Source organism: Callospermophilus lateralis, chromosome 11, assembly GCF_048772815.1.
Source record: "Callospermophilus lateralis isolate mCalLat2 chromosome 11, mCalLat2.hap1, whole genome shotgun sequence".
In the NCBI taxonomy this organism is placed as follows: Eukaryota; Metazoa; Chordata; class Mammalia; order Rodentia; family Sciuridae; genus Callospermophilus; species Callospermophilus lateralis.
Window position 1 is genome coordinate 57,933,154 of NC_135315.1, and position 144,179 is coordinate 58,077,332.

Sequence of the window (144,179 nt, forward strand, 5' to 3'; positions counted from 1 at the left end):
CTGGCATTTTAATGATACTCATTCTTCCTTTCCCAAATTTAGAATGAATAAGATAAATTTTCTCCATGGGTCACAGGTCCTACTTGAAGTCTAAGGGTCTTGCTGGGAACATTTCATTTCACCATGGAGAAGTAAGGGAGATAAGGTCCAGCATGCCTAGTGTCTTTCTGCCATTTGTCAATTCAATTTGTCATTCCTGACCCCTTGGGAGTCAAGGGAAGGGAGAGGACAGGAATCTTCCTTGAAAGCTGAAGAATCAAAAACAAGGGTCCTAAAAAATATGGGGAATTGAGAGAATGCCCAATTTAGTACCAACGTACCATTTCCTTGCTAATAGGATCACAGTACTTCAAAGTTCTATTTGCTAATATTTTATCTTGATAGCTTTGGATCATAGTCAGAGGTTAGATTGTTCTCATGTATATAATTTGTCCTATCTTTTTAGGTTGTACTCAAGGCATGTGACGTCATGGTATGTGGTTTAACTCCTGTCTGTCCCACCAGAGCTACCCCATACCTTCTCCACCTGCTCTCTGTCCCTGGACAGTTACTTCATGAACCTCATCACTGTACTCCATTGACTAATAACTTCTACTTGGGTTTTGTCCAATGGGGGGACTCAGGAAAATCCCCACAGTCCTTTTCTCTGCAAAGTCAACAGAAGCTGTTTGAGTCCTGGGAAAGAATATCACAGCTCGTATCCAGGAAGTGACATGTCCCCACTTAACCTTTCAAGCCTAGTGTTGGCAACAGGACTGTACTGCCATTCTGCACCCTTCTCATACCTCTATACCTAATGTCAGTGTAACATCTGTTGCCTGATGGGAAGTTGACAACTGGCTAGCCTAACTTAGCAAAATGAACTGGAAAGTCTTCTATTTTTATCTATGCTCTGGGACGCATTAAATATTACAAGAATTTTCTGTTCTTTGAAGGTCAAAGTACTAATCTCTAATGCCCTCTTGGTCTAGTATTTTAAGGATGAGACAGTTCTTTAACAAATGTTTAAAATTTTTCTCATGATGGTTTCTTTATTTAGGTTTCTTCTTCTTTGGTCAAGTGTAGTAACTGATATTTCCTAGAGCAAGCACTCATGTCCTTTATTATTTTACATTATTAACATGAAATTGTTTATGGAAAACTCTCACCATTTTCATTCATTCAGAAGTTATCACCAGAATCATAAAAATTTGTATCATATCCCCCCACCAAAAAAAAGGATGTTAAAATAAAATGAAAACTAATTATGTTCTTACGCAATCATTCTAAGAGGCACAAGATTTTTTTGTTATACTTGGCTGCTCAGAAACTACTATGTACTACTTTCTTATGTTTGGGGACATCTGTCTCATCTTAGTTAGAAATACACTTTCCCAGGCTCTCCTGTAGCTAGGACGGAGATATGTGACCTGAGATTCACCAATTTGATTTCTTTATAAGAAACTTTGACACTTCGTGTGGCAGAGGTACAGACACCAGTGGTAAGCTACTTCTGGTGCATATGGTGATGATCACATCTAACTTTCAGAAGCTGCACTGGCTTTAAGGGTCAAAGTCAATGCCCAGCTTTAAGAAATAAGCAAAATTCCCTTTGCTCAGTTGTGGTAGTAATAGGATCTCTCTGGAAATTCTCATGGGGTTTAGAACTGGTCGTTGTTACTGACTTCCATAGTCTTATTTTCTGGCCCTCTTGAAGAATGGGTAGGGTATCTGATTGCTATGGTCTGAATTGTGGACCTCCCAAAATTCCTGTGCTAAAGTTCTGACCCCCCCTCTATATCTCAGAATGTGACTGTGTTGGAGATAGACCCTTTAGATAAGCAATTGAGGGGAAAAAATGAGATCTGAAAGGTGGAGAGCTACTACAATCTGACTGGTCTCATTTTAAGAGACAAAAAGGCAAGAAGAATACGAAAGGAGGAAAGATCCCTGTGTCTTGCCTTAGTTCTCCTGTGGTTGGGTGCAGGACAATTAATACAACAGAGATGAACAGGAAAAATGCATACAGGTTTTATCAATTTCCCATCCACTTGGGATCTCTACCAGAGAGTAAAGTCTGAAGAAATGGTCAAAGTAAAATGTTATATACTTTATAGATAAAGAACAATAAATTTGTGAAGAACGACAGGAAAAGGTAATCTCTGGAATAGGGCAATAAATTCTAGAAAAATCACTAAGAAATATTGAGCTATGCATAACTAATAAAAGATACTGAGTGTATTTACTCAGGTCCATTGCAGGCCTCAATTACCAGTCTCTAGTAGTATTTTCTCTCTGGTACAGGGAAGGTAGCCTGATTAAAAGAATTTATGGCTAACTGCATGTAGGAAAAGCCAGGTTAGATGGTCTTTTCTGCAGCTAATTTTTTCAATGCCTCCAACTAGAAAAAAATCAGTATGCCAATCTAGCATATTTAAGTGTGGAACATCCTTAACCCCTTTAGATGTGTGCATATGCAGAAAAACGTCAGGTGAGACCAAAGCAAGAAGGTGCCATCTGCATGCCAAGGACTTCCAACACGTTGATCTTGGACTTTTGGGCTCCAGAATTGTGAAGAAATAAATGTCTGTTCCTTAAGCCACCTACTCTGTGATATTGTGCAATGGTAGCTTTAGCAAGTTAATACATGGATAATGGGATAATGTCCCATATATTTATTTCCTGCTTCAATTTGCCAAAATGGGCTTTGTTTGTTTGAAAGTAAGAACACTGATTCTGAACATTATGTAATGTTAGGAATGCTCTGCACTGGTGATATGGTAAGAGAGTTCCTACTGGACCATCTCTCCTGCAGTTTCCAACTATACACTATGAGCAATTTAGACTAAATTACATATTTAAAAAAATTTTTAAATCAATATTTAAAAAATATTAAATTATTCCAATCACTTTAAGGCACTGGAGAGAGACCAAAAATAAGCCAATTCTGGAAGGGACTTGATTTTTGACAAGTAGAAATGAAGAACTAGAAGCATTTGAGGGGACAAGAACAGAAAAGTGAGAAGGGAAACTTGGAAAGGATGGAGCCCAAGAAGGGAATCCTGAATCCTGAGTACACAGTTGGATCGAGTTTCTGGCTAATTCCCTAAGCACACATGTGTAGGACAGACTCCAAACAGCTTAGCTAGAGATAACTAAAGTGAAATTTGAGTTGCTGCCAAAGAAACATAATTTGCAGCTTGGTCCAATCAAATGAAATGCCTCACAAACCCATATCAGTCCATTGAAAAAGACCGTTTAAAAAGTTTAGCATCTCTACAATGTAAGATCTCCCGATGTCCAGGATCCATTTCAAAATTATTTAACAGATGAAAAAAGAGAAAAAGAAAAAAGATAATGTGACCCATTCTCAAGAGGCAAAACAATCAACTGAGAGTTTAAGTTGGGACTTCAAACAATGGCCTTCCTATGCTTTAGGAACTAAATGAAAATATAATCACAATGAATGAGGAGATAGTAATTTTCGATAGAAAAGAAAAATAATGAAAAGATCCAAACAGGAATACCAGAACTAAAATATAGAATATAATGTGTAATATATTTGAAATGATTATATCAATGTGTTCATAAGAATATAGAGGTATATATAGGAGTCTAAAATAAGAAAAGAGAGGTAGTAGCTTCCGTAAGGAAAATTATATTCTCTTTCAGTAGGCTTTTGTTACCCAGAACCCAGGTGACAATATATTGGCTTATGATCCTCAAAAGGCGGTCATATACTTAATGAGATGCTATAAAAGTGGGGAAGGGCTGCTAAATACATTGGCAAGACCTGTTGCTGCAGTTGCCTTATTTTATCAAGGTAGAACACTTTTTAAAGTGATCTACTGTCACCACTATTTAATTTATAAAAAGAACTTTGTAAGTCACAAGGATATAGTTTCAGAGTATGTGACAGTCCTGAAAAAAAGGGTTATTCGACAATTTGCCTTGACATATCAAAAGGGAGGAGGGGTGAGAGATCTATTTGAAGATTGTCAGTATAATTCAAAATATGATTTGATGGTGCTATATCACATGTAATTGTTTTCCAGATAGAGTCTTCCAGTTTATGATTTATACTTTATATTATGATTTATTTCAGTACTTGGTTTTCATTCATTTTTTTTTTATGTAAAAATCCATTGAGTGTAGTATTTTTTTAAACAAAACAAATTCCTAGTGTCATTTTGTTTAATTTAGAAGAGGCTGATTTAATTGACAAATCTCATTTCACTGAATTTTAAACAGAATATGTTAATTGACAAGTCTCAGACAGAAAGAGCAAACTTTTACTAAACTTTCCTACCTAGGGGCTGGGAAGAAAGCAGGTGGCAGGAATGACTCTGAAAATCAAGGCTGCTGAAGTGGTCTAAAGATACTCCCAAATCAGTGGCTTTGTAACGTCACTCAGAGCCCTAGACACCCATCGGCGTGAAGCCAAGGAGTTTATTGCCTGCGTGAGAATTTTGATATAGACCAGCCACAGGGAGATATTTAGTATTCACTGATCTGGTACCCTGAGGAAAGGTGACACCCAAGTTCTAACTTGGTCAGTGGAACATCTGAAATCCAAGCTTGCATCCTGAAATTTGGCCTGGCTATCGGGGCTGGCTAATATAAATTAGAGTCTAAGGCCTTCTGGCCCAGGAGTGCTTCAAGGTTTTCCCACATCCGCTTCACAGAACAGAGCACAGAATGCTACCTCAGCCACGGTTCGGCTTCATGAAAACCCTTGACTTTTTAAATCACTTTTCCTTTTTTAAAAAATATACACATCTGGGGCTGGGGTTGTGGCTCAGAGGTAGAGTGCTCACCTAGTATGCACAAGGCACTGGGTTCGATCCTCAGCACCGCATAAATGTAAAATAAAGATATTGTGTTCGCCTAAAACTTAAGAATAAACGTTAAAAAAATAATACACATCTTTGCATGTCAACAATTTTTAAATTGGGATGTGTCCATGATGGATTACATACTTAATGAATAATATATTTATTTTTCTTGAGAAACCTTTATTAAGTGAATGGCACACCAAACATTAGAGCCAGGTAAGCATTAAGGAAATGAGGTAATTACACTAGTCAACTTTGTATCACTATGACCAAAATACCTGACAAGAATAACTAAGAGGAGGGACTGGGGTTGTATCCAGCACTCGTGAGACACTGGGTTCAATCCTCTGCACCACATAAAAATAAATAAATAAAACAAAGGTATTGTGTCCATCCACAACTAAAAATATTTTAAAAAAAGAATAAGAGGAGAAAAAGTTTATTTGGAGCTCATGGTTTTAGAGGTCCGAATCTATGATCTACTGACTCCATTTTTCTGGGCCTCAGGTGAGGGAGAACATCATGGTGGAAAAGTTTGGTGAAGAAAAGGTGCTCAGTTCGTGACAGCCAGGTAGCCGAGAGAGTCAGAGAGGAGCCAGGGACAAGATATCGTCCAGGTCATACACCTAGTGACATACTCCCTCTAGCCACACTCGCCTGCACATAATTACCAAACAATAGCCCATTCAAATGATTAATCTCTCCAGTGGATTCATCCAATGATGATGTTACAGCTCTCATAACCTAATCCTTTCACCTCTGGACTTTCTTACCTCGCCTAGCAAACATGTCAGCTTTTAGGGGAAAATTAAAGATCCAGACCATAAGAGTAATGAACTTCCTCTACTGAAGCCAGATCATGCTACTTATTTATTCCTCAGAGTGAATTAGCTTCTCAGCTCACAGTCAACCGAGTTTAGGGGCAGGAGCCTTTGCATAGAACAGAGAGGAGAGTCCTACAATTCCTAGCCCGGAGCCTTGTCAAAATAAGGCTTCGGTCACCACGATTGGCCCCAAAGGTTCTCTGTTAATGCCTAGATACTGAGAAAGCAGGTTGAGGGTTCCAGTAGATGGGTAAGGTGCTAAGAGGGTTGCTAGAAGGACAGAGAAAAACAGGAAGTAAGGCACCTACTTAATCAGCATGACCCAAGGCCAGCCCTGAACCCTGTTTCCTTTTGTGCTCTCTCTCTCCTTGATAGCCTCACTGAGCACATCTTAAGGACTTATAGCACCTCAAACATCTTCCATATAAAAGGCTGGCTGTCATTTATAGGTTTGCTTTTGGAAAGGGGGACAAAAACATTAAATTCAGCAAATTAACATCAAGTCCATCATTTTATGGCTGTCTGGTTTTATTCTATAATGTGTCGATGACATACTTTTCTGCTGTTGAACCATAGTTCGTAGGATAATGTCCTGTTTTTTTTTGTTGTTTGTTTTTTTTTATCACCCGTGACTCTTATATTTACATAAATTGGCACAAAGATTACTTTAAATAATGACCTTTTATTTATCTCTTGATTATCACGGTTCTGTTGTGACCTAAGAAGAACAAATTTTTATTGTCCCTCCTTTCTCCACTAATCTGCCTAAGGTCGATGCTCCATGACTATTTATTGAATAGATTAAAAATGAAGATTGTGAACTTCAGAGATTATGTGTGTGTGTGTGTGTGTGTGTGTTGTGTGACTCATGCAGAGTCTCTTTGGGCAGTGAAAGCAGAATCCAAGTTTTCTGATATCTGGCCAGAATATTTTGCCCGCTAATAATCAACTTTCAAGAGCCTCAACCTGCTGATCTTCCTGGCAAAAGATCAAAATAAGACCAAGGTGAATAATTCCAGAATCAAATTGAGGAGGAAGTTAGTTCTTTCACAGCTTTGGGCACTCAGGGCCAAGTCCTATGCTGGGGTCTAGCCTGTGACATAGATGATGAGGGTCAGATCACCAGGCTGATAAGAGGAGGGCAGAAGGAGTCTCCACTCTAGAGAGCCAAATCTCTTGATCTTCTGGGAGAGAATACTTTTAATTTTCATCAGCACAAGGCAATGTCCCAAACCAGAAGGGGTTTGCCTAATTCATCATGCTCCCAGGCCACACAATGGGACCCCTGACAAGCAGAACATTGGATGGTGAAAGAAATGGACATCATGAATGCTCATGAATTGCAAATGCTTCTTCATTAAAGGATGCTGTCTTGCTTGGGACCATCTGCTTGATACAACAGGGGCCTAGGTCCTCGGGCTAGAAACATCTGCCGCTTTAATAATTTTACCTCTTAATTAAAGCACAACCAAAAGCAAGCCAAACGTAGCCATGACCCCGGACATATCAGAGTTTAGCCATATAGTCTGGATAAGGCATCCGCCTTCCTTCGGCTTGAATGGGAACACACAGGTGTACTGTTCACCCAATATATGTGCTCCCTACCGAGATAAAACAAATTTGGGTACATGAATCCTCTTTCCTATTGACTTGATGTACCATTTCAAAGACACTTTGTCTCCCGGTTTAATTGATCTTCCACTGGTATGGCCTCTTGACCAGTTGTCTTGTAAGCTGCGCTACCCTGAGGCATCTTGATCAAGTAGTTAATGATCTATAAATAAACACTTTCATGCACTAAGGGAGAGGCTATTTAAAGGAACCCCACTGCTAATCCTTTTGTACTCAAAGAATTCTTTTGTAATGCAAACAGACACCCTTTAATTGATGCATTTTGTAGGTTCAGATTTTTATATCAGTTTTCACATACATTAGCCAGGAAACAATATGTGGAAATGCTCCAATGCGTACACAGTAAAGCATTACATAAATAGTAGGTGACACCATTATTCCTCAATTGGGGATGCACCCCCGTTATTTTGAACTTAGGTCAAATTGTAAGCATGCCACAGAGATTCTGAGTACACAGCTACCTCTCCTCCCACCACCCTCCCCAACCCCATCAGCTCTCATTTCTCAAGAGCCTAAATGTTTATATTTCCTTTATTTTGTTTCTCGTGTACTTTTTAACTTTCTCCTACTAGATTCTGCCCTTGAAGAAGTTTCCAAAGTGATTAAGAAACAAGCCTCATCGTTTGCTTATTGTTGATTCATGCAACAAACATCACATATCATTCCCTGCCACTTGGAATATGGCCACATCAGGACAAGCTAGGACCTTGGCAGAGCTTTGCTCAAGGGGAGTCGATACAAGTCGATTCAGAGATACATAGAATACTCAATCCAATGTCAGTATTAAGTATTATCTATAAGCAGATTAAAGCAGAGGTTAAGGATGGAGAAGCTAATTAAATAGGCTGATTCCAGAACACTCTTCTTAGGAAATGACACAAAGCAGAATAAAATATCGGAGCAAGGAATGGGAATATCCAAGATCCATGTAAAGGAACAGCAAGCAGAACGGCCCTGTGGTAGAAGCCTGCTTGGTGTCCAGGGGCCAATGGGACAGAACAGAATTCATGAATGCAGGTCGTAGCAACTGAGGTATATAGGAGCCAAATCACATGCTTGCTTCCTTGAAATCTGGTTGCCACCTTGGCAGAGTTAGGAGATGGTGATTTTATGTGATAATTAGGTCATTAAGGGATTAATGCCTTTCTTGAGGCAGTGAGAGTGAGAGTTCTCAATCCCGCAGGACTGGATGAGTTACCCGAAGTGTGGGTTATTAGAAAGTGAGGTAGCCCTGTGTTTTGTCTCTTCTGTACATGTCCACTTACCCTTCAGCTTTCTGCCACGAATTGAAACAGCATGAGACCTTTGCTGGTGCCAGGTTCTTGGATTGTCTGGTCCCTAGAACTCTGAGCCAAAATTAAATTCTTCTGGTCTCAGTTATTTTGTTATAGCAACAGAAAGTGAATTATGACAGCCTCTGAAGCATGGTAAGGACTTAGTCACAAGAGGTTTTTGTGTAAGGGGAAGGTTGGATGCCATGCTTCAATAGCCTAGGAAAGAGACAACTACTGTATTCTGTTCAACTCTCTCTGGAGGAAAAGAATGAATGATTATGAAACCCAAAACAGCATTAAGAGCCTCATCTTAGAGTGTCATAAGGACCCGAAAGGCCCTGAGAGATCACAGCCCAACATTTTCATAGGATAGTTGTAACTAGAATAAATTCTGAGTTTTTAATGTGGTTCCAGCTCAGGGAAAAGTGCAGTATCCAAGAGTCATTAAAAAATTTGAATATTTATGTGAAGAATCGTCTAGGGAGAATAAACGTACAATCCCATGTTTTAAACCCCTCTCTTCCCCTATTTTCTCACAATCCATCACTGTTTTAAAGTTTCTTTTCTTACTCTTCTCTCAACTTCGTCCCCAAAAATGTCACAATGGTTTGAACCAGTTAGCTCAACTCTTTTCTTTTATCCAATGTCCCCCATTGATTTCTATCTAGAAGTCACCAGCATTTCTGTGCCCACCTGCCCGTTGTGCCAGTCCAGGGGACCCACAGCTCACATCAGGCAGCCACCTTTGTGCAGCACTTCCTGGTGGGAGAGCTCTAATCTCATTCCAAATGCTTTTTTTTTTTTCATTAAAATATAGAGAATTTCTGGAATTCTTTCATTCCATCACACAAGTAAGATAAGATTTGTATGGGAGAAAAATATCTCTTTCTCGAGATTAAAGTGAAATGAATTTACTTCCTCTAAGTATGGGTAAGAAGAGAATTTCATGTCTTAGAGTGAGAGGGTGTTTATCTATTTTGAGATGGGGTCTCACTGTGCTACCCAGGTTGGCCTCAAACTCCTGGACTTAAACAATCTCCCCACCTCAGCATTCCGAGTAGCTGGTCCTATAGGTGCATGACACCACGCTTGGCTAGAGTAAGAAATTTGGGGTACAAGATGAAAATGTTAGAACCTGTTCATACTTCACTGATTGCAGTAAACTGGTATAGTCCTTATGAAGGTCAATTTAACGATATTAGTTCAAGTGCTGGATCAACAGTGCAGTAATTCTAAGGTAGTATTTCTTATATATGTTAGATGTAGCAGCACCTAAGATGTGAAATCAAATATGGCAACAAGATTTGCAACAGTAAAGAACTCAATGCAATAGGAGCCATTTTTATTGAAGTCTAATCAAGTTCTCTTGCACCTGGGCTACTAATTCCAAACAGAGTGCTCTCAACTGAGATGAAGGAATTGGGTCAGCTTTAACTGTCTTCAGATGACAAATAGAGGCTTTTTTTTTTTTTTTTTTCCTTTGAAGGCAGAATTTGAGAAAATATAGTTGATTTTCTGGTAACTGCTTTGTAAATCATGCATATCACATGCTTATCTGTTTGTTACAGGTTTATTTGTAGCTTTGAATAAGAAATTCAGGCATGGCACAAAATTCAAAGGGTATGAAATGGCTCACATGCAAAGTAAGCATCTCTCCAGTTATCAAGTCCCCTATTGACATTTTTTTTTCCAGAAATGTTCTCTGCATTTACAAATGACAGATGTACAATGATAGACTGTGAAACTGATTTCCCTTTTCTTCACCAAAGAACATAATGATCCAAATATTATATTTAACATAATAGCATATTTTAGTTCCCTTCCCATGTCGATACAGAAAGAGCTTTGTTTTCTTTTTTTTTTTTTTTAGAGCTAAATAGTGGTACCATTGTGTGGACAGAGCACAACTTATTTAGCTAGTCTTCTATTAATAGACATATATATTGCTTTAACTTATTTACTGTTGAAATTGCTGCTGCTAGATTTAATTCCACATCATTTCTCATACATGCTACCTTATCTTGCACAGATCAAATAACTCTTCTGAATTTGGAAATACTGTACCAAGGGGATAGCATTTTTAATTTTGGTACCTGTAGTGAAATGGGGCTTTTATAGGAATTATAGCAATTTACACTATTTCAGTGAAGTATGAGCAAGGAACAATATTTTTGTCCTGTTAAAAATTTCTTCACTGAAAGACAAGTTATCTTCTTAATCATACTTAAAGATGGTAAAGTTAATTTCACTTTGAATATAGAAAGAGCTAATCATTTTGAAAAATCTACTCAAATGCATATAAAACTGTGCCCCTTACTTAATAAAATATTTACAGTTATAGGGAAGGTGGTAAATTTACTATCTTCTGATGCGGGCTCAAGATACATGACTTTAAAATATATCTACAAGACAACAGAATATACTACCCCAACCCATTATTCTCTTTTGGCATATTGCTTATTTTGAGCTGATTTATTTGAGAAACCACAGACACAGGAATAATTCTGGAAAAACTCCTCCTGACAAAGGAAATTTACATTCAAAAGGAAGAAAAGGTGTCTATAATAGGAAGAATACAGTTGTGAGACAACTTTTATCATTAGAGAGACTTTTATCTAAAAAACAAGGTCATTTAAATTTATCGTTCACTTCCTCTTCCTAGTCTGTAGAAACCACACCCCAGGAGCCTCACAAATGTATTATTTTCTTTAGCTTGGGATTCTAGGTAAGCTTTAATTACCTGACCCTTCTTTTGAGTCTTATATTTTTGTGAAACTCTTGTGCATATACATGTAATTAAATTTTTTCTCCCATTGATCAGTTTTTATGATAATTCAATTCATGACCCAACCAGAGAACATAGAAGGGTGGAGGGAAAGCATTTTTCCTTGTTGTATACTACTTTCTATGGAACCCTCTCGTTCTGAGTTTTTAAGAGATGACAGACATTAACAGACGGTATTATCATTTTGTAACTGAAATGCGCAGGACTGAAAATATTTCAGAATATACCACCCCAACCCATTATTCTCTTCTGGCATATTGTTGAAAACTGTAAGACCACAATTCCAAAAAAACTCAACAAGCCTAAACGCAAGACATCAAAACAAAACTACAAGTCACATATATGGTCATCACATTGAGCAAAACCAGTGTTACAGAGAAAACAGAAAAATCAGCTGGGCTGGACTCAGGTGGAGAGATGTGTTACCTAGAGCTACACAGACAGAGTTGGACAGATGGATTTGTAGACAAAAAGATGGTACAATATCGTTAACGTATACCAAAATTGTTAACTTAGTCCTTTTGAAAAGGAAAATTCACCCTTCAAAATAAAAATAAAACGAAGACTCTTAAAGATGGAAAGAATTCATCTGTAGCCAACCTATGTGACGAGAAATGTCAAAGAAAAGACTTTGGTCAGGAAACAATGAGGCCATGTGAAAAATAGAGTTATAGAAAGATTTAAAAAAAAAAAAAAGCACCAGAAATTGTGACGAGATGAATAAGGATATTTCTCTATAAAAGATAATGGCTTTTGTTGTGACAAAATGGTGTGGATGTCTCTGGCCACATTCCTCCCCACTAAAACTATGAACCATGGGAGACAACACATCGGACAACCAAAGGAGAATCCTGACAGGTGGAAAGAGAAAGGTGAGCTTGGTTGGCAGCCTGGAACTGGAGGAACGTGGTGGAGCGTGGACCAGGAGACCTCCTGCCCTGGTCCTTTCACGGGAGAAAGGCCATTTGGGCCCAGCATTTCCCCCCAAATGAAAAGGAAGCCCCAATAACCACATCGGGCCATTCTAGCAGATATAAAAAGGGAATTGATTAGAAATCTCCACCCCCAGCCATCAGCAGCCAGGGGAAGCCATTCTTCCCTGCTGACCTGGAGAACTCTCTTTCCTACCCCAGAGACAGTGCACAACCAGAGAGGAAAACAAATGTGCATAACAAATTGCCCAGCTCAGGAAGCATGGACCTCCCACCCCAGACCTGAGACTCACCCTGCCCCCCCACCAACCAAGAGACCCTGAATGGCCAGGCACGGTCACAAAAGGGGATCCCCACACACACCAAGCACCTGGTCAGGAAGCCTTCTTTGTCTCACGGGTGCCAGGAGACCCAGTCTGGGGAAGCTCCAACCACCCCCTCAAGGGGCCTGAGCAGGGACCAGCAGTAGCCACAGCATCAGCTAAACAGAGCAGAGCAAAATAAGCATCACACAGTCTGTGGGAATTAAATTGTTACTGGACCCACAGAAATAGGCCAGGACCTAAGTGCTAAACCTTAGCAGTGTGACTTCCTGTTAAAAAAAAAAAAAAAAATTGAAAAATTAGAGTCTTCATGTCCAGGGTAATAATGAAAAAAACAAACAACAAACAAACAAAAAAAAAACTTCCTGTTATATCAACAACTAGGAAAATCACAAGTTAAATGAGAAAAGACAATTGGTACTAAGAAGGAGATAACTCAGAGGCTGGAATTATCTTAAGAAAAAATTTAAAGAACCCATAGAAGTATTTCAGTAAGCAATTACAAATGCTTTTGAATAAAAACAAGAAGCCTAAACACAAAAAATAGTGGAAAAGAAAAAAAAAAAAAAACATGGAATTATAAAGCTGAAAAATGTGCAATGACAGAAATAAAAATCCTGCTAATCGTTTCAGGAATGGAAATGACAGAGGAGTCATCCAACTTGAAGATGAAGTAATTGAATTCACCCAATCTGAACAACAGAGAGAAAACAGACTTCGAATATATTGAAAACACGAACACGAAGAACCTCAGATATCTGTGGAACAGTACAAAAGTTACAATATTTGTATCACTGGAATCCTGTAAGGAGAAGACAGATAAAAAAAAAAAAAAAAAAGAAAACTAAAAAAAAAAAAAAAAAAAAAACTCTTTGAAGAAAACAAAATGAATAAAAAATTCCCAGATGATGAAGGAGATAGAGCAAATTATATTTATGCATGGGTGAATATGGCATAATGAAATATGTGCAATTATTGCACTATTATGTGCAATCATATGGACCATAAATAAGTAAGTAAACAAATAAATTAATAAATAAGAAAATTTCCCAAATTTGGCAAAAGACATAGATTCAAAAAGCTAAGCAAACTGCCAATAATATAAAAACAAAATAATCCATGCCAAAATATATTTTAATGAAACTCTTTTAAAAAAAATCAAAGAAAAAATATCTTGAAGACATCCAGAGAGAAAGAACGCATCAACTATAGAAGAATACCAATTTGAGTTACAGTTGATTTTTCATCTGAAACCACAGGAGGCAGAAGGAAGTAGCAACATTACTCAAATGCTGAAAGAAGAGAGTTATCAGCCACGAATTCTGTATCTGGCAAAATTATCAGCAATGAAGGGGAAATGAAGACATTCTCAGACAAAAGGAAATTTCAAAAAATTGTCACTACAAGATCTTCACTTGTAAAATGGCTAAAGGGAATTTTGTAAACAGAAAGGAAATGATTAAAAAAAAAAAAAAACTTGGATGACCAAAAAGAAAGAAAAAACAATAAGAAAAAATATGGGCCTATATATTATCCTTCTCATCATGAGTTTTATAAATAATTTTTTATGATTGGAACAAAAATTACAATATCATTGACACTCAAAATTTTAAAATGTTGAAGATATAAGGGCCTAGATAGAAATAAAGTTTCCATATTTCAGTGGAAAAATGTTGACATCAGTAGGTCAGAATAAATCACATATGTGCATTCTAATACCCAGAGAGACCCCTCAAAAAAAAAAAAAAAACTATACAAAGAGATACACTTAAAAAAGTATAATAGACAATAATACTAATAATACTATTTATATTACAATTCAGAAAATCGCAGAAGAACATTCTCAACTCTTTCCTTGAGACCAGCTGATATCAAAACTAGACATAAATTATAAGAAGACTATAGTCCAATGTTCCTCATGTACATAAACACAAAATACATAAAATGTTAACTAATCAAGTCCAACAGTAGATAGCAAGGATGATACACTATAACCAAGTAGAGTTTATTCCAAGAGTGCAGGATGGGCTTAACGTTTGTAATCCATCAAGAAAAAAAAAAAAAAAAAAGCATTTGACAAAATCCACCACTGATTCCTGATTTTAAAACAATAACAACAAAACCTCTTAGCCAGGCACAGTAGTACACACCTACAATCCCAGTGACTTCCAAGGTAAGGCAGCAGAGTCACAAGTTGGAGGCTAGCCTCAGCAACTTAGTGAGACCCTATCTCAAAATAAAAAGTAAAGAAAGACTAGGGATGAAGCTCAGTGGTACAGTGTCCCTGGGTTGAATCCCCATTACAAAAAAGAAAAAAAAAAAAAAGAAGGAAGGAAGGGGGTGGTGGGGGGAGAGAGAGAGAGAGAGAGAGAGAGAGAGAGAGAGAGAAAGCCAGCCCTTTACCAAAAAAGGAATAGAGGAAATTTCCTCAACCTGATAAAGAACTCCTGGGAAAGACATATAGTGAACTAGTCAACACTACTGTACTTCATGGTGAGAGACTGAATGCTTTCCTACCATGATCAAAAACAAGCCGAGGATATATATATTCACCATTTCTATTCAACATTCTACTAGAGTGGGTCTAGCCATTACAATAAGATCAAAAAAGAAACAAAGGTATTAAGATTTGAAATGAAATAAGGCAGCGTTTATTCATAGATAACACCATGACCTAGACAGAAAACCTGATGGGATCTAAAACAGAGCTACCATAATTAGCAAAGTGGCAGAATACAAGGTCAATAGGCAAAATTAAGTTATAATTTCATATACTAACTCAAATGCGTACAAAATAAAAATTCAAAAATCAATGCTATTTATAATATCATCAAAAATATGAACTACTTAGGGATAAAAATATGTGTTAAAAACTCTAAAATAAAAATTCAACACAATCTCCAGAAAAAATAAAAGACCTAGAGAGAGATCTTCCTTCATGGATCAGAAGGTTCGGTTTTTATCAAGATATCAGTTATCCCCAAATTGATCTCTAAGTCCAACTCAATATTAATCAAAATTCCCACAAAGTTTGTAGAACTTGCCAAGCTGATTTTAAATGTCATATAATTCTAAATGTCACAAAAGACATGGAATAGCCAAAAGAATTTGAATCAAAAGTACAAAGTTGGGTGGAGATTACTAGTCTAAATTCAAGACTTACTATAAAGCTATATTATTCAACTATATGTTTTGACATCAGGATAGACAAGTAGATCAAAATAACAGAATAACAAGATCAAAAACAGATCTGAACATAAATGAACAACTGATTTTTAATAGACACAAAGAAAGTTTAGTGGAAATGAGACTCTTTTCAACAAATGGTTCTGGGACAGTGGATAGCATATGCAAAACACACATGGGTAATATACATCGATTCATTCCCCATACCAGAGACAAAACCCATCCCAAAATAGATTATAAATCTAAATGGAAAAATTAGAACTCCAGAAGAAAACACAGGAGAAATTTTTTGTGACTTTGTACTTGGCAAAGATTTCTTAGATGCAAACAACAAAAAGGTAATCCATACAATATTTTTTTTCAAATTTGGTAAACTTAATTTTACTAAAATTTAAAACTTTTGTTCTCTCAAATACACTACTAGAAAAGTAGGAAGAAAAACCACAGAGTGGGAAAATAGTTACGGAGTCAATATCCAACAAAGGTCTTCAATTGGGATATATAAATAAATCTCAAAATTTCATAATAAGAAAAAAACTTAATTAAGAAATGAGAAAAATTATTTGAACAGGCAATTCACTAAAGATATTCTGGTTGCAGATAAGCATATCACCAACAACAAAAGATCCCACGTTATTAGTTAGTTTGGGATGAGAATTAAAATCACAGTGACATAATACTATACAATTATTAGAATGGCTAAAATTAAGACTGACCAAATACTGGCAAGGATATATAGGAACTGAAGCCTTTAGGCATTGCTGACAGCAATACTAAGTGGTACAACTGTTTCTGCAATCAGTGTGACAGTTTCCTAAAATATCAAGTTTATACCTGCCATAGGATTCAACTATTTTATTCCAAAGTATTTATCTAAGATCAAAGGAAATGATGCTTCTGCAAAAACTTGTGTATTAATATTCAAAGCAGGTTTATTTGTGAAAGTGCCAAACTAGAAATGACCTTAAAATGCTTATTAACAGACGAGTAAAAAAACATGTGATACTCTGACAATAGAATACTACTTGGTAATTAACTGGGAAAATCGACTCATACACTCAAAAAAACTATTTTCAAAAAATACAGAATGTAACAAACAAAATTAATTTCAAAACATCTTTTAACCCCATATATCAGAACTGTTTTCATTTCAACATATTTTTTTAAAAAACAAAATTATGTACTTAAGTGAATGCAAATTAATCATAACTAAATAAATTTAAATAGTCAACTCCACAGACAGATGAGCCACTTTTCATAATGGCTACGTGTGGCTAGTGGCTATGAGGGAGGAGTGCAGATCTAGACCATTTGAAACTGCTCTGAAGTTTCTCTGCCATCTGTATTTATGCACAAAACAGGGGTCAACTAATTCCTTCAAATATTTGTAACCCACCTACGACAGATGACTGAAGCTTCCTTATATAGCAACAAAAAGGGGGGCAGTCATCTCTTTTCTCCTCTCGTGTCTTAACACTTCATTTTTAGAAAGATATTACAAGTGGCATTTGGGGAACAGCTGGGTGTGTTCAACTGGTCCTAGTTCTTTGGACCCAACCTCCCTTACCATTGGAAATCTCTAAAGCTCCCTGAGAACAGTCTTTAATTTTTATAATTTCAAGTTCCCCCAACTCAGTCTGAAGCATATGTTCCAATGTGTTCTGCAGGCACCTTACAACCTCAGAGTGACCCTCCTACCTCCCATTCCAAGAAAGTTGTCAGAAGAAAAAAAAAAAAAAGAAAAAAAGAAAGAAAAAAGAAAAACAAGACCTCAACAACATTTCTTCTTGCAAAACCTGTTTTCATTCTCTCCACTGCAACCCTCTGGTGAAAAGTGAGAGTAACTTTCCAAAGACGTCAAATATCTAGAGACCAATTTAAGACACGAGGACTAAAATCTGAAATTTGATATTTGTGGTTATGTTTATTTCTTTAGGTTGTATTGGACAAGTAGTTTTAAGATTGACATTGCTGTACACACATTTATTGGAGATCATTACCTCTCTTTTTTTCCACTAAATAAAAAAAAAAATCATATATAGTTTCTTGTGCCTTTAAGTGGAGAAAAAAAAAATCATTATCATGGAGACCATCTCCGTGAGCCTTGTTTTCTTAGACATTTCCTTCCACAGCAAAAATGAGATTCTTTGTCCACTCTCTACCATCCCCCTCCCTACAAATCTCTTCCCCTTCTACTCCCCTGGGGCTCAGAGAAGAACTGCACAGTATGGGCCCTCCTCAGTTCTTACTGATATTAGATGGCAGAAATAGGAATCCGGAATTAGCAAAGGAAAAGGGAGAAAGGAGGAATGATTGAAAAGTAAGATCTACATTATCTTTTCAATTCAAGCACATTTCTAAACAACTAAACCCACATGCTTCCCTAAGGTTCCCTGTTATTTTCCAGTTAGTGAATCTGGGCTTGTGAGTATACTTATAGGACCTCCATGATATGCATGCCTGAACTAAGTCCATGCTGAATCTCACTTGAATATCCTGAATTCTTCTCCACCCTGCCGATTCCAACTGTTTCCCCTCGGATTCCCACCACAGGTGATTGGGGACACTGTAATTCATTAACCTTCTGCTTCATAAGAAGCACTGGGACAACTTGATGTTCCCCTGCCATTCGAGGAGCAAAAGAACAAGCATCTAACTCACATCTGGACAGAAAAAAGGGTAAGATGTTATGGTCACAGAGGTAACTGTCTGGGGAAAGGTGAAACTGTCCCATGAGCTTTGCAGGAGCCAGACATCATAAAGGGGCTCTGCCTGAAATGTGATATGCAAGAATAATTTTTGGATTGTGTTCTAGCAGAAATTTCACTCATTAGGAAAATTGCTGATGTGAAAAATGTAAGCGGGCTATTTACATGCATGCAGCATACGCTTGGAGCAATCTTCTGGGCTCTCAGGTGCATGTATGAATCTGCTCCAAGGTGGAGCATGTGGTAATAATAGGGGACAGACATATGTGAGTGGTGGGAAAACAAGGATAAGGGAATAATTCTTTAAAATGAGTCCACGGTGCTGAACCCCACATGGTTTCTTTTCCAAATCAGCAATTCACCTGCAGCTTTGCCTGACCTAAGGGAACAGGCTATAGGACATTCCTTAGCAAACTACCTGTTATGTACAGGAGAAACGGAGGCCAGAAATAATGTTGATAAGAGGAACATGAGTTACCCTGAAGGGGGAGATTTTTTGTGACCCTTTTCACAGACCAGATCCTGAAATTCAGGGAGTTGAGAGTAATTCGTCTTCACCATGACATCTGTAAGAATTTATGGTTAAGAATCCAGTTAGAACCAGTCAGCATGGGCCAAGGTGACATAGAGTGGTCATGACAGTAGGGTCGTGAATGTCCGAGGTCATCCTGCTGTCAGTCAAAAGTCAAGAGGCTCTCTGGAAACTTCTGCGGGATCCCCAACAAAACTGGAGTGCAAGACAGGCACATTGTCCCTCTCCTCTCTGAGAGATCCCTCTCTCTCCCTTGAGAGTATCCCCTTTCTCTTTTCCTATCCCTCCAATAAGCTCTTATTATTCTGACCGATGTGTCTGAAATCTTTCTGACTTGATCACAAGAATCAGAGTTTGAAGGAGGAGTCTTCACTCTGCCTCAGTTTCTCTGAAGGCCCCAGGTCTGTAACACTAAGGTCTATCAATTGCTGAAGCGATGATGAGCCATTCTACATGATAAAATGAGCTGCATAGGAAGATGATATAATGCTGTGATAAATCTCGCACATTTTATTTGTGAATAGAGAGCATTATAGGCAAAACTCAAGTATTGCTGGTTCTCTGACTGATGTTATGTTATGCTCGAATTCGGGACCCCCAAAAGACCACCAGAGACCAAGATCAATGTAAACAGCAAAGAGGTGTTTATTGCAAGCTAGCTCAGTCCTCTGCGCGCACACACAGCAACTGGTGACGCTGAGAGGCCCCGAGCCCAGGGTTTGCAGCAGTTTTATACATTCTTTGGAGAAGGCAGGGACTTCACATACATCATAGCATCTCTTAGCAAATCATCACACACCGCAGGAAAATCAAATAAAAACTCTAAAACATGATTAGCACATTCACTGGCGGGAACAAGTTTGGTAGGGGTGATTGGTAAGTACAAAAGGGGTATTCATTTGAACTGATTGGTTTAAGCCAAGAGGGGTGTTCATGCTAAACTACATGGTTTCCCAACATGTTATCAACCACCATTAACTACTGGGAGGGTCATCTGGCATCCCAGGTATTTCCCTGTCTCATGCTGATTGGTGGCTGCTAGGGGGTTGCTATGGATCCCCACCTAGCCAGCAGATCTCTCCTGTTTTTTGTAGATAAACAACTTAGCAGGGTGGGAATGTGCCTAGGAGTGCTCTGCGGGCTTTTCCAAGGACAAAGGTGATGTCCCTTCCTTGGACAGGCTTTGCTCTGAGGTAGAGGCTGGTTTTTCAGTTATATGACCCCTTCATTACACCAATACATTCTCAACAGTCTAAAGCACTATCTATACCAAGTTTATAAACTTCTCTTGCTTCTCCTTCCTTTTTCTTTCAGTGCTGAGGATTGAACCCAGGATTTTACACATGCTAGGGAACTGTTCCACAAAAACTGCATCCCCAATGCTGTAAACTTCTTAAAGGAAGAACTATGCTGTCATTTTGGTCATCTTCCAGAGGGTCTTTATTGTGCATAATTAACAAATGAACAAATAAATTAACATTAGTTTATAAACAATATGGCTGTTTATTCTGCCCAACCTTAACTGTTATGGTTTAGATATGAGGTGTCCCCCAAAAGCTCATGTGTGAGACAGTGTAAGAATGTTCAGAGGTGAGATGATTAGATGCTGAGAGTAAGAACCTACTCCTCTACTGATGTGGATTAACTGGGTGGTAGCCGTAAGCAGGAATGGTGTGGCTGGAGGAAGTAGATCACTGGAGGCATGCTTTTGGGGATCAATATTTTGTCCCTGGTAAGCAGAGCTCTCTGTTTTCTGACTGCCATGTCCTGAGGTGCTTCCCTTCCTCCATGATGTTCTGCTCCGTTTTCATGCCTAGAGATACGGAGTCGGCCAACCATGGACTAAATCTCTGAAATGATGAGCCAAAATAACTTTTACTCCTCTAAATTGTTCTTGTCAGATCTTTGGGTCACAATGACTCAAAAACTGACTAAAACACTAGCCAATTATATTTTAGTAATATTACACTTTACAACATGAAATGAACAATGATTAAATGATTTAATGCATGGAATGATTTTATAATGTTTCTATCTTGTACAGAGTACAAAAATTGCCTAATTATGCATCTTACAGTTGTCAGCAAGCTGTAAGGGTGAGTCAGAGCCGGTAGAAACAAGGAAGAGAGTTAAGGGACTGAAATGAAAGAATTTAAATTCTCAAAGACAAACTGGGTCTAATAAAAACAACAACAACAATAATAATAACTAACATATATTAGGCACTTGCTATTTGCCAGTATTATGTCAAACAATACCCAACTCTGTGATACAGATACTTTCATCATCTTAGAAAGGTTAATTATGCTGAACTTGGACAGTTAGTCAGTGAAAGAGCTGTAATTTGAATGCAGGATGCCTGAACCCCAGGCTCTAACCTCCAGTTCACCTAGAGCTGCCTCCAGGGTCTTCATGGATTTTTTTTTTTTTTTTTTTAGAGAGAGAGAGAATTTTAATATTTATTTTTTAGTTTTCTGCGGACACAACATCTTTGTTTGTATATGGTGCTGAGGATTGAACCCAGGCCTCACGCATGCCAGACAAGCGCGCTACTGTTTGAGCCACATCCCCAGCCCAGTCTTCATGGATTTTAATGGCAAGACAAATATGTTCCTAAAAACAGTCTATTAAAAACTGGGAAATGCTGAGAGCCATTGCCAAGTAGGTATGACGCATGGCATGACCCAGGTCATTTGCAGTGACATTGCATGAAAGGTGACCTTGTTCAAGGACCAGGGCGGATCCAGGTTTAGGGTGTATCCTGCTAGGATTAGGGAGTATCCCGCTCCTTGGGTTTAGGGTGGTTCCAGGTTTAAGGTGTACCCTGCTGGGAATAGGGCGTATCCTGCTGCCTCAGGCGCGCCCACTCCTTGAGTTCCGGTTGAGTTCTCGCGGGATTCAGAGAGTATTTGGGATTCAGAGCCCGGTGGAGTGTGTGGATTTTGCCCAGAACGTGCGTGTAGAGTGCCGGTGACAGTTCGAGAATAAAGAGTTGCTGTTTGAATCTACAAGGTGTGAGTGGCTCGTGATTTTGTGCCCAGCCAGACTGCGGCAGGGAAATAAAAAAGGAAACACCATTGTTGTAATTGTGGATACAACAATGGGATTAATTTTATGAACACCAAGGACACTTTATCCCTAAGTCAGAGAAATCATTAAGAAGCTACTTTTGTTTCTTTGCTAGACAGGAGGTCTCTGAATGTTCCAACCTTAATGGAACTAGATGAGGCCCAGAATGAGACTTTTCTTTCAGTTCTTGTGGACGATCAATCCTGTTCTCTCGGCTCATCTGTGACTTCATCTGAAACAGCATGGTTAAAAAAACTTTGAGTGTAAGCAAAGTTGCATACCAGACTCCCGCCCCCTTAATGCTTCCCAGTCTGTGAATAAGTATGTCTCTTAATGCATATAAGTGCAGCAGGACCAACAGGCTCCAAAGATGAAAGGAAGAAATTCCGAACACTCTCAGGTGCTTCCTGGTCAATGACCAGCCACTAAAGCCAAGGATGGCACTCTGGGTCCTTTTGCCCTGAGGTCTAGAGATAGAAACAGTAATTTGGTTCATTTCGGCCCCCAAGAAAAGTATCTTGTACTTAATGCAAAAGAATAGTTGGGGAAGGAGAAATTAAGAGAATGAATTTTTCTTCAAATTCTTCAGTTTGTAAATTTCAAATCAAGTAAGAAGAACAAGAACAAATGATCCCTCCATGTTATTGGCCAAAGGGGATTTCCTGGCTCAAAATATCTTGAATCCCATAAATTGTAAATAATGCCTTCTTGAATTATCTCTCAGTTGTGAAAAATCTAAACACCTATAATTTCAACTGTTCAGACCCATATCACCTATCTACATAGGTAATGAAAGCTTTTCCAATGCTTCAGGAGCTAAAATAATGAAAGAACATTTATCTGCTTTTGGATGAAGAGGATGAATTTAGACGATGCTACATGTCTCACAAAAATGCTCCAGATTTTGCTTCTGCTGTTTTTCATAATTTAGCAGAGCAATAGAATTATCCTGGGAAATACCTAATGGAGCCCAGAAGAACAAAAAAGTAGATGGAATCACTCTTTATTCAACACCACAATGGCCAATTAGGAAATGTTTCTTGGCTGGAATTCGTCTGAAATGTGGACTCACCATATATTTCTCAGAGATTTAGGTTGTAACTAATTAGGAGGATGTCTCAAGGTGATTGCCAGACCTCTTCAACTCTTGAACCTACACACCTGGATAAGATGAATCCACATATTGAAAATTTTATATTCTACATCTGTGATGTGTTAATAAAACTTAGGCATTTAAATTCTTACATTGCTTTTGTCTTCATTTGGAATTTCAAAAATTAAAAAAAAAAAAAAAAGAGGACCAATAAAATCCCCCAAATAATATCTCTTGAAACTCTAAACTTGAAGATTTAAATTTTGGAATTCACAAACTACATCATGAGTGATATAATCTAAAAGGCATTATCAATCATGTGAAATCAATAGATCCCATCCATGGTGAATTGTCTTGCAATTCACAAAAGTCACTTGCAAAAAAGTGCATGTGTAATGTCACTTACAAAGAAGTGCATGATGTGAAACTGCCAAATGTATAGAAAATGACTACTTCCACATAGTCATCAATAAAATAAACTGACATTTTGCTTATACTAGAGAGACTGAGCTCATACCACATTTTCAAGTTCAACACACACACACACACACACATATAACACGGACACAGTCCAGCCACCTGAGCAGGTTGAACATCAAAGTTAAGAATCAAGATTCATCAGCAATACTCAGGAGTACCTTCTGTAGATTCCATGGGAGATTTGTAAGAAGGAGCCATATCTAAAAGTTCTTAGAAGGGAAGAGAATATGTTCACAAATAAACTTTTTTTAAAGTGACCTAAGGATTTTATTGTTTTTCACATGTGACTAGAGATCCATGACTCTACTAAAACTCTGATTTCTGTTACAATCCCATTTAGAGAAGTGCTGTGTCTCCCAGGGAGTGTAGCTTGGTCAAAGTTGGATACACTAAACTCATTGCAGTATTGTAGATGATCAACAAAAGCATGCTGAGTTTAGGCAAAATAAGAAGAATTATACTGACATACTGCATGACCTCACTCATATGTGGAATCTAAAAAAATTAATAATAATCTCATAGAAATTATCAGAGCCTGGGAAGAGTGGGGAGGGGGAGGAATGAAGAGAGCTTGGACTATAAGTGCACCTTAAATGTAAGAATAAGCTCTGGTGCTTTATTGCACAATAGGGTGACTATAGTTAGCAACAATGCATCATATATTTTCATAGCTAGAATAGAGGATTTCAAATGTTCTAATAAATAAATGGTGAATATTTAAGCTGACAGACGTACTAATTTGATCATTATACAATGTATGCATATACCAAAACATCATTGTACTCTCATAAATATGTCAAATTGTTATACTGATAAAGTTGAATTTTAAATATTAAATACTATTTTATAACTCATCATTATCATCTTATGATATATTGTATTGCCATTTTTTTAAAGATTTTTTTTTTTTTAGTTGTCAATGAATCTTTTATTTATTTATATGTGTTGGTGAGGATCAAACCCAGGGCCTCACCCATGCCAGGCAAGTGCTCTACCCCTGAGCCACAGCTCCAGCCCCATTTTAATAAATATTTTTAATGGCTTCATGGTATTCCATTTTATGGATGCATCTTCATTTCTTTAAACATTTTTTTAATTATTTCTGTGTTTCCCTCTTTTAAACAAGTCTGAAATAAATACTTTTTATTTAACTGAATCTTTCATGTGGTGTTGGTTTTTCCTTTAAAGTAAAATCTAAATGTAGAATTGCTAGTCAGAGGATATTTTCATATATCATAATTTGGGTATCTATGCACAAATTATATCAATTGATGATCTATACTAATGTTTCTTTTCCAATTTAATACCAGAAAAGTATCTTATTTTAATCTGTAATTTTTATATATATTTAGCAACAAATTATTAGAGATCAGAAGACAAGTTGGCAAAAAATAGTAACAAATTGAATGAAAACTGAAGGGAAAGGCAAAAAAATAAATAAAAATGCTAAAAGATTAGAAAAATATGTGAAAATGATAAATACAATATTTTTAGTAAAATAACAGAAACAAACCATTGCCAAGATGAATAAATAAAAAATGAGAAAATATAAACATGCAAAAATAGAAATAGGAAACATAGTATGGGGAATTTAGAAAAACTATTAGAAATGCTTGCCTAACTATCTGAAAATAAAATTGAAATTATGAATAAAAGATAAGACTTCTTGAAAATAAATTATCATAATAAATTAGGAATTTGAATACTTAAAGAGGACACAAATTAGGGAACATATATTTAAAAAAGGTGCCAGAGTACTATCCTTTGGTTGACAGGATAACTGTCCAAGAGTGAGGAGTTTTAATTACAGAGTTGTATCAAATCCTCAAGAAAAATCAGCAACACTTAATTATTCAATGTCTCCCAATTAATTTATAAATTGACTTTCTCTTTCAAAATGAAAAGTTAATTTTTGCTTTCAAAATAAAAAGGCCTTCCTGTATAATTCTTATAGCATAAAAACTTGTATAGCTGAGAATTATCAGAAAATCTGGATTAAAACAAAAACCAAACTAAAAACAAACAAACAAACAACACATAATTTGAGAGCATTGGAAGATACTTGAGAATTCAGCAGTTCCAAGAGAAGAAAACCCGCTGAAAGGACCCCAACACTTCTTCCTGAATGTTCTTTCAAAGAATTTACCAACTAATAAACAGCAGATCAAGAGGTTGGAAAAACCTGTCCCGGAAGAATATGCATAGGGAAGAATAGGGCAGAAAAACTAAACAGAGTCTTACGAACCCAAAAGAGTTGGGGAGGCAAAATAAGAGTCAAAGCTACTAGGAAGTTAAGAGTACAAGATCCCAGAGAAAAAAAACATGCAAAGAAGCAATTCCTACCAGGCAGAGCAGCTATTTCCCTCAGAGTATTCAGCATTTTGTAAACAATGCACTCCCAGAGTCTGAGAGCAGAGCAGAAAGTAGCTGCGGAAAGTACAGTTTCTAATCAAAACTCCATTTCTGTAAATTCCTAAGATTGAAATATTTCTCAGAAGCGCTCAAGGATGGAAAATAAATGTCATCCAAACAATCCCCTGAGAAAGCACAAGATTTTGCAAGTGAAGAAATGTGTTAACTGTTCACGTCCAAGGTCCAGTTTTGTTTGATAGCGCTCAGAAGGACGAAGTATCTCATTTCTTTTTAAAAAAACTGACCAGAACCACAAAAATAAAAGATGCCTTTTCTTTTTTTACACTGAAAAAAAAAAAAAAAAACAGACTTAATGAGACATTTGGGAACAGCTGGAGCAGGCAGCTGTCTCCTCTTTACCATCTTTACTGCCATACAATTAACCCACTTGAAGCATAAAATTTGTTGTTTCTGAGTACATTTACCTTTGCAAAAAATAAGTGTAACCACCACTAAAGTTAATTTTAATAAAACATTTTCACCACCTCAAGAGGAAATGTCATGCCCTTTAGCTACTACAATCCTGTCCCTACCCACCTCTCAGCCCTAACCAACCACTAATCTATTTTCTGTCTCTCTATGGATTTACCTGTTCTAGACTTTCCTATGAATGGAATCATATAATAAGTAGTTCTTTTTGACCAGCTTTTTTTCACGAAGTATCCCATTTTCAAGGTTAATTCTTGCATGTAGCAATACATTGTTGCTTTTCATAGATAACAACATGGCTATAACAATTGTGTTCATTCATCAGTTAATGGACATTTGGCTGTTTCCACCTTGGAGCCACAATGAATGGAGAGCTGCCATAAACATCTGTGTCCGAGTTTTTCTGTGGGCATTTGTGTTTGTTTCTTTTGGTTTACATCTAAGTATGAACTTCTGGGTTATATCTATGTTTAATCCTTTAAGGAATTGCCAGAATGTTTTCCAAAGTGGATGCCCCATTTATACACTCCCGTGAGTATTATATTAGAGCTCCCGTTCTTCCACAATCTCACTAACATGTGTTCTCATCGGCATTTTGATTTTAACTAGCCTAGTGGGTGTGAAAGGATATCTCATTGTGGATTTGATATGCACTCCCTCTGATGAGTAGTAATGCTGAGCATCTTTTTATATGCTTACGGGCCATTTGTATATCTTCCTTGGAAAAGTGTTTAATCAAGTGGTCTGCCCATTTTTAAATTGGTTTGCCTTTTGATTATTGAGTTGTAAGTCTTCATCACACAGACTATACGCAAGTCCCTTATTTGATCTGTAATTTGCAAATATCTTCTTCTATTTGGTAGATTGTCTTTTCACTTTATTCATGGTGTCCTCCCCCACCCCCCACCCCCGTCCCCTTTTATTAGTGCACTATAGGTATACATAGTAGTTGGGTTCATTTTGACAAAATCAAACATAAATGAACTTTAATTTACTCCATTTCACTCCCTGACCACCCCCAAACCCAGAATTTCATGATATCCTTTAAAGCACAATTCTTTTTATTTTGATGAAATCCAATTTATTGATATTATTCTCTTTTGATGCTCATGCTTTTAGTGTTATATCCAAGAATCCTTTGCCAAATCCAAAGTCAACACGACTTACCCTTGTTTTCTTCTAAAATTTTTATGTCTTTATTCTTACATTTAGGTCTTTGGTCCATTTTGAATTAATCTTTGCTTATGTGTTAGATAAGGGTCAACTTCATACTTTTGCATCTTGGATTTTGTCAAATACGTTTTCTGAGCCTATTTGAAACAATCATGTGATGTTTTGTTTTTTATTCTGTGGACATGATGTATTATACTTTTACTTTCAACCTATATCTTTGAGTCTTAAATGTGTCTCATAGACAAAATCTACTTGGATCATTTTTTTTTTTCTCTAAGTCCAGTCTGACAATCTTTGAATTTTGACTGCTTTATTATAATTATATTATGATTATTTAATATTATTGATATATTTGAATTTCAGTCTGTCATATTTTACTTTCTGCCCTACAATGCATTTTTCTCTCTCTTTTCTTTCTCTTTGCTTCTGTCTCTGGCTCTTGACCTGAACACCTCTGCATGATCAGTGCACCAAGAACGTATGATTTATGTCAATGGAGAGTCTCTGAAGAAAACAGGAAACCACCATTATCTTAAACGGGGAAGGCTGAAGCAGGATGCTGGGCTCAGCAAAACCAAACTGGTGTAAGCTGATTTGGATGTCCTCTTGACCAGTCTTTGCCCTCCAAATTTCATTTTAATGCTTTTCCTTAGTAGAGCTCCCTCCTACTAACGCCATGGCAGTTTACAATTTCTATGGCATCCCTAGAAGTAACAAATATGGTCAAAGGAGGGGGTGATTAAACTCTCAGAGATATGGTGTCATCTTCCTGGAATAGTTATAAATATTCTGCTCACATTTCCTCCTTATTTTGGACTTTCAGCATTTTTTTTTTTTTTGGATTAAACTCAGGGGCTCTCAACCACTAAGTCACATCCCCAGCCCTTTTGCATATTTTATTTAGAGACAGGGTCTCACTGATTTGCTCAGTGCCTTGTTTTTGTTGAGGCTGGCTTTGAACTTGTGATCCTCCTGCCTCAGCCTCCCAAGAGCTGGGATGACAGGGGTGCACCTCTGTGCCTGGCTACGTTCAGGAATTTTACTATGATGCATTTTTTTCCTTGCATTAACTACATTAGCCTGACCCTTCCTATTTTAAGAAGACATATGAACTACTTTTGCTTACTGGATGTGGGGAGGATTGATTTGAGAGCTACACTCCTGTTCCTTCCTTCACTGGCCTCTGAATCAAGTCATGCCTCTTTGGTCCAATGTCATCTGGTATGATCATTGGCTATGATCCCCAAGGTTAAAGAAACAGGGTTGACTAGGTCACAATTTTACTTCTCTCTCTCTCTCTCTCTCTCTCTCTCTCTCTCTGTTCCTTCTTTACTGCTTTCTTTTGCCATTCAAGGAGTATTTTCTGATTAGCATTTTAAACTTTTTAATGGTTCACGTGGAAAAAATACTACCTTAATTTCAGTGATATGTAGAAATTAGTGCTATACAGTTCTATTTTCTTTCCCTGCTTTTTTTTGTGGTGTTATTGTTATTATACATAGTGCATCTATTAATGTCATAACCCAGTAATATATTGTTTAATTACTTTTCCATTGGTATTCATTGCTTTAGCCCAAAACAACTTTGCCCCCACAGGCTCCCTTTGTGTTATTATTGATCAATGTAGCATAGACCTATTATCTTATATGCGATAGGCTCAATAATACATTACATACATGCTTTGTTATACACTTGATTTTAAAACCAGTTAAGAAATAAGAAAAATACCAGCGTTCTTTGTGGGTTTGTGGTGTGTGTGTGTGTGTGTGTGTGTGTGTGTGGTGGGGTATGATGGATTCAAGTTTCCCACTGTGGTCACTGGCTTTCAGCCCAACAAACTTCTCTAGTTTTTTTTTTTTTTTTTTTTTTGGTAAAAATGGGCTTGCCAGAACAAATTTCTCAGTTTTTGTTTATCTGGGAGTACATTTGACCTTAATTTTGAAAGATAGCATTACTGGAGAGAAGATTCTCGTACACTTGTTTTTTCTTTGTGTGCTTTAAATACATTGTCCAGCTACCTCTTGTCCTTCATCATTTCTTCTAGGAAATCAGCTGTCAATCTCATTGGGTTTCCCTTGTATTTGAGGAGTCATTTTTCTCTCACGGTTCATGAACTTAATGGTGTTTCTCTCTCCCTGTTCTTCAGGAAGAAGATACTATCCAGCTCTCTTTATATATATATAAGTTTCCACAGTTTTAAGCACCTGCTACAGGCCTTGGAATGTATCACTCAAGGAGAAAGGGAACTACTCTATCTGCTGCTTGCTTGCTTTTTTTCCTTTTCATTCCCAGTGCATGGGCCATATTTTTTCTGTTTCTCTGCATGGCTCATAAGTTTTTTCTTTCTGCGGGAAACTGGATAGTCATATATAATGCATTCATTCTTGGATAAATCTTTAAGACTCTCATTTTTTGCTCATTCTTTTTTTTTCTCCTTGTTCTTCAGTTTATGTGCCATTTCAGTTCATCTATTTTCAAGTTCACTTATTCTTTCTTCTACTAGTTCATGTTTAACATTAAATACATTTGATGGTTTTTTTAAAAAAAATTAATTATACTTGCCACAACACAATTTCCATTTATTTTAAAATAAATTCTCTTATTTAAATTCTTTGTTCAATGCCTGCTTGAAAGTCTTTTTCTGATAAATACAACATTTGGTTGTTCTCTCTCATAGATAGCACAGGTCACCCTTATTCACAGTTTCGTTTCCTGCAGTTTGCTACTTACAGTCAACTGAACACTGAAAATATTAAATGAAAAATTCAAAAAATAAATAATTAAGTTTTAAATTAGGTGTCATCATGAACAGTGAAATAAAATTTTGTACTGTCCTGCTCTGTCCCTCCTGGGAAACGAATAATATCTTTGTTTAGTGTATCCATCTGTATATGCTACCCACATTTTAGTCATTTGGTAACCATTTTGATTGTTAGTTCAATTGTCACAGTATCACAGTACCTGGGTTCAAGTAATCCCTATGTACTACTCCAACTACATCACAATACCTGTGTCATTCACCTTACTTCATCTCAACCTGTAAGCGTATCATCTCACATCATTAAAATAACCCTTCTGCAAGGGTTATTGAATGAGATTCTCTAGAACCTTCAGAATAACCATCTTCTGTGTGTAAACATCAGTGGCTTCTATGCTTCTGGCAGAAAAGACAGTGAAGTGAGATTATGTTTGGCTTCTTTTGATAGTAGTGGGAAAACTAATATGTAGTAGAGCAACCGATTTTCAAATACGTAACACTTGAAAAGGATCCTTGGACAGCAGGCTTCTGATGATCCCTTTATATATCCGCAGTAAGTTCTCTTATATATCGCCAGAAAAAAGAACTGAAACTAATCATTACCCAGGAAAATTAAAATAAATAAATAAATACCCCGAGGATCCTAATCAGTTAGAAACAGTAGCATTTAGAAAACTTTTTAGGCCAGCTTTAACTTAACGGCCCTACTGATATTCACTCCTAAGGTGGCAATATCAAAAGCCCTATGTCTTGTACAGAAAATACAGAGTATAGTTCCTAGCCTTGTTATATTTCTGTGCATATGTGAAAAAGCATTTTAAAGCCAAGAAAGTATCTGACAAAACATGAGTGTTATAAAGATGTCACCTCATGCTTTTAATTAAGCATTAGTAGAGAATTGCCGTGGGTAAATTTCATCTCTTTGCTGCCAAATATAGATTTAATTTTTAGCTTAAAATTGATGCTGCTTAATGTTGGTGAACTTCATTTATCCATCTATAAACTTATTTTTATTTTGCTAAAACAAAGCTAAAGAAATAATTTGAATGGTCAATTACAAATACTCTTTGACTTTAAAGCTAATTTTTTTCAACTGCTCATTTTGATTCCTCCATATAGTCTAATCCCTTTCCAATCTCTACATGTGTTTAATTATGAAATACAATTTTTGTGGTTTGAGGAGATAAAGCTTAGGAATGTTTTTTTTTAATATAAGTATTTTCATGATTCTTTTTTTAAAATATAATTTAGCTTTCCTAGAATTTTTAACAATAACAAAAAAAAAAAAAAAACAACAACACTTCAGACCTTCAAATTAACTCAAGAGGGGAAAATCAGTTTGACTCCGAGTATATTATTTTGCCTTATATTGTTTTGTCCTTGACATTCTGTATAACTTTATTGTTAGGTTATGAATCATTTATGTTCCAGATATTACAGTTTTAAAAGTTTTAATCATCTCTGATGTTTACAATTATTTATGTTCAAATTTTCGTTGGGAATCCTGTTTCATACTTAAGCTCATGACTTTAACCTCTGAATTAAATGTCTTTGAGTTATACGTAACAATAGAAATTTCATAGAGAATGTAAATAAGGTTGGAGGATCTAACATAGAAGCTGATAATAGCATTAAGGTAAAAATAGAACTTATTTTTGTCAAAAACGAGATGTACACTCGTCGTGATTTACATAGGTTGGCTTCTTGCGTTTATTGGTGTTTTGAAAATAGCTAATGTTCATTTTCTTTCAAGAGTAAGTACTTTAGTGGTTAATGTGTACTTTATGTTTTTAAACATGGGAATCATTTTTAGGTATCTGCACAAATAATAAATGCCGATTTGGTAAAAGGAAAATGATGCATAATGGCATTTAGCACTTTAGCTGTGGGTAATGGTATTTATTACAGAGTGAAAATGCCATTACCCACAGTTAGAGTACTAAATGCCAGTTCCTTGGTGATATTCGCCATAGTAGATTGTTTGCTGCCTATCAGAAACTAGACCACACTTAGACTAGGCTACAGTAGACAGGTTCCCAGGGTGATGAAACTGACTCAGGATGTGAGATCATATCAGAGCACTGGTCACAGATAAGTTATTTCTACTCAAGTGTTTTTATTTGAACACTCCTTTTTCTTGGTGGACCCCAAGAGTTACATGCAGAAAGTCAGGTCTAAATAGAAAGTGAAGTTGATGCAGTTTTTCTGGAGTCTAAGCTGTCAATATCTACTAAATTAAAAAAAAAATCCTTTTGTCTTGGCAACAACCTTAGCAGGAATGAAATACTTGGACATACTTCAAAAATTCACCAATATTCATTTATAAGGGTGTTCATTGAAACATTTTGGATAATAATATAAAACAGGACACAACCAAAGTGTCTATCACTGGAAGCTGGTAAGTAAAGATTTGTGTAGCTATATAGTAAAATATTCTATTGAATTTTAAAAGAATGAGTTGAGGGTTCATTAAAAAAGAATAAGGTACATGTTAATAGAGAATGATTTCCAATTTTTATCAGAAAAGATGTAGAACGGTGTGAGCAGTATGATCATTTTTGTATACATTTTTTAAAGTATTTATATGGATGCATATGTATTGGACATTGTTTTTTTTTTCCTTTAAGAAATTATGTTTTATGACCAGTTGGCCTTTGGCAAGTCAATATGAGGTAGAAAATAGGCTTCAGATTTTATTCTCTGTAGAGATGTTAGAATGCTATATTCCTATTTGCAAATTACTTCTTAAAAGTGCAACAGGGTTACCCGAGTGGAGAGATGTGGAGGACTTTTTTGCTTTAGTTTGAGACAGGATCTTGCTAAGTTGCTCAGAGCCCCACAAAATTGCTGAGGCTAGCATTAATCTTTTGATCCTCCTGCCTCAGCCCCAGGATTGGCTGGGATTACAGGCCTGTGCTCCCTGGGCTACCTGTTAGGACAATAAAAGTTGACAAATAAAAATTGTGAGATACAGCCCCCAAACCTGGAGCCAGATGACGTGGTTGCCTTTTCCCTGTCTCAGGATGGTGTTAGGAGCTCAGTTGGCACTGACTAATGTTTTAATCCAGAAGTCTGGCCCCAGGTGGCCATAATTCAGACCTTTCACTGTATCATACCTGAACATTAGGGATCTGAGCACAGATATATTGGGCCAGTTCATTTTACACCTCTGTGTATTTTTTTCCTGTTTTCTGGTTTCCTTCCTCCTTTCCCCCAGAAAGAGGGCTTAATAAAATGGAATTCCAGACCATTTACAGCCTTCGTCTCAGCTACGATTCCCAGCTCTTCAATTAGCAGACATTTGCACAGACATCTGAAGGCATCATGTGCTTCCCTTAGCCTGTAGGACAGCTGTGATCCTGGTCCTTAACACCACACTACAACCCCAGACACCATCTCAACCTTGAAGCTCTTTTCCCCACCCTTGTCCCCATACACAGGCCCCACAAAAACCAAGAGAGATCAGTGAGTTACTCTGATGTTTATTTTAATGCTTCTTAGTCCACACAGTTGGTATAAAATCAGAAAAAGCAAAGCAAAAAAAAATAATAATAATAATAATAAGGTCTGGAGTCTTAGCATCAGAAGGGCACCGTATATACATCTACAGTTGGTGGCCAATACGAATCATTGCCAGACAGTCCTTGGAGGCATAGAACACTCTAGACCCAGCCAAGCCCTGGGAATTCAAAGTCCCAAAGGTCTAGACATTTGTCCTGATGCTCCGACCGTAAGAAAAAAATGTGGGAGTGATGAAGACTTTTAAGATTTATTAATTATAGTAATACCAGCAACCTAGCTAGGTACAAAAGCGGTTATAAACCATTTATATTACACAGAATTTTTCAGGTCTCCATTTCTATTTTATGTCATAAAATTGTTAATTGAATTTCCAGTGAGTCGTTTAGATGATTAGTGATCATAAGGAATGGTAAATCCATAGCACCATTTCACAGGTCTGTTGTCACTGATTTCTCATTTATGCGGGCCACCAAGGTACTCCACCTGCAAGGGCAAGTATTCTAAAGCCACAGGCCGTATTTTGGCCGAGGGTTCCGGTCTGGGGCGTTTGGTCTGTGCATGCTTAGAGCTTCACACAGAGGTTTAGGCAGTGAATGTTTCTGTTAAATGCACTGGGACACCCACAATATAAGGGCTTGGGGGCATTTGGGGTTCAAGCCCCACCCTTTGGTTTTCTGTGAGGTGGAGTGGGAGGGAGGTATCTTCTTTCAGATGAAAGAGAAGGGGCCAGATGCGAGTTACTTGATTTCTGGACAAAACAAAAGATTGAAAACCAACAACAAAAATACTGCGCTCGATTATACGGTTAGGGTGTAAAGTTCCTTAGCTACTTTAAGGTTCAACACGAGGCTGATGGTCAACATAAAAAGCAAACAATACTATGTACATATATGTAAAAAGTGTTATAAATAGGTTTTATAAACCATAGATATTATATACATCTTTGATCAACAGCAATTCCCCCCACCCCCACCTCAACTGCTTTCTGTTTGGTTTGGCTTGAGTTTGGGTTCTTTTGGCTAGTTTTTTATTTGTTTTATTTTTATTTTTTTTTCCTGTTTTCTGGTTTCCTTCCTCCCTTCCCTGTGTACGCTCAGAGCCTCAGACGGACCGTCAGGGCACATCATTCGCGTTTCCGTAAGATCACATAGATGACTCCGCTGAGAAGAGCCAGCGGGAAGGCCACCCAGGCCAGGATGTAGGCAAAGCCGTAGGAGTAGTCAGAGTTCAGATGCCACTCGTAGTGCCTCACCGTGTAGATGGCCGCCGCACTCATCACGCACAGACCTGGGAAAGAGGGACAGGCAGGTGAAGGAGAGTTCATGTTGGGACAACCCCTCTCCACCACCACCCCTCAACCCTGTGCAGGGAGACCATTTCTAGCTCTGGAAGGAATCTGCTTCCAGGTTCAGAATCCAGAGGAGACAGCTGGACGAGATGGGAAAGAGCAAAACAGAGTTATTCTCTGGTTCCAATCCAGGCTACTGAGGTCATGAAGGTCCTCGGCATTTTTCTACTCCATTTCTTTTTTCTTTCACCGTTGTCAACTCCCAGGCCACAAGTGAACATGAAGGTTGCAAGAGAAACCTGTCTCTCCCTTTCCAAGGGTGAATGGCCTGGAGGTTCCCGGAAATCTGTGAACCACCCTACAGTGGCGTGATCTGAAGTCAATGGAAGGGAAATGACATGGTACCATTACTGGTGTCATGGCACGGCAAAGGCATTAATTTTCTTCAGACCTTTGGAGTCTACAGTCTCCTTAGGAGGGTTGCCCCATGAAAGTGAGCTGGCTATGGTTATGGGCACTGATGGGCATAGGAGAAGAAGAAAAGGAGGTGAGGAGGAAATGAGGAAGGAGAAGACAATACAGGTGGGATGCAATGTTACAAAGGGAGAAGATTATCAAGGACCAGCTCCATTTCACTTGGTGGCCCCAAGATTGGGCCTGTAGCCCAAACACAGATAAAAGGGCCAGTCTGGCCCTTTTTAAAAGGTAAGTCAGGCCAGCCCTCCTTGGCCTGCCAATGCAGTTCTTTGGTATGGGAAGAAAGCCTCCACCTCTGGCCCTGGGCAGCAATCAGGATCAAACCCAGTGGTCCATGCCCACATGACAGGCAGCATCCCTCTGCAGGGAGGGGTCTGGTGACATCAACGCCCCAGCCTGGAGCTGCACAAAGGCTCAACTGTTTCCTCCTGAAAACAGGGTCTTTGAGAAGTTCTGAGTGACTCTATTATAAATCCAGTATTCGTGTGGAATTCATGTGGTTCCAAAGCTCCCAAGGCCCCAGACCACCTACATCTAACCTCACTGCTATTTGGGCTACCATCTTACTGGACACTGCAACTTTGTTTAAACAAAGTGCAGAAGTGGGACTGTGTCACATTAACCATCCTGATAAGATTGCTGTTCTGCAGTTCAGAGGGGGAAAAAAAAAAGCCCACACAAATTGACCCCCAGAAGGAAAGCCACACAATAGTCTTAAAACTATCATGGGATTGGGTCCAGGGCTGCCTGCTATGTACAGAAAGACATATGTCAGACTGAAACTGTAGTTGGTAGATTGCTAGTCAAGGAAAAGAGCAGTTTTGATTTGTGTTAAGGTCCAAGATCCTCAATTATTTTGCTCTAATGATCCCTGGCCCACCTCTACAAAGTGTTCATCCTTGTGTTCAAGAAATGATGAGGGCTAGGGAGGTAGCTCAGTAGTAGAGCACTTGCCTCGTATGCACAAGGCCCTGGGTTTGATCCCCAGCACCAGGGGAAAAAAGAAAACATGGAAGTTGTCTTTTGAGCTATATGTGACTTACCTAATAAAAACAATGCTATAAGGAGGAAAGCTTGCCCACTGAAGAGAGAAAGGTGTTAACAGCAAAAGAGCAAGGAAATTGCTAATCTTGTGCGTGGGGCTTCTGTACGGGGAGTTTCACCAGCCACTGGCATGAAAAAATGCTTGGTAGCCACATGGATTAGCTATGGACCGAAATCACTGGCAGAGAAAAATATCAGGTTCTGTCCTTGAACAAGAGGGACAGAGAGAGGCAGGATGCCCAAGTGTAGCAACTAACTATATGATCCAGTTTTCACCCTTCACCCTAATAGGAAGGAGTGAATCTAAGCTCAATTTCAATAAGCTTAGACACTTTCAAAGCCAAAATGAAAATACACAATTAGCACTGTTAGGAGGAGATTGATGTTTTAGAGGATATATTCCTATTTCAAGGCTCTCTGCCCGTTAACAATAGATGAGTGTTCTGAAACAAAAACGGAATAAAACGTCGTCTCTGGCTGGGTACCCTCTGTCTGCAACCCTGGGTAATTAATGTCAGACAACAGTCATCCCCTGAGCCATACATTCCTCCTAATAAGTGATGTGACTCCCTGCTTTTCCAGCAACCAGTAGGTGGAGATGTGTCATCAAGGTCCCCAGGGACAAAAGAGGTGTCACAGATGAGCAACCTGTGCATTGGCAGTGACTGGGACTCCTTAGGAGGGTCCCCAAGTCTGGGGATACAGGGCAGCTTTATGTGGAAGGACAAAGATCCTATTCAAATAGCATAAAAGTCCTGGGCATTCAGCTCACAAGAGTCTCTACCTGTTTATGGATGGCTGGCTCTGCAACAGCCACTTGAACATTCTCTATTAAGTCCTTTGGAAGAGAAGGAAGGTCTCCAGTCCCTTCAGAGCACAGAGCCTTTGGAAAGAAGCCACCATGGAGATGGATATGGAGAAAACAACTAAAGTAATTCTCCATACTTCCTTAGCATTTCCATTCCCCTGGGTTCAGTAAATGTGTAACGAGTGCCTACTGTATGCAGGCAATATCCATACATACTTATAATATAGTTTTAGAAGGAGAGAAATGTGCCAGATGCCCTCTGAGTACAGGTGGGCATGGAGTCCCCACTGGGGCACTGGAGGAGCCTCAGGAGGAGATGGTAATTGTGTTAGCCCTAAAGGATGTATGAGAGGTGGCCAGGTGAAGAGAGGTGGGAAGGGAATTCTAGGCAGAATTCCACTATTTACCAAGAGTGAGTCTGAGAAGACAGAAACTCTCAGCAGATGAGGATAACAGTATCCCATGAGAGGGAGGCTGGAGAGCTCACTGAGTGTCTCAATGGCATGTTCAGGGAAACCCTGGAGGAACACCCAGCACAGGAGAAATATGATCAGATGCATGTCTTAGAAAGATGACTCTAGTGTCCATGCAAAAATGGGTGTGGGGCAGGGACAAGGCAGATGGCCAGAAGGTACATTGAGGAAGCTTTTCATATTTGCCATGCTGCTAATAAGAGAAAAGTACCTAGAGGGGTGCGGTACCTATGGGGGATGATGCAATGGCTTCACTCAGGAGTAGACTGAATCTGGGTTGAGGGAGAGAGAAGAGTTGAGCAGGACCACTCAGTGCATGAGCAAAGGCAAGTGGGAACAAAGGAATATTTTGGAAGTCCAAGGGATACAATTTCAAGGACAGAATATTCAATATGGAATATAATGGAGTGACCCTACATTAACGACTTTACAGTATAAATATTTTACAGTATATTTTGATGACTCCTGCAGAGGCAGCTACAGAAACTAGAGGGAAGTTGGCTAAGAAAGATAAGACCACCTGGTATTGGTGTGATGGTGCTCTACCACTGATTCACATCCCAGTCCAAATGCTCAATGTTCTATCAATCTGTCTACAACAAAAGACACAAAATAGATGGAAAAAGTGAGACTCGCTCCAGAGTCGAGTTCTGCCATCTTCTTTGTTTTTATTAATCATAGTGATTACACATTTAATCTGAGTCAGATTCTGCCATAGGAACACAATTTTCCAATCATGGAACAAATTGTTATTCAGGGCCTTCTATGTGCCCTGTGTGGTGCTAGTTTGTGGATCTAAGTAGTCAAATGACTCAAAAAAAAAAAAAATGCAGATCTTTTCTCTCTAGGTCCTGTATCTTATATGAATTTCTTGATTTGTTTTTTTTTTTTTCACCATCTCATGTAATCCAACCCAACAGAGCAAAGGCAAGGATAATTACTATCTAGGAATAGGTGACTATAGGTTCTGAAAAGAAGAAAAACTACAAAATCCACATATAGGATCAGGACACTCCCTCTCTAAAAAAAAAAAAAAGGGATTTAGAAGAATCTATAGCTTATGAATGAGATTAACTGTCTGTGGGAAGATGTCCTAGAAGACCACACAGTTCAATGGCTATACCAATAGTTCTCAAACCTGGGGCCACATCTGAGTCACTCAGGGAATGGCTACACCCCAGAGCTATTAAATGAAAGTCTCCAAGGATGTGCATTGGTGTTTGTTTGTTTCTTTGTCTTTTTTTTTTTTTTTAAAGTACTCCCAGCTGATTCCAATGTGCAGCTACAATGGAAAAGCACTGAATTGGAAGGAGCTGCCTTTTTGGTGTGCCTTCAGAAAGCAGACACCTAAGAAATATGGAATCCAGGAAGATAGTTCTTAACTATGAGGCTTGTGGCTCAGTGCGAACCAGAGAGGCGTTGATATGGAAAACCAGGGAGACCGCTAACCCCACAAGAGCTGTCATCTAGAAGAGGGTAGAGAGGACTCCTAAACAGAAACCAGCCCAGAAGCCCACCCACCTTTCACCTGCCTCTCCTGCAAGAGCCAGTGTAGAGTCCATAAAGATCATAGTGGGCCCTTCAAAGGGAAGCTATGCACATAAACCAGTCTTTTGGGAAACTCAGCAGAGATCCTGGGAGTTTCCACTTAAAATGCCTCAGTGCTCTGAAGAGTCATCTGCCCTACGTGGAATCTACAGATTGTGGTAGGCGTGCTCTTTAGATTTTGTCTCCCGTGATCATAGGACTACTTTCTTCTTTCCTCCTTCCCTCCCTCATTCCTTTTGTTCTCTTTCTCTCTCCTTCTCCTTCTTCTCTTCCCTCCCTTCTGATTATTTTAGCTTTTCTGACTTCTTCCTTGATTTCAAGCCATCATTTTCCAAGTTTGCACTAGTTCTTAACTCCAGCTATCCTACCCCTCATTTTCTCTCCTGTTTTTTCTTTTTCTTCCTTCACCAGTACTGGGGATTGGACTAAGGGGTGCTCTGCCACTAAGCAACATCCCCAGCCTTTTTTATTTTGTTATTTTGAGACACAGTCTAGCTAAGTTGACCTTGTGCTTCCCTCCTGCTTCACCCTCCCCCTACTGTACCTGGCTCCAGTTACTAACTTACTTCTTAATAAGCCACTTGAGTTGGGGAACAACCTGACAAGGCTGACTTAGAATTGTCACAGCCTCAAGGAGTCAGGAAGTCTGTAAGTAGATTCCCTAGCTCTTAGTTCTCAGCTTTGGTGGGAAGACCCTAGAGCCATTTCAAATGCACATTCTAAGCACCCTTGGTTCCTAGGAAGCCAATCTTCAGGTCATTTTGACTGGAGTTGACAAGCAGGCACAGAACCTTCTTCAGATTCCAAAATTATAACAGCTATTTTAGTTTGACATTGCTTGCTTCAGATAACTTCCCATTTAAATGTGGACCACTCAACCGACAAACATAACTGAAATTGAGGTCTTGTGAGAGATAAGCGGCTAGATTGGAAGGGGATAAAGAAGAGACAAATCATGTGCTTTTAAATTCAGAGATATTTATGGCAGAGTTCTCAAACGCTTGCACTGAGTTCAGAGGGGGGGAAGCAAAGCCGTGAAGCAAGGGTGGATTAGTAAAGTCCTTTGGAAGACTGTAAAAATCTCCAGACCTCAGAGTTGTTCAGCTGAACAGAAATACTTTAGCCCGCAGCGCAATGACATGTGAAGGGTTCTTATCTCTGGACTTTTTGTCCTGGCCTAGCATGATGTTGCTAAAAAGACATTGTTAGAGGGTTTAAAGTGGAAATATCTCAGTGCAAAGAATAAAGGTGGAAGTTCTGCCTATTCTGAGAAGCACTTCCACAGTAACTTAGTCCTCAGTTCAGTATTTTTTATTTGAAGAGTTCTGCTGGTGCCAGCTCTTATTCATCACAGATGCTTAGAAACTTTGGAATAATAAATGGTGCAGATGAACTGACTTTGCACCAGAAATCAGTTTTAATAAAAGATAATAAAAAGGCAGCGATTATGCCTTTGATTTTACGTTTCTGATAATTTGGGGCAGGAGAGGTACCTAACTGGAGGGGTATGGGAGGGGTTGTAACACTCGGCAGTCCCAGCAATGTGTGGGGTGACCTTCATGTACCCTGTCTTAGGTTCAGTTTATTCATCAGCAAAACAATAAGCTTCCATAAATTAAATTTAAAATAATAAAATGAAACTTCTGGTTCCCAAGTGTATTTTAATTGATAATGAGCTACAGATGCAATGATCATTTGATTTGATAACCAGCTATGTCAGCAGTGAGCAAAAAAATGAAACCCTAGAAGGCATTAAACAGCTTTCTATATTATGTCTGGAAACTGAATAATAACTCTTTGCTTTTCATATACCTAGAAATGATATCACATTGCATAATTAGCCATTTCACAAAGCTGGTGATACTCGAGGAGTCGGCTTGGTACAATAAAACCAGGGCCAACAACAAAACACTGTTTGGCTTTAAAATCCTGAGATCCTGAGTATTGAAATGTATTAAAGTGTTTGGTGAAAGAGGGGGCTCTTCAGTTTACTTTCTTGGGAACTCTCTGGCTTCTAGAAAAGGTTATCGCATTCAATCTCAGGCTGTCTTTCTGTATAACCCTTTATGAGGCCTCACGTCTGCTGGTTAAACCACCAAGCCCATGTGCGCAGTTTCCAACCCTCCAGTCACTACTGAGCACAGGGTGACGAGAGAGAGGACCACGGGCTTTCCGACAATCAATAAACACATGAGATGATTCGTCCTTTGCCTACGTAGAAAGTCATAAGTGAGAACATCTCACAGCACCCAGACCTACTCTGGTAAATATGAAGTTCATGATTTATGAACTGGGACTATAGAATCTACTCTGCCTCTTTTATTTCTCTCCAATGCCCTGCAGACTCACTCCACTGTTAGTCAGCAGATGGAAAATAAGTCAATGAAGCAAGACGCTGGCCAGATCTAGAGAAAATGTTGGAGGATGCCTCCATCTACAGTAGAAGCTTCTGTATACTGTGACTGTAAATAACCTATTGACGACCATACAGGGAGGAGAAGACGGGGAGACTGCTATTTGAAGGTCCCATATTTGAACAATGGCATATTACATAGGGTTGCCCAAATGAAGACATGATAAGATGACAAGAAAAAAATCAAAGTCTAGTGAAATCTAAGAACTGGAGAATAGAGGGTCAAAATGTGTCTGCATAATTTCATCCCTACTTACAGGTAGAAGACACATACCTGAGAGTTACCTTGCCAGCACTCAGCACATCAGGGCCATTTTCTGCACTGATGCAGAGATGATTTCTTGGAGTCTAATATAATTTACAGAAAGCAGCCCTCAAGACTGGGCTTGGCTCTACTATTACCCTTCATATTGACCTCGGATGATGTGTCCAGATTGTAGCTTCTAGCTTAATTGGGGAACTTCCTTCCAGAGCTACTAAGTCTTTTCATGAGCACCTCAAGAGAAGTGGGAAGTTCCCAAGTTCAAGGATACATATGCACATACACAAACACACACACACACTGAACTTTATGATAATGCATTCAACGTTCAGACTGATGAATATCCATCATTCCAGGGCTACATCCTTGGACAGGCCCCGCTCCTACATGGACTTCACAACTTACCAGCAAGAATTTGGAAGACTCCAGTGATGTAAAACCGACCTCCCTTGGTAAGGGTGAAGAGCTGGCAGAAGAACAGGAACAAGGACAGAACACTGAAGATGACGGACAGGATCATGGTGGCCTGGACGGATTGCAGCCATTCTGGGGGAAGAAATACTTGGTTAGAAAAGGTGGATGTGGCCAGAAAGAGGAGGACCTGCCATGAGGTATGTGACCCTGACTGCTGAGTGCCACTGTCCTCTTCCCTTAGCAGAACTCAGACAATTTACTTTTGCACTTTAAAAAGACTTTCTTCACTTCATAGTTTCTTTTGGGAGAAAAAAAATATATATATATACATATATTTATTTATTTATTTATATTTTTCTTCTCCTTGTTTAACTTTGGACATTGTAGGGAAGGGCCATAAGAAAACTACAGTCCTGTTACTCAGAGTTAAAATCAATTTAAAACATACTGAATTTCCTTCCAGTGTTTCTGCCAAGTGTGTTACTGAGATATACAGACTATCACTGACTCATAATGGCTCAACTTATACTTTTTTGACATTACAATAGTGCAAATTGATAACACTCAGTAAAACCCATACTTCCGATTATGAATTTGGATCTTTTTCCTGGACTGGCAGTACACAGTATCGTCCCTCCTTCACAATGCTGGCAGGGGCCACGAGCCACAGCTCCGAGTCAGCCATCCAATCATGAGCGGAAACAATCAACCAGTCTACAGTGTTGCTAAACTGTGATGTTCTGAAGGTTAGGTATATTAAAAGCATTTTTGATATATAACATTTTCAGCTTATGATGGGCTTATTGGGGCATAACCTCATCATAAGTCAAGAAACATCTGCATGTTCATGTGTTAGAGGGCCTGATCCCTTACACAATCTTGGAATTCTTGCTTTCAGGCATCTTAAAGGGCTTATAGGAACCCCTAAACAGTTTCCCAATAAGACGAGTTTAAACCACTGTTCACAATATCAGCATCTCCCAAAGAGATTATGGGGATGGTTGTTAGAGCCCAAACTAATTTTGTAGAAAGTTGAAAAAAATAATGCTGAAGATGATGGCTAGACTTTATATAGGGACAGAAACCTACTTGCTCAGCAGAGCTGTATCTTTTTCTTGGGCAATCTTGATCATGGTTTTTAGCCTCAGCCCAGAGCAGTTTGTGCCCAGTCAGATCACCAGATAAGTTCATGGGTTACATATCCTCATCTTTGTTGAACCCCCAACCTTTAATCAAACCTCTAAGCTTCCAGCTGAAATTCAAACAAGAAAACAGGTCCCCCCTGTGGTCTCTCCATTTCACAGTTTGTTGTAAATTACTTTCATTTCAGGAGGGAAGGGGAGACAAGGAAATAACCTTAATTCACAATAGGGGGAAGCTCATGGTGTCCACCTAGATGGGCTGCATTAGGCCTTGCCCACCCTGGGTGGGAACTGGGTCAAGCCTTGCTCCGAATGGAAAAGATGATCTGGAGGAGACAGGGTTTTATCCTCCCAGCTAATGTTCAATGGTTTAAAAATGCATCCAGCAGTGTTTAAAACAATATTCAAAGCTAAGTAATCTGGATGGTTTATACAGGTTGTGCATCCCTGACTCCAAAATCCATAATGCAAAAATGCTCCAAAACATAAGACTCTTTGAGCCAATATGATACCACAAGAGGAAAATTCTATACCATGAAACTTTGTTTCCTTCACAAAATTATTTGTTTCATAAACAAACTTATTAAAGATATTATATAAAAATCACCTCAGACTATGTGCATAAGATATATAATGAAATACATGAATTTGGTGTTTAGGGTTCCATTCACAAGATATCTCATTATATATATGTAAGTACTCCAAAAATCTAAAAAAAAAAAAAGTCCTAAATCTGAAATAGTCCTAAACCTGTAATTATAATTGAATACAATTAAACCTGTTTTGAGCTCCAAGTAGAATTTTAAAGAATTTTAAAGATGCTGATTAGGCTTCACATAAGATTTTTTTTCCCCCCTAGACTCAGACTAGAAGCATTTTAGAGTTGGAAGAAACCTGAGATCAACTAATCCAGCTCCTTTGCACTGAGAGAAATTTCCGGAGATGTTTTTGATGAGCCTAAGTACCACAGCCAAATCTTGGTTCCAATCTAGTACTCTCTCCACTGTAACAAACATATGCTTGCACTCGCTCTCTCTCTCTCTCTCTCTCTCTCTCTCTCTCTCTCTTCCCCTTCTCTCCCTCTCTCTCTTTAGGTCAATTAAGACAAGAAGATGATGTCTAATGGGTTGTGAGCCATCCTGATTTCATTTTAATGTAGCCTTAATTAAATGTTTATCTTTATCTAGCATCATGGTTCTTCTGGATGAGCACTATGCAGGAAAACTAATGTTGCCATAATATCATTTAAAAAATGTTATCTAGCACTCTGTTAGAAGCAGCTAAAAGCACGAAGTAATCTGAAACCCAAATCTGAAACGAAAACAGTGTGATTCACTCTGGCTGGGAAATGTCATGAGGGGCAAGCCTGGTGGAGAGGACAGTCTGGATCTGAGGATTTTTGTTTTCCCTTCACTTTCATCATCAGCGTAAGCTATTACTGGGTCTCACAGAGAAAGAAAACTCAAAATCTTTATATGTTAAATATACACTAATAAGAAAAGAACCACAGATTTAATAATATACCTAAGTCCTTGTTGAAACCTCTTTTGCCAATGCTTTGAACTCTAGTCGTCACCCAATTACAAACAAGCGCTCTTTCCCTAAGCTGTTGCCCAGATAAGACTGGAATTAAGGAACCAAGGATGTTTTTATTCAATGAGCTTTTGTTGAATGTCTACTGTCTTGGGTCAAGTCCGCTGGTTGGCTCTCGGGGTATAAAGACGAAGAAGGCAGTTTTCAACCATAAGCACGATAAATAAACATATAAATTAAGATAGTAAGTCCAACTATATCATCAGTTATAATATATGTGAAATAGATTCAACTTACTCATAAGACAAGCAATATCACTTTGGATTTAAATCATTCTAGTCATTTTCTGGTCTGAGAGATACACCTAAACAAATGGTAGTTGGCAGTAAAACTATTTTAAAAAGAATCCCAGGTAAATGTTAATAAAAAGAAAGCAGATAAAGTAATGATAGCATCTGGAAAAAAGCAGAATTTAAGTTGAAAAAAAATAACCAGAGAAATGTTTCACAGATTTAGTTTACTTGATCTAAGATTGAAGAAATAATAACATATACATACACATATAACAACCAGGACTAGAAAAAATAGAAAGCAAAAAATTAAATATGAGAAGGAATTGAGAAAACTGCAGAGAGGAAGATTTTGGCTCCTCCTTCAGGAAATAAATCAGAAGACTGAAAATAAGGAAGCTTCTGGATTATTCGTATAACAAGATCAGCAATTTCAATCCAATAGATATATAGAAAATTTGTGTCCAAATGACAAAGACTATAAATTATTTTCAAACACACATGGGACAATCTTACAAACTGACTATGGATAAGGCAACAAAAACAGCTCTCCCATCTCAAAAAAAGCAGAAATGATGTAGACACAATATATAACTAAAGGAATTTAGAAAATAAAAACACTCAAACTTGTAAAGATACCATTTTTATCCAATCTAGAAGCCATTTTAATCAATATCCCAACTGGAATTTGATGAAGTGATTCAAAAATTCATCTAAAAGACAATGAGCAATAAGAACCAAGAAAAATTTGAACCAAGTACAAAAACAACAACTAAAACACAAACAACAATAACAAATGAAAAAAAAAACCACAAAAACATACCCAAGGAGATAGCATGTGACCTACCAGATATCAGACATATATATGCTGTGTCTATTATTTTGAATGTTATATATTAAATACATAATAAATTAACAAAATTATATCTTCATTATGAATAATTATTCAATTAATTTATATATTTTTATTTGTATTATCTGAGCAATTCAAACAATGTAGTATTAGTTATGAAAGGAAACAGAATGGGACAGAATGACGATTTTGGAAGTATACATATAAATTTGTTATGCAATAAACATAGCCTACAAATCATTAAGGAAAAAAATACAACAGACTATAAGTGATATTGGTTAGCTATTTGTGAAAAATAAAATCAGGTCTCTGGCTCATACAAAGTTTTTAATGAAAAATTAAAAAGCCATAAGAAATGTGATTGGCAAAGAGAAAATATGAATAGACAAGAAATATTAAAAAGTGCTCAACCTCACCAGAAACCAAAAACAAACAAACAAAAAAAACAAATGAAATCTATGAAGAATGTGATACCATTTTTTTATTCATCAGATTGTCAAAAGTAAAAAAAAAAAAAAAACTGATTATATCAACAGAGTAAATGTGTTATTAAACATCTGCATAGGGATAATAAGAAGAAGAACATAATAATCCTTTTGTAATTAGAAATTTGGCAGGATATATTTAAAATTCCCAATGCTTGTAACATAATGAGTCAACAACTTAATCACTACATTAAATTCTTGAATTAGAAATGTGCGAATAAGTACATTCATGGTAGTATATCATTCTTATCAGGGAAAATATATTATAGCATATCTCCATGATATGGAATATTTTGCCACATTTAAAAAAATCATGGTCTGGAAAATGAAGAGCCTTTGAAAAATCACACTATAATCAAAACAGTAAGGTGTGTTTACACACAGTATATCGTTATGTCAGTGCACACCAGAATCTATATATGTGAATATGTACATCTGTATGCATGCTCATTTCCAAGAAAAAAGAAACAAAGGTATATCAAACTAATATCTCTGGTTCCCCCAGGAACTGGAATTAGAATAAAGAAGACTTTGGTCAAGAAAACCTTCTAATTGATCTATATCCTTTGATTTATTTTTAATAGGGGAGATATTTTCATACAATACAGTCATTCCTCCATGTACCCATAGCTCCACATGTTCAGATAAAAAAATGCAGAATGAAAATATTTGAAAACAAAATTGTGTTTGAACTGAACATAGATATCCATTTGCCATTACTCCCTAAACAATGGAGTGTAAGAACTATTTAATAGTATTTATATTAGGTATAATAAACAATCTAATGATTATTTAAAGTACACGGGAGGATGTTCATAGGTTATTTGCAAATACTACCCTGTTTTTTATAAAAGAGGCTTGAGCATCTGAGGATTTTGGTTTGGAAGAATCTGAGAACAGAAACAACTATAGGTGGTATTTGAAAAGTTAAAACCAGGGCTGGGGTTGTAGCTCAGCAGTAGAGCACTTGCCTAGCATGTGCGAGGCCCTGGGTTTGATCCTCAGCACCACATATAAAAAAATAAATAAATAAAATAAAGGTATTGTGTCCAACTACAACTAAAAAAAAAAAATTATAACCAATTTAAAAGATGAAAAGGTAAAAAAGACGTGCAATCAGTAATAATATTTAGGCTTCCAAACTAAAAATCCCTCGGATTCCTGGGCAGGGTTGAATTCCCATACACAAAAAGAAAAGGGACTTCTTTCATCAAATGCCATCCATCAGAAGCTTCCTATGAACATCCTAACCTATGAACATCTTCCCGTGTACTTCAAATCATTACTAGATTATTTATAATACCTCATACAATTTAAATACTATTAAATAGTTCTTGCACTCCATCGTGTAGGGAGTAAGGGCAAATGTATGTCCATGTTCAGTCAGTACAAACATGATTTTGTTTTCAAATATTTTCAATCTGCATTTTTTTGATCTGAACATATGAGGCTATGGGTTCATGGAAGACTGACTGTATTGTACTGGCAGCAAAGGAAAACCGAGCCAAGCCCATTCCATCCCTGAAGGCTAGCTCAAGACTCAAGAGCTCTGTTGTCATTGTTCAAAGGGAAGCCTGCAAGACCCTGAGGAGATTCCTAAGCTCAAATGACATTACTCCCCAGCCAGAATCATTCTTCAGAACTGGAATGGACAGATGACCAGGGAGGTGGTAATGGAGAGCAGATATCACACACTCCGGAAAGGACAGGTGTTTGATCCCATCTAAGAATGGGACCTCAGAAGAGGATGTGCAAAGCCAGACTCTACCCAGAAGACGTGTGCATGTACTGTGGTTAGAAAAGCGCAGGGAACAGCTCTGTTGCCTGGTTCTGCTGACCACCAGCTTAACTTGCCACTTACCTATTTTTGGTCTTGATTCCTTTTCACCAACTTGAGGTACTAACATATATTTCAGAGGATTGTTGTGATTATCAAATAAAAGAGTTGCTATAAAATTTCTTTTAAAGGATAGAGCAGGGCTGGGGGTGTAGCTCAGTAACACAGTGCTTGTTTAGCTTGCATAAGACCCTAGCTCCCACACTATTCTTCTATCTTCAGCCCCATCATTGCAAAAAAAGAAAAAAAATATATGTGCAAAATAGCTCCATTAAGGCCAATATTGAGGGGTAGTGTAAATAAGCACTTATGAATCATCAGGAAGTTCAGTTTCTGGCACATCTCCATCTGGGGAAGATGTGCCAAGCAATGTCATAATAGGGACACAGTATTTCACTGAAGATTATTAGTGCACCTACCAGAACTCTAATAAGTATTTTGATACAACTTTGATAGCAATTCATATATACTCTCCAGACATCAGTACAGATAAGCAAACTCTCTGTAAAGAGTCAGTTGGCAAACATTTCAGATTTTGGAGGTTACAGGATTTCTGTAGCAACTACTCAACTCTGCTGGCCTTTGTAGGACAAAATCAGCCATAGCCAGTATGTAAATCAAAGGGCATGGCCCATTCATCCAAAAAAAACCTTATTTACAAAATCAAGTAGTGGGCTACATTTGGCCTGCAGACTATAGTTTGCCAACCTGTGCTACAGCAAGAAAACTCAGATATACAGAAAATGGTTATTAGAGTTGAGAGAAATTGGATGTAAGGGAGAAAGTTGTTAATTTTGAATCCCTTTTACATAGTCAAACCTAATGTAAAGCCAGTCTCAAGGAGCAAACCCATGGATTTCTACACAAGCCCTTGTGCTGGGATACTCTGTCCCCCACAAAATGCAAGCCTGCAATTATTTAACATAGTTCATGTCAAGCACCTGCTGTCATTCTCTAGGCCTCACTCAGTGTAGGAATTTGTGGAACTGACAGTGCAGTATTCTAAGCCAATCTCCAAGTGTTGAGCACTAGAATTAAAAAGTCCTGCAGATCCCTGCAGACCTAGTTTTCCTCTGTCAGGTACAGGGGCTGCTGGCAGCATTCTGATGCAGGCTGTGGCTGGACACCCACCAGCTGATAAGGGGAAGCCTGAGTTGCACAATGACCAAAGTTCCCTTCAAGGTCAGATTCTTGCCACAGGAGCAGCTGAGCAATGAAGGAAATACATGTGCCCCCTCAGCTGTATTCTTAACTCGGGCCTACAATCTAGTGGGCCAAGGGCTCAGAAAACGTGAATTGTTCATCTGCACATTGTTCATCTGAATTGTCATCAGCATGGTCAGCAGCCCCTTCTTACCCCTGCCCCATCTCTACTCCCACTTCAGGAAACTCACAAAACTTTGTCTGACTCAAGAGAACAGGCTGTAGTGAAAGTGAAAGGAAGGATGATTGCAAGACACAGCATAAACTGGGAGGCCATGAGGAAGAGGAGTGAATCACAAAAGCAAACATGAATAACTCCCCTTTGTATAGTGCTACACTGTTTTTAAAAAATGCATGTGAACCTCCCAAGACCAAGACTACCACCCCCAAACCTCCCAAGCCACTACCATGACCAAAGTCACCATTTTCCCTATTTCTCAGTATGAATATCATTCCAGGAATAGATGAATTTCCAAGAGGCCCCCACCCTAAACAATGTGACCTTTGCCTTTACAGCTTACCCACCAGCTTTGCATGCCTGGAGCCCAGGGTGGGTCCTGCCCCAGTGTTCAACAGACCAGCTGGTAACTATGAAACGGGGCTCACCTCTCAGGCTATCTTTGCCTGTGAGCCATGCAGAAATCAAATCAAATGGAAAAGCTACCCCATGTTCCCAGAGCTCACAAAGATAAAGAAGATCGAATGAGAGGCTCTTTCAACAGGTAATTATGAGCAGCGCATTAGCTACAACAAACATATATGGCTGGTGACTAATTAACACAAACCACTCAGTAGCTGGAAAGAATCTTCATGCCAATGTATTCCGGTTCAACTTGATACAGATTGAACATCACCAATTTGAAAATCCAAAATGCTCCAAAATCTGAAACTTTCTGACTATCAATATGATACCACAAGTGGAAAATTCTACACCTGGATAAATTTGACAGATTGTAGTCACAATGCAGGTGCACTGAAAATATTATATAAAATTACTTTTAGGCTATGTATATAAGATGTATATGAAACATAAATGAATTTCATGTTTAGAATTGAATACCTACTATCCTAAAGATATCTCATTGTGTACATACAAATATTCAAAAATCTTAAGGAAAAAAAAATCAAAATCTGAAACACTTCTGGTCCTAAGCATTTTGGATAAGGAACATTCAATCTGTACAATCGTTCAATTAATTGCACTCCTAATTAAGAGGCTCGGTGGCACATAGACTAGTTTCTTAGTTGAGTTTAGTGATTTGATACCCACATTCTTTTTCTGTTAACTAGTTCTTAGACTTGAAAAGGGAGTAACATGTAGCCCTGTAGTAGCAGAGTTTATCAGAGAATAGAAAGCTAAACTATAGAATTGGGAAAATCTGGGTAGGTTGTGCTTCTCAAAGAATTGCTCTTAGAAAAATTATCCCAATAGTTGATATAAAAAGGGGGGTATCATGTGCATGATCAAATATATCAGCCTTTCTTTGGACATTCACAGTGTACAATGCTTATTAAAGGTTATGAGAAGTCTTGCTATTAAAAAAAAAAAAACAAACCTGCTGCTGTGCAAGCCTATAATCTCAGCAACTTGGGAGGCTGAGGAAGGAGGATCACAAGTTCTAACCCAAACTAGCAATTTAGCAAGACTCTGCCTCAAAATAAAAAGTAAAAAGGGCTGGGGATGTAGCTCAGTGATAGAGTGTCCCTGGGTTTAAGCCAGGGTACTATAGGGTGGGCAGGTGAGAGGATGGGGAGGACCCACTTAACTTTTAAAATTTCCTGTTTTCATGTTTATTTTACATGATTCACTGGGGAACCATTTCTCTTTAAAAACAGCCCAAGTACAAACACAGAATTTGGCCACAGTAGTGAACGACAGAGGGAAAGGGCACCTGTAAGTGCATAATTGTGAGCTGCACAAGTGGAGAATGGAAAGGAGATACTTGGGTTGCTGTGGAGATCTTTGGGGTTTGAAAGAAATTCTCTGTATGAAAAAAAATCAGAGACCCCCGCCCCACCCAAAGCATACAGAAAGGCCGAGCATCCTGGAAATCTAGAGTGAAAAACGAGACAATCCCTACTGCAGTCACAGGAAGCCACCAGCTCTTCCCTGAGCACAAAGCCCTTGTGCTCTCCAGGCCTCCTGAAATTCTACCCAATTTCCAAGGCCCTGGTAGTAGAGCAACCAGTGTTGTGGGAGGAACGCCTTGAGAAGATGACCTGCGATTGATTCTATCCAATTTCCAGTTTCCCTGTTGGATCTTCCTATGCCACAATTGTATCCCAAATATGTACAGGGGCCCTGAAACCGGTGCAAGAAAGGGCCCCTGACTCCAACTCCTACCTCAACTCCTACTCTACTAAGGAAACAAAGTATGTGCCTCAGGATATGCAGCTTGTTAGAGGTAGACCTACTTCGTAACACAGGGCTCCTGATGTCCACTCCACGAGTTTTCCACAACAGCACACCAGGAGTGCCAGGCAGCTCAATGATATGCTTGAAATATACGGAATTAAATGATCCAACTGGCATTTGTTAGATTTATAATCCACAAAACGTGGAGAGGAAGGAGGGAGAATGGTGTGGCACAGGGAGAGAGGGGGCCCCTCAGCTCTCCCTTCACAGGCTGTTGAACCAAACCAGTGACCAGACCTCAGAAGAGCAAGAAGAGGTCCGTACTTGCTATCTAGAGACCACATTTTATGCAGCTGGGGATTCCAGCAGCATCTGACCAGCACGAGAGAAGACACTGAAAGAGGAAAGGAGGCATCAATAGAAGAGAAGTTAAAACTGTAGTCTTTAAATATTTAAGGGCTATTACATGGAGGACGAACCACAGTCATCCTGGGCTGATCCAGTGGCCACTACAGAGGTTCAATCTCCTTGAGGATGAATAAATGAGACTTGGTAAACCCCAGTCTAGAACATCAGGCCTCAGGAAGACAACCAGTAGTGACTGGGCCAGTCGAGGAGGAGGCAGACTTGGTCTAATGAGGGAGTTTCTAACTGACAACATCTCAAAGCATCCCTTCCACATCACTGGTTGCTCCTTCTCAGTCTCCCCTTCTTCTCAGATTCCCCATTCCCCAGTCCCCCAGACTCATCTCCAGGCCTTGTGTCCTTCCTTCTGCTCCCTTCTGATCTGCTCCCCAAATAATGTCATCTAGCACAATGACATCGAATATCCTTCCACAGAGACTAACCACTCCCAAATATGAATCCCAGGCCAGACCTCCCCTCCCCACCAAGCTACAGATGTCTCAATCCAAGAGATTCTTTGCTGACATCTCCGATTGCCCAAACCTGAATACTGATTTCTATCTCCTCCCGAAACATTCTGTTCCTATGTCTTCTAGCTCAGTCCAAGACCCCCATTTCATACCTAGTTGCTCAGGCCCCAAACCTAAAAGTCATGACTAGTCACCTTTCCTTAACCCCCTACATCTAACCTAGCCGTAAAACCTGACACCAGCCTTGTCTCCTCCATTCCACCTAGCCGGCCAAGCCACCACCTGCTTCCTGGGGTTCTTAACAAAGATTAAATATCTTTCCCTTAGAAGAATGCCTAGCTCCTATGTGAGTATCATCATCTTCACCATCATCACCATCACCGTCATCAGTATCTCATTATCATCATCATTCCCAGCCTAGATCATTACCATGGGCCCATCAGTCCCCCGTTTCCATTTCTGCTTCTCCCCTCAAATTGTTTTTTAATAAAACAACTGAAGTGAACTCTCAAAACATAAATCTTGCTACTCTTTCGCTTCAAGTCTTTCAATGGTGTCCCAATGATCCTCCTCAATAACATCGCCCGGAAGGTTCTAGATGTTCAGCCTAGTCCCCTCTCCTGCCTCACCTCACCGCCTTCCTCCAGCTACTGCACTCAGCCACACCAAACTCTTTCCTGCTTCATGGCTCTTCTCTTTACATTCTGGAATTTTCTTCCCATGGTTATTTACGTGACTGGTCCTTCCCTGACAATCCACATCTAAATCTCTATGAAAGGAAGAGGCCTTCCGTGATCAGCTCCTTCCTCCCCAGAGATGACTCTCTATTTCACTCTACAGAGCACTTTCCACTCTCCATGAATGTTTATTGATTATGTATTGCCTCTGTCCTCCAACTAACAGTGAGCGCCACCGAGCAGGGTCCTGGTCTTTCTCGTTCACCTCTGTATACTCAATTTATGGAACACAGTCTAGTACAAAGGATTAGCTTGATATATTTGAAGAATAAATGAATGAATCTCATTGTTATCTCCTCAGAAATGAAAAGGGCTCTCCTGAAAGGCAGAAGGGTCCATATCCACCTTGTAGGGTGGACAAGTGGTAGGCATGGCAGACAGCTGTCCTGCTCGAGTGGGTAAAAACTCAAAAATGCTGGGACATTTGTTGTGTGACAGTACTTGCACACACAGAAGGCCTCATTCTAAAACCAAGGCCACATCACTGCCAGTTCTTCCCTGTTCCTGAAATATATAAAAAAAAGCTCTAGTAAAATCCCAGGGATGTGACATAAGTTTTTTGTTTTGATTTGGTTTTTGAGATGGGAATCTCACTATGTTGCCGAGGTTGGTCTCAAATTCTTCCTGACTCAAACTCATCACTGAAGTTTTGCAAAGCAAAGAATAACCATGAACTTGGGGTCATCAAGTTCAAACACAGGCTCCAACAAGCATTCCACATTACTCCTAGATATTAGCATTCAGGAGAAAAATGAAGGGTTAAGATAACAGTATCTGACAACATCCCATATCTTATACTGCCCTTTCCCCTATAAGGCACGCATCCCAGGACAGGGTCCTGTAAAATCAAGAGCCATTCCTTGGGTAGAAATTATGGGTTGGCCCAGGGAGCCACAAAGATTTTAAATTGCAAAACATGAAGCCATAAATGCAGAGGGCCTCCTGTGTTTTCTAAAATCTGACCCAAAGCTGAGCCACAGATGAGGAAATGGTCTGGCATCCTTGCCAAAAAGACAGTGTCACCAAATGGAAAAGCAAGATACAGTCTGGGATCACTCTGAAGATGGAGACCAAGGAGAACAATAATGCTTCATACTGGGGGCTGCTGAGGCTAGTAGTTTTTTTGATATTTTTTTCAATCCAAAGCATTGATCCAATGCTACCCACAACCTATTCAATGTCATGAATTTGTTGGTGATGGTTAGGATGGAAAGAATAAATAAGGAATGGTTGTCTTCTCAGCTTGAGGCCCCCGTCTCAGTACACACTTGGCAATGGAGCAGACCTGCCTATTGTCGTTGGAAAATGAGGACTGCCTTTATAAACTGGAAGGGTGAAGGATTCTTTGAGGACAGATTCAAGAAGGGCCCAGTTATTCCCTTCATGCTTTGGACCTTGTCTTTAAAACTGAAAATGATTCCAGGATGTACACATTTACTTCATTCATGTGCCGTGACTCTTCAGTATAAAAAAGTTTGCAAGACAAGACAGGCCTTCGTAAATGAGCATAGGGCACAGCAGCCTGGTTTGATGAAAGACTACTTCTGCCTGGCCCCTGTCTCGGTGTGGATCTCTGAAACTGATAAAGACCATGCCAAGGGACAGGGCAAGACCAGGCTATGCCCTTCTATCTCTCAGGTACCCAATTAGCCCATGATCTGATTCCAGTAATCTGCCCCTACTCTGCTACATACCAGGTTCATGCAGATGAAATAAAGAATGGAAGAAAGCTTATGTGGACTTGGAATTAATATTTAAATAAATAAATTGGAAAATCAAAAACAAAAAAAGTATCCTATTATTTAATAGCAAGCTGATGTTTTGTCTATATGCTCTGTGTCAGTAGATTTTAAACTTGCCCACAGAGACTTGGGGATGAGGATTGACACATCCTCTACCCAAACCAGAGCTTCCCAGATCTTATTAGCCTTGGAGTCTAGAAACTGGTGTCTTCCCCTCTGCCCCTCTTGGCTTGTGTGGATGCTACAGCCCCCACCCATTGGGCCCTGTCTGCCTTCATCCAAGGCTCCATATCTTAAAGCAAAGAGAATTTTTTTAAATTATTTATTATTTTTTATTATTTTCTAACATAAAATTCTGTTTGTAGCTATTTACCAACTGTCATCAATGAGGGAAATGTAAAAGGAGCAAAGTCACAGAACACAGTGGAAGAGATCCCATCATCTGGGATCATCGTATGATGATACATTGGTGCGTTTCTATTTTGTAGGATTTCCAAAATATCCTGCCTTATGAATGTTTCTGGACTATTGCTACAGGTGGGGATAAAACAGGTCGCTGAGAATTTAAAACAGTTCTAAATGTAATCAGAAAAATTGGAAATGCATCCACAGGCATCAAACTCCTTACTGGTGTCTGGAAGGACCTTCAAGACAACCTGAGATTCTACCCTGTTCCCAGGATTCTGGCCTGCCCTCTCCTCTTCACCTAAGCTCAGCTCCTCCTCTCTCTGGTCATCTTGCACTTGATGGTCGGTCCCCCTGCATGGAACCTCCCCCAGATGTTTCATATAGCTGACTCTCAGGCATTTATTTCAAGGAGTCATTCTTCAAAGAGCCCTTCCCTCCCCGCTGCGATCCTTCTTTAAAACATCACCCTATCTTGTTCTCTTCATAGCTCCTGGAACTACTCCCAAATTGTCCATGTTTATTGACTGATTTGCCCACTGCTCTGTAAGCTCTTGTTCACCCTTGTGTCCTTGGTGTCTACAATAGCATCTGTCACATAATAGAGGTGTAATGAATAGTTCTGAGGGAAAGAACAGAAAGAAAGAAGGGAGGGAAAGAGAAGATGATGATGAGATGCGAGAGGAGATTTTAGGAGAAGCCAGAAGAGATGCACCAGGTGGAATCCTATGGGCCATGTTAAAGATCACAGAGAAAGACCAATGAAAGACCTCTGAAAGATTTTTTTTTATTTCAGGAATAATATGATTAAATTTGTATTTTTAAACACATCACCCTGGCTTCAATATGAAAAATGAATCACAAAGAAACAAGAAAGGCTCAAGCTAGCTATTCCAAAGGCTGCCTCAGTGGCTCTCACAAATGAGACAAGAGGCATCATTAACCATGATAAGACTTTGCTCATGACTAGGAAGCGGGGAGACAAATAGAGAGAAGCTAAGATCCCATAGTTTTCAATATGGGTCAGTACAAGATTGGCGTTGGTGTTGACAGAGCCCAGGATACATTAGCAGTAGAATATCTGGAGAATGGTAAAATAGTTAGGTCCTGCCCTGAAACTCAGAGGACCTGGGTGTGCTATTGTAAAAGAATATAAATGGATGTGTTGGGTGTGGTCGAGCCTCAAGGAGATTCATTTTAAGACAAGATTACAGAGAGGTACTTGCTTTTAAGTTTCTACAAATTGAGAAGCTATGCTCCCCTCAAGGCTAAATTCTCAGGCTAAATAAGTGTAGGTATGGTCATGTGACTAAATTTCAGTAAAAGATAGAAACGAATGTGTGTGGTCTCTCTAGGGCATTCCATTAAAAGGGAAAAGAATATATTCTTTCTTTCCTCCTTTCTCCATACTACTACTAAAATCATGGGTAAGATGGCTGGTACTCTATCTGCCTATTGGTCCATGAGGATAAGAACCAAGCACTCCCCACCACCACCTAAATGGCAAAGAAAGTAGCTAAAGAATACCCGGGTGTCTAACAAGTTCATGAAATCATCCTCTCTCTCTCTTAGGCTGCCTACTTTCAGACTTCATTTAAAAGAGAGAGAAATAAGTCCATTGAAGCCACAGCCACTTGAAGATATATCATCCTAAGCAGTCAATTCTAATCCTAACCAGAACACTAGTCAACCAGTCTGCCTTATCCCATGCATTGCTTGCTTGTACTGCAAGGGAATATCCTCCCCCTTGCTTGTATTTACTTAAATCCTGCCCATCCTTTGGAGGGTGGATCAAATTCCACCTCCCACTGGAGATTTCCCTACCACTTCCTCCCCTGAACTCTGGTGCCTTCTTGTGCATCTGACCTTTGTGCCTTCACAGTGAGTGATTCAACTCTCCATACTTATCCCCTGACACCTCATTGAGGCTCCATATCATCAAAGGCATGATCCCCATGGTGTCCTAGTCCTGCATGTATTCCTGAGACTTGAGAGACTTTCAAATGAATATGCCTTCTGGGGTGTTTGGGGATTTTTTTGTTTGGTTGGTTTTTGTTTACCTCTGCTTATAGGCCTTGTAGGTATGAGAGACAGAAAGTAAATAAATAAATTAAAAGAAGAAGAAGACAACTACGGAATAGGAAGAGTGAAAAGCAGTTAGTAAGAAATTTAGAACCAATTAGTAAGAAATTTAGAACTACTCCCACTTAAAGAGGGTAAAAATGGGAGTTCATAATCCACTTGAGTCTAATGTATGAAATATGATATGTCAAGAGCTTTGTAATGTTTTGAACAACCAATTAAAAAAATAAATTAAAAAAAGAGAGAGCTTTGGGGAAAGATCTAAGATATCTGCATCAAATTCTATAGCACAAATGTTAGATTGCCTCAAAACACCAGGGGGCTCCATTCAAAGCAAAGGGTGACACCCTGGAGAGAGGTGCAGCACATAAGAAAGGGAATCCCTTCATAAAAAAAAAAAAAAAAAAAAAAGCCACAGGTACATTGGTACAGTGGCTGGGCACTATAGTTCCAGCTACTCAGATAGGAGGATCACTTGATCCCAGAAGTTCAAGGCCAGCCTGGTCAATATAGCAACATCCCTGTCTTTAAAAAATAATAAGAAGAAGAAAAAGAAAAGAAAGAAAGAAAAGGAAGAAGAAGAAGTCATGTAAACCAAAGTATTTTCCCATTGCACATTTGCAACACAAATCTTTGCAAATCAATATCAACAATTACTTTGAATCACTTAATAGAGTATGTTTCAAACATTCTAAAAGCAAACACAAACAAGGTAAATGATTTGTACTAGTAGCAGTTCATTGTCTGATGCTTTTAAAATTCTGCATTTTCCCACCTTATTCTTTGCAAAGCAATTGTTAAACCCAATCAAAATAGCAAAGGGGGCCTTCCAGGATTCACTATGTACTGCTAAAGTTGTAACACAGGCCAGCATGTTAGGAAGATGTCAGCAGAGATAATTACTATTGGAGAAGTTTAAATGGAAACTTCTAATTTAGAATTAGCCCAAGTGGAAACAAGCCCAGCTTGCTTAGGGGCATGTCCAGATTTCCTCAAAATGTCCTCATTGTGAGAAACAAGAAGGCAAATGTGGAGGATAATGGACATTCTGGGGTGTATGTGGAAAGGCACTGAGTGGATATGGAACTAACACTCAGGACTTCAAAGTCACTGTAAGTGAATCCAAGAAGTTGAGCTTGGCACACAAGGAACAAGTTAAGAGATAAGAAATTTCCTGTTTAACTAATGACAGTGCCTCTTTGAGATCTTCTAGCACCAAGTGACAGCTATTTACAACTTCAGCAGGCACTTAAAGCAGGTCAGCCACAGGCTACACTGCAGTATCGCTCTCCTTCCTGCAGACAGTTTGCAGCACAATTTAGCAGTTCCTGGGCCTCCTCTTTCTGCTGAAACTCGGCCGGGCTTTAACACGCCTGCCAAAACTTCCCCCTTCCGGGCCTAAGAGTCCAGGATTCCATGCCAACCCCACGTGGCTAGATGCCACTTGGGGACAGCGCCTGTGGACACAGAAACCAGAGCCTCAGAAAGCCTGTGGCTCAATTGCCACTTGTGGCCACCAGGTGTCAATAACGAGTAGGAAGACTCCTGTCCTGAGTTGTCAGGGAACTTGGGCCAGACCCTGAACTGGAAGAAACCGGATGCTGTGGCTTTAGGGACAAGCAGCACTATCATCACATTCTCAGGCATTCATGAATTCAGGCATTCATTTACTTATTTGCCAACCTACCATGCAAACTCACCATATAACCTCTAGGATGGCTTTAATTCCATGTTTCTCACACGCTCAGAGAAAAGACATACTGCTCACTTCAATGGGATGGGGTCTTTTACCCTGTCCCCTCCCCCAGGAAGGTGGAAACATAAAGTACAGTTTTCTACTCTTTGTCTACCCTCCCCATGTAAGGTTTTAAACGAGCAGCATCTATTTATACCAAGGATCAAGGCACTTGGTTTATAACATGTTTCCGGACTACTGGGTACAGAGTCCACGGGAGGGGAAAATCTAGCAAAAAAATCAGATGGTGCAAAGCTAGTACCAAGTGCCATTTCACTGCCTGCTTTATTGAGTTGGATCTAAACTGATTTCTCTTATCAGATGCGGCACCTTCAGCATAAATATTGGATCTATGAGTAGTTGCTACAGCATTTAAAGTTGTACTCTATTGGCCTTTCAAACCCAGGAAAGTTCTGTTCTATGTATAGCTACTTGCCTCTCCAGGATGAGGACACTTCCTTTGGAACTCAAGACTATGTCAAACCAGGCCCACCAGTATTTCAATACCAACTACTATAACCTTACCCAGCAACCAAACAACACATTTTATTCGCCTCTGCCTCCGTGTATCTCGAAACACAAGATTCCTACCAAGCATTCACCCCCTCTGAGTTCTTAGGGCATCTAGTGGGTGCTTCCCCAATAACTGTCTCTTTAACTTGACCCTAAGTAAGCCTGGCTTCAAATAACTAACAGGCAAAGATGCTGTGCTCAAGAGGAGAAATGCAGTCTTCTGGATAAAGGACCCTCAGGCTCAGCTTTGGGTTTTGCAGACAGCTTCAAGTCCCTAGCTTGCAACAAGGAAACACTCAAAGGTTTTGATACTAGGTGGCACCATGGAGGCCCAAGATCTCGGAAGTCACTTTGTAATGAGGGAACCCAAAACGGGTCCAGTCATCCTCAGGACAGCCTGCTGTCTCTCCCGCAGGAAGAGGCAAGGCATTTCTGAATACAGACAGTCACCAAACCAAAGACACCCTTTAGATCACATTCCCAGTGGAATCTGCTAAAGGTCTGGCTATGACACCACCTTTATTGCTTACCTGTATCCCAGTTTCTGGACTCACAAATAGCATTACACCAAATGATCAGGAGGAAACTCAAGGGCATTTCTCTCGGCAGAGAGAATCACAATGGTACCCAGGATCTTAGCTTCCCGAGTGAGGCGACTGCCCCCTTTCCTTCCACCTTGGATTCATGGCTGGGTCACATTCCACCCACCCTAGCAATCACTTTTTAGCTGATGTTTTTCAAGAACAGGTGTTTCCAGGTCTAAACTGAGAAACAGACGCCAAAGGACAAGCTTGTGGAGCAAAAAGCCAGTCTCACCATTAGCTGACGAGTAGGAACAGTGCTGGATATTTCCTGAAGAAGATGTGCTACAGTTCTGCCAGAGATCTGTCGCATGTCCATTGCCCACGATCCATTGCTAGAAAGAATCAAACATCCTGAATCAAAGGAAGTAATGAGGAGTAAAGGGAATGACAGGAAGCAGTCTGAGGGATGGCAAAGAGCAGCCCTATCCACCTGGCTGCCTGGCCTGCTGCTGCCCTCCCCAGTATAATACTGGTCAAGTTCACAGTTATGATCAGAAAATAAGAGGGGTGGCAGTCTAGTACAGACATCATGCACTTTGCAAATGGAAAAGTAACACACACACATACACACACACACACACACACACACAAATTATGTGCAGAGTTGAATAATACAGAAAGAGGAGCTATGGTGTCACCCCAACACAACTTCATTCAACCATCTTTACCCTCTTCATGTCCTAGGTATCATTCCCCAAATGATTCCACCCCCTCTCTAAGCCTGTTTCCTTACTTACAATTCCTATCAATTTGACAAGATTATCATCACACATAATTAAGGTCTTATAAAGATGCCTGTAAGTGATAAAGCAATTCACAAATCTCTAACATAATTATTTCTCAAACAGACTTAGAAAATCATGTGTACAGCTTGCCTTACATTAAGATGTTAAAGTCACAGGCATGTAACTACCTGAGTTGCTGCTCATCTTCACAGGCAAGTGAAAAAGTTTACAATCTAATATGTCTGATGGTTTTGTAACAAGTTATTCTGCTGACCTGTTCACATCAGTGGAAGCTTGACTAACACCTTTGATGTGGAACTTGCAAACATTTTCCGGAAAGGCCAATTTTAACCTTCTAAATTCAAGTGGTGTTTTATAAAGTAAGCCACCCATCTGACTTACGGTTTGGATAAAAAAAAAAAAAAAATTCTTAAATGCTCCACTTACTTCCTCTAGAAGATTGCATCAAGAAAAAAAAAATGCTAAACAGTCTTATCAAATGAAGACTGCGGGACAGTGGATGGGCCTTGAAATTATTTTGTTATAAATAGAAGCCTAAGCGGCTAATCTAGTCCAGCGATTGCTTGCTTTCTACCCCAGAATCTGCTCGGGTTTTCTCAAAACAACTGAAAGGAGGCAGATTGCCAGAAACAAAAAGAAAGGGAGAAAAAAAAAAAAAAAACCGCTCTGGGACATCTGAGACTTCTAGTTGTCTGCAAATAACAACCCACGCTCTGAACCAGGAGGGGTACTGGCTGAGAATCAAGGTGAGGAATTGCCCGCCACCCGAGGAGTCTCCCCTGCCCGCTGGTCACTCACGCTGACGATCGTGGAGACGAACAGCAACACTAGCACAGCGACGTGGAGGACAATGATTCCCAGCAACAGGAGGAGCATTCTGGCAAGTTCTGCTCAGCGGAGTTCCTGCCTGCACAGAGAGAGAGAGAGAGAGAGAGAGCCCAAACTGGATGAGAGGCCGAACGCACTGGTCGGCCAGAGGCGCGGGCAGCGGAGCGAGGGAGGAGCGCTCCGAGGGAGGATCCCTGTGGCTAGCGGAATGCCGGGGCCTGGCACTGAGCGCTGCTGCCCGCCTGCCCGCCCGCACCGCTGCCAAGAGAGGGCGGCAGCCGACCGTAAGATCCCCGCCCAGCCGGCAGCTGGGCCCGCCTGCAAACGAACATCTTTTGCATTTGGAACAAAACAAGCGGTGTGCACGTCTCAATCACCCCAGGAGGAGTTTCTAGAATGACTAGTCCACTGGAGGCCTCCAAGCGTCCCGGAAGCCTCCCAGGGACATCCTGACTCCGGAAAGGGGAGAGAACGCGCTTTCCTAAACACGGATTTAGATGGGGATACCCCTCTAGGGTATAAGTAGGGATAAGGGAAAAGCTAGCTCCAGATTTATGATAGGCCTGGAGTCACCAGAAGCCAACTGGGAGGGAGAGCGCAGCAGGAAGGATGGTTTCCTAGACCCCAAAGTTCTGGGCAGTCCGTTGGTCTCCAACTTTCCACCCAGTTTTGCCAGCGTCAGGGAGCCTTCCTGGCCTCAGCTCTGCCTGGCGTTAGATCTACTGGAGGCTCTGGAGAGACAGCGCAGAGCCAGGGGAGTGTGGAAAGGAAAGAATTGCCCGGGAGGGTTGCCGGACCCGGAGCTTTCCACCCTTAGTGCGCTTTCCCAGGGCAGCCCCTGAGGGAGGGGGACATTCTGCTCCCGGGCTAGCCCCTGTGGGGGATCTAATCTGCGCCCCAGGCACTTAGAACCCCAGCGCAGACCCAGTCCTGTCTGGGCGGGGCGGGGAATCGTGAGCCCAGGAGCTTGATCTCAGGGGAGTAGATGTCTGGCGGGAAGGAAAGACAGAGGGTAAAGAATTCATTGGAATCCCAGAAGAATTCCAATTGGTTAGAACTGGCAGTAAGAACATCTTCCATCCGATTTTGTGAACTCCTAGACTCTCATTTACAGACTTTAAGGTTGGGGTGACCTGTTAGAACGATTGTGTCTCTGAGGACCAGTTAATGACAGAGTCTTGTGGCCAGAGAGGCATTTCAGTGTTTTGAAAGTACCCCAAAATCCCCGAAGCCTCCCTTTCTCTCCACAAGTCACACATCCAAAGAAACCCTGAAAAGCACAGAAGAAATAACCAAGGCTTTCTGATGTCTTTCAGAAGGGTTAAAATTAAATGCGATGCTTCCTAGTGCCCAGGAGCAAGAAGAAGATGCTCGCTGGGACATGTGGCGTGAACCTGGAGGACCACGGGGGTCCAGTAACCCTGGAATGTCTACTCTAGGGAATGTTTTACCAATGCGTCCTGGAATCCACCCCTCTCCAGCGAGTCTTCCTGCGCCGCCCTTAAGTAGCCTCTATCCAGACACCACCACCACCACACCCCGCGCCTGGTAAGGTGGTCTACAGACCAGAAAGGCACTCCTCACGGTCTACTTCCCAGGTAGGAAGGAAATGAGACAGACAGAGGTCTGCAAGCTCCTGACAGATAGTTCAGGGACCTGGCCAGAGTCGGTGCCTGCTCTCAGCCTTCTGGCAAACTCCAGACAGAAGATGCCCATGTTTCTCCCCATCTCCTGGCTTTCTCCTCCACATTACTTACAGCCCAAAGGAATAGTTGTCTTGGATCAGAGCGTCTCGGGTACAGACTTGAGTCGTATGCTCTGTTGCTGGCGTCCCCAAAGACAGCTGTGCTGCGGGGCTGCGGGCGCGAAGCAAGGGGGTAGTGGGAGGCTCCTGGCTTTCCCCTTTAACCGGAACAACGCCCTGTTTGCGTCGCGGCACCAGGGTGTGTCTCTGGGTCAGCGTGTGCGGGAGGGCGGGATTCAGGGAGGAGAGCTGGCAGGAGGGAGTAAGGGAGGGCAGGCGGGGGACAGTTATTTGGCCTTTAATGCGCCTCGGGGGAAAAAGCCGATCTCTGCAAAACCAAGGCGACTTTTACTGGATACTAGAAGCCTCTGAACTTTTCTCACCTCCCACCTCTCCTTGACTCCGCGGTGTTCATGGAAACTTATAACTTGGCCCCTCGGCCCCCTCAGTCCACGTAGGAAAAGCCAGCCAGATGTCGCCCCAAGGGTGTCCAACGCGGGGCTTCGGGGGCGCCCTGGCGCCAACTGAGCGCACGCGTGGGCTGAGGCCAAATTCTTCTCCTCCCTGTAGCAGCGAACCTGCGCTTAAACGCTGGAAGACTTCCTTCTCCTCTGGAGCCCAGGCATGCCTGGCTAGCCCTGGCGGTTTAGCTGGACATTTCCCTACCCACTGGTCCCCTCTGTGTCTGCATCTAGGAAGTGTGCTGACTTCTAAAATTCCAGGAGACCAATCTAGAGGACCCTGCTTGGAGGAAAATTCGCGGGAGGAAGAAGAACCAGCTTGACTATTGGACACTATGTTGGGATCCCGCTGCTCCTAGCCTAGGCAAAACCAGACTACCAAGTGCCAGGCGAAGTTTGCCTGAGGCAGTCTGGCTTGGTTCCCTTCCTTGGCCGGCGTCCTGGCCACGGGGTGTGAGGGAAGCGGCCATTTGAGGTGGGGGAAAAGCAGCCAGGGAAATCAGCTGATGCATAGCCGCCTGAGTGTGGCCCGCCCAGCTCTATGGAGAGAGTAGCTAGCTCTTGGCTTTGTGCAGGTGCGCCCCTCTAAGATGCTTTCCAGCCGGCCCTGGTGCACCAAACAGGGAGCCAGAATGTGGCTGATAAATGTCTTCGCGTGCTAATAATGCAGCAGTTTACACCACATTCTCCCTACCTGTGTCATGGGGCCTCATCACCCTAAATGGCTCAAAGAATTCCATATTATTTTGTCATTTGAAAGTAGCTGTTATTTTAACTAATCTTATATCCTTACTCTTTAAGTAAAAATAAATGCAAAATTTTTTTTCAGTGGTTTTAAAAAAAAAACTTTTCAGATTGAAAAAAGACTTGTAAAAACTTTTATTTAATTCCCATTAAATGCCAGATGCTGGCATATAGGGTCCGTGGGAAGCAGTGTGGTACATTGGATAGGCACTCTGGCTCTGGACTTGGACAAACCTGATCACCCACTTACTTCTGTTGTGAATCTGGGCAATTTCTGAAGTTCACTTCAGTTTTATTGTTTATAAAGAGGGCTTTCAATTCAGTGTCAGTTTTCTTGTTTGCAAAGACAGTTAATACTGCCTGTTTCAAAAAGCTTTTTGATGATAATTAAAGGAGGCCACATGTATCAAACAGTCAGCATAGTTGTCTAGAATAAAATAAGGACCTAGACCCCAAATTGTCACCACTATTATTATAATATCTCATTTAACCCTCACACTGACCTTTTTCAAGGCACACCAAACCACCACGACTCTAAAATAGCTTATAAAGCCATTGCATGAGAGTGCATATGCAAGTGGAATGACTAGAGAAATGGAAGTATTTTTTTTCTACTTCGTGGGTCATTTTCTTAAAGCCAGATTTGCCCTAGAAATTATTGCCTGGTTTTGTGCTATTCTGCCTTTTATTTATATGACGAGTATTTATGTACTACTACCTATCCAGTACTATTCTAAATGCTTTACAAATATTAGCAATATTTAACTCAGGATTTTCTTTCCTATCCTTTCTGGTTTTTTTAATATTTAACTCAGGATTTTCTTTCCTATCCTTTCTGTTTTAATAAATTATACATCTAGAAAAGTTCATGCATTATAAATGCACAACAGCTTGCTTCATCCTTTCTTTTGAACCCAATATTTTAATCAATAACTACTCAGGTCACAGCCACACCTTAAGCTTCCAGACTGGTGAACCCATCCATCTCTTACAGCCTCTTGCTTCCTGCCTGGTTCCCAGTAGCAGAGAAGAAATGCTGCTCAATACAGTGCCAATCAGGCCACACCCAGGACCTAGCCAGCTACAGGTGGAGGGGTCTTCCTAACCTACTTGCCAAGATCACTTGCCAGCTGTTTTCCATCAGGGAAAAAGCCTCTAGCCCTCTTTCTCTCTTCAGTCTGGATGTGGTAGGTTTCCTAGATTCTCTCAGATGATTCTCCTCCTCCCCAGTCAATTCCAGCACAAATGTGCTGTCTTCATTGAAGTTCCTTCCTTTCAAATTTGCAGGGGTTAGGGAATCAGGTAACTCTCTGTAAACAAACACACCACCCAGAGGAACAATTTGCCAATAAAACTCACCAGACCAAACAGCAGACCAAACAGTAACCCCTTCCTCCACGCAGATTTCCTTGCAGTCAAATGCAAAGGATAGCGAGGCAAGGCCCTCCCCACTGGGCAGCCAGTGACCCACAGACAGATTAAGCCCCACTGCCTTCAACCAGGTTCCTGGAGATGTTCCCTGCAACTGAACTCAGACCAAGCGTCTTTCCAGTTTATTCAGGGGCTGGTCCAATGCTGGGATATGTCATGGTGGCCTGAGAAGCTCTCAGTCTCTACAATTTAAAGAGACAGTGTCCAGCTTTATGTACCTTCTAGAACAGCATGATCCCCAGAGGCTCTGCAGGGAATGGAGAGCCTGCAGTCAACTGAGACAAGAGCTTAGGGTATGCCTGAAACCCGGGAGCCACGGCTGTTCTTCCTGGGAGTGCCAGCCAGCAGCATCCTAGCAGAGAAGTTCAGACAATTCTTAGCACCTCCCCTCAACTCCCAGAGAATTCTGCAGGGATGAAATCTACTCTGTGAGGGTCTGTGTGTGTGGTGTTATATGTGCACAGTTAAGTTTCATTTTAAATCAACAACATCCTTTTAAGCACTCCAACATGGCACAGATGACTTCTCAGAGTATCACCCCAGGGAGGCAAATGTCTCAAAATCACCAAATCAGGTTATTTGCTCAGTTGGCAAAGATCTCTGATACCTGCCCCACCACACTGGCAGTATATTAGAATAAAGCTCAGAGAAATGGCTCTTCCAGCTCTGTCTTTAATGAGCCCTTCATCAAGTAATTATTAAATGTTGACTTTCATAAGCTAATTCAATTCAAGTAAACAAACCTCTACAGAAAACATTCTGACCTGTCAGGCAGGGTAGGCTGAAAGAGCAATTGCATAGCCACAAAAAGTTGGCAAACAAAGGCACGATCTTCTTTTTAGCTTCTCACTTTTTCAGGCTCTCAAAAAGCGTTCCCATCTAGACTTCTCTGACCACGGGTGAGAGCAGCTTAGTAAAAGAATAAGCAAAGCTCCTAGGTGGGTGCTCTAAGACAAAGGGATGTGGTTCCATTGAACAAATTTCATGGAATTCTGGCAATTTCCCATCTCTTATGTCAGGGATCCCCAATTTGGAGCTACCCATAGAATTTGGGGAGGTCCCTATCTGCTGGGCTCCTTAATCTTCTAGAAATGAGTCTCAAAAGCCCTGTTCAATTATTCTGCTCACAGCCAGCCTCTTTCCAGTCCAAATGAAACAATTTCACTTTTTTTTTTTTTTTTTTTACCATTTGCTTAAGTCATCTTTATTTTTTTCCAGTGTGGTTCCAGCCCTGATTGCTCTTTGGAACCACCCAAGAACTTCACCAATGACCTAGCCTAGACCTGTGCCCAGAGATGCTGCTGTTGGTGGTCAGGGAAGGGGTTCAGTGTGGGTAATTCGTAAGGTTCTTCTTCCCCAGAATGTTTCATTGTCCAGCCAGGTTGTTGGGAGTTAGCATGTCCCTGTTTTCCTTCCAGTTCCCTTCTGCGGTGGGACCCAAATTGAGGTAAGGATCAGTGTGGGCTGCAGTGTTTCGCAAGTTGAGGTTTAGCCTTGCCCAGAAAAACAGGGTGTGTGTGTGTGTGTGTGTGTGTGCAAGAGAAAGAGAGAGAGAGAGAGAGAGAGAGAGAGAGAGAGAAGGGAACACTCCTCAATCCTCCTGTACAGAGCACGTGGGAGCCAAGGATCATGGTTTTTCCAACCTCTCTATAAATGCATCCCCATGATTAGACCTGAACATTGTATGATGGAGGCTGCTGCCCTTTAGGCCAGGACCAAACATGGACACATCTGAGAAGATCATTCCTCTTCCAAGAGCTAAGAATTTGGAAGAAGAGTTTTGGGTGAGGTGAAGGCTGATGGTATGGATTTTGCTTCTAACTGAATAGAACTGTTCCAATCAGCCAACCCCCGCCCCGACTCCCCCCGCCCCCACCTCCATGAGCTTCTCTTTCCAGAACCTGCTTTCTATACCCTTTTGCTCTCCTCTATCCCTAGCAGACAAACCCTGAAAGTCCTTCTGGGTTGGGTTCTCTCCCCCACACCTCCATGGAGCCAAATAAGAAAAATACCTTTCTGGTCTTCTCTCTCTGTTTCAAGTAGCCGTCTTAGCTGGAAGGTACACCTATCCTGGACATCTACTTTGAGTAATGTGTCTGCAGGGCCATGGAGAATATTCCTCTGGGCCACTTTCCTTATAGAATGATCACTTAGAACAGTCATCCAATCAATCACATTTATCATTAATATTTTCTCCCTTTCACACATAGGGAAAATCAGAATTATGAAACTTCCCTGGGGAAACATAGGTTAAGTCAGATTGGTTAATTCTAATACTTTTGTGCTTTTCTGCTGCAGTAACAACACATTATCCATAAGTTATTGATTAAAATACTAAGAAGAGACCATACTTATTTGGTGCCCATTAAGAGCCAGTCACCAACCTGAACAATTCAATGAATCAAATAATTGAATCCTTACTTTATGGAATTGACATCACTGTCAAATGCTTTTATAAGAAGGGGAAACTGAGGCTCAGCAAGACCTTGAGGAACTTTCTCAAGACACTGCTACGGTGCCCATGCTGTCTTGCATCCTACATCACCTCCTACCTGTGTCCAGCACATCTATCTTCTTTAACCGTGTTTTTCCATAGATGCTAAAATTTAATTTTCTTATTTCATGAAAGATACTGACATAGGGCACCTATATAGGTAGTCACATATCCTTTGCCATTAAAAGGCAAGAATGTGTCCCAGAACATCCCCTGGCCACACCATTCCTTAAATGACATCTTTCAAATTCACAACTTCATCTTGGGATAAATTGCATCTTTAGCCTTTTCGTCTGTGGGAGAGAGAAAGCACAGAATCACATGGGTGTCACTTTCCAGCATCCTGACTCTTCCGGTCAACAAAACCATGCCCTCCTGTGGGAAAGACCATTCACATATGGGTGCAACACCAGCAACTGGGGAAAAATCTGCCTGTAGGAAACAGTTGATGTCATTAAGACTGTCACTGTCATCCATGCAGAGAAGACCCCAAGCAGACTCCAGAGAGGGAGGAAGTCCTTTCTGCACTTTGTAGCTAGTAAAATACTATTGCATATAGTATCTCATGGGATGAGGAATCACTGTAACCATTTTCTACATGAAGAAGTGGGGCTTGAGAAATTTACCAGGTTATCTCCAGGGACCAGCAAGTGAAGGCCAAGGAGGAACTTGAAATCAGATCCTCAGTTCCCTAATCTGTGATTTTTCCATTCTGTGGACTCCTCAAAGAGCAAATTAGAAACGAATCTGAATTGGGCAGTCATCCAGGCGATGAAGTGGTCGTCGAAGCATCTATCACACCAGGTTCTCCATGTATCTGGACAGTGTTTACGCTCCAGTTGAAGCCTTTCCTGTTTCACTGAAGCCAGCAGCCTGCGTGGGAGTTCTTGGCTGGACCTAGATGCAGCTGGTCTGAAAGGGTCCTCAAAAGTCAGGTTTCTCCCTCATTTGGATGCATCTAGGCTTCTCTGACCATGGGTGAGAGCAGCTTAGTAAAAGAATAAGCAAAGCAGGGGAGGCAGAAAGCAAAGAAGGCAGGAAAAGAGGAAGGAACGGGGAGAGAGGGAGAATGAAGAGGAGGAGAAGGGAGAAAGAAAGGAACAGAAGGAGCTAGTTTGATTTCCCATGACAGACCCCTCTATAAATAGATAAGTTTGAAATTATACATTATGTCATGTCTAAGTCCCGATAAACAAAGATAGGCAGAAAGCAACATACAGACACACAAAATGGCACAGGCTGTTCCCTAGCTGGCATATTTAAAATTCACAACTTCATCTCGGGATAAAGTGCATTTTTAGTCTCTTCACCTGTGGGAGAAAGCACAGAATGATTATGTCCCAGCACTGAAACCCTTAAACAAGTACAAAGTACAAAGAACTCTTTGTTCCTCGATGCATTGTTGCTTAGGGAAGCTGGATTCCAGAGATGCAAGCGGAGGGGGGAGAACACAGTCTTTTCTCTCACATCTCTTGAGCTAGCGGAGGAAGGATGGAGCCTTTTACATTTAAGCAGGAGAGGGTGAGAAATGGATTTGTATTGGGGAAAGCAGGCTCTGAAACTTTTTCTAAAACTCTTTACTCCCAAGTGACAGTCTTCTGCTCTAGCAGAGGTGGAAAAGCTGGGTCGCATATTGCCACATAAGGTTGGCAAGGAGAGGAATAGGAATGAATGGATTTCCTGGGCCCCTGCAGACCAGGATACGACTACTGGGAAGGCAGCTGGAGCTTTGATGTCCTCGTTGAGAAAGGTAGACAGGAAAGTCTGACATAACGCAAGGGAATGCTTGATTCAGATATACCAAGAAATGGGGGCATTCAACTCCAGTAAAAAGAACAGCATGAACACAAATGGTCCTAGATGAGAATCTGGGAGGTCGGCCCCATTATTATCCCCATGATGTGTGTTCTGTGTGATCCTCTGGCTTGAGGATCAGCAGCTGCACTTAGAATGAACTTGAGGGCAGATGTTTTCTTCATCTTCAAGTCTCCCAACTAGTTCTCAAGTGTGAAACCTCAGCTCAAGCATGGAAGGTCACTGGCAAAGGTCAAATCCTTTGGAGAGGTTCAAAGAGAAACTGGGCAAAGCTTCAAGCATGCTTCCTCTTCATTGTTAAAGACTAGGAAATATCTAATCCAGAGGACTGCAGTGCTGAGCTTGGGCCTCCCGGGGTAATTGTTTTAAAATTTTGGGCTCAGAAACTAAAGTTTTAGAAATGCATCTTAAAATAGTCACGGATATGCAAAAAAAAAAAAAAAATGGCTGTAAAGATATTATTGAAACCTTTTATAATGAAGAAAAATGTGAATGTCCTAAATCTCAAACCCTAGAGGAATGAATAGGTAGATTTTAGTGTAGTCAGGAGATGAAATACTATGTAAGTCTTGAAAATAATGTGGAGGAAATATATTTAATGAAATGGGCTTACATTACACTTATCATTTTAGGGGCACTTGCTATGGGCCAGAAATTGTGCTAAACCTCTCATTTAATACCTACAATAATCCCACAGTGAAAGAGCTATGACCTTCTAAGACACCCACAAAGCTGGTAAATGGCGGAACCAAAATGTGAACTTTGGTCATTGGAAGCCGAGACACCGCATTCTTAACTACTCAACTCTCTCAGATGTATAGTCTCAGATTTCTATGTGATAATAACAGCAAAACCTGAAAGATTACAAAGTTGGGAGAACCAATGAAATTGTGTTCTTTTAACACTACACATTGTGGTTTGGATCTTAAGGGTCCCCCAAAGGCCATATGCTAAAAGGCTTAGCATTCAGCCTTTGGCACAATAGGGAGGCAATGGACCCTTTAGGAGGTGAGGCCTGGTGGAGGCAAGTTAGGTTTCAAAAGCTCTCCTGCACTATGTGCTTCCCACCACAATGCTCAGCCTCACCTCCAGCCCAAAAGCAATGGAGCCAGCCCACCATGGACTAAAATTCCTGAAATCATGAGCCAAAATAAATCTTTCATCATTATAATTTATCTCTCTAATGTATTTTGTCATAGCAATGGAAGACTGACTAATACACTGTTTCCAAGTTCTGATATAAGATGGGAAACACAAATTTGCATGGAGTTGAACATATAATGGGAATAACTGGGATGAATAATCATGTATCTCAGGCCTCCATTACAACAAATCTGTGACTTTCTGGCTTAAGAGGAGGAGGTACACACTGGATCCACTCCAAGGAGTGGCCAGGAGGGCCACCGGCAAGTGCTCTACTTCATCTTTTGCACTGCCTCAACTGGTGTCTCACATCCAGGCACAGAGGGAGGATGACACTATTGAACTGAGTTGTATGTCTCACAATGTGGATGGTACAATGCAAGCATTTATGTAGACTTAGAGTTTGATAATCTTATTCTCTCCTTTTAAAATCATATCCGGATGCTCAAAAGAAAAAAAGTGACCTAGATCTTCCTTTATCTCGAGGGACTTTTAATGTGCCAAAAGTTTATTGGTTTAGGTATGTGATTTTGAAGATTAGAATCCTTACTACCCACAGCAAAATCATGGTTGAACACGTGATTCAGATAAGTAAAAGTACCCTGAAAACTATGGTCAGTTTAACCAAGGGAGAAAGCCCTGTGTGATACCAATGTCCTTCACCTAACTACTGTTATCATCTTATTTTTCAGAATCAATCTCTCTCTCTCTCTCTCTCTCTCTCTCTCTCTCTCTCTCTCTCTCTCTCCTCTTTCTTTCTTCCTCTCTGTCTTCTTTCACCCCCTTCCCTCCTGTATTTCCCAGCCTCACAGTATGCACCCATAGTAAAATAACATTAATATCTGAGTTCCACTACCTTGTGAGAGTTTTAATGATCGGGAGAACTCAGGACCTTTTTTTAATTTCTCATCTCACCAAGGTATTTTCACAAGTCTTTCCCCCAGGGAAGACTTCTTTTAAGTGTCTCACTCTTATATACTTCAGTCACTTGATATGCAGTTATGCCTTGTGATTCCCTAGAAGGAGACGAGACTACAAAGCCTTTCCTAAATGTACGGAGCCTTGGAAACTTTGTTCCCAGCTTATTACCAAGACTTGGGTTCCTGAACCTCCCTGCTGGCTTAAGTGGCTTTCTTCACTGACGTTCTAATCTTCATCAAGGTAGGAAACAAGACTATTGTCATCTCAGGAAAAAGAAAAGGCATATTTGAAGGCAGGAGGTGTTGACTAAGGACTCTGGGCCAGCTAACTTTCCCCAGACAGGGAACAGAAAACATCAGTCGTGGCCAACATTGAGCAGAAATCCCAAAGAGATTTGTTGCTGTGATCCCGGGGTGAGGAATTGGGTAGATGTGGTCTGAGGTCACACAGTGCTCCGAGATAGAGCCACATTGTTCCCCCATGGCTGCTCGGGCTCTCTTGTCGTATTTGGGAGAGGAACACAGTGTTTTGACTCCGGGATTTAGCCTTCCCATGGTCTTTGGAAGAGTTCCCTGGGACCCAGTTAAGGTGTTACATAAATGAGCCCAAGATGGCCTCTGCATATTGAATTGCTTCTTTCTTTTGCTACAGGCTGAGACTTATTAGCTCCAAAGTCGAATGCTGTCAGATTCAAATGTTTTATACTTCTAGTTATTGTTCAAGGAATTTCAAAACAAAAACCCCGTATTTTTAGACCTATAGAACTTATTTTTTTTTTTTTTAAAGTATCCTGTGAAACCTCAACCCATATCTTCTACCCATGGATAAGATGGAGCCTCGTGGTTATAAGAACTCCAGTGGCTACAGCCCTTCAGAGTTCTCTGGCTCAGAGAACTGCTGAGTGGCATTGATGCCACCAAGGCATAGAGGCCCCCGTCTCTGACATTCTCTCCCCCTAGGCATTCCTTTTCCTCCTCCCCTTTTGGATAGTGGCTCTTGAGCTGTAACCCCTGAAAAAAATACCATGCCATGATATTTTACTCCACCTTTTATTCCACCAATAAAAGTTGTTGTGGAGGCTCCTGAGGCTAAAGCAGGAGGATTGCAAGTTCAAAGCCAGCCTCAGCAACAGTGAGGCGCTAAGCAAGTCAGTGAGACCCTGTCTCTACATAAAATACAAAACAGGGCTGTGGATGTGGCTCAGTGGTGGAATGCCCCTGAGTTCAATCCCTGGTACCCCCCCCCACAAAAAAGTTGTGTTTTACTGCCCCTTGTTGTCACATTGTTTCCTCTACTAGTCCCCAAAGTCCCTTGAATGACCCTCCACATATAGACAGAAAGAGATGAATGCAGAGGAATATTGGAACTGGGGCACAGAAAAATCAGTGATGCTCCAAGTGTTCTTGCACGCAAAGAGGGACATGAAGGAAATCATTTATCCTTTAGAGGAAAAGAAGCATCCTGGTGGTGACGGGACACAGGCCACCCCAGCTTCCTCAAATAACCCAGCTAAAAGATTTCTTCCACAGAACCCCGGGTGAAAGTGATTGACATGGATTGCCAATTACAGACCTCCTCAGCTGAAAGTCTCTGACAAAAAGCCTTCATACCATCAATCTAAGAGGGAGGACCCAAAATAAGGCAGAATGCACGGGCTACTCAGCTATGGTGCTGAGGCAGATAATCAGCTGTTACACAAACCTGTGTGTAAGCCTGGTGGTAGTGCACGAGCCTACTACGCAGACAGTGGAAGATGTATGGTTCCACTTTGGGGACTGAGGGAGCCATTTTTCATTCTACAATTTCAGGACCCAATTTTCAACCCTTCTCCCTTCCATACATGCTGTGTGAATGCCTTAAACAGCTTCCCACTGCAGCCTCAGGTCCTGGTCTCTACAAGCGGGTTTTTAAATCAAGGAAACAAAAGCCCATGCAGTTTCCCTTATACTAAGGTCACTGGACTGTGCTAACTTCTTCCATGAGGCAAGAGTAAACAGAAGATGACTAAGTGTATTTGGCACCCAAAGCCGTCCTCAGGCAGAACCAAACTCTGGGAGAAATGTATGCTCACCATCTTAATCTCATCTCTGGGAAGAGAAGGGAAACTGAAGCCTTTTTTAAATATAATATTCACTCGATAGATACTTACCGAGTGAGGACGATAGGCCAGGAATCACTTTAATCTTCATTAGAATGCAGAAATAGCCACAAATACTTCCTGGTCTCGTATGCATGGCCCCTTGCAATGTAACTTTTCTGTAATCTCCATAAAGACATGGAGTCTCTCCCTCCATTCTTTGAATCTGGACCTGGCCATGCTTTGGCCAGTGTGATATTAACAGTGTGACACGGTAGAGGCTATAAAAGTACTTACTCCTTGGGACCTGCTCTCTTGATAACGGGGACCTTTCCACCATCATTTGAACAAGCCCAGGGAAGTTTCTGGATATTGTTGGTAGGCAACATTGAGAGAGATCCCAACCAGTCCAGCCATTAAAACTCAGGCTCTAGACATGAACCACCCAAAGAGACAACCTAAGAGCCCGGCCTGGGCAAGAAGAGTTGCCAAAGAAAGCCCATCCATCCCTTAGAATTATGAGATCCGATAATTTACTGCTTTAAATCAATGAATTGGGGGTGGTTTGTTACACAGCCGAAGCTAGATGATACATTCATGTTCCTAGAACTGTGGTTAGATACCAATCATTATGTTTAGAAAAGGACTCAATGCCATCTGGGGCAGAGACAATGACCCCTGCAGCAGCAAATTAACTTCCACTTGCTTCTGCATTTCTAGGATCTGAAAACATTGATTTAAAAGTTGGCTTAGCAGCATCTCCAAAACAGGAGAGTGCAAAGCCAGAGAGGCTGAGAAGATTCCTAAGGTTCTGTGGGAATTGCTTGATTCGGGAGACTCAGGCATTTTCTGAGACTTTTATGGTTCTGGGTAGAATCAATCCTATAAGTCTGAAAAGAGTCCTAAGGATTTTGGATAATTCTAAGTTGCATTGTAGAGCAGGTTTTCTCAAGCTAACTGTGGTGAGGTATTATGTTGGCTTGTTCTTTATGTCTAATTCATCATGATCTACAGGTTGTGGGAGATAGACTTGCCCACTGACTGTGCACTTGGATGCCCTTGGAACATCACATTGCAATAAAATTGTCTAAATTCTTACTCTCTTCATCTACATTTATCTCATGGCAGGCGAGTAATAGTCTACAAACCAGCATGGTTTTGCTGTGCAGCCTACACTTTGAGTAACTTTGCTATAGGGTACTCTGAGACCAGCCCTACAGATATGCAGTCCCAGGCCTGGTACCATGAATTCCCATCTATGACACAAGTTTGACTATTAACACTTTTCTTTGAACACTTATCCAAATGGTGTTTCTTCCATCCCCAGTGCAAGGCCTATGGAAAAATCAAATAACAGGAAATCTTATATGAAGAACAGAACTTTTCTTTAGGAAGGGTGCTAAATTACAAAAATAAGAACTCTCCACACTTAGCACCTTATTGGCTGGAGAAAGAAAAAAATAGTTGGAGTAGGAAGCATTGTGCTACAACCAGGTGTGAGTTGTTGGCAGCATTGATTCAATGGATGCTGATTCTTCCCTTAAAACTGCTTTAAGGAAAACTGGGTGCAGTTGGAAATAGCTGAAGGAACATCTCACCTTGCAGTCTGTGCTGCAGTTGAGTGTTTTACCAAAACTGCATTGCATTCTGAGGGTTCCATAGAACAAGTTCAATATTTGTCAGGGGAAAGTCCAAGGGAGAGTTCATAATAGATTATATAAAAGAATTCTAAAGGAACGGAGAAGTCCTGCAGTAAGAACAAAATAAAAACCTATCTACAGCCTGCTTATTAGCCTATTAGCATTCTTTTCTCCTGAAATCCAAAATGTGGCAGGATGGTGTTTTGAAGTACTACCCTAAACACTTTCCTTCCTGGATGATAGATGGGTTGCTACCTGGCATTTCTGACATATAAATAGCACAATCTATTGGAATCTGGGTTGCCTTTGTATTTGTCTGTTTTCTGCATTTCTGGTTTCTCCATTGGGCAAAAGCACCATGATCTCTGGCACTCTTCCTTTTCACTGGGCCTGGAAGAACGGCCTTGCAAAGAGGATGGTGAGAAGAAGGGCTGTTCTTCCATCAATGGAGCCGTAATCCAAGAGTACATCATCAACAGTCACAAGCATATCCATGGAGTGAGTTCGAGAAGCAGGCCTCTCGGGAACTCAGAGAGATTTGGGGATTTGCTGTGAAGGAGATGGGATTCCAGATGCATGCATGAATTCTAGGCTCAAGGAAGCTGCCTAAGTCAAAGGAAATAGGATTGTCCCATATTGTTCCTGTGTGCAATTGTCCAGGAGTGCCATGAGGATGAAGTTTCACCAAACAAGCTCTTTATTTTGGTGACCTATGTCCCTGTTACCTCTTTCAAAAATCTATAGACAATGGAGATGAGAACTGACTACTGATTGTCAAATAAAGTTATAAATGGCACCATTTCGGACTCATAGCAGATATTCTAAAATGGTTGTACAATAAAAGTAATGTTAGCTGGGCACAGTGGCTATAATCCCAGCGGCTCAGGATGCTCAGACAGGAGCATCGTGAGTTCAAAGCCATCCTCAGCAATGGCGAGGCACTAAGCAACTCAGTGAGATCATGTCTCTAAACAAAATAGGGCTAGGGATGTACCTAAGTGACCAAGTGCCCCTGAGTTCAATCCCCGGTACTCATCCTGCCACCAAAAAAAGTCAATGTTAAGCTTATAATTCTGAGCAGAAGGTAAATGGCCCAGCATGTCCCAGGCATGAATCTTTCACCAAATGTTTTGCTTTTCGCATGTGCTTTCACAACACAAAACCGTAAACCTGATTGTAATCCTGTTGCCTGACAAGGCAGGGAACCTGTGACAGGTTGTTCTTCACGCAGAGGTAGTTATTGACAGATGGGATGGGGGCACCTCAGGCTATCTTAGCTGAGCCTAGCAAGAGGACTGAAAATTAGTATTTTATTCAGCTTTTTCACTGCTGTGACCAAAAGTCCCAACAAGAACAATTTTAGTGGAGGAAAAGTTTATTTAGGGCTCAAAGTTTCAGAGGTCCCAGTCCATGGCTCTGGGCCCAGCTCCCAACGGGTCTGCTTCATTGCTCTGGGCCCACAATGAGGCAGAACATTATGGCAGAAGAGGAAAGCAGGTCAAGACATGGCATCAGGAAGCAAAGAGACCCCACTCACTAGGGACAAAATATATATACCTCAAAGGCACGTCCCCAATGACCTACCTCTTCCAGCCACAGTTGATCTCTATCAGGGGATTAATGCACTAATCATGTTAAGGTTCTCATAATCCAATCATTTCACCTCTAAACTCTCTTGCATTTTCTTACAGCTGAGTTTTTGGGGAACACCTCACACCCAAACCATAATCGAGAGGTAAAGATTCTTGAGTCCCTTTATGTTCCTAGTTCAAGTTCACAAGTGCTTTACAATAAACCTCCTTTCTCTTCACCTCTTGCTATTTTTCACAACTCAAATGCCTAGTTCACACATCGAAGGATTTTTTTTTTTTGATACTTCTCGAAGTCATAGTTGGAGATTCATTTATTTAGGTTACAAGTGTTAAAATAGGTATAGTTTTATCAGAAAAGTCCTAGTGGTGGCAGATGAAAGCAGTTCCCTAGAGGAGGAGCCCAGGGATCAGAGAGAGGGACAAGAGAGGAAGAGAGAGAATTCTCGAAGGAGGCAGTTCCCTGGGATAGTCCAGGCTGCTGCTGGGGCAATCTGGTAGGTCAGGAGATACCAGGAGGCAGCTGGTGCTTGGATGAGGGGTACCAAGAGCAAGCAGAAAAAAAAAAAAAAGCTGAAGGCAGTTAATGGGCACAGAATGTCCCAGGTCCTAAATGCTTATTGCACTTTCTTATGTACCTTCACAGTAACCTTATAATCCCAAATTAATGAAGGCTCAGAAAAATTCAGTGAGATACCCAAAGTCATGCAGTTATTATAGGCTTATAAAAAACTACTACTATATGGATCCCCAACGAAATCACTTTTTTTTTTTTTTACCACTAACGATTCGATTTTAGAAATACTTTATTTTTTTCCCCTCAACTCTTTTTAATGCTTAAAGTGGACAATGTTGGTATGTCAACCAAATACTGTCAAATCCCATCTTAGCATTTCTTTTATTTTTTTAAAGAGAGGGAGAGAGAGATACAGAGAGAGAGAGAGAATTTTTTAATATTTATTTTTTTTTCGTTTTTCGGCGGACACAACATCTTTGTTTGTATGTGGTGCTGAGGATTGAACCCGGGCCACATGCATGCCAGGCGAGTGCGCTACCGCTTGAGCCACATCCCCAGCCCCCATCTTAGCATTTCTGTATGCCTGCTCCGCACCCTGCCCCCCATCACTGGGCTTCCAACAACCTTTACCTATCTTTCTCCTTTGAAGGGCTGCTGAACCACTGTATCTACCAGCAGGAGAAACTAGAAATGCCTGGGAGCTCACCTGTCATCCTGCTATACCGACTTTGACCTCTAATCAGAACTTCAAGTTGAGGATAATAAAGTCCTTTGCTTTGGGTTGGGGCAATTCTTAAATGTAACTCACCCTCCAGTGTTCCCTATGGAATCAGGATAAAAAAAAAGAAAAAGAAAAAGAAAAGAAAACCTTCTGCAGAATTTGTCCTGAGCTCATGTCTTTGTTTGGCTTCTCTGGCTCAGCTTCTACTTTACCAGTCTTCCCTGGGGGCAGCTGATCGATAGATCACTCAGGAATTCTCTCCTTACTGCCTCCTCCTGGGGAAACTGATCCAAGGCAACACCTCACATCTTCTTGGAGGAAGTTGGAAAGGAAAGAGGAGAAGAGAAGGAAGAGAAGCTGAAAAGTGGGAACAACACATTCACGTTGGATTACCCTTTGTTGGTTGTGGCTTCATCAAACATTAGCTTCAAGTTTCTGAGACATTTCTTTCCACACCACTGCTTAATAAAATCATTGCTATAATGTCTAAAATTACAAAGATAATTTGACATTTCCAGTTTGCAAAATACTTAAATAAACTGGAGGGACCTCAGAGGTTGAAAACCAGCAGCAGATAAACTAAACTTAGCTTCCAGATGTGTTTGGTCTATATAATATGGGGCCACTGTGGCTTAAAATTGAATTCATTATCAGCATTTTGAACTTGGAGTCACAAGAAGATCTCTATTTCTGACTTCTCCTGAAAAGTTGGGAGTTTTGATTTGGCAATGCCAAGCCTACATTACTCTATGGCAGTAATTATTTGAAACTGAGTAAAGACTTATGATTAAATAATGTATTAGTCAAGATGGAATGGGCTCTACTAAAACAGCAAATAAAATCCCAAATCACAGTGGCTTGATCCAGTGAAAGATTATTCTCATTCATCCCAAGTCCAGTTAGAGTTGGCGAAGACTATACTCCAAGTGGTGACTCAGGGAACCAGGATGCCTCCTTGTGACCCATCATATCCACACGGAGCATCCAAGGCAGTTGGAAAGGAAAGAAAGGTTGAAGGGGATAGTGTTGGCTCTTAATCATCTGGACTATATGTTTTTCTTCATATTCCATTGGCAAAAATTACTCCAGTGGGATCAAAAGCAGGCTGGGAGATGTAGGCGAGCATACATTATCTGATGAATAGTTTCTCTGCATCCATGGCTGTGTGTTCTCTGTTTTACCAAGTACCCACAGATCGTATTGCCTCCCTGATACTGACATTCATTTGTTGTTTATTAGCTGACACAACCCTCTTCACTCATTATGTTACTCCAGGTTAAAAGAACCCGTATGAAGTTAGGGAGTCTCTGGATCCATAAGAATGCCACTCTCTGCCTTCAAGACCTGACCCTCGGATAGACCTTCCAGCCATCAGAGAAGATCTCCGTCCACTGACCCAAAGATGCTCTTTACCAAGCAGAGGAGACACTCAGCTATTCCCAGAGGCCAGACCAATCACAGGCATCTGGACTATCCCCCAATGCTCTATAAGCACTGAGTATAGTCCCCTCTAACTCCTTTTGGATGCCTCTTATCCTGAGTCTCAAGTTGTTTTTGCGCTCTCTCACACATATGTGCTGACCAGTTCTCTGCAGATTTCCTGAGCTCACTTGTCCACTCTCTCCCTTATCTTGTACTCTAGTCCTGTGAACCCTAGCTGCCTCACACTCCCCAGACTCTCAGCTCTTTCTCCTCAACTCAGGGAGTTCCCTAGGCTCTTCCTAGATTCCTCCTCGCTGAGCCATGGGCTGGAACCTCAGCATTGAAAGCAGGGGCTCTCACAACTTATTTATTTATTTCTCATCCCTCAGGAATCACTGTTCTTTGTTGTCAGATGCCCAGTGTCTTGAATACTGTCATCCTATTTACTTTGTCTGGTGTTTGTTTGCTTGTTTGTTGTCATTTCTGGCCAGAGAATAAATCATGTTCCTATTACTCAGTCCTGGGCAGAAACAGAAATCTCCTTGGTTTTTTTGACCCGTGTTTTGCAAACAAGTGAGGGTCTTTCTCAACGCTTGACAGGATTAACACATGATTTATCCCCTAAGCATCTGATTCAAGACCTCCTCCTTTGCAATCTCCTGTCATCTACCACCTCCCACTGTGCACTGTACACAGAAGAGAATCTTCCTATTCATGAGGGATGCTTTCTGAGCATGTCATGATTTCCCATATTGGTCTCCACCCATGCATTATATTTTTTTCTCTCAAAATGTTTATTTTTCTGGGTAAGAACAACTGCTCCCTCCAAAGATTTTTAATTTCTCCTCACTTCCGTCATGATCCATTGAAGATGGCTTCTGTCTCAAGGTGGTTTTTCACAACAATGCTGAGATAGCATTATAGCTCATGCTGTGGCCACCATGGAGAACCAAGCGTCTCTGAGATACGGGTGTTACGAGAAGCCAGAAGAGCCCCTCAATTGTTTGGTGACTTGTCCCTGCTTGTTACTCTCAAGCCCCTACATTTCATGCTGTGCCTCAGCAAAATGAAAATCACTGCATGTCACAGATCTGGGAGACTGCTCACAGACTGCTGACACCATGAATACAAAATCCAGTTGTTATGGACATAACTATGCTTTGCTGCATAATTCTTTATTGGATTACTCCTAGTAGGATGTAAGCCTGTGGAAGACCAGGTCTTATCTTACCATTTTTATATTCCCATGCCTTATTATGCTCGTGGTCATAAAATATGTATTTGTTGATTGAATGAATTAATGAAAGTGTAGATGGGAAAACATACAAATCTCCAGACTTCCATGTATTAACAGAATGCCTACAATGTGATGACCCTGTGTTTAAGTGCACCACATTTTAGCAGTTAAACATTGCTTTGAACTTTTTTTTTTTGAGGGGGAGGGGTTACCAGGGATTGAACTCAGGGACATTCAACTACGGAACCACATCCCCAGCCCTATTTTGTATTTTATTTAGAGACAGGGTCTCACTGAGTTGCTTAGCACCTCACTTTGGCTGAGGCTGGCTTTGAACTTGCAGTCCTCCTGGGTCAGCCTCCCAAGCCACTGGGATGACAGGTATGTGCCATCATGCCCAGCTGTGTTGAACTTCTTGACAGCTCACTTATTTTTATCCTCTCAAACTTTCCAATCTAAGAAGTCATTGAGTGTCCATTCTGAAATTTAGACTTCAAGACAGGATTTAGGGGAAAAGGGGAAGAAGAATGTGGTACTGTGATATCAGAGAATGTCTCCAGAATACCTTGTACATTGATAAGCACTTCTTGAAAAGACTCTCAGGTTATTCTTCTTATCTCCATCACCTCTGATGCTTCCTGAATGCTTCTTATATGCAGAGACTCTGAGGGGTTTCCTAGGACAAAGCAAAGTCCCTTATGTTTTTCAATTTGATTAACAATTTGGAGGCCACACATCTTTCTTTTATTTCATTTTAGTAAGTCTTTTTATTGGTGCATTATAATTACACATTATAGCTGCTTTGTCATTACAAATTTGTACAGATACATAACATAATTTGGACTTTTCATTTCATTTTCCATCCTCCCTCCCTCCTTTTGATCCTATCCCTCTATTCTACTGGTTTTCTATTTTCATGAGATTCCTCTTATTTTCCCCCTTTTTTCCTCTTTATCTTTCATACATGAGATAAAGCATATGATCCTTGATTTTTTGAGTTTGGCTTATTTTGCTTGACATAATGGTTTCAAGTTCCATCCATTTTCCTGTAGATGACATAATTTCATTATTCTTTTTTTTAAGTACCCTTAACTTTCCCTCCCCTTCCCCGCCCTCATTATTCTTTATGGCTGAGTAAAACTCCACTGTATACATATATCACATTTTCTTTATCTATTCATCCATTGACAGACTACATAGGCTGATTTTATAGTTTGGCCATTGTGTTTTGTTCTGCATTAAAATGGGCAGGCATAGATCATTGTAGCATGCTGACTTTAATTATTTTGTATTAACTCCAAGGAGTGGCATACCTGGGTCATATGGTTCCATTCCTGGTCTTTTAAGGAAACTTCATACTGATTTCCATAATGGTTATACTAATTTACAATTCCACCAACAGTATATAAGTGTTCCTTGTCCCCCACAAATTCTTACCAACATTTATTATTATTTGTAATCTTGATGACTGACATACTGACTGGTGTGAGATAAATCTCCATGTAGCTTTGTTTTGTATTTCTCTGATTGCTAGAGATGGTTGAACATTTTTTTTTCATATATTTGTTGGCTGTTTGCATTTCTTCTTTTGAGAAGTATGAAAACACATCTTTCTTATTATTTTAGACATCAGGAAAATGAGATTCAGAGACTAGAGAAACTTCCCAAAGACCCTTAGCAAACCTGACTGCAGTTGGGCCCTTCTCATGAGCATAATGCAGTTCCACGAGCTCAGTCTAAAACTAGCTTTCTTAGTGGATTGCTTTTATCTCAGAAGGATAAACACTTCATGGTGTTTGGTTACTAGAACAGTGGATCTAACACTTGACCGGCCGCTGCCTGCAACAGGATCCAGATTTTATGTGAGTTATTTGAAGGCCTCTGATGAAGTACGAGTATAGAGTCATATTCCAAGCATCTAAGGGACTGAACTATGTTTATCCAGACCTGGCAATTCCTGTATGAAAAACTATTTTCCTGGAGCACCCTGGAGGGCTTAGTCTTTTGCCAGAGAATGTTCTTACAGTGTTTCTCTGGAGTCAGAGGAAAGCACTGGCCCAACTCTGTACGTGCAGATGACGAGAGCAGCTGTCTGTTCTGCTGCTCACAGGCAGGTCACAGGGATGAGGGAACACCCAGTTTTCATCCAAACTCTTATAAACATCCCCATTCGTTGTACAGCCTTCTGAGCAAGTGCATGGCGACGGCACTATGACCATAAGGATTTCCTGGTCATCCGACTGATTTATGGACAAGCCTTTCTATATAGCTTAGGGATGCTACTGCTCTCTTTCTACAAATTCCAGCCACAGGCTGCCTGTGGTTCTGTGTCCCAACCCTTGTCTCAGTACATGTGAGCCCATGGATCTATGACAAAATGACAGCAGCTGCCATGTAGGACTTCCCCTCTGGAGCCAAAAGGCAGCAGGGGAATTGAATGGCATTGATCCCTGGACAGACCCCATCCCCTCTTTTTTTTTTTTTAATGGGTAGGGTCTCAAAAAATAAGCCATAACTTACAGGCTCAGGGACCCAGCTTTAATTTAATTTGTATTCCATTTTGCTGTCTTCCAATGTTTATGAACGCTTACTTTTTGTTTGTTTGTTTGTTTTTGTTTTTGGTAACAGGGATTGAAATCAGGGGGCACTCAAGCACTGAGCCACATCCCCAGCCCTATTTGGTATTTTATTTAGAGACAGGGTCTCACTGAGTTGTTTTGGCGCCTCACCATTGCTGAAGCTGGCTTTGAGAACCTCCTGTCTTAGCCTCCCAAGCTGCTGAGATTATAGGCATGTGCCACCGTGCCCGGCTTTGAAAACCTATTTAAATCCATTCTCCAAGCCATGCTGTAAAACACCAAAAAAGGACCATTTTTTCACATATTCCATACTAGTTTGCCAAGGCTGTTGTAACAAAGTTCCACAGTCTCGGTAGCTCCAACAACAAAAATTAGTTTTCTCATAATTCTGGAGCCTAGAGTCCAAGATCAAGGCATAGTTAATTGGATTTTTCTTAGGTCTTTCTCCTTGGCTTGTAGATAACTGTCTTTGTCTTCATGCCATCTTTCCTCTGTGTTTCTGTGCTCCAATCTCTAATTATAAAGATACCATTCAGATTGGATTAAAGCCCACCCATATGACCTCAATTCAGATGAATCTTAATCACCTCTTTAAAAGGATCTGTCTCCAAGTACAGTCACATTCTGAGGGGCAGGGGCTAGGATTTCAACACATGAATTTGGGGACAACAAAATTCAGCCTAGAACATATCCCTACACAGGTCAGTGTTTTGGGCCTTGGTGATTCCTAAAAGGGTTACAAGGGAAGGAAGATTCGGGTGAAGAAAATGGCAGCTTTGATTTGAACTCCCTCCTGACCAAGAGATTTTTCTTCCAGAATAGCTTTGGATTTCTGGTTTCCTCTTTACTCATAAGAATCACATCTATTTGCAGTCTCTCTGTTGGCCAAACACACTTTTAGCCAAACCTTATCCTACCCACCACTAAATCTGTTGCCCACTCCCCATTCTCCCTTCCTCCTTCTCCAGACCCCCACACCACATTGTCTTCCCAAAGTACAGCTCAGGCCCTTAGTGTATCCTCAAGGACTTGTATGTCAAGTTCAAATGACTCCACCATATGGTCCCAATATTCTTCCCAGTCATGTCTTTCTCCGCCAATCCTTGTTCCCTGAAACCTTCATTCCAGGCAACTAGAAAACTCACCAGAAATTCTAAGGCTACCATGGAAGGAGAATCTCTCTGGGGAAGAGGCCAGACTTAAAACCTGCCATTTTGTTCTTGCAAATCTTTCTTCCCTGGGGATCTCTCAATAACTGCCAAGGCTCCACCCCGCCCCCCCTGGCATGTGCAAGGCTGTGTTATGGGATGAATTGTATGTATGGTTCCAGAATGTATGTATTGAGGACCTAACTCCCAGTCCCTCCCTTTTGATGCCTTTACTCATGCTATTTATTCCCTTTATTCTTTCCGATGTCTTAATCCACCCAATTCACCAATGTCCTTTCAATTCTACCTCCTGAATTAATCTCTATCTGATTAAAAATAAATAAATAAAAGAGCGCACACTCATTCACTTGGGCTTACACTTGCTTTTGCTCATGTCTTCTCTCTCCCTCACACCACCTCCAGTGGTGCTTTTCCTACTAGATCTTCCATGAAATTCCTCCCGTGACCTCTTGAGCACAAGGGTAGCCCTGTTTCCTCTTCATACTACTATGAAATGCCTTGTGCATTATCTGGCCTTGAAGGATGCAACACAACTTTAATTCATTAATTCATTAATTTTAATTGTGCTAAAAAACACATGACATAAAATTTGCTATCTTAACCATTTTAAGGATACATTTCACTCACTCGTATTAAGTACATTCCCATTGCTTGTTTGTTTATTTATGTATTTTTTCGGTAGCAGAGATTGAACCCAGGGGCACTTAACCACTGAGCCACATCCCCAGCCCTTTCTATTTTGAGACAAGGTCTCACTAAGTTGCTTAGGGCCTCACTAAATTGCTGGGGATGGCTTTGAACCTATGATCCTCTGCCTTAGCCTCCCAAGCCACTGGGATTACAAGCATGTGCCACCACACCGGACAGGTTCCCACTGTTATGCAACCATCACCACCATTCATTCCCAGAACACTCTTCATCATACAAAACTAAAACTCTGTACCCATTGAACAACAATCCCCCATTATTTCCTCCTCCAGACCCTGGAAACCATCTTTCTACATTCTGTCTCTATAGATTTGGTTATTCTAGGTCCCTCACATAAGTAAAACCATGCATTATTTGTCCTTTTGTAACTTGCTGACCTCACAAAATGTTATGTCGTCCAGGCTCATCTCTGTTTAGCATGTGTCATGATTTCTTCTTTTTTAAAGCTGAACAAAATTTCATTGCATAAATATGTTGTTGAACTATATGTTTTATATCAATGATCTGAAAATATTTTCTCCAAGTCCACAGGTTGTCTTTTCACCCGGTTGATGGTATCCTTTGATATAAAGAAGTTTCTAATTTCTATGGAGTTCCATTGATCTAGATTTTTCTCCTGTGGCCTGTGAGTTGGTGCCTCTTCTAATGAGCCCTATCATCACATTCAACTAATTCTTTATTGCCACCCTAATCTTTTGAATCATTTCATACTAATGTCTAATACAAACAATGTTTTTCTCTATTTTTTTCCTATAATTTGGCCCATAGAGAAGTGGGTTTTTCTCTCTTCTTGCTTCTAGGGGAATATTGAGGAGAACATATTTATTCTCCTCAGTAAATATCTGGCTCGATCCCCTGCCAGATCCTTCCCAGGAGAGGAACAGGGATCATCTGACTTGAAATATATGTGGTTTGACAGGGTCACTGTGCCAAAGCCGGTACACTTGTGCCACAATCTCTTTCTGGTGGCTTCTTAAAACAGTTACCTACCATTTTGTAGGAGTGCCAGTAACATTCGGGAATCCTCTTAATGCCCAATCTCTCTCCCTCTATTTATTGGCACCTGAGAATGTGGGTCCCCAGATTCCAAATCTGGGGTAGTGACCAGAAAGGAAAACACCCCATCCCTTGTTAAACCTGAAAAGTCTTCTGGAATCCAGATATTACTTGAGGTTTGCATTGATATATCAGAGCTCTTAATTGGTCTACCCAATAATTGGCTGAAAAGGAAGCATGAAAGTGAAAATATTTCTTTGTCGCTCAATAAAACTTGTGTATGTATTCCAGCAGGAGAAAACTCTATTCATGCTGGAGGAATTGATTAAAAGTCACTTTAATAAATGGGAGAACTCTTGCATAAAGGGGAAAAATACCCTGGTTGAATATATTAAGAGAGACATTGTCTGATAGCATGGGGAGGGGGAATCAAATTCTCTGGAGATTCCAAATTTTTACCTTTTTGGATAATTTCTCATTTTCTGAGAATCAAAGATAAGGTCCTATGCATTATCACTCTCTAGGGATACAGAGTTCTGATTTTTTTTCACAAGTCACTCAAATATAGGATCTTCAAGGCATGTGAGTTATCTCCCATTTAAATACTTTACTCAGAAATATTATAAACTTAATTTCCCAGTAAATCACCTTCATAATCCATCAATGGGAAAACATTTCTTGTTGAAGATTGTAGAAGATGGAATATATTTTAAAATCCATTTTTATCAAATATATCCATTGGGTTCAATGAAACCTACCTTAACTCATTTATCACTCAACTTAATTTTTTTGTAGATTATTTTTGTGTGTGTGTTTTAAATTTTTTCCTCCTTATTTTGTTGTTGCTATTCTGCTGCATACATTTTTCAGTTCACAAAAAAGAATTGATGACTCAAAAAGTGGTTTGTTAAAGAGTAAGAATGTAATGAAAATAGTAATATAAACATCACAGCTCTAAATAACAGCATAAATATAAATAGGAAAGAGGACTCCAGTTCAAATATAGACCACGAAACTACATGGACTAGAACAGATGATAGCCAAATATGTTTCTTACAAACAGCCCAAACTGAGGAGATGAATGGGAATTTTGATTGGACTAACCTGAGCAATCAGGCAAGATTGGACTTCCTGGACCAAGGCATTTGCTTCTGCTTTTGCAATCATGTCTGATTAGAAACTTTTATTAAATAAGATTGTGATGATTATGCATCATTTTTTAAAAAATATTTTTTTTATCTTTTAGGTGGACACAGTATCTTTATTTTTTTATTTTTATGTGGTTCTGAGGATCGAACCCGGGTCCCGCCCTTTCTAGGGGAGTGCTCTACCGCTGAGCCACAATCCCAGCCCTTATGCATCATTTTTCATTTAACCTTTTAAATAAACCATTGAGATTTTTTTCAATCTTAGACAAAGTGCAAGATATTGTTTTTCCAGCTATTTTTATCTAAGAAGTCTAAAACACATAAACAACATTCAAAGCTTTCTCCAAAGCATAAACATCTTTGGGTCAAAATATTTCCCCAAAGTCTTATAAACCCAATTTTATAGTTTTTGATGTTTATGCTCAGAAAGGGAACAAAATAAACTTGCCGAAGTCACTAGTACTATTCACTACCTACTTCCAGATCTTCGCCCTTGGTATGCATCATAGAATTCCATTGTTCTGCTACCTATGATATAAGGTGTGACCACATGGCCTGCTTCAGTCAGAAAATGAGAGTGGAAGAGCCAGTATGTGATTCATCATGGTTTATTCCGCCTGCTTCCATGACAACTTGGTACTGTTCTAGTAATGACTGGTCCACCAGCTTGGGTCTCAGAGTGAAGAAGACATATAGCAGAGCTTTTAGCTGACAATCTCTGGATGTGAAATTTGCTGAATAAGATTTTGAAGGAAGTGGAAATTGTTATTACAGCATAACTTAGCCCAACCTGAGGGGTACACAGTGACTGATGGAATTCTTTAATCATTAGACATAAGTTGGGTGATGGAGAAAATCAATATCAAGTAAATTGCATATAATGATCAATGTCTTGTAGTGGGGCAGGCGTTAGGGATTGTGTGTGACTTTGGCTTATGGTTAGATTAAGCCACTTTCTCAGTCAATTAGTGCTGTTGCAACAGAATATCACAGACTGGGAAATTTATGATCAACAAAATTTTATGTGGCTCACAATTTTGTAAGATAAGAAGCATAACTCTGGAGTCTGGTAATGACTTTTTTTTGCTATATTATCCCATGGCAGAAGGCAGAAAGGCAAGAAAGAGCACCAGGCAGGGTATGGCCTGCTTTTAAAACAAACCCACTTTCCTGGTAACAACTACTCTTAAGATAACAAACCACTCTTAAGATAATGACACTAAACCATTCATAAGGGCAGAACCACCACCACCCCATCTCTTCTTAAAGGTGCCACCTCCCAACACTAATGCATTGTAAGTTTCCAATACATAAACTGTGGGGGCACATTCCAACCACAGCAACCACTGGGGTAGCAACTTCTGAATTTATTCTTGGAATAAAAGTGACATAAATTGAAAAAAAAAAGTGGTGACATTTTCTGTTGGAAACTTATGCTGCAGGAGAAGAGGTGCCAATTTTTGTTAACAATTATTATATGAGTCATGGGGAAAACTGGAAAATGTGTGCTGGAGTCAGGGCACGTTGAAGAAGGGCAATGCTAATTCACTATTGGAATATAAGAAAACTATTGATTTTTGCCTATTGATCTTGTATCCTCCTTTCCTGAAATTGTTTACCAGCTCTAGAGGTCTTCTGGTGGAATCATCTATGTATAGAATCATGTCATCAGCCAATAGATAATTTGACTTTTTTTTTCATTTTTGTATCCTTATAATTAATTTCCTTCTCTTGCCTGATTGCTCTGGTTAGAGTTTAAAAGACGATGTTGAATGGGGCCGGGGGAGACGGATCATTTCTTGTCTTGTTCCTGATTTTAGAGAAAATGTTTTTTGGGTTTTCTCCGCTCAGTATGATGATGACTTTGGGTCAGGGTAACGCAAGTCAAAACTACATTGAGATTTCATCTCACTCCAGTTAAAATGGCAATCATCAAGGATATAAATTAAAATAGATGCCGGCAAGGATGTGGAGTAAAATGTACATTCATACATTGTTTATGGGACTGCAAATTAGTTCAACCGCTTTGGAAAGCAGTATGGAGATTCCTCAAAAGACTAGCAATGGAAATATCATATGACCAAGCTATCCCATTCCTGGGTATTTATCCAAAAGAACTAAAATAAGCACACTACAGTGATACATTCATGTCAATACTCATAGCAGCACAATTCACACAATAGCCAGAGTTATGGAACCAGCCCAGGTGTCTGTAAACAATGAACAGATAAAGAAAATGTGGTATACATACACAATGTAATTTTACTCAGCCATAAGGAAGAATTAAATTATGTCACTTGCTGGTAAATGAATGGAAGTAGAGAACAACATACTAAGTGAAATAAGCCAGACTCAGAAGAAAGTCAAGGGGTGAATGTTTTCTCTCATAGGTGGAAACTAGAGGAAATAAGAAATCCAAAAGAGAGAAGGGATCCAGGAATATAGAAATGAGATCAGTAGAGGAGAGAAAAAGGATTGAGGGGGAGAGAGGAGGAAAGAAAGAAGAGGAACTGCCAAATGAAATTGGCCAAATTATGCTATGCCCATGTATAATATCTCACGGTGAATTCCATCTTTATGTGTATCTATAAAGCATCAATTAACAAGCAATAATAAATTAAAGGAAGGCCAGTAGTATAGAAGAAGAGGATCAAGGAGAGGGAGAAGGGCAGGGAAAGAGGAAGTGGATCAGATTATATTGCGTGCACGTATGAATATGTCAAAATGAACCACACTATTACATATCACTATAATGCACTAACAAAACATTTTTTTTTAAAGAAGGGCAATGTCAAGAAAATAAAAATGTTACTCCTCAATGTCACTGTTCTCACTAGGTGGTATTCAACATTATGCACACTAATTGTGATACAATAGTGAAGGAAATACATGCATATTGGAAATTAAAATTACATGGTTCCTATTTGGTCTATGTCTTTCAGCAGGCAATGCGAAGGGAGGTATTGACCAGGAATTTAAGTATTTTCCACACAAGACTGTATTGAGTAAAAGACACTCAAATGAGTATTTGACATCAATCATTTATTTGTTGCTTTGTTTCTTCAGCATTATTGCATGGCACTGATGAGATCAATTATGGTCATGTGAATAGTGCCAAGTGATTTTTCCCATGCAGCCTGTGGAATATCTCAGATAAATATCAGGAAGTTCATGAAGATTCTTAAAGAAATAAATACTGCATACAAACTAGTCACTACAAATTCAACCTTTTCCCAACATTTGATGATTTTCTTTCATTACTAGAGGAAGAGATACATGCTATTTTATTTGGCAGACAGTACATTATAACTGTAACCCAAATGTGTCACAGAATTTGAAGAAATTCCCAAGCCCAATTTGATCAAAATAGGTATGAACCATTCACTGCCACCTCTAGCTTTGGAACATTAATATGCTCTTATTAAAATTTTGAATGTTTAAATGGATACAGAGACTGTGAAGGTTTCATCCATCACATGTTTCCTGACAGAGCTGCTTAGGATTTGCTTCTAGTCTCAATGACTTATACTTACTTGTAGGCTGTGATTTTGTGGGGTTTTTTTTATATGTTGAGACTATTATTAAATGTATCTTAATAATACTTTTCTTTTAGTACTTTCTTAGATTTTCAAATTCTGGGTCTTATGTTAGCATATCTCATGACATTATGATCTAAATTTTGAATTATTGCTTTCACCCACTGTTATGAACTGTTGATTTTATTGGTTTCACATACACATGTTAGACCATTTTTGGACTTTTCATTTTATTGATCTGTCTGCCTACCCCGGTTTTATTACCATATTCCAGAAGCAAAATATCATATTGCCTCTGGAATAATCAAATAAGAATGACTGAAAAACTCTCCTTAAAGGTAAGTCTTACCTTTAAAATAACTTCAACATTATCATCAAATATTTCATCTATCACTAAAAGATAATACCAACAGGACAATCTTATCTATTATCTGACAATATTTCTAATATATTTCAGTTTCTCACTCAATGCTTATAAATGTGAACAGGTTTTCTCTTTGTTGAAGAATTGTGCATTGACTTCATTGTGTTTTTCTTCTGGTTGCTTTTCTCTCTTTCCTTTCATGGCTGGTCAATCCCTGTTACCCATGGAGCCTATTCCTCTTTCTCTTAAATTCCTTTGTTATCTGACTATACTGCACTCCCCAAGAGAACTATTAAAAGTTATCAGTGACCTCCTTCACGTCCTTCAGGTCTATTTCTGATCTTTGACCTCCTGTGACTCCTTACAGAACATGACATCTGTCCCCACACTGCCTGGACTCACTTCTTTTCCTCTCTCGAGTACCTGCCCTGGCCTTTCTCTGACCTTTCTGGTGGAAAAGTCTCTGCCTCTTCCCTGCAACCTGGCTCTTTCTGAATGTGCTCTCTGCACACAGATTTCTTCCCAATGTGACTAGGTAGCCTGGCACATGCTATTTAACCTCACTCTTTCCCACATTCTAAGAGCATAAAGTGGTTTATGCTGTGTTGATCAAGCACCTGCTGAAGATTTTCACAGCTGGTTTTGCTGCCAGGTAACATCTCCCCAGTCTAAGACAAATTTCTCACCTTCCTGTGGACTCCCAGATTAATTCCTCTCCTTGACATTGCAATATCACTATTTGTCCCCAGCACCTCTGAATCACCTTCTAGATCTGAGAAATAGGAGCCCCTAGGCTGCAAAACCTTACCACCTTTGAAACCCTCATTCCTACTTCCTAAGTAGTTTCCACTGAAAGTTAATTAAAAGCTTCTCTAGCTTCCTGGTGCCAGGTGCATAAAGTCTAAATGTCTTAACCTGGCACACAGGACCACCAGAGTCAATGCATAGACTCTATTTGCATCATCTGTGTCTCCTGAGACTCTAATACTCAAATCACTAGGATCTGGATTCCAATCTGGACTTGGTTTCCCAGCAGCTGTGGGTATTGAGTAAGTTACTTAGCCTCATTCTCACCAAACACGTGGGGTGGCATAAGTGGGATTTACCACATGGAACCTTGGTATGTCAAGTGCTAAATGTCCTCCAGTGATCAAGAGCTTTGCTTGTCAAGCACAGGGCTAGAGCATGACTCACGTGAAACACCAGCAGTAATGGCACCTCTGGACTGCAGAAGGTGAACAGAGGATGCTCCCTACTTTCCTTGGGGTTCTTGAAGAGTAACACAGGGACTTTCCCTTATCCTTGGCTCTTGGAGTTTGACAAATTGATTCTTCTTTTATTGCTTTCCCATCTTTGACCCAGCGAAGCCATTTTATTTCTTAGAGTCACCCAAAGATTTACTATATTTAAAGGGCCTTCTATAAAACTTTTTAAAATAAGTGGTTTCATGAGACCATCCTTTTAGAGTAAGGAGAAAGACCACTGAGAGCCAGCAGATCTGGGTTTAGATAGGTTTCACCCTATTATGATTCCATGACATTGAACAATTCCACACCTTTGCTGAGTATAAGTGTTCTAAATTTTCATGTGGACCTCTGGTTAGTTTCAAGACCTACTTTCTGAATGATAGCTACCATTTTGGACAGAGAAGATACAGAACATTTCCATCACTGTAGAATATTCTGTGGGGCTGTGCTGAGAGAACAAAACACCATAAGAAGGGTGGTGTGGCTGCCAACAATGACATAAAATAGTATTTATGGGAAATGCTTTGAACAAAAGCTTCACAGACAACAGAAATATGACTGCACTAAGTGGAGGAGACAGCCAAGCATCTCTGGGATGTACTCCAGTTGTCTATGAAATTAGATTAGTGGAGATTCAGACAAATAACTGAAAAATCTCACCCTAATCATCTGGTTCATTGAATGATAGGAAGGAAGAGGGAAATGTTACCGTAGAAAAGTAGCTTTCACTTACTCAGGGGCCCCTCCTATTGAATCAAAGATATGAGGCAATTCCAAAAGATATTTTATGGCTTCCAATGGGAAATGGTAGCTTTCCGATTTTTAAGTTTCTTAATCAACTTGAGAAATTGAACCTTGCATTGAAAAGGCAAAGGAGCCCTGGGTGGTATTTAGCTCAGAGAAAAGATTGAGGAAACGTGTAACAAACTCTAGTTTATCCCAACCAGGAGACTTTATTATATGAATGTTTCCGCCATCAATTCCCCAGGATCTTCTTTCATATATTTCTATCATGTGAAACTTTTAAAATAAGCTCTTCGGATTTGACATTGACAGATAATACTCTAATTTCATTGAGGGCAATAACTTTGTCCATCTTTCCATTTTTCACATCTCAACTGGTGTGGTCCTTTAGGAATTGAGATTTATGTCACTCCTTACCTTGAAACCCTCCAATGATTACAAATTATATTTGGGATTAAGATGAAATTTCCATATCCAGGACTGGCTACATAATTTGAGGGACCCAATGTACAATGGAAATGCAGGACTCTGAACCTTGTTGCATTGAGCTTGAGCTTTTGAGTGGAATAATTTCTGATTCAAACCATAACAATAGGTCTCATGATACAGGATCCACCTGTATCTAACTCCAATATTACAGGTACTGGAATTTTTCATCTTTTAAGATGTTTTCTCTCTAAGAATATCTTTGGTGGCTCTCTCATTGCCACCACATTGCATATGGATTTTTTTTATTTTTCAGCTAATTGTTTAAATGTCACAACTTCAAGGAAGCCTTCCAAGGTCCAATCTACTTTCTCCTAATTAACTTAGTTCTCTGTGTGATTATTTGACTAACGTTGATCTGATCCACTGATGGTATGCTCCATGAGGAGAGACCGTTTTCATCTTTCATCATATTATCTCCAGCACCTACTTTAGCACTAGCATAAAGAAGGTACTCACTCAATAACAGCATATTTCTCAAGTGAATAAGTACATGGATGAATTGACATTTTCCACATAACATATCTTCAGAGAACTGAGTAGTGGGAATGGGAAGAAGATTGCCCTGGAAGAGACCAGGCCAAGTCCAGTTCTTCATTCAGTTCCACTCAAGACAGCTGACTCAACCAGCCAGGGAGTCGGCCCAAGGTGTGGATACTTATTGTTGATCATCCTGCCATCCTTGTGGGGTCTCAGTGTGTTCTCTCTTGCCACTGGTTCTGACTTGCTTATATATTGTTTAGGAATCTTTACTGATGAGCATGTTTCTGAAAGTTCTATGGGTTTTAAACCTCTGCTTTGAAGAACATAGCAATAGCTTCTAAAAGGACAAAAATGAAAACAGTCTTTAGAGCTAAAAGCATGAGCATGTCTCACCAAACTGATAAAAGCAATTAACTCTCAAAAGAGAGGAGCTCAGACAGGGGATGGTCGTCTTAGAACCTGACCTTGTCAGATGTTTCACCATTTTTATTTCTTACTTTCTTGCTCTTATTAATCTAAATTTAAAAAGTTTTTACTTTCTTACAATTGTACAGCTTTCTTATTCCAGAAAATTAGAAATCAAAAACAGCTCAAAGGAAAAAAATAAAACTAAACCACCATCCAAAGACAACCATTTTAAGATTTTTGATTGGTTTCTGCTAGCCTACTTCCTTTGACTATGTATTCCCAAAGATATATTAATACTGAATATAAAACTTTGCATCATCTTCACCTGACTATTATAGAAGACCTTTTATCTTACTAAACATTTTTCATAAAGAAAATTGTAATAGGAACTGGGGTTGTGGCTCTGTGATAGAGTGCTCACCTCACACCTTCAAGGCTCTGGATTCGATCCTCAGCACCACATAAAAATAAAGAAATAAAATAAAGGTATTGTGTCCAACTACAACTAAAAAATAAATATTTAAAAAAAGATAATTGTAACATAAGATTTTATCCTATTATGTAAGTTACTGTTTCATCATTTTTAAAAGATAACATATTTCTGTTAACAAATAATTTTCAATAATTTTAAAGTCATTTTTTAGATCTTATTTTCCCCTGAATGATACAATTCCCCATTTTATCCTGGACTGTTATATGGGTACAGCTAATTAAGATTGCATCACGTGATCTTTTCCATTTGATACATTCAGGCATTTCAGGCATCAGTTTATCTCAGGTCCAATGCGGCCATCAATGCTACAATTGATGTACAAATATAATAAATCTAAGCTCCAAAACTAAAATCAGGGATCCTTGGCCCCACTGTTCTATTTATTAAGTTGTTTGAAAAAAAAATAGGCATATGAAGTTACCATTGTAGTATTTAGGTCTTGCCCTTAGTCATCTCCCCAAGCCAGAGCCTACTGACTCTTAGTAGGGATTCAATAACTTCAATAGCAGGATACAGATATTCCATCACATAGAGACACATTCCTGGTGATAATTGGCCAGAGAAAATTGGTGGATACCATTCGTCTGAGCATGCCTTTCAGTTTATTCTAGGTCTCCTCTTCACTCCCCCAACACTCTCTGATGTTCCCCAGTTCAGTGGCTAAATATCAGCTGCCACTTGTCTTCATGATAGTACTATTGTTTTTATTGTTTTATTATAGTAGAGTTATACTAGGAAAATTAGTCTTCTGGCTGGACCTCTCAGCATTTGAGTTTGCCATCCCAGATCTACAGCCTTTCAGAGAATTGACAATCAAGTGCCTTGGGTTGTTTTGGCTCTCAGATTTGGAAACACCTACACCTCTGGGTCACCTGTTCTGTCCTTGGAATACCTCCACTAGTCCTATTTTCTAAATAAGTGCAAAAGATCGAGTCTTAGCCTGCTATTTCTAAGCAATGAATTGGGCACATGCTCAATTGCTTGGCCAACACTACAGCTTGCCTCCTGAGAAAGGACAGAGTCTGAAATTCACAGTAGAAAATGACCAACCACCAGATAGTTCTTGCCCTCATCAATTTCTTATGTCTGGTGTATTAGTTAGGATAGGCCAGATTAGGATGCAGTAACAAATAAGCCAAAAATATCAGTGGCTTAAGAAATACAGACATATTTCTTATCTATGTTACATGGCCACAGTGTGCAATCAGGTGAATTCTGCTGATTGTGCTCACTCAAAAATATCTCAAAAGTTTCTAGTTTGTCATGTAAAAAAGAAATAAAATATTAGAGAGTCTCACATTGACAATTAAATACATAAGCCGGAAATGACTCACATCTCTTCCACTCAATCACATGGAGCTACTCATCCACCAGAGACCAGGGAGGTGTCCCCTCAGAAGGTCATATGTGATGTGTGAGACAATGCAAGAATATTCAGAAGAGAAATGATCGGATTATGACAGGTCTAATCTAATCAGTGGGTTCATCCACTGATACAGATTAACAGGTTGGTAACTGTAGGCAGGTAGAGCGTGCCTGGAAGAAGTAGGTCACTGGGTATGTGATTTGGAGGTTTCTATTTCATCCCTGGTGAACAGAGCACTCTCTCGTGTGTGTTCCCTCCTCCCTTACTGGTTACCATGTTCTGAGCTTCTTTCCTCCACCCTGCCCTGCTGTCAAGATGTCGTTCTTCCTAACCTCAGACGCAGAGCTATCGAGTTGGCCGACCATGGACTGAACCTCTGAAACACCGCGCCCAAATAAGCTTTTCCTCCTCTAAGTTGTTCTTGTCAGGTCATCTGGTTGCAGCAATGATAAGCTAAAATAATAGGGTTCAGGAAATATTATTGGAGCACTAGGCATGCAATGCTGGTCTTGGCAATGGGAACCAATGGTGCATTCAGCTCTCCTGGGAACAGTACAAGAGCCAAGGCCAGAAAGAAGCTGCAAGGAAAGACATGAGGTACAAAGACAAGAAGCAGCTCTACCCCACCCACCACCACCCACCACCACCATGTGCTCTGTACACAAAGGGTAAAACAAAAATTATAACCTAAAACTAGACTCCATGGTTCAGCTATTTACAGCATGAACTCAGGAGGCGAAAGGGCCAGGTGAGAGGTGTTTATGACAACACTCTCCAGAGACAGAAATGGAAATTACTAAAATTATAGGTGGCTTGGCTATTTAGGGGCAATTACACACATTTCTAAATCTGAATGATGCTTGGGTAAGTGGAAGCCTTGGACATTCCAGCAACCCCTTCTGAGGCCACATAATATTAAAGATAGTTTGGGCCTAAGTAGATTAAGCCAGATCATGTGCAGATATTTGTAGTCCTGAGATTCTTAAATATGATCACATTCTCTAAGACTTGGCTGCTTGTGAACTTCAGTGTTGGAATAAGTGCCCTCACAAAGCAGCAGCAATGTTTTAAGCTGGAAACCAAATGTTTATTTGCAGAATTTAGCCTTGCCCACAGTTTACCAAAATAACAAGAAAACTAGACTTTTTTTTTCTATGTCTGCACTACATACTTCTTCCCATCACAGTCTTGTAATGCCAGGAATATGGACTTAAGTAAAAAGACCACAAGAACATGTATTGCTCAAGAAACTTAAAAATAATGCCATTCATAGAAAAGATCAGGAAGATTGTCTCCAAGCACAAGACGTACGAGATATGTGGAATTTATATTTTTGAAAACCCATACCATTGTGACTGCTAACATTTGATTACTCTAATTGGTCAACGCTTCTGTGGCACCCATATGCCTTTCTTTCCATTAGAAGCAAAGGGAGAATTACAAAACCTACAATTTAATTGCCAAAATGATATACTCAGCCAACAAAAATAGACCCGGTACCCGTTTATCATCCGTATGTCAGCTCTTCTGACATTTTAAGGTGTCTTGTGAAATTGACTAACCAAGGTCTTAAAGCACTTTTAAGGAACAGAGAAGGGAGAAGGAGAGAGAGGAAAAGAGAGAAGGGAGAAGAGGAGGAGGACCAGGGGGAGGAAAGCAGAGATGCATCAAGAGGCAGAGGAGGGGGAAGAGAAGGAGAAAATGGAATTTGGAATTAATGGTTAAGGCAGAGCAAGAAAAATGCAGGCATGCACAGAGAAATGCTAATAGGATGGGAGCAGCAGAGAGGGGCACAGGAGTAGTGAGAAATATGTAGGAAAGAGAGAAAACCTCTGCCTTCTACGGTAACATCTTCCCATTTCACAATTTCCAGAGCTAAAGGATTCAAAGTTAGTATACAGCCCACACCACCTCGAGGGATTCCAGACAGATAAGTGGAATTTAAGGAATTGTAAAACAATTAGAAGTACATACTCTTGGAATGAGAAAGTGCTTTCTGAGCATAACCCCAAAGGTATAAATTATACAGAATACATTTATATGTTTTTGCTTCTGTATTTAAACACACACACACTCAAAATGTAAAGGCAAGAGACAAAGAATATAGAACAAAAACATGATGTTGACAGTTTGGCAACTCTTAAAAAGTGGAAAAAAAGCCTTAAAATATGTTTTTATAAAAGTTAAAAAATAAGGTTAAATGATCAAAAATGTTGTTGTTGCTATAACTGAATATCATAACATGGAGAATTTATTAAGAAAAAATCATTAATCTATGAGTGGATTGATTATTCCTGAAGACAAAGCCCTCAAGACCCAATCACTCCCCAAAGGCCTCACTTGAACATACCATTAACATATGTCTTTGGGGATTAAGTCTCCAGTATATGAATTCTGAGGGACATGGGACATACTCCAACCATAGCAAAAGTTATTTTCAAAAAATAATCTTTGACATACTGTGGCGTCTTCTGGAATGTAAGCAGTTTCTCCATTTTTTTTTTTACCCCATCTAGGATCAACTCCTTTTTGTCATCCTGGGTCCCTTAGCACCCTGTATGTAAAGATGTCCCAAATCCTGTCTACTTGTTATGTTTTGTATGTCTCCTTTGTCCATTACCATTTCTCCATTTCAAACTTTCAATGCTTTGTGATGTCTAGAAGAGAAGGGGGCGGGAGACTTTTAACTCCAGTTTAACAAACTGGAGAGCTGACAGGTGTCTCTAGGCAGGAAAATGTCAGCTTTCCAGTTCATTAACCTGAAGTTGAAACTCTCCCACCCCCTTCTCTTCTAGGCATCACACTATTTTATTTCTTTATGTATACCCTACATTATAAATCACATACCCACACACACAAAAAAAACTGTTCTACTTACATACTCTGTTTTCTACCTATGCTTTTGCTCAAATTACCCCAATTACCTCATACCCAAAGACCTTTACACTTCTCTCTATGTGTCCTTTAAGGCAGAGCTCAAAATGAAACCTGCTTTTGGGTGCTAGTCAACTTTTGATCACTGTAACAAAGTACCCGAGATAATTTACTTATAAAAAGAAAAGGTTTATTGTGGTCACAGTTTTGGAGGTTCTAGGCCAAGATCTGTTGATTCATTGCTTTGGGTCTCTGGGGTTCTAGGAGGCAATGGTAAAGAGAAGTGGAACAAAAACAAAACCCTGCATACCTGTTGGCCACAAAAGAATAAAGAGGAAGAGGTTGGTCTACAATCACCTTCAAGGGCAGCTCACAGCCTTATAGTCTATGGACCTCCCACTAGGGCTCTACCTCCTCCAGATCCACCCCCCCCCCCACCGCCTCCCTAATAGAACTACAGGAGAGACCCAGCCTTTACACAAGGGCCATTGAAGTACATTCAACTTGCAAACTACAGCATTGTGGCTCCTGACCTGAGTGGCTCACAGAAAATGTAGTCCTGCTTTCCAGCCCATTTATGCTAAACCCAGAGTAGGTGTTATGGTTTAGATATGAGATGTCCCTCCAGAGTCATGTGTAAGACAACAAGAAACATTTCAGAGGTTGAACTGATTGAGAGCCTTAACCTAATCACCTGCATTAATCCACTTGAATGGATTAAGGGGTGGTGACTATAGGCAGTAGGGTGTGGCTGGAGGACCTAGGTCTACTGGGTATGTGACTTTGGGGTCTACATTGTGTCCCTGGTGAGTGGAGCTCTACCTCTGCTTCCTGGGGTCTTGTCCTGGGCTACTTCCCTCTACCACACTCTTCCACCACAATGTTTTGCCTCACAGTGTTCCCAGTACAATGGTGCCAGTCATCTGTGGACTGAGACCGCTGAAACTGTGAGCACAAAATAAACTTTTCCCCTGCTCTAAAATTGTCTTTTTTTTTTTTTTTCAGGTCTTGTGTCACAGCCACAAAAAAAGGTGACTGAAACAAGAAGAATCCAACAAATCCTCTTGCCTGACTTCTCCATTAATTGATTGTATTTCTTTATTCCTCATAACCCAGAATCCTAGAAGATAGCAGAAAATAAGGTTTTAGACACGTACAAAAATCTTTCCGAGACAAGAGATGGGTATATTTCTATCAATACAATGCTTTAATATGTGAATATATATTAGCACTCAGTTAAACGCTGAGTCAGGAGCCTGGTTCTCCTTTTGCGTTGGAGGACCAAAACCACTATAGGCAGGGTCCCTAACAGTAGCCCACCAGTCGGAGGGTGGTGGGGAAGCTCTTGCGCATGCCCATGCATTTTTCCTGGTCGATGTACAGGGTATTGGCTTTGACAGCCAGGTCATGCTCCAGGGTGGCTTTGGTGTGGACTAGGAACTGCAGGGTGTCCTCTGCTTCCCTCAGACGCTGCTGCAGGGTCTGGATGGTGTCATCGACCTCATAGACCTCATTCACAAGGCTGCAGGAGGGAAGAAGCATGGTTAGATTGGCAGGTACCACACTCCTAAGGCTTGATTTTAGCTAAATTTAGAGCATGTGTGGTGACTGGATTCCTATCAGTAATGTGTCTGCCGTGCTGCAAGACACATGGAATCCCTCGCAGCTCATGGACTACTCCAATGTCAGCACAACTTTATATAGCAAAGAAAGCAATGTTTGTGCACGGTTCTAGTATCATATAAGGGTTGTTCCTATTAACTATGCCCCATAATCGAAAAGGTGAAATGAAATCTACATACACCCACACATATATACATACACACTTTATATATACACATAAATGTTTACTAACTATTATATTTCAAGAGGAGCTCAACTTCTAAACATTTGATTTTTTTAATAGTATAACTGGAGAAAATGAAAACTTAGATAGATTTTTTTGACATTTATTTTGGTATTGAAAGTTACCTTTATAGTTGAGAGCAGAGGGATACCCAACTGTTTTTAGTGGCTAGAATTCTACTCAACCTGCTACATATCCCGATACAGGGGCAGTTAATGGGACACTCCTCAAATTTTAGTGTCCATCCTCCCAGCAACATCCCAAAGGAATGCCACTAGGTCCAGAGTAAACACATTTATATTTGTCAAAAACTTAATACAAGCTGGGTGTGGTGGCACACACTTGGAATCCCAGTAGCCCTAGATGCTGAGGCAGGAGAATTGCAAGTTCAAAGCCATCCTTAGAAACTTAGCCAAGTCCTCAGTAACTTAGTGAGAACCTGTCTCAAAATAAAAACAATAAAAAATAAGGAAGGGTTGGGGATGTGGCTCAATGGTTAAGCAGTCCTGGGTTAAATCCCCAGCACAAACACACACACACACACACACACACACACACACACACACACAAAATCAATACAACATGAAAATGATACTGTATGAAATCAGCTACATAAACTGTGAAACAAGTTGCAGGTCTAATTGTGTTCCAATGATGAAAAACATCATGCATTTTTCATTAAATAGAAAGGGAAAATGCTATGATTTCATGGAACATCTGGTATCTCTTCAAATTATTTTAATCAACATTGTTTTAGTTTTCATTTCTTTGTATTATTAGTAGATTTTACCTAATGTCCATTACCCATTTTTTCATTTCTTCTGTTAAATGCCTCTTCCTGTCTTCTGCTCATTTTTCAATTGGGATGTTTCTATTTACCTTAGTTATTTGCATAATGCTCTGTAAATATATTAGGCATATTGATGGGGTTTTTTTACTGTTATGCTTGTGGAAAATGTTTCCCTAATTTGCCTTTTGACTTCATATATTTTTTGTTATGCATAAGATTTCAATTTTTAGTAAGCCAAATATTTCCCTCTTTTCCTTTGGAATTTCTTCTGTTGTATTTATATTTAGAAAGTCTTTCTCTTCCCAAAGAGCAATTAAACTAGGGCTCCCTTTATGCCCCAATAATATCCCAATGATGTGGTCATATGACCCCTTAATGAATAGGGATAGGTTGTAAAAAGAAAAAAGAAAATAACAGCTCATTTATTGACTATTTCACCACATGTATATTTATCCTAAGTGCTCTACAGAATAAGAAAATTTAACATTTATAAAACACTAAGAATTAGATACTATGATTTTTCTCCATTTTACAGATGACAAATCTGAGGTACCAGGAATTTAGGTAACTCTTTTAGTTTTGTATGGAATTCCCAGTCAGCTTCTTTTAATTACTGCTCCTCTAACTCTAAACTGTCAAAAATGATATTCCAAGTATGATCCGTCCTTCATAGCTTCAGATTCTGTATCCAGTGAATTCAACCAACCCCAGATCAAAAATATTCAGAGGAAAAAATTGCATGTGTATAGAACACGAACAGATTTTTTCCCTTGTCATTATTCTCTAAGCAATACAGGATAACAACTATTTTTACCATAGTAGGTATTTATAAATAATCTAAAGATGAATGACAATATACAGGAAGATAGGCTTAGGTCATAAACAAATACTGCACCATTTTATATAAGGGACTTGACCATCTATGGATTTTGGTAACTGAGGGGGAGTTCTGGAATCCATCTCCCATGGATATGGAGAGATGGCTGGACATCACATTTTAACCAGTGATGCAAACCTACAATAATTGTCTTTATTTGGGGAGCTCATTTATTAGCAGATTGACATGAAGTTAAAAATACAAACAGGACAATGACTATGAACAAATAGGGATGACGATGTCCCTAGAAATAGAAAAAGATTTTGTGATGTCAGAAAAACATCCAGACCACGTGAAAATCTTTATACCGAAGCAACTGTGTGGCTTCACAGAGATTTGCAACGGCAATAGAAATGTTCAGAGATTGTCGAACCCAGCTTCTTTGTTTTACAGATGAGGAAATTGAGCCTGGAGGATTGATGAACTGCCCTCTCCTCAAATATACAGCCCACATGTGTTTATAAACCAGGCCAGGTTATTCAGGAAGCTGAGAAGGAAATGTGGAGCCTCAGTGGCTATACTAAGGACCGGGTACCATTTCCTGCCCCCCACCCTCAGCTCCTTGCAATTAAAGAGAAGAAGCAGAGAACCAGGAAGTTGTCCTCTGTGGGCATTGGACTCCTTGGAGGATGACTCCTCTCATCATTCTTTTCTATTAGTAATTCTCACAGGATGCCCAATTGAACTTGAATTTCAGACAAATGAGTAATTTGTTTGGTGCAAGTATATTTTTCAATTGCGGTAAAATATACATAACATAAAATTTACCACGTTAACCGTTTAAGAGTATACAGTTCAATGCGCTATATACATTCATATCTTTGTGTTACCATCACCATTATCCACCAAAAAACTCCTTTCATCTGGCAAAAATGAAACTCAATTCCCCTTCCTTCTTCCCCAAGGCCCTGGTAACCACCATTCTACTTTTGGTCTCCATGCATTTAACTACACATGGCACTTCATATAAGTGGAAGTATAAAGTATTCATCCCTTTGTGACTGGTTTACTACACCAAGCAGAATGTCCTCAAGGTTTATTCTACTTGTACCACGTGTCAGTCACTTTTCTTTTCATTGCTGAAAAAAGTTAGTACAAGCAATTCCACTTAGCCTTAAGTGATTTTAATATAAATATTGCATGCAATAATTGGGGTACTTTTATGCAAAAATATTCTTTGATTATCCAAAATTCAGATTTAACTTGCTGTCCTGTGTTTTAATTTGCAAAATCTGGCAACTCTGCCCAAAGGACAGTTTGTTATCTGGCACAAAGTGGGCTTGTCTCAAAGAATATTAAGATGCTAATCAGAGCAAGAATTCTTGTACTAAAAAAAAAATATATATATATATATATATATATATATATATATATATATATATATATATATATATATCCCTATGCTTCTCTTTTTCTAAAGGACAAATTGTGAATGTTTTCAAGGAGATACACCAAACCATCATAGTTATTGTTGTTGTTTAGGTTGGAGCTCATAGGTTTGCAAAAAGTACAGTTGAATGAAGGGCCAACTTCCATGTCTTGGGTGAAGGAGGTAGGCTTGAAAGGTAGGGAGCTCCCCAAAGCTCCAAGTCCATAAAATTGAACAAGGGAAGACAAGAGCCAATGGGAAAGAAGGCCAAATGGAAGAAGCAAAGGCAGGAAGAATCTGGAGATGTCCATTACTGAGGAAACTGAATCTAGCCTCAGAGGGTAAGGGCACTTGTAAAAGGCCCCATGTCAGCTCCCATAAGGAAAAAAAAAAGAAAAGCAGGCAGTGGAAATATCCACCCCATGATCTTCTTTCATCTGACAAACTGTACTCCATCCCAGTGGAGAAGGCAAGAAACTAAAACTAAGTGCCCAAATTTCATTGGGTCTGGGGATGAACACAAGATCCGAGAACTCAGCTGAAAGCATATTTTTGTTGTTGCTGTTTAGAGCAAGTTAAATTAAAATGAAAGCCTTTTTTTTTTTTTTTTTTTTTTTTTACCAAAGATCCCAAGGTATAAAATATCTCTAGCAAAGAAAAAGAGCTTTGGAGAGGCTGCTGCGGATGGCTGGGAATGGGATTTATGACGGTGGTTTGTTTATCAAACCATGGGGCCTGCCTCTCGTCTCCCACCCCTCGATGACTTCAAAAGGAACCCTGAACCCAAACGTAGGAAACAGAGCGGGGTGATAAATGATGCTTTACTCCTCACGGCCAAATACTAGTCCAGTGGAAAATTTATCTGAGGGATTGGTTGAAAATGTATACATTCAAATATCATGTTGAAAAGAAAAGAATTTAAGATCCATAGAACACAGGCAGTAAAAGTCTTTGTCTCCCCACTGTTGTGAGCTCAGCTAGGGGCAACCACCATGATCCCTGTCAACTTGAACCATTAGAAACACATCTTTTCACCATCTCCAAGGCTACATTTCACTAACTACCAGTTTTCCTATTCTTGGTGGATTGTAGAAAACTAGTCTACTGAAGGCACTCAATTTTTTTAATTATTATTATTATTTTTTTTGTAATTACAGATGTGAAAATCACTTTGCATTCAAATGCAAGTAAAGCTACTATTGGGGGGGGTTGTTTTTTTTTTTAATTTCAAGATTATTTAAGTAAAGTAAAGTTTACCACCAAAGATGCCAAGAAGGTTTAGAATCACTTTTGAAAGAGCCATTTGTAATATTTTCAGTGAAAATACAAGTCTTGAAATGAAAACAGCAATTTTTCTCCATCGGCACTCCACTGATCTTTGCTTTTTCTTAAGCTGGAGAGCTAAATGGTTGCTTTCAGAATGACCAGGTTAAGAAGGAAAATGATCCTCACCCCCTAATAGTAATCCTAAATATTGTGGGCAAGGATATTCATCCGGGAAATTTTGAGAGAAGCAAAAGGAGGTGTTGTCCTAAAATCAATAAAGGAACAGAAGGAATAGATAGACTAGGAAATTAACAAAGCAAAAGAAAAAGCAAATTCCATTTAGCTGGGAAAGGGGGAAAAGAGAGTAAAAATCATTCAGCCTCTCAGAGGAATCTGTGGATGTCCTAATGTTTGTCAATCCAAAGTCATCTTAAACTGCTGCTCAAAACCTTTTATGGACTGGGGATGTAGCTCAGTGGTAGAGAGCTTGCTTAGCATGTGTGAGGCCCTGGGTTTGATCTTTAGCAGGTCAAAGGAAAAAAGCAATTCTTAGTTTGTCCAATTGCTGGCTAAATAATTTATTCCTAACCCTGCTTGATGATTCTGCAGAAATTTTTGGAGGATGAAACATCAGCTCGGCTTCTCTTAATATTTGCCAAAAATCATGATTTGTGACCTAAGCTTAACTGGCCAAGTGGGTATGTTCTGAAGCAGGAAGACATTCCAGGCTGGCTGTGCTGAGTCACTTCTAGCCTCTGGGGGTGAAGGGCACTTTATCCCAAATAATGTGCTCTGTAGGAAGAGGGGTTCTATGGAACCCATTTTAAGAACCATGCAGCCTGGGTAAGCTAATTTAGGGGAATGAAGCTAATTTAGGGAATGAAGCTAATTTAGGGAATGTGAAGCTAATTTAGGGAATGAAGTCTGTGTACAGAGAGAGGATCCTTGACTTATGATGGGGTTATGTCTTGATAAATCCATGGAAAACTGAAAATATGCTAAGTTGAAAAGTGAATTTAATACATCTATCCTACTGATTATCTCAGCCCAGCCTTGCCTACCCTAAACATGCTCAGTGCACTCGAAGTCGCCTAGAGTTGGGCAAAATCATCCCACACAAAGTATATTTTATCATTGAGTCTTGACTGTTTCCTGTAAATAATTAAATGATGCACCGGAAGTGGAAAATAGAATGGCTGAATGGGCACCCTTTCAGGCCATTTTAAGTCAAAAGCTCTTAAGTCAAACTTTCTGCATATTCTGACGCTTGTTTCATGACAACACGTGTTGGCTTTACATGAGGGTGCTACACATGGAGAGTGCTAAGCAATACTGATCTCCTCTGTGACCCTCTATGAGAAAAGGAGATAAGGATGCTTCACCTACTTTGTCACATCATCTATTAGGGGCATTAAGAAGGTCAAATGAGATCAAATACATGGCCGAGGACGGATAAAGCATTATATACTATAGAAGATGGGGAAGCAGAAGTGAATCGATTAGCTAAATAGAGTTGCTTTTATGGTATCTCACTCCCTCCCAACTCCCCATGACTAAAACATCATTGTCTGTCATAAGACAGGCCAGGATTTAAACCATGGCTCTCGCCTACCACCAGATGTGACCTGGGCCAAGGCATTCAATTTTCTCCTGCTGTAGTTTTCTCATTTGCAAAATGAAGATACTACCCAGGATCAACACAGCTCAACACAGAGTAGATGAAGTATAGGAGCAGCTATTGTTATTATTGCTTTCCTAGTCATCATCAGTATCTTAATTATTATGATGGTCATCATAGTCACCACTATTGACCTCACTCACAAAGGTCCTGTCTTCTCCCCCTCCAGGAGACCACTGCCTCCCAACCATGGCTGTTCTCTTTAGCAGTACCCCTAACAGGCTTATCCTTAGGAGAAATCCTTCTTGATGATAAGGGACTTCTGCCAGGAGACCAGGTAGGAGACCTGGCAAGGTGCATCGGAAAGGCTTCTAGAGTCCAAGCACGGCCCTTTTGTTCCTCCATTAACTATCCATTTGACTCACATCTGTAGGGAGTGCTTCATGACCTAAGGACAGTAATGACGGACTCCAGAAAGAAAAGGCAGGCTGACAGGTATTGAGAAATAGGAAAGGATGCTAGAATGAGGCTGAGATGAGGGGAATCTTGGCTAGTTTCTTATAAGTACATGCTAAAATGGGGTCTTTACAGTTTAAATAATAATAAGATTCATGCAGTGTCTAGTAGGTAGACTGTGGAGTCAGTCTCTTCTTGCCAGGTGTATGTCAGAGCTGAGCTTGATGAAGACCAGCTGTTTTTATTTCTACTGAGAACAGAAAATACTAAAGGCAGCCCACATGCAAACTTCAGGAAAATCAGAGGATCCTAAGGATGATCTTAATGGCAAGAACAGATATTAATGCCCAAAAGAGACCACAGACAGCAAATGAGTGTGGACGGGTCAGAAGAATCGGTACCAAAAGTATCCTTTTTTCACAAGAATCCCCCACACTGAGAAATACACAGAAAGCCAATAGCCTCTGCTTCCTACAAGTAAAGATAGGTGTTCTGGAAACTCCCAAAACTCCAGGGTAGTTCTCAGAAACCCACACATCACCTTGAACTCCCTGAAGGAGTTAAATGTTTATCAACACATTGTGTGTGTGTGTGTGTGTGTGTGTGTGTGTGTGTGAAGTTTTGATATCTCATACTTTTTTAAAAAAAAAGCATGATGAAATACGCATAACATAGAATCTACCACTTTAACCATTGCGAAGTGTCCAGTTTAGTGATGTAAGCATATTCACACTGCTGTGTGACCATCACCACCCTCCATCTCCAATGCTTCTCCATCATCCCAAATGGTGACTTACCCATCGATTCCAAACCCCTCACTATTAACACTTTTAAAGAGGCATCTACATGATGTGTGTTGTCAGAAACTGCCTCTATAGGAAGCTGATGGGTTGTACTGGGGTAAGCCTGGTGCCTTCCCCTCCCGCCCAGGTGTGCACACTCCACCTTACCGTAATTGAGCCATGTCTCGACAGAGCTCTATATTGGGTCTCCTCGTACGCTCGTCCAGTCTGGTCTGGGCCACCTTCAGGAAGGCAGACTTCTCCTTGATGGCCTTCTTGATGGATTCTATGGTCCTCTCCGTCTGGAAAATCTCCTGTAGGGTCTGTGATAAAGAGAAGCAATTGCCTAAAGCTCTGTATGAATCTCTTGGCAACCTGCTTCTGGCCTCTTGCCTGGCCACCTGCCTCACTCCTGGGAGGAGAAGGAAGCTAATTCACTGAGAACCACGTTTCTTCCTGCTCCTTCCCCCAGATGAATCTGCAGTGAGGTGCTAGATCTTGCTTGGATGGGCTCTAGAGAGCTCACTGTGTGCTTCTCTTCCCAAGTCTCGATTCAGTGACCTCACATGGAAAGGGACCAGGGTAGGAGACGGGCAGCTGCTACAGATCAGGGCTTCTCACTGTGCACCCCATTCTGGATATCACCCCTTATTAATTATTTACCAGTGTACATCTGCGTGTAAAGAAAGGAAAGTGGGGCCATGAGATTTGGAAGGTCCTTATCTTCCTCTGCATATCAAGATTTCCTTGTCTCTGTCTTCCTATCAACTTAAGAGAGTTGTTTTCCTGCTACCAAAAGTTTGCCTTGAAGCTCATTGGGTTTCAGCTTCCCAATAACTCACTTGCAAAGGAAGAGCGCCAGCAGTTTTTCGCCCCTGATTTTAATCTTTGTGTCTAACAGAGGTTCCCCAAATTGCAAAAAGTTAGATCCTCTCCTGGTTCCTTCTCCTCCTCTCTGCTTCTCCCAGCACCTTGATCTTTGCACTCTGAGAGTTCCACAGCTTCCCCATTATCTTGGCTTATTCCTTCCCCTTGGCTCCTTCCCTATTAGGTACATTCACGCCCAAGTGCCACCAAATTAAAAAAAAAAAAAAATCTCATCTTTTTACCTCTCTCACACTCAACCCCAACAGGCTCCTCTCCCATCTCTCTGCTTATGTTCAGTGACAAACGTATTCATTCATGGCCTGTGACCACTCTCTCCACTTCCTACCCATCTAATCTCCTGGTGGCCCCTGCATTCTGTCTGTGGCCCTCCTTGCTCTCATGAAACTGCCTGTCAAGTCAAAGTTGAGGCCTTGGCTATCTCCCTATCCCCGAAACCTGTCTCTTTTCTCTGTCCACCTGCTGTGCTCTCTACCTACTCCTCATTTACTCCAAGGGCAAGTTTTGTTTGGACAATTCCAACACTACATCCTTTCTCCTCCCCATAGAGAGCCTACCCAGTCATGTACATTTTTAGCACTGTGTAATTCAGGAGCTCCTAAGTCTGTCACATAAGCCTGGACGGCTTCTCTCCCAAGCTTTCAATAACCCATTAACAATCATTTTACACTCTTCTTTTCACCAAAGATTTCTTCAGATGTTACCTACTCCATAAGGACATGCCTCTTTCTCACCAATGGAAAAATCAGTCTTTTTAATAAATAACATCAATATTTTATCTGTAGTTACAAGTGGTTCTTTCTGAACTCTGCCCAATGGACCGACCATTTCTATGTGTATGTCTTATCCCACTCTAAAACATAGGATTGCAGATCATTGTGACATTCAGATGAATATATCCCCAACGTGCCTGTTATACTACATTGAATGTATTTATGGGATGAATTGTGTATGACTTCCTAAAAAAATCATATGTTGAAGTCCTAACCCTTAGTACCTCAGAATGTGGTCATATGTGGAGACTTTACAAAGGCATTAAGTCTCTGCAGAAGTATTAGAGTGAGTCCTAATCCAGTATGAGTGGTATCATTATAAGCAGAGGAAATGTAGATACAGATATACACCCAGAGAAGATAATGCAAGGACACAGGGAGAAGATGTCACCCTAGAGGCCTAAGAGAGAGGCCTCATAAGAAACCAAACATTAGACTCCTTAAGCTCAAACTCCCAATCTCCAGAACCATGAAAAAATTAATTTTTTGTTGTTGTTGTTTAAGCCACTCAAGTCTGTGATACTTTGTTATAATTGCCCTAACAAACTCAAATAGTAGTGAATAACTTGTTGGTTAACAAAGGAACTCTACCAACATCAGCTGTCCAAAAGACCTTTAAAAATGCATCCTGACCCTATTCACCTTCCCATTAATGTCTTCTATAATCTGACTGCAACCTACTTTTCCAAGTTTTTCTCCTACAACACACTCTGTCCAGGTCAGCCACAATGGCCTTTTCGTAGACCTGAACTTAACCTCTGATTTGCTAGCTCGAAGACTTTATTCAGGATGCTGCCCCACTTGGAATGTGGGGAGAAATGTCTCCCTCCACACCTCCAAAACACTTTCCACATTTGTTATTTGGTGATCACGGTTTGTAATTTCCTATTGTTATGAATCATTGTTTTTCATATGCAAGCATCTCTTCTCCCCAAATACAAGCTTCTTGGGAATAAAAATGACATTCTGAGTTTCTCTGCCCTTCACAATGGAGCAACTTGTCTGGCTCAACTAGTATTTGTTGCATAAATAAGACATTGTGAAAAGGAACTGTGAATTGCTGTAGCTTTGGAAAACTACCTTCAGCTGGGCATTACCACCCTAGAGCAACAAAGTAGGAGAGTCAGGCTCTTAAGAAATGACCAAGGACATGCAGCATGGTCCACAGAAATGCTGAAGAGTTACAAGAATGATGCTAAATAAAGAAAGAGCTATTTGTTCATCTCGAACCGTATGACTTTCTTTTCCAGTCATTGTAAAACCCTACATTTAGAGTACTTAAACATTTACAACATCAGAAATACTTTGAACTACCTAATAGTTTCCTGTATTTGGTTCTATAGTCCAGAAAAAGGGTCTGAAATCATTGAACAGAAAACACTCCTACCATATGTTATAGTAATAAATTCACTTTCTAGTTATATAAAGTGAGTCATTAAACTTTAATAATAATATTTTTGTTTTCATTAAATACGAAAAAACCTTTTCCCTACATAGTGCACTCTTTGTTTTCCAAACACCAGTGGGTTCCAATTTCATTTTGACACCTGGCTACCTGGCTGAAATAAATGGTATGCTTTGTAGTGTTTTTAAGTTTTCCTACTCTACATGGCCAGGAAGGCATGTGCCTTACGGTTTCTTTCTGGGAGTGGTGAGAGATTTGTGGTCCCAGAGCACCCTGCCTTGTCCAGGTCAGGTAAGGGGTACCACATGTGGTTGACTTACCTTTGATAAATGAACCTGGATCTTATTCTTAGCATCTGCAGTCTCAGCAATGCGATTGGTGAAAGCCAAGTTCACTCTGTTGAACTGATTCCACATCTCGTTGGCAGTCACAACCAGAAGGTTTTCGATCTCATTTCTTAGCTTGGCAGAAGCTGCCCGTTCACACTGAGAGCGGAGAATATTGTCATCTGTAAATTTGGCCCAGGACTCAGGCACCGAGACCCTAAAAAAAAGGGAAGGACATCCAGATAGTAGTGACAATAATCAATCAGCCCTAGTGAATCTGTGGGCCTCCATCTAGACTGTGAAAGAGAAGCCCCCCAAGTCACCGGTCCCAAAGCTTATTTAAACTTTTCTTAATTGCTCCTTATTTTATTCCTAACCCATTTTCTATAAATCCAGAGCATAAACTAACCTCTTCTGCCAATTCAGAGGCAGAAAAAAATTAATGAAGAAGGTCTGCTTCTTACTCATACCTGAAGAATTTAAAAGTTCAAGTTGGTAACTGGCACTGTGGCTGGGACAGGTGAGCCAACGGAGGGGGGGGCAGGATATGGAGGGTAAAGCATTCCAGAGGAGAGAATCCACTTGGGGGTCACTTTAGAAGTGGGAGGGGACATAAGTATGGGAAGGAAAATGGGAAAACTTGGGAAGACTGATAAAAAGATACTATCTTGAGGGGCTGGGGCTGTAGCTCACTGACAGAGCGCTTGCCTAGCACATGTGAGGCACTGGGTTCGATCCTCAGCACCACATAAAAATAAAATAAAAGCATGCTGTCCATCTACAACTACAAAAAAAGAAAAAAAAATTAAAAAGCTAATAACAGCTCCAGAGTGGTTTTTGTTACATAGGCGTTCAAATCTGTCAAAACCCACTGAAATCTACATTTAAACTAGATGAATTTTTATTATATGTAAATTTTCACCTCAATCAATTGGATTATCTTTAAAGTTAGTGGCTGGCCAAATCCATGAACTCTGCTCAAGATTGCATCCAGGAGCCTGACAAACAAACCATTAACAGGATAAGTTTAACGAGCAGTAGTAAGAAAGGATTTGGCTTTTTTCAGGCTATCACAGAGTTCAGGATATCCAAGAATTAACAACATGTGATTTTCTTTGTGCTCATCTGTGTATCTTGAGGTTTTTCTGTAGCACGTAGGTGTAGTTTCCATAGTTCAAACAATAAAAAACAAATATTCTTTTTCAAAAGGATACAGGATGATGTCATTGTCAAGGCCTGACTGCAGGATGTGCTTGCTGAATGCTCACTCAACCAAAGCTGGGTGTGTCCCTCACCTCCAGACCTCTGACCATGCACTTCCCATTTTAACCTGTGCTACGGTCTGAATACCGTGTGTCCTCTCCAAAACTCATGTTAGAACTTTGATTGCCATCATGGCAGTGTCGGGAGGGGAAGCCTTTAAGGAGTGATTAGGTGGTTAAGAAGTAGTAATTCCTTTCTTGAGAAAATGGGTCACTTCTCATGGGAGTTGGTTAGTTTTCCTTCAAGAAGGTTATTATAAAAATGAGTGAGCCAAGTGCAGTGGTACATGCCTGTAATCCCAGCCATTCAGGAGGCTGAGGCAAAGGATCACAAGTTGGAGGTAAGCCTGGGCAACTAAGGGACACCTTGTGCAAAATAAAATTAAAAAGGGTAGGGGTATATCTCAGTGGCAGAGCAATTCCCAGCCTGCTTGAGTCCCTGGGTTCCATCCCCAGGACACTGTAGCGGGTGTGGGGGTTAGTGAACTTGCCCCTCAAGCTTTGTCTTTTACGTGTGCTTGCTTGCCCTGTACTTTTCAGTACAAAAGCCCATGGCAGAAGTTGTCATCATGCCTTCAGACTTCCCAGTATCCAGAACAGTGAGCCAAATAAACCTCTGTTCTTAATAAATCATCCAACCTTAGGTATTCTGTTGTAACAAGGGAAATTTGACTAAGACAACCCTAAACTGCCTTATTTTGTAAAAAAAAAAAAAAAAAAAAAAAAAAAAAAAAAGAATGAAGGAAGGAATGGATAAATGAATGAACAACATAAAAAAAAAAACTCAGAAGCGGCTGGGTGTTGTCATGCACACCTGTAATCCCAGCTACTCAGGAGGCTGAAGAAGGAGGATCTCAAGTTCAAAGTTAGCCTGGGCAATTTAGCAACACCCTGTCTCAATAGAAAAAATAAAATAAAATAAAATAAAAAGGGATGGGAGTGGGGATAGCTCCATGGTACAGTGTTAAAAAAAAAAAATGTCACAGAAATAGCATGTGCCTGACTTACGTCGCATCCACCTTCTCCACTCCACGGAAGAAGCTAACGCCCTCTGAAGTGTTGCGCAGGTGGTGACATTTGTCATCAATCCGTTGAGCTGCTTGTTTATCACTTAGGTCCTTCTCCAGCTCGTGCTGGGCGGCTCGATTAGCTCTGGAACATGGAATGGGCAAATGAAGCTTAGCATCCATGCCACAAAAAAAATGGGGAGGTTTCCTATGGCCAGGCTCTCATCCTCACTCTCCTCATCTCTCCTTCACACACACTCCACTTTCCAATCAAAAGAAGCATTCTTTGGAGATAGCCTTACATGTGAGTCATGGGAACACTATCCTGCCATGGGGTGGAGTGGAACTGGAGAGAGGTGTAGATAAACAGGAGCCAGGCATCTTCTTAACACAACAGTTCCAGACAGCTCACTGTTTTAAAGTTACCTGTTCATCTCTGTGCCTACTTTTCCTCCTCCTTCTTCCTCTGCTATATCCTGACCATCATCTCCTCTATTTTTGAGTATAGACTATTGCCCAAGAAATTATGAGGTCTTTATAGCCAAGCCTCTCTCTGTTCATCCACGACCTCAGTTTGTGTTCACGCAATGGCTAAGAAGTTAGCCAGGAGATATAAACCATGTGTCAAAATTAACCTCCAGGGAAGGAGCTAAAGAGTTCTTTAAAAGAGATTAGGAGGGGCTAGGGATGTAGCTCAGAGGTAGCATGCTTGCCTAGCATGTGTGAGGCCCTGGGTTCAATCCCCAGTACCATAAAAAAATAAATAAAAACAAATTAACAGACAGATCAGGAATTGGTGCCCTCTCTAGCATTATACTCCAGCAGTTCCACTTCTAGAAAGAGACCCAGGTGAGCTCTGATCTGGCTTTCCCTGCCAGATAGAGCCAGACCCACAGCTCACTCCTGAAGAGACAGGCCAAGGGTGAGGGGTGAACATAACTGATAGGTGAGCTACATCTTTGTTCTTGGAATAATAGTTTACTCAGCAAATAATCATTCAGCACCCACTACATGCCAGGCACCATGCATCTGCCAGCCTGGGATGTATCCATGGATGAAAGAGACATCTCTCCTCTAAGGAGCTATGCTCTACTAGGAGGAAACAGAGGGATACACATAATGAAAGGAGTTTATGTCATTAGAAGAACTGCAAAAAGCAAAGTAGGACCAAGAGGGCTAGGAGGGTGAGTTATGATCATAAACAGGATAACCAAGAGAAGGTCTCCCCGTGTGACATTAAGTCTTGTAAAAGAGAGAATCAGATCATTCAGTGCTGTGTTGTACACTGGAAATGGTCAGGCTTCCCTCTGAATAAAAATGGAGACTACCAACGTGCATTTTAAAAGGATCATTCCGGTGCTAGGCTAAGAATAGGCTGCCTGCCTATAGACTCCCAAGGAGACCCATTGGGAGACCACTCCAGTGACTTGGGTGAGAGATGGGGTGTCTTAGACTAGGGGACAGCATTAAAGGAAGCAAGAAGTGACTGTATCCTGCATGTATTTAAAAGATAGACCCAAGACAATCTCCTGAGATTGGACTTCAGTGAGAAAAAAATTAAAAAGATAAATAGACAATTAAATTGCAATGGGGATGCAGTGAAGGCTGTGAGGATATAATCAGGGAAGGTGGGTCTTGAAGGAGGGGTGAAAAATAAACATAAGCAAGCCACACATCATGAATTTACCAACTGGTAGGGCTGAGCACACTCAAGTCAACCTCTTATCAAGATTTAAGGTTTTTGAATTGAAAAATCTTAGACATGTTCCAAGTGAGAGCAGAAATCCTTTTCATAGACTCCCAGAATTATTGCTTTTAAAAAAATTTAAAGCAAATATTCCAAGCTCTCATCTTAACCTTTGAATAAAAATATGTGTGTGTCCATGTGTGTGTGCTCTTTTAAGAAGCTAAGAGAAATATGAATAGGAGGCATGACAGAATAGATCAATGGTAACTTTTAAATCGTATAAAGAGGTAAAGCTCTTACGCAAGTTGGGCAATAGCCTTATCCAAATGTAGCTTCATTCTTTCTTGACAACATAGAATAACATCAACTTCCTACTCAATTAAAAAACAAACAAAAATACATTAATGTTTTCATTATTGAGCATAACAAAGTCAGCAATGAGAAAAACTTTTGTTTCTTGAAAATTGTTAAGCAAGAAAGCAATTTTATATCTACTTATTTACCTATATGTCCCCATGATATTGACTTCTAAATAGGAGATTGAGACTCATTCCTTATAGGGCTTTAGGAAAATTATATTATGGACCAAGTTGGGATATGATTAATATTTAGGGGGTTGCTCCCTTTCTTATGTTTGTCCTTAACTAAAATATTAGAAAAAAATAGAAACCCTTGTAATAAGCAAGTTTGAACTTAAGTGTATGTGTTTTCTTCTATAACAGCTAGTCTATAAAATCAAAGTAAATCAAGGATAGAAAAGGGCAAATCAACAGGAGATTGTCCTTGGCAGTATATATAATCCTCAGCAGACCAAACTCTTTGGTCCACACTGGAGGTCAACACATTGCAATGCTATTTGTGCAAAGACCATGTCAGCCATACCTTTCCACTTGACCAGACATGTAGCATTTTGATGTATGCTCTATTTCGTAGAGGATGTATATTCTATTCCACAAGCATGTGCTATATCAGAGATTTTCAGATAAACATTGATTGCTCTCTGAAATTAATATTCACCACAGAAAATTCATGAACTCTGAACAGCACCAAGAAGACATTTTTAAAAAATATACATAATCACATAATCATTCTTATCACTTTTTTCATCAAAAGTGACCATCCTACATATGCTGTTTTGTGGCACTTGTAAACTTGAGCATTTTCCCCTGACATTAGACAATACAGTTGTGAACAACCTTAATAAATGTTTAAATGCTGCCAAAGGGTATGATTTTCTCCAAGGTTTTGACAAGTATAGCCAAAGTGCTCTTCCAAGAATGTATGTGTCTACAATGATGAATGTCTTTACTTGCCTTTGTCCCTTCCCAAGTAGCCATTATTGATCCTGTAAATCCTTGCTAATGTGATGGGAGCTTACTCAAATAAACAGCCCACTTATCTGAATTTGCAGGCTAATATAGTATGTAGTTGTTTCTCATTTGACTTTCTTTTGTAATCTGTTCACGGGCTTGTCTATTTTTTCTGTTGTGTGTTTTTAAAAATTAATTTGTAAGGATGTTTAAGTATTTAAAATTCAGTCCTTTCCCATCATATGTATTGTAAATATATTTTTGACCATTTTGGCCCTTGCCTTTATATTTTGTGCATATGGTATTTTTATATAGATGTTAAAATATAGCAAATATTTATCAATTATAAAAAAACCTTCTTGGTTTCTGCCTTTGCTGTTGTTATGGTTTGAACACAAGGTTTCCCCCAAAAGCTTCTGTTAGTGCAGAAATATTCAGAGATAAAATGATTAAATTATGAGGGCTGGGACCTAATCACGTTTACATGAACTTACAGGCTGGTAACTGTAGGCAGGTGGGGCATGGCTAGAGGAGGTAGGTCACTGGGAGTATGTCCTGGAAGGGTTCATCTTCCCTGTGGCCCCTTCCCCCCTCTCTCTCTGCTTCCTGATTATTGTGTCCTGAGCTGTTTTTCTCTGTCACACCCTTTTGCCATGATGTGCTGCCTCATCTCAGAGCCCAAAGCCATAGAATCAGCCAGACTGAACCTCTGAAACTGTGACCCCAAATAAACTTTTCCTCCTCTAAGTTGTCCTCATCAGGTCTTTTTGTCACAGAGATGAAAAGCTGATTAAAACAGTTATGTGTGTGTGTGTGTGTGTGTGCGCGTGCATGTGCGTGTGTATGTGTGTGTGTATATGTGTGGTGCTGGGGATCGAACCCAGGGCCTTGTGCATGTGAGGCAAGCACTCTACCAACTGAGTTATATCTTCAGCCCCCAAATAGTTATTTTTTATTATAAAAACTTTCTTCACTCTAGCACTAATTATTAAACACCTATATAGTTGCCTTTTTTATTATTTAACATAAAAAATATTGGGTGCACCTACAGAGACCAGCCTACTGTTTGATTCCTCAATACTCTGAATTAATGGAGCAAATGAAGAATTAAATTCCCATCATCACACGTTGGCATCAAAGTCCTCGCTGCTCTTACAGGTGGCCAAGTTTTCTTACACAGTGTGTCGGTTGTTACATAAAATTGATTTTTTGTGTTGCTCTATTTCATCTGTCTCAATGACTTGGTGTGTGTGTGTGTGTGTGTGTGTGTGTGTGTGTGTGCATGAAGTGGTTGAGATGCTGGTAAAGGATGCATGAAGTCCTCCTTGGACAACACCATTTAAAACCCCACAGTTTTCACATAGTACATAGAGGAAATTCTCCTTGGACTTTAGTGGGGGAAACGCATTTAATGAGACTCTTGATATTTAAAAAAAAACTTACTAATAATTTTCATGTGCATTTAAATAATGTCATATAGTGAATGTCAGAATGATGGGGGCAGAGGGATCATGAGAATAGGAAAAGGCTATCCCCAAGGACCCCTGGAGCTGTCCCCCATGTTAACTTATCAGTCTATGTTCATACATAGAGGTGACTTTGAAATACCATAGCAGAAGTAAATGGAGGGCAAAGCGTTCCCTTACCGGCTTACAAGAAGAAAACTTTCAGAAGAAAGTGGGTACACACAGAAAGCAAAAGTGTGAGAGAAGTCTGGGTCCAGTAGATCTGTGTCTGCAGCCTCCACCTCGGGAAGCGAAGGTGCTGGCGCAGCATTTGAGAACTGCATATTTACAAGGCTGGAAAGTGGTTCCAACACTTCTGGATCCCGACTTGGTGAGGAATAATGGACTTCATGAGTGACATGCCCCTGGCTACTTCTCTGAGATTCTCGAAATCTCAATGGCCAAAATGATTAAAATGTGTCCTATTTTGTAGAGCTCTGGATGAAAGTGTAATAAGGAATCATGTCCAGTTATTTGAAAAACCTTCCATTTATCCTACCATTTGAGCAGCTGAAATTTCTGTGAAGCATCTCTCATTACAATTCATCTATGAATTGTAAGGGTGAGGGAGGTAGAATACAGACAGTAAAGTCTTGCTAAACAGCACCTCTTGTTGCCTCACACTCCCAGGTCTTGGGTGGAAGAGTGGTTAAAGACATGCTGGCATCAGACAGTGCTAGTTCAAATGCTGGCTTTTCCATTTGCTAAACTGTGACCAAAGACAAGTTATAAACTAAGGGTAATAATACCTTTTCCAAGGCTGTTGGGTAGATAATGATGTGCCTGGCAGATGGTAAGTGCTCAAAAAGTGTTAGGTCTTTTGATGTTGCAAGAAGAACAATTTGCATGATGTTAGAACTTAAGCTTCACTTTAGAAGGGAGATCTGCTCTACTCTCAGCTAAGAAATATGGACCATTGGGTGGAAACATATGTGAAGAAAGCAGTTCTTATTACTGGTGGTCAGAACCCACCCAAATTTCTTTCCATCCTGGGATCAGGGCTGTGCTGGGCTGAAATGCTGGGATGTCTCTCCATCTTTGGAATGCATTGCTTGCACATTCTCAATAAGCCTCTGCAGTTGGAGTGTTTTTGCTTTCTGCTTCTACATCAGTAAGGAGGGAAAGTCACTTGTGGGAAGGAAATTGGCCAGCCAGCTGGGGCCAAGCCCAGAGCCTCAGCCTGAGATGTGAGTATCAGGCCTAGCCTGTGTCCCAGAGCAAGGCCAGGATGGGTTGCATGGGAGATGATTCTCTGGGTTCATTTATCTTCAGAGTCGAAGGATATTATCATGGTCTGGGAGTGCTATAAAGATGGGACCATGGTAGATTCCCCAAAAGAAGCCCTTGTATAAAAATTCGTTAAATCCAATTTGAGTATCTCTTATCAGAAATGCTTTGGATTAGAAGTGTTTGAGATTTCAGATTTTTTTCAGAATTGGGAATATTATTTGAGATTTCAGATTTTTTTTTCAGAATTGGGAATATTTGCATGTGCATAATGAAATATCTTGGGGATGGGACCCAAGTCTAAACACAAACTAACACGAGCTCCTTTTATATTTCAGATACACATGGTTTGAAGGTAATTTTATACAACTGCATGTTATATTTCTGTGTTTTTACTGGACTATTACATGAGGTGTGGAATTTTCCTCTTGAAGTGTCAAAACGTTTCGGATTCTAGAACATTTCAGATTTTAGATTTTTGGATTAAGGATTCTCAACCTGTTTCACAAATTGAATGTAATAGTCAACAGAATCCATGAAAAAATTTTTCACTGTGCCCATGTCTTTCAAAAGTAGGCCTTTCTTTTCTTTGCTCATTTATTCATTCTAAACCTTGAGACCTATTTGATAAAATGATGATGATGATGATGATGATAATAATAATAATAATAATAATAATAATAATAATAAATATATGCCAATGCTACTATATTGAATAAGTGACAGGGCACATTCACTACTTGAATTAATTGGCAGTGACCAGGGCACCCCCTCAATTCATGAGCCATTACTCTAATTGCAGATTCAAATTTTTAGATAAAGCAACTTTTGCTACTGACCCTTAAAGATAAAAAGATCTAAAAGTTTCTTCTTTTTAGATAGCTTTATAGAGGTAAAATTCACATGCCCTAATTCAACTATTTGAAGTATATAATTCAATTTTTTTTGAGTATATGCAGAGTTGTTAAACTCATCACCATAACCATATTCAGCACATTTTCATTACCTCCCCATAAAGGAAACAGGCACCCATTAGTTGTCACCCCCCTTTTTTTATCCCCCAAGTATAGGAGGGCAAACACTTATCTAACTTCATACTCTATAAAATTCCCTTTTGTGGAAATTTCATATAAATGAAATTATACGATATGTGGTTCTTTGTGACCAGCTTCTTTCACTTAACATTCTGCTTTCGAGCGTCATCTGTATGTCAGCACATGGCTCAATAACATTCCTTGTATGACTATACATATTTTATTTATCCATTCATCAGCTGATAGAAATTTGGATTTCTTTTCACTTTGGGGTTGTTATGAATATTATTGCAATAAACAATCAGGTACAAGTATTTTGGAGGGAGGGTATACATTTTCTTTTCTCTTTGGGTAGATACCTAAAATTAGAATTACTGAATCATAAAGCAACTGCATTCCATCATTTTCCAAGCCAACTGCCTCATTTTACATTCCTTCCAGCACTGTGTAATGATTCTAATTCCTTTGCAGCTTCATGTGTTATTTTCTGTATTTTTGTTGTTATTGTTGTTATAGACACACTAGTGGGTATGAAGCTACATTTCATTGTGATGTTGATTTACATTTCCCAATAATTAATGATGTTGAACATTTTGTCATAGGCTTCTTGGTCTTTTGTATGTTCTCCTTGGAGAACTATGTATTCAGATCCCTTGCCCATTTTTTAACTGGGCTATTTTTGTTTCCAAAGATCATAATAATCATTTATATATTCTAGATGCATGTCCCTTACTAGATATATGATCTGCAAAGATTTTGTTTTTATTTTGTTGAGCATGTTCTGAAGTACCAAAATTTTAATTTTGATGATGATCAGTTTACCCCTTTTTTATTTAATTGCTTTTGCTTTAGTGTCATATCTAAATGGCAGCACCTCCTTCAATGTCCCATATTCATGTGCAAGTTTTTTTTTTCCAAGAGCTCCATCAATTTAGCTGTTCCATTTAAATATTTGATCCATTTGACTTATTTTTCATATGTTGTGATATAAGGATCCAACTCCATTCTTTCACCACACACGAATATCCAATTGTCCAAAGCACCATTTGCTGAGGAAACCATTCTTTTCTCACTGAGTTGTCTTGGTGCCCTTGTCAAAAGCCAATTGATGGCAACTATGAAAGTTTATTTCTCAAAATTTAAATTCTGTCCCATTGTACTCTCTGTCTTTATCAAAATGCCACACTGTCTTAAGTACTGTAGCCCTGCAATAAGTTTTGAAATTGGGAAGTGAGAATCCTCCAACTTTTCTCTTTTTTCAATATTATTTGACTATTTGGCATCCCTTAGATTTCCATGTGAATTTTAGGATTTACTTCTCAATTTCTACTAGGAAGTTATCTGGGACTTTGATAGAAATTGTGTTGACTCTATGAATCAGTTTGGGAAATATTGTTCTCTTAACGCCAATAAGTCTTCCAAATCATGAACATGTTATGTCCATTTATTTAGATCATCTTCCATTTCTTTCAGCAATATTTTGTGGTTTTGAAGCACTTGTTCTTAATTCTGACTATTTATTAAGATTTCCAAGGCAACTATTATCTGGGTCAGATTGAGAAATTATAGTATTATAGTATATATAGTATAGTATTATAGCTTTATGAAAGTAATACAATTGGAATAGGTAGATGATATTGATAACAAAATCATTTAGTTAATGGATCTCCTGGTTAAGTGGAGTATAAATTATTACCCGAAAATGTGAAAGTCCATTACAAACTCCCTCTTATTTATTTTTGGAAAAAATAAATATTTTATTCAAAATTTTACACTTAGTGTTATCTGTATAAAGCTGCAAAGTTTTTTAAATGGGGAAAATGATTACCAAGATGATGTAAAAGTTCAATATTCTATATTCAATTAACACTTTGTTTACAAAATTTATAATATACAATAGAAGTATTCACTCAAATAAACTTACAATCATAACCCCAATAGCTTCCAGTCACTTGATCCACTTACAGTCCTGTATTTTAGGTCTTAAGGTGGCATTTAAATAATCTTCCCAGTATTGAATTTGAAGTTTTCTCATCTCACTAGTGTTGAGAAGGAATAAACAGGATTGAAAGACCTATCATGCGCAAGTGATTACATAACAATGTAATGGACGTTTCAAAAATCTAGAAAATAGGATGTTGAAAATGTTTATTATACGGGCATGGTAAATGTTTGAGGAGACAGAAATGTTTGATCTGACTTAAACATGTATTTGAATCTGAAACAATACATATGTGCATAATGCATACATATATTGAAGCATCACATTAACCTATTCATGTATAGGTTTTGTTTTTATGTATGAGTTAAAAATAAATTTAATGTTAAAAGCTAAAAACTATTTCCATGGTAATATTTGAAAACCATTCATGCTTAGTCCCCATTCCAATCTGAATCAAAATCTCTGGGGAAAAGACCCAGGCACTGATATTTTTTAAATCTTCATCACATGATTCTAATGTGAAGGCACGTTTGAGGGCCACTCCTAGAATAACAGAAATGCTAGTGATAGCCAAGTTTCAAAAAAACATCTCTTGAAAACACCATATGTATGTTTATGAGCAAACTGCTGAACTATAGTTGTTAAAGTAGCTTATAGTTTTCTTCCTATTGGACATCTCAGGATCAGTGAGAACAAAAGGCCAAAGGACAGATTCTGGCAAATTCCTTCCCATTTAGGATGACAAAGTACATGATAGATTATTTTAAGAATCACAAGATTCATCAGAAGCTGGGAAAAGAGAAACAACAGATCAGGGACCCATTAATGCAAAGCTATTTCATTCAGGATTTCCTATTCATAATTACTCCCGTGCAACAGGAGGGACCATGATTTTTACAAGTAACGTGCATAGACTTCCTGTAGTGGCCAAAGATTTCCTGAATTTATTTTTTCAGTTCATATTTCTCTCAGAGAATCAGACAGTGAAAGAAAGGAAAGAGCAAAGAAAAAACTTTTGCTTATCATTTTTTAAAATACCTGTATTTATTTATTTATTTGTAGGTGGTGCTAAGGATCAAACCCAGGCCTCCACATCCTAGGCAAGTGCTTTATCACCAAGTTATAACCCAGCTCATGCTTATCATTCTTAATGTAATGAGTCAATGAAAAAAAGACTAGGGCACCGATAAAATATAAAGATGTAATTACTCGGATGACCATATTGTTAGATCATCATCAAGGACTCATTCTTACCAAGGATCAGTCAAACAAAGGCAAAGAGGTGGAACCCTGCAAACGTAGTTCAGGGTTGAAGAAGATAGACTCATAGCAGAACTTTCATGATCCAGAAAGGGAAACAAAGCTGAGATGTTAGATGGGAGCCAGCAATGGAAGGCCTCGGTGATTTTCTCCTATAGGAATTAGAGTGTCAGAAACAGTTTTTATCTGAAGGAAGAAATTGGTGACAATATATATTGTCTAGTAGAATTTGGGGAAGGGAAAGGGTCTGGGAATTTCCCATGATCCACCTGGAAAGAAGGACTGAACACTTATTAAAGGGGTTGAAGAGACAATGGCTGCACTCCAAACACTGAGGACACTGGCACCATCAATAGAAAGGGGTAGACAACAGGGTATAGTAGGCTGAGAAGGGTATTGGGAGCCAGGAGGAGGATGAAGGGAGATTGGGTTAGATCAGGGAATGCCGTATGCCTGGGTGGAAATATCACACTGAAACCCATCAATAAGTACAACTGATACATGTTAAACAAAACATTTAAAAAATCTTTGTTGAGATACCAAGGGATGTAAAACTCATGATTAAGAAAACATCTGGGCAGGAGTAAAAGATTGGGAAAGGCTTCAAGTGTATATGGCTGAAATCTTAAAGGCAGAGATCTCATGGTGACTAGTCCAGAAAGTCAAGATCAGAGAACTCAGAAATAAATCAAGATTAATGAGTGGAAGCAAGAAGAGAGACTGTGGAAGACAGAATTCAGCAGAATAGTTCGGATACAACTCTCAGCTTCTGGGTGGCAATTTGCGGATGTAAAAAGGCTTTCTTCCAAATACATATTCCCTTTTACATTTCCTGAAGTGTAATCTAAAGAGGTAACAGAAGTGTGTACAGTTACACAGTTATCAATAGTAATAATTTTACATAAAACTGCAGTATGTAACTAAAATTGAAAAAGAGTGACAGAAGGAAACAACTACTCTAAGAGAGGATCAACTTTTTTAAAAAACGGTAAGCACCTTTACATTGTGGAATGCTGTAGCATTAAAAGTAATATATTCAAACAAAATCTAATGATTAAAGAAAATTATCCCAATATAACTCTAAATAAAACACTATTGAAATTCATAAACACAGCATGGTCCTAATCTTTAACCCACGTTAGTGTGCCATTGTGTGAGTTGGTTGGTGTGTCTAAGCATGTTTAATAAAATGAAACACTCCAAAATTGATGCCAATTTCTGTCCAGTGAAGCTGCAAGCAATGTTTATCTTTATTATTTTCTATATTTTCAAATCCCCAGTTAACACGTGTTACTTTTAAAACATGAAAAATCTACGTTTTTAAGTGCTATAGACATCTGGTATGCTCTTATAAGTGACTTTATGTAAAGCCATTTTATTTCTACGTTATAAATACAAGTTAATTACTAAACTTCTCATTATGGAAGCATTTCCCTCATATTTACCGTCAGCAGTTGTTTCTCAACTTCATCATGAACTAGATCAATTCCCATTCTCTTCTCTCGATGAAAGAGACATTCTCGAGCAACCTACAGACCAAGAAATAATAGAATATGTTAATTTAAAACATAATCAGTGTCTATCAGTTCTAAAATAATGTTTAATAAATGTCAATAGACACTCCCAATAGCAACTTTTGAAACCATTTTGTGAGACTTTAGCATTAAAATGACAATGACACTAAGTGAATCTTTGTGCTGGTTAAAAGATAAAGAATTAGCTCTTCAAAATAACTTGAAAAGCTGGGCACAGAGATGCACACTTGAAATCCCAGTGGCTCAGGAGGCTGAGGCAGGAGGATCAAAGGTTCAAAGCCAGCCTCAGCAAAAGTGAGGCACTAAGCAACTCAGTGAGACCCTGTCTCTAAAGATACAAAATAGGGCTGGGATGTGGCCCAGGGGCTGAGTGCCCCTGAGTTCAATCCCTGGTACTAGTAATAATAATAATAATATCTTGAAAAAATTCCCAATTTGGAAAGTTGACAAAATTAAGCAGGTGGCCTCTTTTCAATCTCCACAATAGCATCTGAGAAAGTTAGCTGGGCTTAGTTTGTTCAAGAGAAATATTTCTAAAACATGAAACATAGACTTAAAGATATTATTTCCAAATATTTTCTAAGGAGAAGAGTAAGGAAGAAATGAATGATTATTTTTCAAGATATCAAATATATGTGTAGCCAAAACTTCAAGGGATTGCTTTTAAAGTGTCGTTTATTAATTCCTAATACAAAATAATATGCTTTTATTAAGGAGAAAAATGTAGAAAATAAGACTTGACCATATTTCTGTCATTGTTCTGTTTTGGTTTTTTTTGTAATGGAAGCCAATATGTCCTTACAATTTTATGTAATGCTTTATAATTGACATTAAATAGTAGACCCCTGTAACAAAGTATGCTTTGAGACAGAGTATGTTAATGACTCCAATGGAAAAACAACTTAGATTGCAAACGATAAATAATCTATGAAAGAACATTATGTAGCTATTAAAATGCTTTTTTGAAAAACTATTTTATGACATGAGACTACTGTATAATGTTAAATTTTTTAAAAGCATAAAATATGAAAGTATGTACACCATAATCCAGATATAATTGAACAATATCTTTGCATGTATCTCTCATTATTTAATATAATTTACACTTAGTAGAAGGAGAATTAATGGTCCAGGAGAACTCTTGATTATTTTAGGTTATATTACTAAATTGTTTTCCAGAAAAACTTCTACCAACCCACTGTCCCACTAGTAATCCATAAAGTGCCTCTTTTCTTACTACCACAAATCTGATAGGCCAAAATGGTCACCACATTGATTTAATGTTGTCTTATTAAATTTAGCATTTTCCTTATATAGCTGATCACCTATATTTTCTTTTGAGATTTGTGTTTTTGCAACTAACTCTAATTTTAATAAGAACCTTCTGATTCTGTTTTAACAGTAAGTGTTCGAGCATACAAGAACATCCAGACAAAAACTGAAATTATAATCATCTTACCAAAAGTCATCACTAAATCTCATCTGAAAATTAAGAGGACAACGAACTATCATTTTAAGGATACTTTCAATCCATAAAGGTAGATTGGGGGCTGTGGAATAAGCAATAATCTTTAATATGAGCTGGGACTCAGAGGAAGTATAGGAGGCCTTCAATTCAGAATGAATTAATTTTTAAAAATCACCATTAGTGTACTACTAATGTTTGTGCCTACCAACCTTCGTCAGGATTCTGGGAGTTTTGTTTGTGTGCGCTTGTGGTTAGTGGGGAGGGGGTTTGACAGGAAGTGACAGTGTGTAGGATGCTCAACAAACTCCTTAAACAACTAGACATTCCAGCTCCTTGCTCTCCAAACTCTCCTACCTACAGGTACCATATTAAAGACTCACTGCCAATGCTTTTCACAAGGAAATAACTCATGCAAACATGAAGACATTAGCTATACTCATCAAAATGTACACAACTTCCATAATAATTTCTATGATTTACCCATATTCAAATATGGAATGTCCTCTTTCGATGGTGGAGGGCAGCATGGGGTTGGAGGACCTATCATGTGGTGCAAGGGTTGGACATGATTTGAGCTCACTCAAAAGCCAGCTAGGAGACCAGTAACTAACTGGAAACTGCCTCTATTATCATGGAAGTTGTCCTAACCTCAGTCCCATGTCTCTATTTTAAAAAGCTCATTCTATTGCATGGTCTCATTTGATTATTTGTCTCCTGAAACAGAATTATAACATGTATACAGGACGCAGCTCATGACACAAACTAAGAGAATAAAATTCTTTTCCTTAAATATTTTCAATCTTTATCTAGGGACAGCAGGGATCAAGAAGGCTTTTTAAGAATTAAGATGGTATTTTCACCTCAAACATTGTGCATTCTAATGAAGTCTCCTTAATTAGTCTTACCTACTTTGCTTTGAGAACTTAAGGTGGTTGCATAGTGTGTTGAAATGGCAATGGTTCTACCATTATTGAAACCAGTTACAGATTCATTGGTAGGGATTGTGTCCACAAGTGAAATGAAGCATAATCTGATAAAAATAAATAAATAACCTCAGAAATTCAACCAGTGGGCTATAATAATCAAAATGCAATGCCTTTTATCGTAAACTCTATAGTTACCTGAAGGGGGGCTTCAGACTCCGCCAAAGCCCTCTCCAATCTTTTCTTAACATCAGTAAGTGCATTTGTCTCCCCAATCATTTCATCCAACTCATGAGTGATTTCAGATTTCCAAAATCCTATGTCATTGACACGTTCTCCCAAATTTTGGGTGGTGTCGGCCTGAGTTTTTCTTGTTTGTTGATACTTGTCTTGAATGAGGCGAGATGTGTCTACTCTGAGTCTCTCCGAATTGTGCCGGGATGTATTAGACTCTTGGAAGTTGGTTAGATTGGACCTGTACCAATCATCAGGAGTATATCTTGTGAAGAGAGTGGTTCTGTTGGAAACAAAGGGAAGCATGGTGCTCTCTGACACCCTCTGAGATCTGGTGCAGTATGGGCCCAACGTCGGAAAGTTGGAGGCAACTTTGTAGTATGTGCTGGGTCTCCAAGGAAGGCTCAAGCTGTGGGTAAAATTGCGATGGGGAAAGTAGTTCCTGTAGCTTGATGCCAGGGTACTAATAGCTGGTAGAAAGCTGGTTGGTGCTGGTGGAGGGCGGGCATAAGTTGCTGTTAAAGTAGAACCTAAAGGTTCCATGGTGCCCAAACACGATCTGTATATCTGTCCTGTTTTGACCCAAGAAGAAATAGAAAGTCATATTAATTAATCTCATTAAAGATACCAATAAAAGGCCAAATCTTAGTATCAGTTACTGTGCTTCCTAACTCATTAGATATTTGTTCTAAATCATTCCTCATGCTTCCAAGTGATAAACAAAATAAGTATATTTTCTTCTCTGTGTCTCTAGAATGTAGTAAGGTTTCATTTTTTTTAATTGGCCATTTGAATTTTTTAATTTTTTTAAATTATGAGAGTAGTACTGTTTCACCATAACAAATTCAAATCAAGAGCTTCAACTATGCAATCTAACAGATAGGGATTAAAATACTGGCCTTGCTATTTACTAGGTATGGGACATAGGGCAAATTACTAATCTCTCTGTGCCTCACTTGCCTCATCTATTAAGTTGCTTTTTGAAAAAGCAAATTCAAAATAACTTGAGGCTGTAGGGTCCCGAAGATTGTCTTGGTTCTCACCTTTTCTCCATGTCAATCAAATCTAGGAATAATTTAGTTTTCTTCTAGCAAGAAGTTTCAATGGGAATAGACCACTCCTACTTTACTTTGGATAATTCTTGACAATAATGGATCCAATAACCAACAGCTCACTTGGTCTTTTGACCATAGAATTTCCAGTGCAGAATGCCATTTGAGTTTTTCCAATACCTGCTGTGTTGACATCTTGAGATATCTCAACCCAGAATTGGCAAATGTTGAACCATGAGCCATCTCTTCCCAAGAGATGCTTGTTCATAAGCCAAGGGAGATATGTGGACTGAGAAAAATAAATCTAGTGTAGATTAGCACTTACAGATTTGTTTTTAAATTAGGGATGGGCTGTCACTTTGAATCTGGAATCTAAAGCATAAAACTCAGTTATTGAGAACTCATGAAGTAGAGCTGCTCATGTATGACAGTAAGCATCACATGAAGAGACAGTATTTTATAGCCACACTTGGAATGCAAGCTCCAGTCAACTGTCTTTTGAAACCATTCAGAAAGACTGAATAAAAGACATTGCATGATGATATCTCATCAAAGTATTTCACCATCATGTATTTTTATTGTTGTTGTTATTGGCCAAGAAAACTGAAGTTGTGTTGACTTAAAAACTTAAACTCCTACCTCCAACCATGATTGAGGAATAAAATTCACACTAGACTTTTACTTCAAAAACTTACACCAGATATATGAAATTGCTCTTGTACTTTGGACAACAAACAGCACAGGACTCTGACCCCTGAGAGAAGAAAAACAATTAAGATAATTCTCTGATTAATGGCATTGCACATGAAGGCAATTTCCAAACTACCGTGGGAAAAAAAAACAGATAAAAATAAAATAAGCCTGGCAGCCTTTGTGAGCCAAGAAAGTAATCAGAATTTGGGGATTCTGAGGCAGCTAGACACTGTGAAATAGGATTCTGGAATAAAGTGAGCTCAACAGACAAAGAGCTCTAGAAATCTCTATAGGGATCTATGTAAGCCTTCACTGAGTCAGAGTCTGCATATACATCATGGGACCTTCCATAAATGTCAGCAAAGAGAGATGGCAGAGCTAGGATTTGAACAATTTCTAGAGCTCACTGAGGGTGAGATATGTTTTGAACTCAGACTAACGAAATAAGAGAATAAATGGTGAATACTCCAACCATCCAATGGAGACCTCAGAGGAGATACACATTTGAGGTAAGGCAGAACTGTCCCTGGAGGAAAAGTCCCACAGACTCACTGTGGCAAACAAAGCCTGAAAACAGGCCTCAAAGATAGGAAACTGATCCACAAGTGACTTAACTGCCAGATAACATCAAGACACTCCACTATGTAATAACACAATGTCCAGTACCTAGTCTAAAACTACCAGACTTCCCAAGAGATAGGAGAATGTGATCCCTAATTAGGGAAAAATCAGTCAATGGAAGCAACTCTAGAAATGACAGAGGTGATGATGCTAGAAAGCATTTAGGACAGGTTCATAATTAAGAGAGAGATGTAAGATTTTTTTAAAAAAATAAACCAAATGGAGCCTCCTGTGTGGTAACATATGTCTGCAATCCTAGCAACTATGGAGCCTGAGGCAGGAGGATGACAATTTCTAGGCCAGCCTGGGCAACTTAGTGAGACCCTGTCTCAAAATAAAACATAAAACAGGCCAGGGATGCAGCTCAGTGATTGATAATGCACTTCTAGTTCTATCCCCAGTTCTGCAACAACAACAAAAGAGCCAAATGGAACTTTAGAGAGGAAATATATAATATGCACCTATACAATATATACTTGCACAATTTCACTAGATGGGATTAATAACAGATTAGGCATCAGATAAATAAAGATTGGTGAGCTCAATCCTAACCAAACTGAAGCACAGAAGGGTTTTTTAACACTGAAAATAAAAAGTCATCTCAGTAGCCTATAGTACAAGAGTAAATGGTTTAATATCTTCTATTTAAAATGTCATTAGGAGAGAGGAGAGGGTAAAAACATGTGAATACATATGATCATTTTCCAAATGTGATGAAAACTATAATCTCCACAAACTCCAAGAGAATAAACACACATATATGCACACATCCCACCACCAGAATTTCCACCCAAGGCTCATTGAAATCAAATTACTGAAAACCAGTGAAGAGTTTACAGAGAAGAGTTTAAAATCAGAGGGAAAAGAAAGACTAAGTAGAAGGAAACAAATATCAGAATTAGTTCAAAATTACTATCAGAAAATATGCAAGCCAGAAGATAATTAAGCAAAATCTCCACTGTATTATTTATTTATCTTTTTCTCCTTTTTTCTTTCTTTTTTCTAGTGCTTGGGATCAAAGTGTAAGACTAGAATTCCCTATCTAGTGAAAATATTCTTCAAAAAGTAAGATGAAATAAAATATTTTGAAAGAAAAACCAAAAGAATTCATCAACAACAGACGTGTAATAAAAGAATTGTTAAAGGAAATTCTTCAGGCAAAAGGAAATTATACCAGATGGAAACTTGGATCTACACAAAGAAATGAAGAATGTCAGAAATGGTAAGCATTTGTGCTAATACTAAAAAGAAAACTTTCCTAACTTTCAAATTTCTTTTCAAATTTCCTTTCAAATTTGGTTAAAATAAAAATAACAAAAGTTTCTTGTGGAGTGTATAAAATACAAGTAATTATATGGTAATGAGTACAAATAATTGAGAGTTTAGATGGAAATATAACATAGGTCTTATAACTGAATAGAATGTTATTTAAATGAATCCTGAGATCGTAAAAAACCCATGTTGCAAACTTTAGAGCAGTAGTTTTCTCAAAAATGTAATCTAAGTTCCCCATGCACAGTCTAAGACCTTTTCAGGAGTGAAAAAGTTAAAATTACTTTAATAGTAAATACTTGGATGCTATTCACCTTAATTTTTTTTCTACCATTATCTCACAAATTTACAGTGCTTTCCAGAGGTGTCATGACATGTGATATCACAACAGAATGAGCAAAAAATGTATGTAAATTCAGCTACTAAACTAGAAATTAAAAGAACTTTATCAAAAAATGTAAAACAATACCATATTTCTCAGTAATTTTTTATTGTAGAAATTCATGTTTAATAACTATGTAAGGGGCTGGGATTGTGGCTTAGCGGTAGAGCGCTCGCCTAGCACTGTTGGGACTCAGGTTCGATCCTCAGCACCACATAGAAATAAAAGCATTGTGTTGTGTCCATCTACATCTAAAAAATAAATGTCAAAATAAATAAATATTTAATTTGTTAGTATATAATGTGCTATTATAGTTTTTTAAATGAATTCATATTTTAGTTTCTAAATTTTAATTTCATATAAATATATATACACATATATATGTATATATATATATATATATATATATATATATATATATATATATCCACATATATGAAAGCCCTTTGAGATATACAATATGTTGTAAAAGGGTCCTGACCGAGATACCAAAGTGTTTTTTAATTGCTGACCTGGAGTAATTTCTAAGGAAAAAAAAAGTTCTAGCTAATAAGCAAAAAGTGAAGAAAAAATGGAAGACATATAATTAATTTAAGTGGGTGTTGGGGGGAGGCAAAAACAAGACAAAGCAAAAACAAATTACAAAATGATAGATATAAATCCATCTATATCGATAATTACAATAAATGGTCTAAACAATCCAATTAAAAGTCACAGATTTTTAGAATAGTTTTTGAATAACAATATTAAGCGGTATGCTGACTAGAAAACTCCCATTTTAAATATAAAACACAAATGAGTTAAAATTGAGAGTGCAGAAAAACTTTGTAAACACAAACCAAAAGAACACTGAAGTGGCTACCAAATAGATTTCAGAACAAGAAATATTACCAGAGATAAAGTTAGAAATAAGGATAAAGGGATCAAAGAGACATACAAATTTAAATGTCTATCTAATATCATTAATAAATGAATAACCAAAAGACTGAGAACTAAAATGAGAAATAGTCAAATACACAATTGTAGTTGGATATTTCAACTCTCTTTGCTCATTAATTAATAGAAAAAGTAAACAGAAAATTGGCTAATAGACTTTTTGAATAACATTACAACTATCTGGACCTAATTTACATCAGGAAAACACCTACCCCAAAGAGTAGATTGTTCTATTCCCAACTGCGCAGAAAACATTCCCAATATAGACCATATTATAAACCATAAAACAAGTCTCAAATAATCATAAAATATTGAAATCATACAAAGTACATATGTTCTCTGAACATACCAGAATTAGAAATAAATAGTAGATTCCATAATTTTGTCATTTTTTAATGCAGTGAAGCTAGCCAATCCCTAAAAAACAAATGCCAAATGTCTTCTTTGATATAAGGAGAGTAACTAAGAACAGAGTAGGGAGGAAGAGCATGAGAAGAAGACTAACATTAAACAGGGACGAGAGGTGGGAGGGAAAGGGAGAGAGAAGGGAAATTGCATGGAAATGGAAGGAGACCCTCATGGTTATACAAAATTACATACAAGGGGCTGGGGATGTGGCTCAAGCGGTAGCGCGCTCGCCTGGCATGCGTGCGGCCCGGATTCCATCCTCAGCACCACATACAAACAAAGATGTTGTGTCTGCCAAATACTAAAAAATAAATATTAAAATTCTCTCTCTCACTCTCTCTTTTAAAAAAAATTACATACAAGAGGAAGTGAGGGGAAAGGGAAAAAAAACAAGGGGGAGAAATGAATTACAGTAGATGGGGTAGAGAGAGAAGAAGGGAGGGGAGGGGAGGGGAGGGGAGGGGAGATAGTAGAGGATAGGAAAGGCAGCAGAATACAACAGACACTAGTATGGCAATATGTAAATCAGTGGATGTGTAACCGATGTGATTCTGCAATCTGTATAAGGGGTAAAAATGGGAGTTCATAACCCACTTGAATCGAAGTGTGAAATATGATATGTCAAGAACTATGTAATGTTTTGAACAACCAACAATAAAAATTTAAAAATATATATATTTAATTAATAAAAGTAATTTATTAATATTTTTTTAAAAAAGAAATAAATAGTAGATATTTGGAAAATCCCCAAACAGAAGAAAATTAAACATCACAGTTCTAAATAACTCATGAACCAGTCTAGAAATCACACAGGAAATTAGAAAATTGCATTCACTGAATGAGAATAAAAACAGAACACCAAAATTTGTGAAATGCATCTAAATAGTAATTGGACGGAAGGTTATAGCTTTACAGCTTCTATTAGAAAATAAGAATGAGTCAAAAATCAGTGACCTGTACTTTAATCTAGGGGGGAAGAACAAAGCAAACACAAAATACAAGGAAAAAATAATAGAAAAAAATCAATGCAACAGAAAATGGGCAAGTAGGGGAAAATTAATAAAACCCTATCAATAAACTGGTAAACCTCTTGCCAGACTATTAACATGAGAGAAAAAATTACTAATGTCAGAAAAAAAGAGGGAATATTACTACATACCCAGAAAATGTTAAAAAGTTTATAAAGCAATATTACTGACAACTTTATGCCAATCATGAACGGATAAAATTATTTTAAAAGATATAAATAATCAAACTCAAGGAAAAGATAGGTAGCCCAAGTACCCCTGTAGTAACTAAAGAAACTGAATCTATTCAGTCTTCCCTCAAATAAAACCTCAAACCTAGTATTGACTGGTAGATTCTACTAAACTTCTAAGGAAGAGATCGTACCTCCATTTTTAAAAGCATATGATTTCTTTTGCTGATCTATGTCCCTTACAATGTTTTAACTTCTCTACATTCTAACTCAGTCATTTCCAAAGGGGGCATGTGCAGCAATACTAAGATTATTAACTAATGCTATAAATATCTAGTATTTTCAAGGAAATTAAACAAATTCTTTGGAAAAATGTATGAAAACAGCTATGGAAAAGTCCATCCCCTTGATCAGGCAATTGTTTTTTTTTATTATGGTTTTATTCATACCCAAATAGCATTAAAAGAAACTGAGACATGTGCTACACAATCAAACATAGTGTTTGGCTATGTTCATTTAATGTGCAATCAATAGGTATTTACATACTGAAAAAAGCTATAATAGTCTTCTGTAAATATTGACATGAGATAAATATAGAACCTATCGCAGACATTTGAAATACTAGAAAGTTTCATTGATAATACAAAATCTGGCCTCAAATAAAATGACATATTTTATTAGCACATTTAGGCCAGACTTTAAGCTCATAAAAATTTTAAGGTATAAAAATCTATGCATCATTTCTGCAGAAGACACAAATATAAAAAGCTTACTGAAATTTCCCACCCCTGCCTAAGATCTGTGGCAAGCAGAGCCTTCAAAAGTTCTCCCATTCAACTCCCTAGTTCCTTTAGTTCTATCAACTTACTGAATGTCAAACTAGAGAAGGAATAAAACATTGCCACAAATACATTATAACAGAATCATAAGAAATGATAACAGATTTCAATGTTTAAGTCATGTTTCTTTATGCATAGGACTGAATAATAAAGGAAAAGCTAAATGATCTCTCTCCCCCCGCCAAATGGAAAGAAATTCTGTTTATTGATGATGCATGAAGTACTACACACTAGACAGCCATGTACAGTATCTAGAAAACTTGCAAGGGGACATTCTCTGTGACTCAGCTCTTCAACTCCTTGATGTATACTTAAGAGAAATTCGAATATGTATAAAATCAGAATGTACAAGAATATTTCACTCATATTTTTTAAAGGGAGCAACCCAAAAGTCCATCAATAGAAGGATACATATGCAAATTTTGGTAAATTCGTGTAAGAATTGGCACACATCACCTAGTGAATCACGTAGAGCATGTACAGTATAATGCTATTACATAAACTAAAAACAACACTATATATTGGTCTTTGGATAAATAAGTAGTAAGAATATAAAATACATTGGATATAAGTAAACATTAGATTTTGGTAGGTGAGTACAATAAGGAAGGAGAGAAGAGAATGAGCTAGAGGCCTCAGCTGTACCTGTAACCATTTGTTTAGGGGGGAAAAACTATGTTAGGGCTAGGCACATAGATAATTGCTGACTGGGCTTATTGAGTGAAGTATTCCACTTTAAAAAAAAAAAGACTAGAATATTTTATCAGATGCCTCAAAAGACTAATACTTATTATTATAACTCTTTGCTTGCTTTTTTCACAATGACCAAGTGAATAATTTTACCCAGTTCCAAAATGTTTCTTACAACACCATGAGCAAACCAGAACAAAACCTTGAGGGGCTTGGTTTAACTGCCAAAACCTAGGTGAGAGCTTCACAGACAGAGATGAACAGAAATGGCCTTGGACAGAGAGAAAACACTTGACTAGTCTGAAAAATACATGTATGAAGATTTGAATTTGAATTTGGTGTCAACATATCTTATATACAAACAGAGATATAAAAAAATTGTGGTATATATGTGTATTAAGAATTGTAATGCAAAAAAGAACATATATAATGGCATAATTTGGCATTCACACACACACACACACACACACACACACACATATATATATATATATATATATACAGAGTTACAAAAATTGTGCTGTATATGGGTAATAATGAGTGTAATGCATTCCACTATTGTAATGCATTTAAAAAATAAATAATAAAAATTTAAATAAATAAAAATAAGGACAAAAAAAAAAAGGAATTCTGTCTTTGAACCACCAAGTGATTGTAAGACCCCTGCAGTGGCTACAAAGCCCTGCCTAGTGAGGCAGAAGGAACAAGAAGGACATATTTGGGGCGGCAAGCACCACAGTGAAAAACAATAAATTCGTATTAGGCACATGGTTGCTGGTTTATTATATTCATTGTGTGGAGTATTTCATTTTTTTTAAAGGAAAAGAATATTTTATCTGCTATCTTAAACAGGTGTAAGAAATTGCATGACCCTGGGGCTCGGATGCTCTTTTTCTGGTTTACAAATAACTATTCAATCCCTGAAAAGCATCAGAAAGATAAATCACGCGAGCCCAGGAGACCAGGTAGGAGGTGTCGGTAGGTTTGTCCGGATTTACGTGAGGCTGAGACAGAAAAGTGAAAACCCAGGGGGAGGAATGCAGGGTTTCCGCGACCTTCCCGCGATTCGGGGGCCAGACGTTGGAGCCCTGACAGGCGAGGAGGGTCCCTGCTGGGGGTCACCCCAGCGGCAGGCGCGGGTCGAGGAGACCACTCACCTGTCATTGTGTGCCGGCGAGGGGCGGGGAAAGGGGCGTTGAAAGCAAAGGTCTAGGACCCACTACCATCGCCCACTGAGGCTCAGACCCCGAGCGGTCCGGCCTCTGGCCACGCCTTTCCCATCTGCGGCTTCAACTCCCGCGGGCCACTCAACGGCTGCCCCGGGCGACTCGCCGGGAGCCGATTGGTCGGTCAAGGGAGAGGCGGGAGCTAGGAGCTGCAAGGCCTGGAAGGAAACCCCGCGGAAGGCGGTTGCCAGGGACGCTCTCGCGCTTAGTAACCGCGGTCCCTGGGAAGAATTGTTGGGTCCTGGAAGTGAAGGAGATAAGGGCAACCCAAGAGACCCTGACCGGGCACGACGATTCCTCCACCTCCTTCTCGAAGCCTTTCATTCTGAATTCTTCCAGATGCATAGAACTTGGTGGCCCATTCTGAAGAGCAACAGGGAGGGAAGCCACTGTCCTGGAATGTTGACAAGCCCCCACCTTTATGCTTGTCTTTTTCCCAGCAGAACCTCTCCCTAGATGGGGTTATCTAATCCTCTTCCCTTCCTTCCTGACTTTAAAGAAAAAAATTGGAGACTTTTCCTCTCTACCAAAATTTTCTGTAAACAGTAACAAAGTTTCATCCAGTCACTAAGCCACAAACTCCTCCTGTTCCAACCCTCTAATAGGAGTCTATATTTTACAGATGCGGAAGCTAAAGCTAGGAGATTTTAATTGACTTAAACATAGTCACCCAGCAGCAGAACTAACACTAAAGCTCAGCTCTGTCAAGGTTCAAGAACGCTTTCTGCAAAGCAGCAAGTGTACCCTGCAAGTGAGGGTGCATGAGCGGCGGGGAGAATATGCTGTTACTTGGGTAACTGTTAACACTGGAGAAGTTAAAGTGCTCAGTTAATCATTATTGGTATTGCTTGTGTGACACTGCACCAAAGTGCAAGGCTGGGAGACTTGCCAAGATAAAGCAACCCCAGAGGGACCTTACTGAAGAGACTCCAGGTTGGGTAATCCTCAGCTTCAGTCATTCAGAAACTTGGTGCTCTGGACTTCTCAGGTTTATCAGAGGCTAACGCCAACCAAACTCACAGGAATCTTAAATAGAAAATTTAGAATGCTACCACCAAAGTTTACTTAAACAGCATGGCCCTCTAACAATGGAGATAAGCCCAGAATATTTTCCCAAGTAGGAAAACTATGAGCAACACCTGATGGAAGAGAAACACCTTATTAGACTCAACAAGCCAAGTTTACCATATACCATAACAGGACACTGCCAATGCTGTCCTTTGGCTTTCTTATGTTCCTAATCATTAGCTCTTTCTACTTTTGGCTTAGTTATTTTTTTCCCACTGAGCTACCTTTATTATTATTTTTCTTTCAACCATAATATACTGCATTTTGTATTAGCTCTTGGATTCAGGATGGACCAGTTGAGAGACAACACAGAAAATACTAACACCTTGATTCTCTAAGGGGCCAGAGGCTGGCAACTGTTCTGTTTTAGTCAGCTCCTGCATCATGGTGACTAAAACACCCAATGAGAACAACATAGAGGAGGGAAAATTTATTTGAGGCTCATAGTTTCAGAGGTCTTGGTCCATAGAAGGTCAATTCCACTGCCCTGGGCCCAAAATAAGACAGCATGTCATGGAGGGAGGGATTAATGAAGAAAAGCTCTTTCTTTCATGGCAGCAAGAAAGCAAAGGTGGTGAGCTACAGGTAAGATATATCCTTCCAGGGTACCCCCAGTGACCCAGCTCTCTAGCCACACCCCACCTGCCTGCACTTACCACCCATTCATCTAAACTAGGATGGATCAGTAAGGTTATAGTTCAATCACATTCCTGCATTAACACTGGAGTTTTGGGGGACACATCACATCCAAACCTTACATTCTAAAATAGTCTTAATTACCTGCAAACTTCTTGATGATACACAGTCCTTGTGTTTTGCACACAAAACGCTCAGTATGATTGCTAACTGAATATCAAATTCATTCAATGACTGATTTAAAACCAACAGGTGGAATTCTAGCGGAATCTGATGTACTGAATGTTACATTGAGTCAGTGCATTTTCTAAACCTCCTGATTAAAATTCCAGGTTAAATTAGCCAACTTGGGTTTGCACAGAAAGAACCGAATGATTTTCAAAGAGTTGAATGGTTTAAAAAAAAAAAACATGGTTAGATATCCTCTCAAAAGATTGTTACATTATTATCAAATCTTCACCAGAATTAAGAGGTTCATTCTAAGCCTTCCACCTTATTTTATAATGGAAATTTCCAGCAATTTTTATGTGCCTTGTTCATTAAAGGAACAAAGCAAACCAACCTACATTAAGCTATTCAAACTCACCGTCCTCGGTAGCCCCAAAAGTTTAAGAATGTATCTATCTCTGTTCACTGCACCCCCAGTATGTGGCTTTCCACCTGCCGTGAAGGAAGTTCACAATCAATTTTTATTGAATGTAAACATGAATGTGGGATGCTTACGGAAGTCAAAGAATATCAAAGATACGGAAGTGGAAAGGCAATAAGGCAGATTTTGCTTATTTTTATAATTTGGCCTAAGGAACACACAGCTTGAGGCCATCTTGATAACTTCCTTCCTCTGCCCTGCAGTCACCAAACTTCCTCTGCAGTGGCACTGGGGCTTCCTGACATTCAGCCATTACTCTTCATTCAAATGCACCAGCTCCTTCACAGCTCCATTTCCTCACCAGAAACCAAGGGTGGGTGTGTCTATCCTCACTTCTAGACTCTACCCACTGATTCCATCCTCCTAGCTGACTCAGGCCCACAGCTCCTTCCTCCATTCCCACTCCCAAATTGAAGTTGTGCTACTAATTTAGTACGTGGCTGCTCACTACACATCACTGCTACTCACATTCAGTCTACACTTAGATGCTATCCTTCAGAAATCTGTGTATTCAGCTCTGTGCATGTTCCTAACGTACAAAAGAACCATCTCTCCTAAAACTCACTTTTCACACCTAGACTCCTGGTGAGCGCAAAACTTAGCCTCTAATTACATGAAGATGAAATCATTGCCACATCCTCCTCTTCCCTTCCATACTTTACCAACCCCAGGTCTCTTCTCTTACTCATGACCCCATCCTTAGGAAAGGAAGATTTTCTCATGAACATTCATTCAGAACCATATGGCATTGCATTCCACCATCCAGATACTTTAAATAGCCCTTTCACATACAACCACTTCCATTTCTCTTTCTCCCTAGGAACTCTCCCTTCCATTGTTAAGCATATGCCAACAATTCTTGTTATTGAATTAAACCACTAGGCTTTCCTGCTTCTTCAAGTTATCCACCTACAATTCCCTTCCTTTCCCCTGTCAAATCTCTAAATAAAAGGAATATGTTCAGAGCCTCAGCATGAATTATTACATAGTGTCCTGACTACCTCTAGATTGAAGAAGTCAAGTGGCACATCTATGTCCATGTCTCTGGCCTAGTGTCTGGTCTAGGTGACATTTCCACTGCCACCCTCAATAAATTTTCCTAAATTGTAAGCTCCATGAACTAGGCAAACATCTCTCATCTATCCAAATTAAATCCCATAATGTTTAGGACAACTTCTCCTAAGTAGAGGGGACTCAATGTTCAAAGCAAAACACGACAGCTCTTGTGTCCATCTGCCCATATGAGATACAACCACAGACTATGGTTTCTCATTCATTCATTCAACCACCATTTGTTAAGTACCAACTACTACGTATGTAACCAAATGTTACATACATCAGACATTGGGGAGAAGACAACAAAAAAATTCATGTTCCCTACACTAAAGGAGCTACAAAGCTGGGAAAATTAGACAAATGGGTAAACCCAGAGTGAGCCTAACTGCTCTGGTACTATAGCACTTAGGTCAGAGCACAATGAGTACATCATGAAGTCAACTTTTATTTATGCTAAGAAAATTTAAAAATTGTGTGATAAAGGGTATTCCAGACAGCAACAGAAGCAAAGGCTCAGATTGAAGGTGACTGAGAAGACAGACCAGACTCTCTACTGCTCCTGAATCTGGTGCTACCCATTCATGCCTCTCTGAGACGTGGTCTGTGTTATTCTCCACACCCAGCATGCTCTTTCTCCTCCTCTCTACCTCCAAAGCCTGACCTTCCTCCTTTTTCCAGTACCTCTTCTTGACTATTTTAGTTCCCATCTTTCTTTCATCTGACCATTAATTATACTGAATACCCCCAAGTTTAGCTTTTAATTTCTTTGTTTTTTTATTAATTGACAAAATAATCTGTATTTTGGGGGTTGTACAACAAGATATTTTGAAGTGTGTATACATTGTGGTGGCTAACTTGAGCTAATTAACAGAGCGTTACCTCACATACTTACTTTTTGCTGTGGAATACACTTAAAATCTACTCTCTAAACAATTTTCAATAATGCAGTGCATTGTTATGAACCATAGTCACCATGATGCACAATAGCTCTCTTGAACTTATTCCTCCTGCCTAACTGAAATTTTGTATTCTATGACCAACATCTTCCCACCATCCTCTCTAACCCCTGCTGATGACCATTCTACTCTCCACTTCTATGAGTTTAATTTCTTTAGATTTCAGATGTCAGTGAGATCATATAGTATTGGTTCCTCTGTGCTTGGCTTGTTTTACTTAACATACAGTTTTTCAGGTTCATGCTTCTAGTGGCAAATTACATCATTTCCTAATTTCTGAAGGTTGAATAGCATCCCATTATGTATATATCACATTTTCTTTATCTATTTATTCTCCAGTGGACATTTACATTGATACCAAATCTTGTCTATTGTGAACAATGCTGCAATAAACTGGAAGTGCAGATGTCTCTGAAACACTAATTTCAATCCCTTAGGATAATCACAGTAGCGGGATTTAAAATCCATTTGGAAGTTCTATTTTAATTTTGAGGAAGCTCCGGTCAGTTTTCCATCATAGCTGTCCTAATTTAC

The 144,179-nt window shown here is 39.5% G+C and overlaps 2 protein-coding genes across 3 annotated transcripts; both read right to left on the reverse strand.

Moving 5' to 3' along the window:
* Positions 1-33,890: 33,890 nt before the first annotated feature.
* Positions 33,891-67,073, reverse strand: Pmp22 (peripheral myelin protein 22). Of its 2 annotated transcripts, none has more exons than XM_076869548.1 (5): positions 66,928-67,073; positions 62,590-62,698; positions 61,278-61,377; positions 42,665-42,805; positions 33,891-35,233 (listed from the first exon to the last, which is right to left on the reverse strand). In XM_076869548.1, exons 2-5 carry the CDS (start codon positions 62,665-62,667, stop codon positions 35,070-35,072), a joined length of 483 nt encoding a protein of 160 aa, XP_076725663.1. In that variant the 5' UTR covers positions 62,668-62,698; positions 66,928-67,073; the 3' UTR covers positions 33,891-35,069. The 2 variants fall into 2 exon arrangements, with proteins under 2 accessions (XP_076725663.1, XP_076725661.1); XM_076869546.1 differs by lacking the exon at positions 66,928-67,073 and adding an exon at positions 64,377-64,545.
* Positions 67,074-102,481: 35,408 nt separating this feature from the next.
* On the reverse strand, positions 102,482-130,506 carry Tekt3 (tektin 3). The gene is made up of 7 exons (XM_076870977.1): positions 129,928-130,506; positions 127,249-127,332; positions 117,826-117,896; positions 115,840-115,983; positions 113,564-113,786; positions 110,349-110,503; positions 102,482-102,698 (listed from the first exon to the last, which is right to left on the reverse strand). The coding sequence occupies exons 1-7, from the start codon at positions 130,504-130,506 to the stop codon at positions 102,482-102,484; spliced, it is 1,473 nt and encodes a 490-aa protein (XP_076727092.1).
* Positions 130,507-144,179: the final 13,673 nt, after the last annotated feature.

Coding starts and splice junctions, on each gene's coding strand:
- Tekt3 (XM_076870977.1), bottom strand. CDS start 130,506: ATGGAACCTTTAGGTTCTACTTTAACAGCAACTTATGCCCGCCCTCCA. Junction 117,897..127,248: donor TTGAGAAACAACTGCTGACG/GTAAATATGAGG, acceptor TTAATTGAGTAG/GAAGTTGATGTTATTCTATG. Junction 110,504..113,563: donor TCCAGGTTCATTTATCAAAG/GTAAGTCAACCA, acceptor TCTTTATCACAG/ACCCTACAGGAGATTTTCCA.
- Pmp22 (XM_076869548.1), bottom strand. CDS start 62,667: ATGCTCCTCCTGTTGCTGGGAATCATTGTCCTCCACGTCGCTGTGCTA. Junction 61,378..62,589: donor TCGTCTCCACGATCGTCAGC/GTGAGTGACCAG, acceptor GATTCTTTCTAG/CAATGGATCGTGGGCAATGG. Junction 35,234..42,664: donor AGTCTTCCAAATTCTTGCTG/GTAAGTTGTGAA, acceptor CCTCTTTCCCAG/GTCTGTGCGTGATGAGTGCG.